Raw genomic sequence first — 144,179 nt, forward strand, 5'->3', positions numbered from 1 at the left:
TGCTGACGGCCTCTCTAAAAGGTGCACAAATTTTGACATTTCCACTAGATGGGTGTGTTAGATGTTTGGCATCCTGAACATGGGAGGAAGGGACCGAACACCTAACGTTTCACTGGAGACCGCTGCTCTCCGAAACACCAGTGATGGCAGAGATTGATCCACAGCCTCCTAAGGATGCTGGTCCTCCACAGTGCTTCGTACCTAAGAGACATAGCTGGCAGTAGGTTCCCTGTTGCCGGCCTCTCTAAAAGGTGCACAAATTTTGACACTTCCGCTAAATGGGTGTGTTAGATGTTCAGCAACCTGAACATTGGGGGAAGGGACCGAACATCTAAAATTTCGCTCATGTTTCTCAGCTCTCAGTAGGTCAGTCTGGTATGCCTGCAAAGCCACTGTGTGACTACTGTAAAAGAGAATAGAGATGCTAAGGCATGCGGTAACATTAGCTTGTTCTGTAACATTAGATGGTGTAACCCGGGTTATGTAACTGTGAAGGACAATTGTTTTTGGGATTTTAAACTGCTAGTAGTGCAGAAGTTCTCTGGTGACACTGCTATCATGGGATGGACAGGAGATGACATACAGGAGCCTTGTGGAGGATTGTCAGAAGAGCATAATCTCTGATAGGCTTTAAAATGGACTCAATAGAGCATGGAAATGAGCATCCTGAACAAAATTCTGTCCATCATGTCCATCACCAGTCATCCTCTGTATTGAACTTTTGTCAAGCAGAAAATCATGTTCAGTGGCAGACTTTTATCACAGAGCTGCACTACTGACAGACTGAGGAAATCCTTTGTTCTCAAGGCCATAGGCTGCTTTAACACCTTTTTACGGTGCATTTTTGGTTAACTCGTCCCGGGTTAACATGTTGCACTCCTTTATAACATACTAACTGTTCAGTCATATTTATTTATCTACTCATCCTGGACCCTTATTTGCACTGACTTGCACTACATGGGTCTTGCACCAATGGCTATTTCTCATTGCACATCTCCATTTCCTGGCATCTATTCATGAATGTTGATTCTCATTAAGCAATATTTTCACATATTCATTTTATTCTGCTTATATATATATATATATATATATATATATATACACACTTTTTGTCTTAGTAATTTCTGTTTTAGTATGGTTATCTTTCAGGATTTTTTTAACTTAATCTATTAATTTATTTATTATATATACCTTCGGGACCAATAAAGTATCTATCCATCTACAGTATCTATCTATAAATAGCCACTAACAATAACAACCAATAAAGGGAAAAACTTCCTGTCAACTTGACCATTTCCTGGCCTTTATTTCCTTCCCCAAACCTTTATTACAGCCTGTTTCACCTAACGCTGGCTGTTTGGTTTATAAATTGAGAGTTCCTATACATTTATTTTCAGAATAGAATGGAATCTATATTGCAATTACACAAGTGCAACAAAATTAAATGCTGTCCTACGTGGCGCAAACCAGAAAAAAAGTGCTAATTGCTAACATGATCTCAAAACACGTAGTCACAACAACAAAGAAAAAAATACCCCCCACACCTCAACCAACATGCATACACAATGATTCTGCAGCTACTGTATTCCACGGACATACCACACGTTCTATTTCGTTCCAGCAGCATTTAAAGCAGCCACAACTTTGTCATAAAAACAGTTTTTTAATTCATTTTGATGGCAGCAGCTAAAACAATGGGTGATTAGGGTAAGAAGGGTCATTTAATATGTTCTTGGCCTTTTTGAGGCAACGGGAACGATACAGTACTTCCAGTGAAGGGATAGGGCAGCCAATGATTTTCTGAGCAGTGGTAATGACTCTGTGGGCGCTTTCCTATCCACGGCTGTGCAGCTTGAAACCAAATACAAACACAGTATGACAGTATCAGACTGCTTTCTAAATACTGTAGCATTAATAGACGTCTACCAGCAGCTTCTTAAAAAAAATTGGTTTCCTGAGAAGCTAGGGGTAAAATAGTCTTTGCTGGACCTTCTTGACCAATATTGAAGTGTTAGCATTGCAGATAAGATCTTCCTTAATTGTGAAGCCCAGGAACTTGAAGTCTCAACTCAACACACAATTCCTGCTAATAAACAGAGACTGAATGTCTGTTTTTCTACATCTGTAGTCTCATCCTGGTAGGCGGACTCATTCCTTCCAGAGGTGAGCCCGACCACCGTGGTGTCATTTTTAAACTTAATGATGGCATTGCTGGTGGCTGAGGTTCTGCATTCATGTTTATGCAGCGTAAAGAGCAGAGAGCTCAGTACAGCACAGCCCTGTGGGGAGCCAGTGCTAAAGTGCCCACCCTGACCCTGTACCAGCTTGTGTGGAAGTATAGTATTAAATGCCAAAGAAATATCCACTAACAGCAGTCTAACATTTTAACTCCTCTAGTGGCACATTTCAAATGCTGATGTAATTAAGGGAGCATTAAAGTCTATGGCGTTATATTCATGTCTCAATCCTAAGCGCACAGTTTTGGCATTTTGAGGGCAGACAAAGCATTCTATGATTCTCAAAACAAATATTATAATCTATAATGTTTTAGTGACTTACTATTAGTATATACCAAGGGTTTTGTGGCAATATTGTAACACTGGAAAAAGAGTCGAGCACACACAAAAAAAAGGATGTTCAAAACCAAGCTGTTGAGACACTGCAAGTCTATAGAGTTCTTTGTCTGTGTATGTGCATAGAGTTCAAAATGTCAAAACTGTGCGTTCAGGATTGTGGCATAAATATAATGCCATAGTCCTGCTGTCTACTAATAATTCTGTACAAATGTCTTACAGCTGAGTTAGCATTAGCATCAGGTGGTATGTATCCCATGATCATATATATCCCAGTTAACATGATCACAATAAACTCTTTTGGGAGGTCAAAGGGTCTACATTTAACTGTCACAAACTCCAAGTGCAGGGAGCAGTGCCGTTCTATAGCCTTTGTGTCAGTACACCAGCTATTGTTAAAATATCGATATAAACGCCCTCCTGTGCTCCTACCCGAGTCCCTGCTTCTGTCAAGTCGGTGCAGTGTGTAGCCTGCTAACTCAATAGCTGTGTCCGTCATTATAGGCTGAAGGCAAAAATAGGGATTTTACCTTGGCAAGAAAAATGCCACGGTATGTTGTGGGAGCAGTGAAAATTAGTTGAAACAGCCTGTATTCCTATTTTAAGGAGCTTGTGCCACTAAGCAGAATTTGCACCAAATAAATAACAGCTCAAACATAAATAACATAACATAAAACACAGAACCATAGTGGAACATCTTGAAATTTCATAATTTGTCCTGGCCATCAGAATGCTTATTAGGCAGTTGCCTGTTTATTTTTGAGCATATAAAAATAGAAGGAATTTGCAATGCAACATTTTTGTTAAACCCTTTAAGAATTAAAGCAGAATGTCTAAACTTTAATTGCAAAATGATTACTTAATTTCAGGTCTACTATGGTGGTATAAAGGGGAATTTATTTTTTATTGGTTTATACTATTCTATATAATTTTAATTAATTATTCTATACTTATGGACCTGGCTATGAACTACAGGGCAAGTAAAAGTACAGAGAGAGCTCTAAGGTATTGCAATGTTGAAGAAAGTATTACAGTCTTGGACTATCCGTAATTATATATTGTAATAACCACTTTCATCTGTTAACAGCTTTCATTTTTTTACTTTTCCTTTTATAACATGGTATGTTGATAAACCTGCTGAGATAAAAAGAAAAAAAAATCTGTGAGTCACCGCCATAACCTGCCGAATAATATAAATAAGGAGGAAGGATGCTATCTGCACACAACACACAGCATTTCCATAAAGAAGAAAACAAGGAACAAACATTGAAGCAGGTAAAACACTAAGCTATTTTCTAACTGTTTTTATATACAGCTCTAATCTGAGCAGATGTTAATTAGTGATTTCTAAGGCTGGTAACTCTAAATGATCCTTTTTCACTGCAGCAGTGTTATGTTTTAATCTTGCTTTTCTGGGATGGAGTTCATGAAAGCTAGTTTGATCTTTTTGCTTGATTTTGTTTTTGCAAATGAACTTGATAATACTGTATTTGCAAGAACTATTCCAACAGCTGACCTTTGTGTCTTAAATTAATAACTAATTGTTGTTGTTACCGTTGCTTAATTACTTAATTCCAAATGTGTTATTTCATAGTTTTGAAATTACAAGTATTGTTCGTGAATATAGAAAATATATCACAAAAATAACGTTAAATTAGAAAGTTTAAATTAGAAATGTTTGACTCACAAAACAAAAAATTGTAGATACAAGAAACTTGGCTGATGGTTATGGTTTGTGATTAATACAGACTGATTTACAGGCTGTGATTTACAACTTAATAAAAATGTTTTTATGTATATAAAAAGCTTTTCATACATGTCAAAAAACTGACTTATGTCCAGTGTACTGTATGATGCATCATCTAATCCCTGCTTAGTAAACAAAGCTACATTGTTTTTTTTGCGTAATGTTTTATGCCTAGATTTTTATAAAAATAAAAAAGTTAAAAACTTAAATGTTGGCACCAGTTTGGGTTTTATTGATTATCCAGTTTTTAAATTCATAAAACTCTGTGTGGAACAGCTTAGTCTCTATGTGAGTCTCTATGTAATGTTGCATTACTTTCCTAAATTTAACTGAAACCAACTGCATACTCAGCAACGATAAAATGGTAATGAAAGAAAATTATTATATTTAACTACAAGATGAATAAACAGCCTTTTTTTTCAATAAGAGGTGTAACATGGCTAATGAATAATTGCCTATGCACTAAATAATTTACCTTATTTCTGCACCCTGCAATTTCTTGAAACTTAACACAACCAAAATGGTGAGTAAGCAAGGAATAACGTCGGTATAACTTTTGTGTCTCTGATAAGGCAGAAAAAAAATTGATGTGCAGTTCAGCTTGTTTTTTGTGTGTGTGTGTTTTTTGCAAACTAGTGACATATTTGCATCTATGGCTGCCAATGGAAAGGAGCAATTTAAAGAATCTACAGCAGAGGTGCTGGGTTGTGTGGAGAAATTGTTCTCCTTTGCCTCCACCTTCAACCCTATGTTTGGCACCATCACCAAGCTGGTCAATGTAGTGAGGAAAGGCCTGGCGGGAGATGAAGCCCATAAGCTGTACCAAGATTTCCAGCAGATTAATGCCAAGTTGGAGAGCATCGCTGAGCAGAACAGGCAGCTGCAAAAGGCTATCCTAAAGGGTGAGATTCAGAAAAACTATGGTGACATGGAGAAGAACATTGAGGAACAATACAGCGCCTTCAAGGATTTTGTAAATGATGTTATGAATGAACCGGAAAAAGTTGAGCATCACGAACGCAAGTTTATAGATATCTGTAGAAAACAACAGGGCTCCTTGAATTTGAAAGAGTACTACCGAGCCATTATGGGAGAACAGAATCCTTTCGGGAGGCCACTTTTGGAAGTTTACTTAAAGCACTGTGAAAGGAAAAAGAAGTCTATGGAGGATAGATGCGCTCATTTGGCTTACCTCTTCCACATCGGCCTGATTGCACTGATGGCCTACTGTGTCATCATTAAGGATGATCAGAATGAGTTTAAGAAAGAATGGGGCCAAAAGGTCAGCGACATTCAAGCCAAGATGCAAGAAGCCCTGAGCAAGTGTGACGAGCATGAGTGATGCTAAATTCAAAGAAAATTCTCTTAATTTCTACTAATTGATAATGAAGATAATGATCAACAAAATCACTTCCGATCTATTCTTGAGCAGTTAGACCAGTATTCTCTTTCTATATTGTTTTTCTGTCTTACAACTTAAATTCCAAGCTATTTTCTCTTTAAACAGATCAGGCAACATCTTACATGACTGTATAAATCTAAATGTGTTGCTGCATTTATGGTAAAGCTGTAAATTCTAAATCAACGTATTTGTTTATTATGATAAGTGGTATTCATTTTCCCAGATTTTTAAATAATTTGCTGTTTCATTGTTTTCACAAAAATAAACAATTGCTTTTCCAACAGCAAGAAAAGAGTTTTATTGTATTTATTGTTAAATTGTGAAAAATATAATTGAAGAATCCTATTGATATAGTCATTAGAAATCCCAGGATGTGTTTTTAAGGTCAGGTAGCTCACTTCAGAAATACTCACAGAGCAATATGCAAATTAGTGTTTTTGAAGGAGTAGGTTAGTGACATCTGCAGGATTTACAAAGCATTACATTGAAATGTCAAGCCTGAAAAGCTTTTTCTATAGATTCTCCTCACATGGCACTCACAAGCTGTCATCTTAAAATAGTGCAATGTATAGTTATACACACACTTTTTATACACACTGTTTTCCCTATTTGATGTTTATGGTATATATAAAGAATCTGTACAAAATAGACTAATCTCCTCTTTACCAAATCTCAGATTTTGGGTAGACAGCCTCCTCTAGTGGTGAGTTATGTCGTGTTTCTTTCCACTAATCAGAACAACAATAAAAGAAGAAGTTAATGGTTCTGCAACTGTACAGTTAGAAAGGTGTGTGAACTCACAATCATGAGCACATCCAGGTTATTATCATAATATCAAGTCAACTTCTTGCAATGGTAACACTTTGCTTTTTAACATGTGCGTATAAGTATGGAATAAAAATTTTCTGTGGCCCATTATAAAGGTCTACATGACTCACTGTCACATGCCTGTGTACATGCTTGACCTACGCCACTGCGTCTGCCTCATTTCTCTGTTTAAACATTTACAAGTCTCTTCTGAGTAACATGGAATGGTGTAATTAAGAGCTATTATACTTCAACTCCATTTTCTAAAGTAAAACATTAATGAGTTTGTTAAATGGTTGTCTGTATGACTATTAGAGTCATTCCTGTTATTGTGTACATTTATACAATAAAAACTATCATATTATAATTAGAATGCATTGATACACAGTACACCAGTAACCTGCAGCTGCACTTCTGTCTAAGCTGCTGTTGTGTGAAATAAATGTTCTAAATCTAAACATTATTAGAAATAGAAAACACCATTAAAATCCCAATATGTTACTCTTCAGCATGTTTGGACTACCTTGAGCACATGGACACAGTGTGGTTTAGCATATGAAATAAAAGTACATGTTTTTGACATAACAATACGTTTGCACTGACATAATTTTCTGGGCATCAGCAATCTTTTAAAAACAACCTAACCGCTTTAAAATTATGGTTAAGAGCACTGATTTAGGCTAATTCTCATGCTAACGGCACTTCAGCCATGTTACACCTTCCCGAGCGTTTCTGCTGCCACTTGTAGCTCAAAGAAGGAAGAATACTGGCAACTTTTAAATTAGTACATATATATTTTCTCAGTCAAACTCTCTGTTATACAGTGGCGTGAAATTTTTAACTCTTACTGCATTTATCATAGTGCTTCTAAATTTTTACCTTCTGTGGTGCAATGCTTTAGTGCTTTGTTTTTATTTTCTAAATATAGTATTTCAGGAAATATTTTGCTTCTACGACCTCATGCTAATTAGCTTTAAATTGTCCTTAACCCAGGGAATATGAAAGAAAACTCGGTTTCAGCACATAACACATATGCTTGTAGAGACTGTTTGTTTGTTTTTTTACTCTGAGCAGAGTAGAAACGTATGAAAGAGGCACACTTTACTGGATATTACCCATCCCTTTGCAAGAGGGTAGCCAGGAGGTGGAGTCTATCCAAAGTAGGAGTGCCGGGGCTATAAATGCATGCTGAGCCGCAGGGGCTGGAGATTTTAAACACAGCTGGATTAAACTGAAACGCTGCAGAGGGCGAGGCTCTCTCACTCTGCACATTTCACCAACTAACCGTAAGCCATTTCTTCATCTCAGCTTTTGTTCTTTCCTTTTTTGTGCTTCTTTGTTTTACTTTTGTCTTTATTTACTCAGCTATTTTAAAATCAGGCTATTTGTACATTCAGTATTGTATATGTATATGTCTAATTTGTAAAATATACAGTTAGGAATGTTTTCAAGGCGGCCGGATCTGATGGCCGGATCTTGTTCTTACATAAATATTGACATGTTACTGTAGTAGTAAACAGGGATGTGGTTTTGAAGTTGATTTCGTACCAGAAAATGGAAGTGTGCTGGTATGACAATAAAGCTCCTTGAATCCTTGAAACCAACAGATAAAAGGTGATGGTCTTTGTGCTGACTCATTATAACACTGGCTTCTATTTATTCTTCATTTGAAGCGTTATAAATACTTTCAAATGGAAAACTACACACAACCAGAACCCTAAATAAAATTAATTTTTAAATAAGTTGGCTTTGAAGATATAATTTGTGTGTGTATGTGTAATTATTATACCCTCACCTAAAGGACTATTAGGAACACCATACTAATACAGTGTTTGACCCCCTTTCGCCTTCAGAACTGCCTTAATTCTACGTGGCATTGATTCAACAAGCTGCTTAAAGCATTCTTTAGAAATCTTGGCCCATATTGATGGGATAGCATCTTGCAATTGATGGAGATTTGTGGGATGCACATCCAGGGCACGAAGCTCCCGTTCCACCACAATCCCAAAGATGCTCTATTGGGTTGAGATCTGGTGACTGTGGGGGACATTTTAGTACAGTGTACTCATTGTCATGTTCAAGAAACCAATTTGAAATGATTCGAGCTTTGTGACATTGTGCATTATCCTGCTGGAAGTAGCCATCAGAGGATGGGTACATGGTGGTCATAAAGGGATGGACATGGTCAGAAACAATGCTCAGGTAGCCCGTGGCCAAGAAAACACCCCCCACACCATTACACCACCACCACCAGCCTGCACAGTGGTAACATGGCATGATGGATCCATGTTCTCATTCTGTTCTGTTTATGCCAAATTCTGACTCTAGCATTTAAATGTCTCAACAGAAATCGAGACTCATCAGACCAGGCAACATTTTTCCAGTCTTCAACTGTCCAAATCTGGTGAACTTATGCAAATTGTAGCCTCTTTTCCCTATTTGTAGTGGAGATGAGTGGTACCCAGTGGGGTCTTCTGCTGTTGTAGCCCATCCGCCTCAAGGTTGTGCGTGTTGTGGCTTCACAAATGCTTTGCTGCATACCTCGCTTGTAACGAATAGTTATTTCAGTCAAAGTTGCTCTTCTATCAGCTTGAATCAGTTGGCCCATTCTCCTCTGACCTCTAGCATCAACAAGGCATTTTCGCCCACAGGACTGACGCATACTGGATGTTTTTCCCTTTTCACACCATTCTTTGTAAACCCTAGAAATGGCTGTGCGTGAAAATCCCAGTAACTGAGCAGATTGTGAAATACTCAGACCGGCCCGTCTGACACCAACAACCATGCCACGCTCGAAATTGCTTAAATTACCTTTCTTTCCCATTCTGACATTCAGTTTGGAGTTCAGGAGATTGTCTTGACCAGGACCACACCACTAAATACATTGAAACAACTGCCATGGGATTGGTTGATTAGATAATTGCATTAATGAGAAATTGAACAGGCGTTCCTAATAATCCTTTAGGTAAGTGTAAATTCCTAATATATTATCTTGTTGACGTCACAAGAACTGATTTTCTTTTAATATCTCTTCACCATCTTCTTCCCACCTCACGACTTTTTATATCTTTTAGCGTTTAATACAATTTGATGAGGTTTTCTTCTCCCTGTTTTTATTTATTTTTTGTTTAACTGTTTTATTTTTCCTATTTTATGCAATAAGGTGGATGTTTTATTGTTGTTTATTGTTATATTGTTGCTTATTGTTTTAATGTCTGTTTTTACAGTCTGTTTCTATGTCTGCAGCTATTTTAGGATTGAGTCAAACATGCTTTAAAAATATTTGAAATTTGATTTGACTCGTTATCCAATTTGAAAATTTATGCACTTTTAAATGAAGCCCAAATTCAGATTTGCTAATTCGCTATCAGTACTTGTTTGATAGGGTTTAAAATAGGTAAATGTCATAAAACTTAAACAATAGATACCTCTAGGAACTCACTGGGCACCGGGGGAGGGGGTGGGGGTAAATTAAACATTTGTCATTTTGGTCAAGCATATCTTATATAATACAATGTGTACAGTAAAGATTATATAATTGAATTTCTTTCACTTATTTATTGAATTATGCCACAAACAGATGTTTCAATGTGTAAACTCAAAAATAAATCATAAGACAGAAACAAGGATTTGAGTTGTGGAATGTAAAGAGGCACAGATGGGAAGAAAATGTTAGGCCAAAGTGTGCTGGACACAGGAGGTCTTGTAAGGCCTCCTTTTTGTCTTCTGACTTGGATGTCACTTGCGTGGCTGTACTGTTGGTCCCTGTCGTGGGGTGGGTGATGAGTTTTGTTTTTTTTATATAACCTCTGGTGTATTTTTTATATACCTCTGGCGTATGCTATAGTGAAGTGAGGGCACCCCATTGTCCAATGCCTTGGGCTTGATTAAATAGGCTGCCTTTTTGGCCTTAGGCCTGGGCTGGGTTAAAAGATCTGGTCTGTTGGTCTCTGGCTTGGGTTGATTTTAAGGGCCATCTTTTTGACACCTGGTTTATACACTGGCTATAGCCCCACTTTCTGGCTATAGCCCCAATAAAAAAAAAAATAAAGGTGTGAGGCCCAGCCATGAGCTGGTCTAACAAGGCATATTAATGAAATACAGGTGATTAGGAACATATGGCATGATGGGGGTGACGGGGAATGCAGTTTGATGCTTTTTAGGACTTTAGTTTTAAAACAGTAGTGTCAGATTACTGAGATCACAGAGTGCCTGTCTGTCAATGACTATTAAACAACCTGTGAATGAATCATTTTGTGGTATAGCTTACTTTAGCCAAACAATTACAACACATGGATTATTAGATGGATTCTCACAAAACCTGAGCGGCATATTCATGACTACATTTTGAGACTTGCTTTGGAAACGCCCTAGCAAACAACAAGGATATCACAGCAACTGCAAATTCAAGTCTAACAGTCCCCTGGCATATCATTGATCCACCTAGGAACACCCTAACAATGAGTGAATGACTATTTACTTATTCACTTGTACTGGAATTTTGTCTTGGGTGTCCTCAAAGAAATAGTAATGTTTATACACAGACATAAATATAGATATGGATTTTTTTTTTTTTTTTTGCACAACATTGCATTGTACATATCTGCACTTTATTCCAAACACAATTCATATCTTTTTTTGTCATATATCTTTTACATATTTTATATTAGATTGGATTTTTTTTTTTCTGTCACTGGATAACCATAGAAAGCATTTCAGCATATGTTTTACTGCATGGTTGTGTTTGCGACCAATACAATTTAATTGGTTTTAATTTGATTTGACATTTCCTGCTTGAGCAATGTTTTTAAATGATTTATCTTGCTGTGTTACAGAAAGAACATTTGCTTTGTTTCACAGATTAAAGGCAGGAGCTCTATACTGATCTCCAATATGACTGGTGTGGCAAAGTGGTTTGAAGAAAATAGGGAGAGTATTGAAAAAGGAATGGAGATCCTAGACCAAGGCTGTGAAGTCTTGGCAGCCACTGTTGGCCAGTTTCACCCCATCCTGGAGGCAGTTTTTATGGTTTCAACTGAGCTCCTTAGCAACCCAGAGGGCAATGAGGCTAAGTATCTTGCTGGTCAATTTAAAAGTGTTAACCAGAACTTGGAAAACATTCAGGGTGGTGTTAAAAAAACAGAGCTAGCATTGCGACGATCATTGTTGAACATGCAGAACTTTAGGTTCTACTCACAGATAATGGAACAATATGATATGTTTAACAATATTTTAAAAGCCAAACCAAAGTTTAAGAAGGTTAAGATTGAGGAGTTCCTCATCTTCTTTGATGAATATGAGGGAGACAAGAACCTTGAATGCTTGTACAATGCCATCACTAAGGAGAACACCTCTGGAGAGATGATGCTGGACACGATACTTCTCACTGAGCAGAGGAGCAGGAGGGCAGTGGAGCAATTCTGTGCTAGCATGAAGAAGGTGTTTGTGGTTGGTGTTATAGCATTGATGGGATACACTGCACTAAAGGATGGCACTGTTGGAGAGGATGTGGTGAAGAAATGGCAAGTCCGGATGGAAGATGTGGAGAAGCGCATGAAGGCGGCGGTGGATGAATGTGTAGACAAGTTTGCTGAGCAAGCCAAGACTGATTTAGATCAAATGATCAAGGAGAGGGAGAGCAGTGTCGACCCTGAGTTTCCAAAACTCTTACTGGATTCTCTTGTCAAGAAGTATGACTGGGTCTCTTGGTCAGTAAGGGTCTTTAAAGATGAAGACTTCTGTCTTCTGTCTGTAAATAATGGTGTCAATTATTTTGAGTACTTGTGCAATAATAAAATAAGAATTGTGGTGTCTTTTACTGCTGAACCCAAACCACTCAACAAAAGCATGATAAATGATCAAACAGAGAAGGAAAAAGGTGGTATTCAATCTGTGTTTAAGACTCTATGCGACAGTCATCCCACCTGCCTCGTCCATGCTGTCAGTCCCTCTACCAGAGTGGAGGAAGCCAATAATTTTAACCCAGAGCATGTTTATTTCAGCTCTCACAAAACAGCAAACATTTTTATGCACGCAAAATAATGGAATTTATATTACACTACACACGCTGATGACCAAATCAGCATCTACACCATGTACTCAGTTTAGATTTTTAAGGGTTTTGTAAAATGTTCTTTTCTTTTTTTTTTTAAATAAGTGCTTATAGCAGGGTCTAAGGGTCTAAGGAGTAAAGCTTAACGGGAACACATTAGCCTCTACAGAAGGAAGAATAAACTGAAAAGAAGTTACTGTACATTGAAAATATAATGTTGATGCATTTTATTTACTCCTACATAATGCATATAAATAAACTCAAAGATAAATGTATTTCCATCTCATGACCGGTTATTTCTAATATACAGTACCTAACGCAGAAAGTATTGCCGGACATAATCCAGCCTTTACTATAGACTATCTTAAGATTAGTACTTTACTAGTACTTTTAGTATTATTAAATATAAAGGTAGGTATTACTTACTCACTCACTTATCATCATTACTGCTTAATCCTTTATTCAGGATCATGGTGGTCTGGAGCCTATCCCAGGAGACTTGGGCACGAGGCGGGGTACACCCTGGACAGGGTGCCAATCCATCGCAGGCACACAGACATACACACACTATGGGCAATTTGCAAATACCAATTAACCTAACCTGCATATCTTTGGACTGTGGGAGGAAACTGGAATACCCGGAGGAAACCCACCAAGCACGGGGAGAACATGCAAACTCCATGCACGCAGACACGGGGGTCAAGCCTGGCTGGGAATCTAACCCAGACCCTGGAGGTGCAAAGCAACAGTGCTAACCACTACACCTAGGTGGGTGTAAGTGCTGATGACAAATAATTAGGTTTGACCAATAAAACATTGGGTATTAGTTCCTAATACTTAAATAATGTACATTGATGAGCCATATAAAAAAAAAACAACAGATGATTATTTTGTTAAAATGGCACCAGTTAATGAGTAGGATATATTACTATATACTGTTAAGTATCCTGTTCAATCAGTTCTTTAAGTTGATGTGTTGAAAGTTAAAAAAAAATTAGCAAATTTACAAATTTGAGGGCCAAATTGTGACTGCGTGAGAGCATCTTTAAAAGAAGAGTATACAGTGCTCAGTACCTACTACAAGAAGCTCAAGTTACTACAAATGGTGAACTGGAGACTGGGTAATGAATGCCCAAGGCTCAATGATGAGGATGAGAAGTAATGGTTAGCCTGTCTGGTCCAATCCCACAGAAGAGCGACTGTAGACAAAGATGCAGAAAGGTTCATGCTGGCTCTAATAGAAATGTGCCAGAACACACAGTGCATAATAGCTTACTGTGTATGGAGCTGCGTAACCCATGCTATCTCCTGTCCACCTTTGAAAGACAATAATATGCTGGGAAACCTTGGGCCCTGACATTTCTGTGGAGAAATTGATGTACCACCTGCCTAAACAATTTTGCAGGCACTGTTCCAAGTACACCTCATTTTAGCAAGTATCCCCTAATTAAAGTGGCCTCTTTCTGCAGATTTTAGCTTGAGTAAATGGTTTGAAATATGTGACACAAAGTTAAAGGTGTTAAACAAGTTCCCCAGATCTCAGTTTGATCAAGGATTTGTGGTACTGTATGTGCTGGACAAACAGGTCAAATCCATGGAATCCTCGCCTCACAGCTTACAGGACTTAAAAGATCTCTTTGTAATTTTTTGGTGCCAAATGCCAGAGCACACCTTTAGAGGTCTAGTGGAGTTCATGCCTCAATGGGTAATAGTTGATTCGGCAATATAAAGTGACAAACCGGCCGGTGGTTTTAATGTTATGAAAAAACACTAACTTTTGACTAACTTTTAACAATAATTAAACGTTAAGGCAAAGAGTAATTAATTATTTTAATTTAGTATATTTTTTGTTTTGTTTTTGTAAATTTTTATAATGTGGGAATTTAAATATAACTTAATCCAGGTTATAAAAAGTTCAGGCAGTTAAATGGTCATGCCTGTAGATGGTGATATAAACATAATAATACCACACTGTAACCACTCTGCTGTGAATAGAAGGGAAAGTAATCTTATTCGTATGCCGTTGTTTTAAGATTAACAAAGTGTATGACAAATTTGACAAAATACTCAGTAATTGTAACTGAAATAATATAGAAAACCAGCAGGAAGTGTAATTTGCATACACATATATGTTCATTTGATTTAATTATTACATTTGGTCTGTATTTATGTGTTATTCAAATTTAACTGCTGACCAAAAGAGGCACACAAACATACTTAATTGGAGCCCCTTTATCTTTTATTGTGATGTGCATTTACTATTGTATTGTTCAATAATCTTGTGTAATGCCGCTACATAAATTTTTGCCTCTGGGTGAATAGGGTCAATCTAAACTCATCAGACCACATGATCTAGTCTCATGACCTAGTAGTTTTTTTCTAGTAAGTCCCCATACAGTAAGAAGTTGTTCTGTTTAATCACAATCCTGTGTTCTCTTGACATTTTGTGGAAATGGTCTTACATTCACTGTTAAACTTGGCTCTTATTTCTTTTGTCTGCTTTTTTGCGATATAACTTTACTAAGCATTTAACTGATCCCTTATCACCTAAATTTATGTTTTTCACATTTCTTCTGTGGAGTTGACAATTCAGCACTATCCTTTCAGATTTTAATAACATGTTGAAAAGTTCTTAACCCAATTCTAGTATTTTTAGCACTCTTCTAAGCTGGTTTCTTTGCTCCTTTGATTTAATATTTACAACAATTTTACCCTACTGTAACACAGTAACATCTTTTTCTCAACCAGGGGATACGTCTGACATGGCTGTTTAAAACACGAGAAGCTTCTCACTGCATCAGTTCAGAGTAAAAGAATTCCCCCAGCTGAAACACATTTAAAACCGCACATTAAAATTCCAAATAAGTTTAACATATTTGTTAACTGGGAATCCAGTATGAATTAAACACAGATAAAATATTTAGCAAACGCCGCATATTTGTTTGTTTAATAAAAGTTACATTTTTAGTTTTACTAAAAACTTAGATCTTGCATTTCAGTTATATCTACTAATTTTTATTTCACCATTGTACTGACTTGTTGTACTGTTTTTTTTATTATTATATTTACTGAATTTTATACATCATTGTATTAAATGTAGTTATTGGGTTCTATGTCTACTCAATTTATAATATATATTTACATGATTTTACAACTTTAATATTTACTCTATATAAATGCAAAAATGTTTCACCTTTAAAAAAAAGACTAAACCACATTAGATTTTTTTACAATGTAATTAAGCTACTAAGAACTAATTCTATAGGAAAATGCTCTGAAAGAGAATTGATATAGAACAAAACATCTTTATTAAATAGTATTTATGACACAAAACTTCTCTTCCTTAATATCGTTGAGATAAACAGGTTGGTTTGCTGGTCTATCAGGCCCAGGTGTGTGCGGGAAGGCTGGTGTAGTAGGGTGTGGTGTTGTGTTCATGAATGATGGTGGGTGCTCTTGGGATTGACCAATGCTGCTGTGGGTGGGTGTAAAGTGACGTTGGAATAGTTCCTTCATGAAGGAAAAACCCTCCTGAATTGTGCTGGTAATGTTAGCAATGTTTTCGGAGTTGCGTCTAGAAGAGGCCTCCATCAACTCCAACATCCTCCTCTTTATTTTAAGGTCCTCCTCTGCCATATCGGTGGGGACCTTCGTCTTCAGCCTGTGTCCTCGATGGCTGTTCAACTTTGCCTTAAATAAAGCAGAGAAAATGTGCATTATTACTATGCAAAATAAGTTCAGAAAGCTATGTGTAGTAATATATAGTAATGGACTAATCCAACACACCTACACAAAGAACATGCATCCATCCTAACTATACTGAAATAAAAACTAATTAATTGAATTTACTAAATGTTATGGTACTGTAAGTGGTTGCACAAAATTGATTTTACCTACATATAAACAAATGCATTAATTGAACTACAATTAGTTTACCTCAAAGTTGATTGTGTCATCATATACTACATACAATACTGTATCATATGTAAATGAACTGCATCTATACAGCGCTTTCAACAGACCCATGGCCAACAAAGCGCTTTACATAGTGCCTCACACATTCGTACTCGCTCAAAAACCCGGAGCCAATTTTACCTGGAGCAAATCCCGGCGCTGCTTTACAACCGCAGATGTAAGACGGTTGAAGGATTCAGAGGAGTTTGGAGAATCTGTAGACGAGTCTTCCAGGTCACCCGTCTCGATGCCGGCATCGATGGAGCGTGTAGCAGGCGAACGACCCCAGATCTCCTCGCAAAGCTCATAAAATATAAGTACTACCCGTCCTTGACCACTTCGACAACCTGTGTCCACCGCATTCCTGTATTTCCTCCGTATATTTTTCAACTTTGCGGTTACTTGGGCTTTTGAGGCCATGGTAGCAACGTGAGGGAAATCCTTATTGGTTAGCTCCCTCGGATACCGTGCCTGAAACGCGTCCATTATATCACTATATTTGGAGTGACACGACTCCCAGTTCACGTTTTCTTGGAGCTTAGTGTTCTTGTAGTCGAGTGTGACTCTGAGCAGAAGTTCGACTTCGTCGTCAGTCCACACGAAAGACTCCATTCTTGCTCTTGAAGTTGTTGCCTTCGCCATCTTCGTCTTCTTCATTTTGGTTCGTATACAGCGCGCAAGGTTATGCGCATGCTCAAAGTCTTCTTCTCCGCGTATAGCGTATCTCTATGGCAGTATTACAGCGCCCCATACTGGTCTGGCATATATACTACATCGTTTTCAGTGCTTTCGTGTGTACGCAGATATTTCGTGAGACGACGCCGTGTTCACGAAAAAAAAAGATCGGATAGGGAACGCACCGGCTTCGTGTGGACGGACCCTCAGCGTGGCACGCCCCAATTTTGCTATCCCAGCCGTGCCTTTGTGCATGCTCACATAGGTGTATATCAAAGTTGTTACAGCTGAACTGGGTGGAGACAAACTGTAAAAATGTTTAAACCAGTAATGACGTTTGGTCTAGGCTCCTGATTGGCCCTCTTTTGATTAGGGATGCTCCTGACAGGTTTTTATTTAGACAAAGATATTTTTAAAACGTAGGTTGTGTGGACAGAATTATAATAAAAAAAATAAAAAAAAAATCTCCATTTTTAAAAATACGTGTGAACGTGGCCGTAGACCAGTGGCGGCTGGTGAAAAATTTTCCTGGTGGGGCTGATGTGACAAAATATTTCTTTGCTTAGTCCAATATAAGAATTAAAATTAACAGTCAGACGATGATTACAATTAACAGTAATGATTTAATCTCCTCCTTAAAATCACCAGTTTCACAGATAAAGTAAATGAACAAATTTCCATTGTATAATACGCCATGCATGCTTAAGAGAGTATCAAATACAATAATCAACATCAAAGGGTATGATCAGCTGGATCACCTTTCAAGCAAAGTTGCATCTCAAAGTGGTTCACACAAAGAAAAACAGTTTAAAAAATGCAATTTAACACAACAGTCTAAAACGGGTATATTAATAAGGATCTCACAGAATTTGGTGGAAACTGCTCTTCGCTCGTTAAGTTCGCCATCATTACTCTGATTGACCGCGCCTCTCTCTGATTGGCCGCGCCTCAAAAGAAAAAAAAATTAAATCTCGCGGTATTTTCTGCTGCTTGGGGCAGAATTTCCAGCGCCCCAAGACCATAAAATTCTGAGAAACTGATTGGCTGCACATTTATTAATTTACCCTAGCAACAGTACATGACTGGCTATTTGGCTGCACTCAGGGGCGCTTTTTCTCAGCGCCCCATGACAGAAACGATACAAGTCTGTCTGTGGAAATTCACTGGTGAATGAATGTCACTAGGTGGGAAATGTTGTATATGTTATTCATATCGCATGTAGGCACATACTGGTGGGTAAACCGAATTTAAAAACTTAATTTGTAAAAATATATTTTAAATTTTAAGCCCCTCTTATCAGGGAGGGCGGTGCCCCAGCGCCCCCTATGGGCCGGCCGCCACTGCCGTAGACCTACATTAATTTCTCCTCAGACAGGCATAACTTAGCTCTAAAATCATTATACACTTTATCATTTACCATGTTGCCCGTTCACAGTCACTGTTTGTAAAAAATTCTCAACAAAAGGAGTATACAGCTTTCTTTTTTTCTTTTTTATCATATTAACTGCAATCGAACTGTTTCAGAAACTGGTTATAGCTGCTTATACCCAGACAGCACTCGTGTCTCACCAACGTTGGCCTCAGAGCAGCGTGTCCTTTATAACATCTGACCAGCATTGGCAGATCTTCTGATGTGTTGCACACCTCATCAAATGTCTTAGCTAGCTCAGCTTTGGGCCGGCCCACTACCGGAAGCCACTACCGCACATATCGGTCTGGGTGGGTGCCTAATTAGCTACTTGTAACGCACAAGAGAAGATGCTACTCCCCACACTTGCAACCCATGAGAGGGAAAGATTGCAACTGAGTGATTTTTAGGTTAGCTTTCTTTTGAGCTAGACTGACAAACAATAGCTATTTTGTTAATCCAGTGACAGGTAATAGAGGTGCTATTAAGAGACAACTAGGTGTGTCATAGCACAGGTGAAGAGCACAGATCACCAACTTTCTTTAGCTAGCTATTTTATTTAAAAAGTCATGCCATTAAACATTATAGTCAGCAGTTAACTTTACCTAATCTGGAAAAAGTATCCAGGAAAGATAGAAAATGTGCATAGGACAAACATGGCCTTTCACAGGACAAACAGATTTTATAAATATTCACATTATATATGATGAACGCTCACTAATAACCACTCTGTCTCTCCCCTGATTTCTGAAAAATAAATTTTCCTCCAATTTTTGAATAATTCAAATAGAAAACAAACAACTTCACAACTGTTAAATATCATCATACATTACATATGATGAATTAAGAATGGTATGACCCAGGTTATCATTCTATGTGTATCTGATCTACCAGCCGGAAGTTATGTTTGCGAAAAATCTTGAATTTTTTTTTTTGTTAGAATGGTTTGCCAAATTTGGCATATTTGCTAGTGCTGTATTTGGGTTGTATGCAGCTAAAGAAAAAAGCTGGATAGTTGAGTGAGATTAAATATTAGAAGAATTGTTCCTAGGAAGGACAACCAATGAACCAGAAACAGATTATCTCAAAGTTCTAACACTGCCTACAGAACTGCTGTTAATGGAGATGCTCAGAATTTTGGCAGAATTCTTCCAATAATGTTTATTTTGACATGGGTTAACTTATTAATAGCATGCCATAATAGACAAATATATAAATTAAATCACCAAACTGTTGCCAATATTTTCATGTAACCTGTAGTGGCAGTAAAACGAACAATCATAGTTGATTGACATCATTAATGCGACTTTGATACCGTGCCAAAATGTGCTTGTATACACGGCTGATTCATAAAGACTGCTGCACAGTGGCGGCGACCAGTGGTGTCAAAAGTATTCACATCCATTACTTGAGTAGAAATATAGATACTAGGGTTTAAAAAGACTTCTTTAGAAGTTGAAGTATCAACTCAAGCTACTCAAGTGAAAGTGTAAAAGTACTGGTTTCAAAACTACTTAAAGTATAAAAGTAAAAAAAAACGTAAGGGGGAAAAGGCTTAAGGAAAAAAATTTAGGCTGTGCCACGGGCCTATTAACTGCACTAACACCTCATAAAAAAAAAGAAAAATGTGTTGTTGTTGTTTTGTTGCTGTTTTTTTTACGCCCATAGTGATTTGGGATACTGTATATGGCAAGTGAAAAAGAATGCATTTTAGTACAATGCAAATACATTAAAGAACCATATATGTGTACTACTGAGCATTAACATGTTTTATGGAGAAGAAGATATGATAACTACAGTAGTTGCCTATAAGTATTTTAATCGTGCAAAAAGTCAAACTTCAGAGGCATGTCATCAGTAACCTTTATTGGAATGTAAATTGACATCCAAGCTTAGCTGCAGGAATCTGTAAGGGCAACATACAAGAAAATTAGTGCACCCAGGACAGGCTTAGTAACAATTACCCTTGTATGGTTGTCTACAATAAACATTAGTGCTGTCAGAATAAAAAAAGTATATAAAAAGTGTGTGTGTGTATATAGATATATATAAGGTGCTGTTTCCTTCCTCGCTGGTGATTGGTTGTGACATTTCGCTATCACGGACATCTTCGTCTACTTATTACAACGTTATCAACCAAAAATGCTATTGTGTGCAGATTGTGTGTGACGTGACGTCATGTGAAGGTGCGATGGATCGCGTACCAACCAATAGGGTGTTGGAATGGTATGTTTATACTTCTCACCCAACCACAATCAAATTCCCTCCATCCGGATGGCGCGATTTATTTGGATGTATTTTTTTGTTTGTTTGTGTTTTAAATGACAAGCTGAAATAAAATAGGAGTAACGAGGCTATTTTTAAAATGTAAGGAGTAGAAAGTACAGATAATTGCTTAAAAATGTAAGGAGTATAATAATAATCCATGCTTTACTGGAGTAAAATAATTACTCCAGTAAAGCATGGATACCCAAAGTTTCTATTTAAGTAAGATAATAAAGTATTTGTACTTCGTTACTTGACACCTCTGGCGGCGACTAGCGTCTTGAGCTGAAACAACGCTAAGTGTGAGTTAAAGTTGGTCCAGACCAACCTTACGAACGTGTGACGTTAAGGTACAACTTAAGAACTACTTAGCGATAAGAAGCTTTCGGGAAACCCGGCCCAGATCCTTACTTGTGACCATTTTCAAAAACTGATTGCTTAAATGTTTTTTAATACTGCATATCCCACTCCTTGAAATAATCAATTTTATACACTATAACTGTCATTGATTTAAATGCTATGGCTGGAAAAAAAATACTTATGCACCTATAATCTGTGTTACTTTAGAGACCTTGTTCTGAGCTTTTTATACTTGTGGATGTTGACAATCATTCACCACCAGATGGCGCTCTGGGAACTCCACTAATCTTAGTATTCTGGGCATTTCTACAACAGCAGAAGCCATTTTGAGTAGAAATGTTCAGGAAATGAAGGCTGCATTCCAGCAGTGCACTCTAGCAGAGCCTCAGAGCCTGTTTCCTGACACCATGGAAGTCAGAGGGGTGGAGACAGCATGCCTGAAGTTTTCAGGGGTAAAAATGTTCAGAATTTTTTTACAAAAACAAAACAAATTATGTTATAAACAACAAACAATGGTGTAAACTATAGAAATATAATACTAAAAACACATTTACCTACAGTATGTTTCTTTATATTTTGCTATAGAGCATAAAGAAATATTAATAATTTGCATTTTAAATGATTATTGTTTGAAGCAAGACAGTGTAACGCTTAAAAAAAATGGCCATTTTGGGGGCACATATAAAATCATCTCTGCAAAACGGCTGAAGTTCGCAACTTGAAATTTTTAGGGAAGCAGGATTGGTCAATTCCATATTGCATAAAGTTTGTTTAGTTTCTGTTTTAAGGGTACAACATAGCCACCCTTCTTTTCATAGACTGCCAGGAGGACTTTCTCCATTGTCTTTATCAGTTTCTTGATCTGTTGATGATCAGATTTTGCTGCAGCAGTAGCCCCAGCTTCCCAAATGGCATTTAAAGAGGGTATTTATCCTCCCTAACAGGAAATCTCATGTTTAAGAAGGGCCCACAAGTTCTCAATAGGGTTTAAGTCAGATGGGTATAGGGGTTGTGCCATTATTCTGTCATCTTTCAAGACTTTGTTGGCTATGAATGGAGTACTTGAGTGCATGTGATGGAGAACTGTCCTGCCTAAACAGCACACAAGCTTGAATGATAATTCTTCCTGTACCCCTGTTTTAAAAAAAATAAAAGAAGCTGATTTGGAAGCTGACTTCAAGTCTACCTTCAACCTGAAAAGGGCCAAGTAGCAACTGAGCTATTATAATAGCAGCCCGTAAGAGTGCGTGCTGTGGTACCATGTGTCCATTGGTGATCCAGCCTCGGGCTCGTCCATCTGGTCTATCAAGAGTCGCACTCATTTTATCTGTCTTTAGATATTTCTTGGCCTAGTCTACACGTTTCAACCAGCAAGTCTTGTTCAGTTGTGGTGGTGATTCAGGCTTTCCTCCCTGGACATATCCCCGAGTATCTTGTGCTTCTGGATACCCCAGCTGGGTTACACTGCTGAAATATGGTGGCACTGGACGACAATGGGTTGATGGTAGCGTCACGTTTAATTCTTTCCAAGCCTTTTGCAGGTTATTTATGTATTTTCTTCGCCACACTTTTTTTTCTTGTGATAGTTAACTATTTGCCGACAAAACGTTTGATTGTCTGGTAACCACGCCACAATAGCTTAGCTACTTCATCAATGATGTCTTATCCCCCTGAAAGACATTTTTACATTTTTTGGGGTGTTAAAACTTTAGGTCATACCTCCCCTCATTACACTAATACATATGATCTGGGAATGCTTAAATCCAAACAGCATACAAGTCTATGTAGCATGGAGTTGGAAAATGAGCATGCAAATCACAGTATGGTCAGCGTACCTGCCCACCCCTCTTGTACACACCTTTAAACTAGGGATAAAAAACACATACTGAGCAGAAAAATCCTTTTTTTCTCTTTCCTATTAAAAGTAGGATTAACTAACAAGGTTAATTCGAAAAAGACTAATACGATAGTGTCAACCACTGAAATAAATCGTATAGGAATCTGCTATATTGCTGCATGAATACTTCTGGCCTTTTCTCATAATACTACAAGCATGAGAAGATTGCACATGGCATTGTTTAAGCTGGGTTTGTTTTGTTTCCCCTTTACTTTATTACATTAGTGTGACAGTCATTAGCTCACATTAGTGGTTTGACGCTATACCAGTTTGGCCCGGTATGACATGATGTCATTAGAAACAGATATTTTGTGGTGCAGGGCTTTGTCTTGTCCATATACAGTATGTTTTTTGTTTTTTTGTTTTTTTTAAGGAAAAATATATTTCTATATGATTTTTATTTTTCACCGAGAGTTTTTTGGAGAGTCTGTTTTTCGGCAGTTTCCAAAGGCAAATAATGTAAGAGTTGTAATGTTTTATGTAATTTAGCATGGAAAGATGCCAGGAACTCTGACTTTACATGGCTTGTATGGGTATTATTTTGGCTGATTAATTTCTTGTTGCTTTTTTTCTGTTTCATTCTGTATTCTTTTATAAGTTGCTTGCTTAAAGAAATTTTTCTTCAAATACACAAGGGTACCTGGAACCTAATGTAATAATAATAATAATAATAATAATAATAATCTCCAATCCATGCAAACCAAAGCGCTCAAAAATACTGTATGTACCATTGCAGATTTGCATTTTAGGTTTATAAACCTGAAACTATATATCAGTATGCAACACTTAATAGAGATAAACCCTTGTGAAAAAAGGCTTGAAAATCTTCATAAGGAAACAACTTCTTTTTCCTCCTTCCATGTTCTTACATCAGAGTTTTGTTGAATTCAAAAGTGAATCAACAAAACCCTGACATGTTCTTACGTGTCCGGGTTCTGTTAAATTTAAGAGTAATTCTAGGTTTGACAGGATTCTTAAGAATCCAACTCTGCGACTGTAGGCACACCCTAACACACACACACACACACACACACACACACACACACACACACACACACACGCACACCGTTTTGAATTTAAAGAAGCTGTGCTCTTTCTTCTGCTTTTCTCTCTTTACATGTTTTCTTGGTGAGATCATTTCCACACACAGGTTTTCCAACCACCGCTATGTGAATAAAGCTTAACCCCTCCTCTCCCTTCCTTCCTCTGATCCTCATGTTTTTTTTTTTTTGTTTTTTTTTGCACAGACAGCTCTTCTAAAACTTGAATCCGGGTAAGACTGAGCTATTCTGTGTCCCCATAAAAAATCTCGGATTTCATGAATGGAGTAATCTCGGACAAACAGGATAACGTGACCATTTTTTCAACAAGCCAGTAAGATGTTTGTCCAGTCTCTTACCCATAGCAGGACTGCCTCTGGCATGCCATCTGACCCCTGCAACTAACCCTGTGTGTGGCTGCGTTGTTTATTTTCCACATCTGCGAGTGTCACACCAGCCCACTGCTGGGTTTCTTCTGCTGGCTTTCTGCAGCTGCCTGAATCAGATTAGAAACTGTAATGCATGCCTAAAAAAAAAAAAGCCTTCTATATCATTGTACCCATCACACCCTGCCCTGCACTCAACACTCTCTGGGCACAAGGAAGCCATGTATCAATGCTCTTCTTTGAATCACTTCCTTTTTTAAAAATAAAAAATAAAGGGCAGGAATTGGTATATTGTAAAAATAATAATAATAATAATAATAAATAAATGTATTAAAAAAAAAAAATTTAATCTCCTGGCTTTTCCAGGGTAGACAAGCAGAGCAACAGACTTGCCGAAGATCTGTCTATGGATTAAGTGTTTGTGTAGCTTCTTGTTTGTAACTTGCTCTGGGTGCATGTTATTTTTATGTATGTTATTATGGTGGCACGGTGGCGTCATGGTTAAGGTTGTGGCCTCGAACGTCCAGGGTTCCTTCGAGTCTGTGTGCATTGAGTTCACATGTTCTCCCCGTCCTCTGTGTGTTTCCTACAAGTTGCTCCGGGTCCCTCCCACCGTCCAAAGATTAGGCTAACTGGCGTTTCCAAATTGCCCATAATACACATGTGAAATTTGGAAACGGCAAATTCTCATGTGTGAGTAAGTGTGCACGTGCTTGTGCCCTGCAATAGATTGGCACCATACTCAGGGTGTGCACTACCTCGTGCCCTGAGTCACCTGGGAGAGGCTCCAGGCCCCCTGCGACCCTGCACAGGATATGTGATATAGAGAATGAGTGAGGGTAAGAGGGTATATTGTTATTTTTCTTTATAGACATGCATTCACAGTGAACTCTCCTCTCACTTTGAGATTCAAACCATACCTACAGTATGTAAACACCGTAGAGTGAACAGACTGTGTTAATTTATGAACCTAATTATTTAACAATAGAAAAAAAAAATATGTTAATGATGCGAATGTTGCTGTGATACTGCAACAAGTAATCAATAAGGAACCAAAAAAAATAGAGAGAGAAACCCAGAATTGAATTCCTTTTAGGAAAATCTGAAAAACCTTAAGAATGAAAGGTATTACCTGTGCAGCAATCTTAACAGTGGTGTGTGTGTGTGTGTAAACACACTCTCACACACAGTCAGACCCACACCAAAATTCTTTATATTTTTCTTTTTATTATATTCTTAAAAAAGCACTTTAAATCTAATGAGAGGCTGGAACAGAAGAAGAGCTAACACCACTCAGCTTTTTCCCTTGACTTCCAGAACAGTCACTGTATTAGAAGAGGAAATCATGTAATAACATGGGCTGTGATACATTAAGAAATGTTAAACATATTAATGTTATATTCAGCATATACACATGTGCCGCAATGCATAAGTATTTACTGTAATTTCTACTTTTTTTTATGCATCTATGACTATGTAAAAAGAGCAGAAACAGAACCGGCTAAATTAGTTGTAAAAGACCGTGGGCAGGTACGAACAGAAATAATAGCAGATTAAGCTGGAATAAAAACCGGTTCCACTGTCAGTCAGACCAGTTTAAACTTGAATGAGGAAAGAGGAATTCACACACTATGGTTGTGTTCTTTCTGTCTCTGAGGTTTTTCACTTTCATTGAATCCAGGGTTACATTTAATTGAGTAGAAAAGTATCGCAGTAGATGCCACACCCATTTCAGTTTTAAATCTTAACTCTAATAGAGATACAGTTGGTATAAAACAGGCCTAACTCGGGCTCACACTTAGAAATCTGTAATAATTTACATGATACACAGGTATAAACATCCTGAAGGTCCATGCTGAGATTATTTCCTCTGTTGCAGTAATTCTTATGGCTGATAGATAACTGACTTGTCTTGATTATAATCGAAATGTCTAAATCTGTTTAGACTACTTACCTTTGGTGAAGGCAAATCCATGATCATTACCTTTAGATGACCAAATCCTAGTATCAACAGTTCTTTTTTTTTTTTTTTATTAAAACATGAAAAAAAAAAACATAAGGCATTTTTCTATGCCTATTTTTCTAATAGAATCCTATTATAGTGGTAGTAAACAGGATTGAACTTTTTTTGTGAAAAGAGGGTTATGTAATTCTGTACTGCAGTGCAGTTTTCTAAGAAAATAGCCTGATAAATTGTGTAATCATCTGGAAACCTGCCACAGACTAGAGACTGCTTGCACTTCTTCCCTCAAGGACTCGCGGACAGCCAGCATTCTTTTTTTTTTTTTTTCAAGGGAATTGTTTATTCAGTATGTTACATTAGATTTTTTTTAAAGCATCTGGGCAAATCTGTCCCGCTCCTTAGCAAATTCTGAATGCAGATGTTTTTTTTCTGGCGCGAGTCAAAGAGGGTGTGGCGTTTCATGTGGAGGAGGCGTGCAAGGATTGTGTTTCAGAGCATGGAATTTTCCATTACTGTGTCTCGAGCGTCGTGATGATTTATTGGCATCACTGTGAAGCCATTTGAAAACTGTTTTAGCTCAGAATCTTCCCACAGGCTGAACACTGCTGTCCCTTTTTCCTCTTCTCTGCAGAGTCCTTGCTCTATTTGCTAACAGTCCTCTCTGTACGCATTTCATGGTCTCTTTGTAAAGCTCTTTTCTTCTGGTTTAGAACTGCATTCAGTTCACTAGTTAGTCCGATTTTGTTGTTTAGTGTTGGCTATCTGAATGCAAAAGAAAAATGTTTTGATCACATTTTAGAGTATATATCCATTCACTTTTAAGATTATGCAAATTCCAAAGGAAACTATGGTGTCCCGATTTACAAAACCATGGTCCCACTTAATGTTGCAACATTTTAAAATAACATTAGCATCCTGTATATAAGTGTTAGTTATGGGTGATCCAAATTAATCCCTATTTGAAAATAGTGTTTCAAATATAATACTGTTCCAGGTATATCGAATGAATGTACAGAGCTTTAATAATAAGAGTTTAAATCAACAGATGAACAAAATTGCTGTAGATCAGGGATGTCAGACACTTGTACACAGTACTGTGCAAAAGTCTTAAGGTTTTTATTCATGTTAAATGAAATAAAATGATATAGAATAAATTAAATAAATGGTAAAAAAATTTTATTTACTGGAACAGGATGCAAAGTGCCTAAAGATACAATAAAAAAAATTGTTGTTTATGTAACAACATCATTAGCCATCTCATTTCCCCTCTCATCTGTTCACCAGTATACTAATCACCAGCCTGATCATCTGTCATCATCTACACATGTTTCTCGCTGGTTCATGCCTTATGTTAGATGTTGTTTATATATTGGAAACAAAATAAGGCAAAACATCAAGACACAGTACTGTACATTATTTTTTATAAGGCATATGCTTTAAACTAGGCCCAAGGCTAACTGTTACATATCTCTGAGTAAAAATAATCCCTTCTACTTTTTTAATCAAGGAATTATATATAATCTCAGGAATTAATCACAATAAATGCTTAATTTATGAAAAAACTGATTTTCTTGTAATATTTTGAGTAAGTGAGTTAGCTGAATCAGCTAAATTAGCTAGCAGTCTGGATTTGACAAGCCTGTATGGCTCATTTTAAATATTATTATTTCTTTTTGTAACAATAATACCCTTTTTATGCTGAAAACTGACAGCTAATAATTTAAACCTAAGGCTAGTGAATGACAACTGAACCTACCAGCATAATAATGCATTTTAACACCTTTTTCTGAACAGGAAGGTACCAGCCATGCACCTTATTAAGAAATAAAGGGCAATTATGTATTTTTTGCAAAAAAACAAGTTAATTAGAAACCTATTAAGGGTTTTATTTAATTTGTTTAGTCCAATTGTGTTGAGGGGACTGCCATTACAGGGATCTGCTCCTAAAACCAAATACCAAACACTCGCTCGCCATCTCGTGGACAAAAAAAGTGGAATAGGTGAAATATCTTCAACATTTTACATAAAAAATTGTTAAAAATATAATATTTCTACTAGTGTTGATGCATTCCACCACCTTAGGTTTGTTTCATATGTAATGACGTTCTCGTGCAATTTTTTTCCGCTAAGCTAGCTGTTATGAGCTAGTTTTTTAAACTGTTTCTATGCTTTTATGTATTTCTGATTATTTTGCTTTTTAAAGCTTTGCTCTGCTGTTTTAGGGGCCCAGTAAAGATTGATAAGGCGTATGGCACTTCATGGTGTCACAGGTAAGTCAGTGTTGGGGTTCAGTTTTGTACCTGTATGTTTTCATACGTACAACAGCTGAGTTGTGGATGCTTAACGTTTTGGGATGTTGGTGGTGTGAAAGTGGGAAAGCTTTTTTTTTTTTGTTATTTTGATTTGTTTTAGTGGCTTCTAGGCAGTGTGTGTGTGTGTTTGTGTGTGCGTGTGTATGTGTGCGCGTGCGTGTGTATGTGTGTGTGTGAGAGAGGGAGGGGAAATAGATAAGCCACTTTTAGTTCTCAAATTAAGTTAAGTTGAAAGTTGTCTTGGTGGCTATAAGACTCTGTTCAAAGTAACTGTTAAGATGGTGTGAAGGCACAAATCATTTTGTAATGTTTACCAATAGCAAATGTTACATAGATTTGTATTCAAAACACTGTAGGTTTTCACCAAAATGCCAGTTAGGCCCAGCCCACATAAAAAAGTTATTTTTGAAAATGCATTTTTTACCCTTCTGATAAATATGTTCATTAAATGTTAGTGACTAAATTAAGAGAGGAGAATTCCAACTAAGATTTCCGCACTTCAGTATTTTGGACTGTTTGCATGAGTTCATGACACACAACCCTAATTAAGTTCAGTCCAAATTATGTTTAGAAAAAAAGTAAAATATGTGCAAAGCTTAAATCAATGAACATCATGGTTAGTTTCTGTAAAAATATATAAAGGCCTTTCAAGGCTAACATGCTAATGTGATTCTTTGTAAAGCCTGCAGGTGGCACTAATCTAGCAATGAGAAACATGCAAATTTGCATATTTCTCTGTTGTGAGAGCAAAGACATTTTGAGTGGGCTAATAAATGATATAAAATACTGCAAACATCCAAAGTGAAGCAGTAAAACTGTATGATCCACAATCCTGGATCATTACTCATAAAATACAAATCCATTTGGGGAAAAATATACAGCTTTGCAACATATTTAGCATCACTTTTAACGTTTCTGAATGGTCGCATAACTGGTTGCTGGGTCAAATCTTGCCTCTGGTCTGCGAGCATGGTGTTTGTAGTGTTTTGGTCCTGATCCTGTCCGCATAATTCTGTTAATTTGGATGAAGTAGACCGGATAAGTGCATCTAACCTCCTAGCTGACTTCCCGGTTCTCTAGATAAACATTCAGTTAAAGAGGGGAAAAGTTCCAACTTTCTCTCTAATTGGGTCATGGCCAATTTTCAACGACCAGCCAGCTTTCCTGCCATATAAAATCTACTATCAAAATTGGGTTAAACATGTGCTTTCTTTAAGCTTTTTTGAAGTGCTGCTTACACTGAATCCAAACTACCGCTTTCTTATAATGATATTTTGGAACATGATTAGGCAATCTGTCAGCAGAATCGTTTTGCACTTACTTTATTACTTATAGCCATCGCCTTTATTTCTGCATCATCATTGTAGATCACCTTTTATAATTCGGGAAGAGAAATCCCTTTACAAAAAAAGAGGGCAATGAAATACAAATTACATTTGTAATCAAATATTCGTTGTCACTTAATCGTGAAGCACAGTCAGGTGGATTAAAAAAGTGTGAAATAGCTTCTGTTGTAATAAATTATTATTTTCTCTGATAATTGCTAGTTTATTAACAAAGAAGGTTCAGTAACGTGTCATCTTGTTTCCAATGTACTTCAATGCTATCTGCCCCAGAATAATGGGATTATTATATATAATGGAATTTATAGCAGCAACTAAAACTACTTTCTCTGTTCTGATCATCTTAACCATAACAACCATTCAAGTAAGAGGTTCTTTTGCAAAGAGGCCTACTATCCTAGCATCTGAGGTTGATAATACAGAACTCAAATTCCTCAGGTTCTATTCAATGACGTACACTAAAATCTTGTTAAGTTTTGATCAGTAAGGCTTCCACCCTATGTGCAAGATAATTTCTCTGGAATGTCTCATCCCGACATAGTTTTTCTTTACAAAGCAATTGCTAAGTCACCATTATTGGTAAGATGAAAGGAAACCGGACCAAAAGATGGTCATAAATGGAACTGATGATAGATAATGATTGAATGGTTGAGCAGTGAATGGTTCTTACTTTGTACATACCCCGAAATAAAATTAATGAAAAAGCAAGCAGCAATAATAATAATAATAATAAATTTTATTTGTAAGTGCATATCCAGCCACTTAGGCCTTGTTCACACGGGCGTTAAAATTGAGCGTTTTTCTTGCGTTCATAGCGTCCGGTGATCGCGGATCAGGCGCAAAGTGTTTTCTACACATAGGAGTCAATGAGAGTGTTCACACGGGCTTTGGTGACGTGCGTTTGTCCGGCTGCGCGTTTATACGGCATCAAAAAAACGTTGCATGCAGCTTTTTCTTGGCGTTCAAAACCCAACGTATGCAAGGAAACCGCTTCTAGTGCATTTTCTTCACATTCATTTTACTCTTCGGAGGACCGGATATATCCCATGATCCTACATGCTATACATAGGGAAATGAGGAAAAAGGCAAAATAAAATTAAATAAATGGTTGGCGGAAATTTTTTTGCATTTCTTAATAAACCACAAAAAAACTTCCTTTAATCCGACATTGTGCAGTCAGAGAGTGAACCCGGTAGCGGCGGGCTTTCATATCCATTTCCCGTCACACTGCCCCCACAGGTTAACACACAAACTACAAGGGCTGCAGGCTGACGCTAGACAGAGACAAACGAACGCCGGTGTGGAAGTCAATTGATCGCCACTACAAAACGCAACATAAACGTCTAGGACGTTCAGAGCACGTTCGTTTATCCAAAAACTTAATGCTTGTGTGAACAAGGCCTTAAGGTCACTTTGCAAAATTTAAATAAGCATTAAAGAGCAACAGTAACAACAAACAGGTAATAACTCGTGGTGGTCAAGTGGGCATGAGATGTAGAGAGGAGCCATGTTGTACTATTGCATTCTAGGGGCCATAAATGTCATGCTGCAACTCTGATGCCTTAACTGCTTTGGCTCTTTTTTTTTTTTTTTTTTTTTCTTAACACTGAAGTAAACAGCGCTAACAGCTCTGTGATTCACCACATTTCACCCATTAAACCTGGGTGAAATGACTCTTTTGTTCTTATGGTCTTTTTGACACTTTTTTTTTTGCCAATGTAAGAATATGATTGTAAAGTAGAAGAAATAGTAGTAGTAGTAGTAGAATAGGTAGCTTTGATAAGCTTTTCTGGTGCCAGGAGAGACTCAGTCAAACACACATGTTGTCTGTCAAAGGTCTCTGTTTATTAACAGCAAAAGATAAGGTTTTTATATGCTTGTCCAAACGTCTGTGCCATTGACATATGTTATTACAAAAACAAACTATTGTAAATGTCCTGGTGAGATCCTGAAGAGCAATTTTTATAACAAAAATTCTGTTATCAGTTAACTATGATTTCAACATTTATACAATGGACCCTTAATCAACCAATCAAGAACTGTTCTAACAGTTTATTGTAATTTTGGGCTAGGCCTGGTAATTGCAGTAAGAGCAAATTTTAACACTACAGCATACAAAGAAATTCTATATAATGGTGTGCCACAGTTATACAAATGCGTTTTACTTGAAATCCATATTGGTCAGTTGTCCACATGCCTTTGAATATCCAGAGTTGCATGGAAATAATAAGGGGAAAGCAGATGTTAATATAGCTATAAATATATTTACCTAATAAAAAAGTAGGGAAAATGGGAAAGCTGGTTAGTCCTTTTTATTATTATGTGGGTGTTTATATGAAATTAAAATCAAAATAATACATTCATTTTAAAAACTCAAAAATATTTGTAATGCTCATGCCTCTTGCACAACCCTGCCTGCGCAATAACCCTGAGATCTTCCTTGATATAAGTTGTCAGTCTTTTACTGTTTTTTATGTTTATGTTTTAAATTAAACCTACTGCTTACATGCATAAACTATCAGTCAAAAGGCTAAATGCACCCTCTAATTCCATGGTCTTTCCTGATTTTAATACTGTGGCGTGGGCGGGGCGGGGCGGCGGCTGACGACCAGCATGCCTTGCGGAAACGTCGGTGTGTTCACCGTGATGGGGAAAGGTGTTTTGGTTAGTGGCTTCGGCCCTGTTGTGTTTGAGGGGGTGTGTGACGTGTGAAATGTGCTCCAGTTCAAGCTAGTGCTGAATTGGATGTAGGCTCCTGAGTGAAGGTGCTGCTCATGCCATACCTGCTGTGTGCTAAATAAAGTACTCCCAGCCATTGCATTGGGCAGCAAATAAGCTCACTTGTCTCTCCACCATCCTTTCCGGCGTAAAAACGCTACAATACTATGTTGGACAACAATGCTGAAGTCATTCAAAATATGCAATAATCTCCTTTGAACAGTTAATATTGAGATATAAAGTGGGGGGAAATAAGTATTTGATCCCCTACAGATTTTCTAAGTTTGCCCACTTACAAAGAAATGAAGGGTCTATATTTTTTTTATCATAGTTTTTTTTGTAAAGGATTGAAACAATATCAACCAAAAATTCAGAAAAAGCACAGGATACAAATGTTATGAATTATGTTGCATTTCAATGAGGAAAATAAGTATTTGATCCTCAAGCAAAACATGACTTAGTACTTGGTAGAGAAACCCTTGCTGGAAAGCACAGTGGGAAGACGTAGTTGTAGATTTTCTCTAAATGTTTAAGGTTTCTTGCCTGTTGGTTGGCAACTCGAAGCTACGGCTATCTCTGTGAATTTTCTATTGGATTAAGGTCTGAAGACTGGCTAGACCACTCCATGACCTTAATGTGCTCATTCTTGAGCCATTCCTTTTTTGCCTTGGCAGTATGTTTGGGGTCATTTTCATGCTGGACGACCCAACCACAACCCATCTTCAGGAGGTTCTCATCCAAAATTTTACAACACATGGCCTCATCCATTGGCCCCTCAGTCAACCTGTACCTTAAGCAGATAAACAGCCCCAAAGCATAATGTTTCCACCTCCGTGCTTGACTGTAGGGACTGTGGTGTTCCTAGTGTCATAGTCAGCATTTTTCTTCGTCGAGTTGATGACAATTATTTTCTTTTCTTTTCTAGAAAAAAAAAAAATTAATTAATTTTTTTTTTTTGTGAAGCTGCTTTGAGACAATGACCATTGTTAAAAGCGCTATATAAATAAAATTGAATTGAATTGAATTGACAACGAGCTCAATTTTGGTCTCATCTGACCACAGCAGTTTATCCCAACCTTTTTCTGTTCATTGGCAAACCTCAGACTGGTCTGTACAGTACATGTGTCTTCTCGAGGAGGTGAAGCCTTGCTGCGCTGAAGGATTTCAATCCATGCAGGCGTACTGTGTTACCAATGGTTTGTTTGGTGACTGTGCTCCCAACTGCCTTGAGATCATTCACAAGCTCCTCCCATGTAGTCCTGGGCTCGTCCCTCATTTTTCTCATGATTATTCTTACTCCATGAGGTGAAATCTTGCATATAGGGCCATTAGTGGTTACTTTGTATTTTTTCCATTTGTAAATAATCGCTCCAGCAGTTGTCTCCTTCTCACCAAGCTTCTAGCTGATGGTCTTGTAGGCCATTCCAGCCTTGTGCAGGTCTAAAATCTTGTTCCTGACTTGCTTTGACAGCTCTTAGGTCTTGCCGATGGTGGTGAGGTTTGAATGGAAGATAGAGATTTTGTGGACAGGTGGCTTTTATACACATACCACATTGTTGTTAGGATCACCTTCTTAAATTGATATGTGTACCACAAGAGCAAGTCTGTGAGAGGAAGAATTATTATTGGTTGGTAGGGGATCAAATACTTATTTTCCTTATTGAAATGCAACTTGATTCATAACATTTGTATCATGTGCTTTTTCTAGATTTTTGGTTGATATTCAGTCTCAACCCTTAATCATAGACCTATAATAGAAATTATAGACCCTTCGTTTCTTCGTAAGTGGGCAAACTTAGAAAATCTGTAGGGGATCAAATACTTATTTGCCCCACTGTAAATTTACTACCCATGCACTGTAAAGCCTTCATAATGGTTCTAATTTGAGGTGTTGTTAATTAGTGTCTCTGCAGCAGAGGAAAGTTTTTGGTTTTACTTTCCTTGTGATGAATTTGATGAGAGCCAGTTTCATCATGGTGCTTGATGGGTTCAGAAATTGCACTTGAAAATACTGTTCTTGCAAGAACTGTTCTAAAAGAGCTGACCTTCATTTCTTAAGATAACAACTGACTATTGTTGTTGCTGTAGTTATTATTGTGGTTACTTACTTAACTAATTCCGTATGAGTTATTTTAATGTTTTTAAAATCTCCAGTATTGTTCTTGAATGTAGAAAATAAATCCAAACTTGTGTCCAAACTTTTGCCTGGTGTGTCCAAACTTTTGAATGGTTTTGTACATATTGCTGCTGGTCTTTAAACTCTACTCTCCATCATAGGTTTTTCCCCTTGCAGCACAAAAAAATACCAATAAATTAACTTGATAATGAGCCACAGGCGAAAAGTAATTAAATGTTACCTGCTGGCTTTACCTTCCCCTTGTTCCAACAGGGCTTGACCATGCCCTGTTGCCACATACTCCCACAGCATGACTCAGGCCGTGGACTCCCACAGCTTGATTCCAGCTTTAAATTGAATGGCTTGTGACATACAAAAAGTTAGGTACAATCCTTCCATAGTAGCTATCCAGCCCCTGGAACTCCCTTACCTTCTTCCTAGCCTTGGGTCTAAGGTAGGTATAATTATTGCAGTCTTATCAATTTGGCGATGCACCTGCCAACGACTTTTTGGTTTGCAGCTAGCCCGAATTATTCCTGAACCACCCACAAATGTTGCATATGCTTTAGCAGCATATGCAATAATGATAAGCAGTTCATTAATACGAGGCACTGGGTGTCAGATTAGAATACCAATTTGACATTCCTTTAGTCCACACAGAATCATATCAAACCATCAGCCTGGGACTCCAAGACTGTTGGGCTGCTCTAATCATAAGTTCATCCTGAGCCACAATTTTTTTTTCAGCCAATCTTTATGGAGGAGTTTCAATCTGGCGCACTATGAGGTTAGTTTGACTGGGATAGTGAGAAGTGGTCTCCACTGGGGACCACAGAGATTTGGAGATCTTTTTATACTTCTCTCCAGTCCCAGCATTTCTTAGTTCCCAAACACCTTAGTTAAACGTGCCCCTATTATAGAGCTTGGATTGATGTTTCTGTGCCTATAGCAAATTCTACAGGTCAATGACATTTTTAAATAAGTTTTTTGCTGTTAAAAGGTTATGTTCTGTTACCATGACTAAGTTGTCCCTGGGCTTATACCTGTACATTTAATTCAAATTAGTAGAATCTAGTGTAGCGTGTGGTACCTCTTATGGTACTTTTTACAGGGGCTTGAGACATTTATTGTAACTCTATAGAATGTTATGATCAAATTTGTTTTTAAGTGTTTGGTTAAATAGTTCGACCAGTACATCTGTCTGTGACTTGTAAAACTGGTGTAAATTGAATTAAATGCCAGTAACTCGGTTCATGCAGCACATTTAAACTCAGCACATAAATATGGTGGCCTGATCAGTCTCTTTCGGGATTCAGCAAGATTGTTTCTTAAGTGCCCTGCCATTGAATTATGGTGAGCCACCCAAAATCTCATTTTACCCTCTGCTCTTCAGGACCAACAATTGTCACTTGCACTTTTGTTTAAATGTTATGCTTCTATCATGTCATGAATTTTAATCATGGCAAAGTACTGTCAAGTATGACAGTAGATCATGCTTGCTGACCATCGACTGCTCCCACTTGGTTAAAAGCATGCATTAGGGTTTTTTTCACTCAATTCCTCTATGAGAAAATGCCCAAAAAGATAAATCCCAAAGACAGAAGAGGGGTTGAGCAGTGTCCATGATGCAGAGCTCACATTCACAGGCTTGGGACAGCCTCCCCAAGCAATGTTGTAGCTTTCTGACATCGTTACTTGCTATTGCAAGACCCATTTACACACAAACAGAATAGGAGAGTAAAACCCAGTCAATCCAACCCCGGCTCAATGGATGGGTTAGGGAATAAGCACTGCCCCTAAATGTAATGCTGATGAAAGTGATTTTTGTGGACACACATGTGACCACACCTCACATTCACCATTTGTGCATTCCCCAAGGTCCTGCACCGAGTCAAGCTTTGATGGATAGAAATCTGATTACACCCCAAATTCAAAATCTAATATGCATCCCTTTGAGAACTCCCATCACATGGTATGTTCCTGCTTAAGGGGAGATTTGTGTGGCATATCATTTGAATCAGTGTCCTCATTTCCCTAATAGCCCACTTGTCCCTTAAATCCCCAGCATCAAACAACAACATTCATGTCCAGGCCTTGTTTCTCGATCACAATGGGCATGTACCTCTATATAGATTTAGAGGTAGGAATCAGTTGAGGCACTGAAGCAGAGGATGCTCATAATTGGGAAGGTTTTAAGGACACAGTTTCAAAGCAATAGGCCCTCATTACCGCAGTATGGGTTTGGGGGAAGGGATGGGTATAGAAAAAAGGGAGGGAGAAGAGGAGGGGGATTTGCTTTTCCCCCAACCATGTGGTTACATGAGCCTTGGCCAACTGTATCATTGCTGTGATTTGGTGGCACTGGACCCATTATGCCATCATTTGTTAAAGGTAGGTGATGAATTGCTCAAGTACCATGAGGTTTATTTATGTCCTTAGCGTCATTCTAGGCATGAGATTGACGCCCATATGTCAGTGTACTGCAGCATGTTGGCAGTCAGAAGTTGATGGAAAGCAAGCTGGGCTTAGCTGGTCAGGAGCATCACATGGTGGGCGACCTACTGAGAGACAGAGTATCCACTTGAACGGCTCCATCAAAGGGACAGTTTTGCTCAAGAATGCATCCCAGTTCACCAAAATCACCTGTGCAAACCACCTTTTTTCATCATGTAGAGCACAGGTGGCCAAATTGTAGATAGAGTTTTCCTACATGTTTTTGCATCTGACCAGTTTCTAACTTCATAGAACTCCACACTTAAACTCCAGGTGTGGTAGTATACAGCTAACGATTACCCAAAGACAAAAAAAAATAGTTTTGGAAAAAACTCAGGGTAAAATGAGTAACATGATTAGACCAATGTTGTAACATTCAACATTGGTCTAATCGAGGACTCTCATATTGATTAGCCTTAGTATGAAGTAATTCCGTTTTCAGGCCACTCTTACATTCTCTTGATTTCTCTCTCCCCCCTTTTTTACAGACTGATATGTCAAACAGGAAGCTGGGAACCATGTTGTCCCAGGTTGTGGAGAGGGAGGAGAGCGCTGTGATGTACATCAGTAGAAAATTCTGTTTGCAGGAGAATAAGTCCAGCAGTTCCATGTTGGTATGAGCCTTCACACTCCACTTTAATGGCTCCATAAATAATGTTAAACAGTTCTTGGTCCATAGACCATGCGCTATCATGACTATAACCTATTTCTCTCCCTGCAGAGAGGTTTGGGGGATGGGGTAGAGAAGCGAGCTGAATGCCTCACTGAATGGTGTTGGGGGGGTGGAGGCATGTAGCAGTGAGGGCAAGATCTGGTGCTGGTCTTAGAGGGATGCAAGTACCGTAAGTACAGGAGAGGTACAGTAAGTGATCAAGGATTTACACCTGCATTAAATGTCACTAAATATTGTTCTGATTTCCTGAGAGAAAGAAAGAAAAATGAATACAGAGAGCAATGTGTGCCCATATGTGCAAGCCACTGGAAAGTGAAATCAATAAAGGGAAAAGCTTCCCGTTAACTCCGCCTCTGCCTGCCCTTCCCAAAACCTTATTACAGCCTGCGTTGTTTTTCAGCAAACGATGCCCTTCTTTACTTGCATCATCTCCTCTTTGGACCACATATTGATAGTTCCCAAAAATTATCTTCCTTTAATTTTTATAATTCATTGTTGCTATCAAATTGCTTATCAGTTCCTTGTCAAATTGTTTTTGAGCATGTAAAAAGAGAAGGATTTTGTGATACAATGTTTTGTTAAAAACCTTTAATTAAAGCAAAAGGTCTACCCTTCAACTGCAGCTTGATTGCTTCATTTCAGGTCGAGTGTAGCCGTATACAAAGAAAAATTTAGAGATTACGACACTGTCCGAATACTTAAGGACCCGACTATAAATTACTTGGCAAAGAAAAGCACAGACATGGCTATAGGGTACTGCATGGATGTACAGCCATATTACATATGGGTAATACCCATTTTTATTTGTTGTTAGCTTTAATATTTTCACTTCTCCTATTGTAAAATGGTGGGTTGATAAATCTGCTGATGTATGCATATGTTTCATCACTGTATTTGAACTGAACAGCTTCAAGGCATTGTTTTCAGAAGCCAGGAACAGAAATCACCGAAGCACTCCCCCTTGAAAAAAAGACAAACAATGAGTGGCTCTCAGATGTGAGTCACTCCCATAGCCTGCCCATACTGCAGAGTGGTAAGGACACTATCTCCAGCCTGGAGTTAATATACTAGCTACCTGCACCCAGCAAACAGCATTGTCATAAGGAAGGAAACAGGAATAAATACTAAAGCAGGTAAGAGACACAGTCCATTTTCTTGCTGTTTACTGTATACCTTGTATAATTTTGTACTGAAATTGTCTGATGTGGTTTAGAGTGTCGTTGCTTGGGTTGCTTTCATGTTAACCTCACCAGTTTAGCCTGACAATGGGTAGTACATTAGTATTAGATTCAGTCTCTATATTGTATGGTACCAAGTACAGTTTATTTTGGCTATGGACAGTTTTTTTTTTATGTCTGACTCACAATTAAAAAAAATAGGTACAAGAAGCTCAGCTGAAGGTCATGGTCTGGGATTAACGGGATAAGATTCACAGGGTGTTTTAATTTGCAGTTTAATTAAATAATTCTTTTATATGACATTAAAATAAGCTTTTTATATACATCAAGAAACTAATGACTTGTGTCCAATGGACTGCATGATGCACTGTTTAATCCCTGCTTATTAAAGAAAGCCAGATTGGTTTTCCTAATGTTTTAACCATAGATTTTTAACTAAAACCACAACCAGTACTAAAATGTTGCCACCAGTTTGGATTTTATTGATTTTCCAAGATCGATATTCATAGAATGCTCCGTGGAACATTTTTTTCACGATGTGAGTCTCTATCTTATGTTACATCGCCCTCCTCAGTTGTTAAATATTAAACAGTAACCTACTGTGTACTGAACAACAATTATAAGATAATGAAAGAAAATGCTTATGTTCAAGCATAGGATGAATAAACTGGACAGCCACAAAATGTGTAACATATATAGTGAATAATTGCCTATGCACTGGACAATGAACATAGTGTTATTACATTTACCTTGCATCCTGTGATTTAAAAAAAATAAAAAATTCTTTAAACACTACCAAAAAAGTGCTAAAGTAAACAATGGTAATTTAAGAAACCACAATAAAACACTCCAGTCTCGGCTATAATTTCCTCCCGTTACTGGGAGTTGTACCCACAAGGATTTCTGCAGTAGCATTCCCAGGATTAAGCTGGATGTAACTGGAGCTCGTGTTGTGTGGGGCTGATATGGCAGAAAGCAATTCCTGTGCAGTTCAGATTTGATTCTTTAATAAAAATGTCCTTATTTTTTCCATAAACAGTGACATTTCTGCATCCATGGCAGAGAAGGAGCAAATCAAGCAGACTGCAGTCATAGTGCTGGGTTGCTTGGAGAAAGTGTCCTCCTTTGCCTCTTCCTTCAACCCTCTGTTTGGCATTGTCACCACGTTGGTTGGTGTGGTGAGAAAAGGCCTGGAGGATGATGAAGTCAACGAGCTGGACAAGGACTTTCAGCAGATTCATGACAAATTGAAGAGAATGTCTGAGCAGAACAAAGAGCTCCTGGATCAGATTCAGATTATGGAGATTAAGAAAAACTATGGTGACCTGGAAAAGAACATAGAGGAACAATACAGAGCCTTCAAGAAAATGGTGGACGGAGTCAGTAAGGACCCGGAAAAAGGTGAACGTTACAGGGGGGATTTCAAGAAAACCTATAGAAAACAAAAGGGCCGTCTGAATTTGAATGAGTACTACAGAGCCATCACCGAAGACCATGGCCCTTTCGGGAGGCCATTGCTGAAAGATTATCTAGAGCACTGCAACGGGAATAGGAAGATTATGGAGGCTAGATGTGCTCATTTGGCCTACCTCTTCCACATTGGCCTCATTGCACTGATGGCCTACTATGTCGTCACTGAGGATGATGAGGATGAGTTCAGGGAAGAATGGGGCCAAAAAGTCATCGTCATTCAAACCAAGATGCAAGAAGCCCTGGACAAATGTACTGAGGAAGAATGATTCCAAATTCAAAGAAAGTTTGCAGCTGTCTTAATTTCTATTGATTAATAATGGAGCCAATGATAAACAAAATCAGTGCAATTTATTTTTGAGCAGTGAGAACACTAATCTCTTTCTGTATTGTTTTTATTCCCTAGGACCTTGTATTCCAATCCTTTTTCTCTTTAAGCAGATTATGCAACATCGTATATGACTATAAATCTAAACGTGTTGTTGAATGTATAGTAAAGCTGTATATTGTAAATCAAATTATGTGTTTATTATAATCAGTGTTTTTCATTGTGGCAGATTTTTGAATGATGGGCCATACTGTTTCATTGCTTTCACAAAAATAAATATTTGGCTTTTCCAAACAAAAGAGTTTTATTTTATTTGTAAAAAAACAGAACATTCAACAGTTCTATAAATATAGTCATTGTAAAATCTCAGGATGTGTTTTTAAGGTCAGGTAGCTCACTCCAAGATGGATGATCAGATACTCGTCACACAACATTATGCAAATTAATGCGATTTGCAGCAGTAGGTTAGTGACATCTGCAGGACTTACAAAGCATTACATTGACATGTCAAGCCTGGAAAGCTTTTTCGATACAATATCCTCATTTGGCACTCACAAGCTGTTGCCATGAGACTTAAAACAGCGCATTGCATAGTTATTTACACACTCGAGCACTTCCCTCAGTTTATATGATGTTTGTGGTACATGTTAAGAACCTATACGAAATACCCCATAGTTCTCAGCCTAGTCCCTGCTTTACCAGTCACTGATTGTTGGTAGACAGCCTCCTCTAGTGGTTCTAGTTCTGCAATGTTCCTTTCATCAACCACAGCAAAAGTTAAAGGTTCTGCAGCTTCACTGCTAGAAGGGTATGTGAATGCATTATGATGAGCAAGGCCGTGTTATTACCATATTATTAAGGCAACTTCTTTCATTGGTTGCGCTTTGCTTTCAAACATGTAATATGTGCTATAATTTTAGTAAAGTGTAAACTATTATGTTAATGTAAAGTATGTCATATATCATCATAGTAAAAAAAATATATTGTGGTTTGTTTGTTAAATCATATTTTTTAAATGTAATTTTAAAACCAGCTATTATTAAGGTTTTCATTACACACTGTCAGAAGGCCCAGCAGTGGCAACTTGATGGTGTTGGGGTTTGAACCTGGAACCTTCCTACTAGTAGTCTAATGCATTAACACTGAACTACCCCTGCCTTATTCTATTTATCTAAAAGAATCACCAGCCTCTTCTGGGTAGCACCAAATAGTGTGATTATGGGTTATAACACTTCCACAGCTGCACTGTATGCTCTAAAGGAAAACATTAATGAGTTTGTTGTTCTTCATTCATTCCCATTACTGTGTACATTAGGATTATAAAAGTGATAACATATTAGAAAGAGCGCGGTAATATACAGTAAACCTGCAATTTTTTTCACCTGCACTTCTGTCTAAAATGAATTGACCTAAAATGTAATGTTTTTATAAATCTTCAGACATGAATCTAAATATTTTACTCCTCACCATTTCTCCCCTTTTTGATCAATTCCTAACTAATGTTCTTCTCAGGATGCACATGGACTAGGTGTGGTTTAGCATACAAAATTAAAATGAAATATATTTGACATAATAAGATAAAAAAAAAAATTGCAAACCTTTGGAAGTGATGGTTAAGATAACTGAGCGCATTGATAGAAAAGGCCTCAGGCTAATTTCCATGATAATGGCACTTCAGTCAAGTGACACCCTCCGAAGCTACTCCGCTGTCACATGTAGACCATATATACATAGACACATGTAGAAATGTATTACTAATTACCTAATAGTTTATTTAATTCACACAAACAAAATGCCATATAATGGCATAAAATATTTTGCACTCTTATTCATCATCATATCGCTTCTAAATTCTTACATTCTATAATGCATTGCTTTGGTGCCATTGTATATTTCTGAGTTTATCAGGAAATATTTAGCTTTTAAGATCTTATAGGTTTTAATTAATAGTATATTCAACCCAGGGTATACCTAAGAAAACTGGGCTTCAATACATAACATACCTACTTGTCTGGCTCAACCTTTTTAACAATTAGGGTGAACTTAACACACATGAATACCGAAGAATACTGTTCTGTAAAACAGGTTTCTGTTATTGTAGATACTTGTTTTCTTTCTTCTTTTTTATGAGTTGGGGGAGGAGAGCAGAGTAGAAGCATATAAAACAGGCGGAGTTTCCTGGATATTACCCATCCCTTTGTGAGAGGCTTCCCAGGAACGCTCAGAGGAGGTGGAGTCCATCCAAAGTGGGAGTGCCGTGAGAAGTGAGGCTATAAATACATGCTGCGTCACAGAGGCTGCAGCTCTTCAACACAGCTGGAATACACTGAAACACTGCAGAGGGCGAGGCTCTCTCACTCTTCACATTTTACCAACTGACTGTAAGCCATTTCCTCATCTCAGTTTGTTGCTTTAATTTTGCTCTCCTTTGTTTTCTTCTCATCTTTATTAAATCAAGCTATTTGAAAAGATCAAAAGGTAAATTCAATAAACACTCTCATTAAAAAAGATCTTTGCAGTTATCTGTATCTATCTTGTATACAAATTTGATTGTAGCTGCTAATGTATCTAGTTTGTGATATATAAAGTAAGGAAAGTTTTCAAGATGGCCGGAGCTTGTCCTTATATAAATATTGACATGTTACTGTGGTAGTAACCAAGGATGTGGTTTTGACATTGAAAAGAAAAGACCTAAAGATAAAAGCCTGGTCTTCGTGCGGACACTAAAATGCTAAAAGTGGCTTTTCTTTATACGAAGCTTTAAAAGACACTGAAATGGGAAACTGAACATGACCAGAAGGCTAATTAAAATGCATTTTAAATAGGTTGGCTTTAAAGATATACATTTGTGTATGTGTTAATAATCTACCTTTTTTGTTTAGTCACAAATGATTATGAATTCCTAATATTTTATCACCTTGGCTTGACAAGGCCAACATCCTGTTCATCTTACTCTTGTTATTCTATTTGCAACTTTATGCCTTTTTCATTTAGATCAGCTATGTAGTTAACAGCAGTCATTTGATCATTTGATATGTTTCCAATCAGTAAATGTTATGAAACTTGAACAATAGGTACCTCTGGGGGGGGGGGGGGGGGGGGGGGGGGGATGGGGGGGGGGGAGACGCTGGTCGTCTATTATACCTTCCCCATTTAGTAAAGCATATCTTGTTTAAAATAAAGTGTACAGTGAATTTCATGCATTTATTTATTGGCCTATGCCACAAAAATCTTATAGCCACACCCATGCAAATTTATTACATTTTGCATCATTGTCAGAAAGATTTCTGATGAAGGCAGAGGAAAGTGCACATTATATTTCAGTATGTGAATGCTGGGGCTGATAACGCAGCAAGCATAACAAGGAGACAGAATGATGTCATCGATGGAGTAGAAAGGTTGCACAATGTCTGAAGTGGAGTTGAATGCTGTAGCGATGTCCGAGGCAGAGCAGGGAAACTAAAAGGCATCCATGGTGAGAGAGTGGGCCAAAATGGCATCCTTAGGTGGCAAGGTGAGAAGGACAAAGACGTCCTTGCCGAAGTTAATAGGGCCATCCTGTTGAGCCCTGGTTTGTGTTTCTGTTCATGTTTTTCTGCATAGACAGGGAAAACACACTGGCTATAGCTACTCCCCTTTATTTAAAAAAAAAAAAAAGAAGAAAAAGAAAAAGCTGGTCTATGGGGGCCTTCAACTAGTCGAGACATTTCTGCTTCTGCCAAGTCTGCCTGTTTACGCTTACATGCACAGGAACAGACTTGTTGCATCCGTTTTTACGTTTTTAGGTGTGGAAGGTGGATTTAAGTGCAGATTATATTTCATATGTGTGAAGCTTAAAGAAAGAAAAATAAATAAATAATAAAAAAAAAAAACTTAAGTATAGGTTGCGGTCAAAAGCATGAGCATACAGAATAGTAAAATATAGAACAAGATCAAGACAAACATGATATGCTAGTCCACACGTGCTGTACCAGACCATACTGATAATAGTAACGAGATACAGGTGATTACAGACATGTGATTTGGTCGGAGTGAGGGGAAATGTAGTTTGGTGCTTTCGCAGTGCTACCATGGCAATAATATGCAAAGCAAACTGTTCTTAGGATTTTAGTTTCAAAACAGTAGTGTCAAATTACTGCTGAGTGCCTGTCTGTCAATAACTATGAAGCAGGTTTATATTTGCAAAGAATTTTGCCCCTACCGCTGAATGAATCATTGTGTAGCAGAGCTTAGTTTAGCCAAACAGTTACAACACATGGAATATTAGATGGATTCTTTAAAAAAAAAAAAAAAAAAAAAACGAAAGGCATATTCAGGACTACATTTTGAGTCTTGCTTAGGAAACGCCCTAGCAAACAACGATCATATCATAGCAACTACCTAACCAACAGCCACCTGGAATACCATAGCTTCCACCTAGCAACACCCTAGCAATGAGTGAATGACTACTTACTTTGGAATTTTGTCTTGGGGTTCCACAGAACTAGTAATATTTATATATTTATGTATAAAAACGCCATACCTGTTTACATGCACAACATATCCTACGCACCTCATTTGGATGTTGCACAGCACTGCATTGCACATATCTCTATTTTATTATAGATAAAATATATAATATATTATAATATATTAGATGAAGTCTTTTTTAATGAAAAAGTAATTCAGTTTTTAGGTAAATACTGTTTCATATTACTGGACAGCTATAAGAGTGCAGAATGTACTGCATATGGTTATTTTTGTGACTAATAAAATTATTATTATTTTATTTATCTCCAATTTGATATGGCCTGCCTGAGAAAAGCTTTTTAAAATGATTTATCTTGCTGTGTTACAGAAAGAACATTTGCCTTCCTCAACGGATTAAAGACAGGATCTCTTACCTGACGTCCAATATGACTGGGGTGAAAGAGTGGTTTGAAGAAAATAGGGACAGTATTGAAAAGGGAATGGAGATCCTGGGCCAAGGCTGTGAGGTCCTGGCAGCCACTGTTGGCCAGTTCCATCCCATCCTGGAGGCAGTTTTTATGGTTTCAGCTGAGCTCCTTAGCAACCCAGAGGGCAGTGAGGCTAAGTATCTCGCTGAGCAGTTTGAAAATGTCAACCGGAACTTGGAAAAGATGCAGGGTGATATGAAGAAAACAGAGCTCGCATTGCAACGATCATCGTTGAACATGGAGAACTTTAACTTCTACTCACAGATAAACGAACAGTATAAAATGTTTAATTATATTTTCACAGCCAAGCCCAAGTTTAAGAAGGTAAAGATTGAGGAGTTCCTTGAATTCTTTGATGAATATGAGGGAGACAAAAACCTTGAATGCTTGTACAATGCCATCACTAAGGAGAACACCTCTGGAGATGCGATGCTGGACACGATACTTCTCACCGAGCAGAGGAGCAGGAGGCCAGTGGAGGAATTCTGTGCTAGCATGAAGAAGGTGTTTGTGATTGGTGTTATAGCATTGATGGGATACACTGCACTAAAGGACGGCACTGTTGGAGAGGACTTGGTGAAGGAATGGCAAGTCCGCATGGAGGCCGTGGAGATCCGCATGAAGGCAGCCGTGGATGAATGTGTAGACAAGTTTGCTGAGCAAGCCAAGACTGATTTAGATCAAATGATCAAGGAGAGGCAGAGCAGTGTCGACCCTGAGTTTCCAAAGGTCCTCCTGGATGCTCTTGTCAAGAAGTATGACTGGGTCTCCTGGTCAGTTAGGGTGTTTAAAGATGATGAGCGAAAATTTCTCAAGCGTCTAGCTCGCAAGCGGCACCATGTAAAAGATGGGGGTGTCAATTATTTTGAGTATTTGTGCAATAATAAAATAAGAATTGTTGTGTCTTTTTCTGCTGAACCTAAACCACTTAACAAGAACCAGATAAAGGATCAAATAGAGGAAGAGAAAGGTAATATTGAATCTGTGTTTGAGTCCCTGTGTGAGAGTCTTCCCAACTGCCTCGTCCATGCTGTCAGTCGCTCTACCAAAGTAGAGGAAGCCAATAATTTCGACCCGGAGCATATTTATTTCATCTCTCACAAAACAGCAAACATTTGTATTCACTCAGAATAATGGAATTAAGATTATTTAAATACGCAGATGACAAAATCAGCATATACACCATGTACTCAACTCTCCAGTCTCCTATGAACTTTACTTTTTTCTTCTTAATAAATTTATTTTCTTTGTTTTAACTTATAATTACTGTTGTTGTAGCACTTAATTATGGAAACAAAAATGGATTTAGACTGAGAGTCAAAGCACTTAAGCTGAACAAGAACATATTGGCCTATAAAAAAGGAAGAATGGACTGAAAAGATGTTAGACATTATTATAATGGTGATTCATTATATATACCCCTACATAATGCATATAAATAAATGTATTTTCATCACATGACCTGTTATTTCTGATCTACCTAATGCTTGGACTTTCCCTCTTAAAACTTGTACTTAAAAACCTATTGGATGGTTGGTGTTTGTGGTATTTTCACAGGTAGCTCCGTCACAGATTTGTCACAGGCGTTCCTCACCAAATGCAATGGTAGGCAGCGTCATCAGTTGTTTAAGAGAAAAATGTCACCATAGGCAGCTTACAGAACAGGCAGAAATAACGGCTGATGAAACTTTGGAAACTTTAGCGTGGGGAACAACAGTGAGTTGACCGAACACACCATTCACAATTAATGGTAGAAAACGGACATCTCGTATATCAGGCCGAGCTTATATTTAAAGCATTTTGTAGGTTGGTTTAACCAAAACATGAAAAAGGAGAAAAGAATGTAAGAGAGCAAAAAGAATTACATCAGAAACAGACTTATAGCTACTGAAGCCACAGATCGGACAGCAGAGCGTCTACAGTCATTGCACATATTACAGGCAGAAAGAAAGGCTGCCGAAACATTGGCAGCAAGTTGACCACACAGTCCTTTTGCCAGTTGATGGTACCACGCAGGCATCAGGAGCCATGGGTAATCACTAGAGTAAATCTTATTAGGTTCTAATGCAGTGTGTGTTAGTACTTAATGCTCATTAATATACACTATTTCATTATCGAAAACCACAGACAGATTACATGAATGATGATAATTGTCTTGTTACAATGGCATCTGTAATGGTGGCATGTTAAAGTTTGGGCACCCCTGGGCAAAAATCCTGTTAATGTGACAAGTTAAGCAAGGGGAAGATGCAATGATCTCCAAAAGAGTTCCTCTAAGCAGTTGCCTAGCACTCTGAAAATGAAAGCCACTGACGGCAACAAAGCAGAAGAAGGCTATAATAAGACAGCAAACTGTTTTCAGGTACCGATTTTCTCAGTTCAGAATGTAATTAAGAAATCGCTGTTAACATGTGTTTCATGCTGTTAATAAGTGTTTCACGACATCTGAACCAATATGGCCTTCATGAAAGAGTCATCAGAAGAAAACCTCTCCTGCATCCTCACCACAAAATTCACCATCTGAATTTTGCAAAAGGACATTTACACAAGCCAGGGGCATTTTGGAAAAAGTCCTGTGGATTGATGAGGTTAAAATAGAACTCTTTGGCATGGAGGTGGATCGATCATGCTTTTGGGTTATATTGCAGCAAATGGTACGGGGAACATTTCACAGGTAGTGAGAAGAATGGACCCAATTAAATTCCAACACATTCTGGAAGCGAATATAACACCATCTGTAAAAAAAGAGAAGTTGAAAAGAGGATGGCTTGTAGTAATGGTAACAGAAAACATTTTTCAATTTTGAATACAATACTTGTTCCCCTAGTCGTTTACCAACGCTACCTGTTTGTAATGATACAATATTAATGAAATATATTACTTCTCCTGGTCATTTACCAATACTATTGGGCCTTACTAATCCTCAAGCGCAATATTGTTAACTGTATTATTTATGCAATGCGCTTTCATTTTCCCATTTTCCCTTCTAAGTGCAATATATGTAAATTCAGTCAAGACTCACATGCTGTGCGTTCCAATTAGTGCAATACAGAATCAGCTGTTTACAGCTATTCTAATTCCCCTTGTCTAATTTATTTCTTTTTTTCCTCTCTTTTGGATCTGCTTGTAAGATTCAACTAAGGCAACGCAATTTCCCTCCATGATTAAGAAGTTTTTTTAATCTTAAATATTGAATCTTCTACAAATACATAATGATCCTAAATACACTTTTAAATCCAGGATGGACTACCTCGGGAGGCGCAAGCTGAAGGTTTTGCCACAGCCCTCAAAATCTCCTGACCTAAATGTCATTGAAAATCTGTGGATAGGCTTTAAAAGATCAGTGCGTGCAAGACGGCCCAGGAATCTGAACACAGAACTGGAAGACTGTTGTAATACGGAATGGGGGAAAATCCCTCAAACAAGAACTGAAAGACTCTACAAAAAGCGTTTACAAGCTGTGATACATGCCAAAGAGGGCGTGACTAGTTAATAACTATGCAGCGTGTCTGAACTTTTGCTGCAGGCCCTTTTTCTTTTCTGTTATTTTGAAAAAGTAAAAGATGAAAATAAAAAAAATGATTTTGTATAAAATACAACTTTATGCATTTTTGAGATCTCTTGACACCAGATACCAGAGCACACCTTCAGGGGTCTAGTGGAGACCATGCCTTAATGAGTCAGAGCTGTTTTGGCAACACTAGGGCACTATAACAATATGGGCAGGTAGTTTTAATGTTATGGATTGAAACTAACACTATCCTTTTATTTAACAGTAGTACATCATATGTTTATAACTTTGGGGCTAAGAGTAATTAATTATTATAATTAATAATTAATAATATTTTTTGACAGTTTTTGTAGTTGAGAATTGAGTTGTATGGGAATATAGTTATAACAAGGTCAAGCAGTTATGTTATTACGCCTGTAGATGGTGACATAAGCATAATAATGCCATACTGTTACCACTCTGCTATGAATAGAAGAGAAAGTAAGCTTATTCTTATGCCATTGTCTCATGATTAGCAAAGTGTATGACAAATTTGTCATTCAAATATGAGAGCCAGTGTAACAGACTATCAAAACACTCAGTAATTAAGAGTGGGATAAAATGACGTAGGAAACCAGCAGGAAATGTAATTTGGATACACACACATTCATTTTGTTCAAATGATTTAATTATTACTTTTGTCCTCTATTTATGTGTTATTCAAATTTCATTGCCTGGCCAAAAAGGCATGCACTCTAATATTGCACTCGAGTCCTTTTAACTTTGATCGTGCTGTGCATTCACCATGGCATTGTTTTAATAACCTTGTGCAATGTCACTACATTTATTTCTGCTCGGAGGCAGAAATGAATCAACCGATTTCTTGGCTTGTACAGTGACCACTATGCATGATGGATGTAATACTTTATGCACTTAACTTCTTATCTTGACATGCCCATCGCTTTGGTATAGGGTCACTTTGGTCTCATCAGACCACATGACCCCTTTTCATTGCTCCAAAGTCCAATCTTTTTGCTTTCTAGCAAATTAAAGCTTTATTTATTTATTTATTTATTTGTTTATTTGCGTTTTTCTTTTGGCCACAAAGCTGTGGGTTCCCTGTCACACATGACACTTCACTGGCTGTTTGCACTACCTTAATTTTGCATCAAAAAATAACACCACACAAAAGCAGCAGCAAAATTAATTTTATTGCTATTATTTTTCAGAATGCAATACAATCACAGTTTCAATCATAGCTAAACAGGTTGAAAATAACAGGCTCCGGTAGGTGCCACAGAGAAAAGAAATGACTAACAGGCTTATTTTAGAGACTGGTGTTAACATGTAAATTGCATGTAACAAAATTCTTCAATAGCCATTGCAAAGATCAAGGGATAATGGTGGCTCTTTGTGTAAATTTGCAATCCATTAACACATTAATTTTGATTAGAATTTTAAGCAAACCTGAAAAGTGGGTTATTAAACTTGATGACCGCTTGTATGAGGTCAAAGCTTGGAAAGTCCATGGCTATGATCCCGAAACATGATTGAGACCCCTCAGCTTGCAGCATTTGCAGATAATCATACAGCCAAGGGTCGATCTTTTCTGCCACCCTTTTCGGTGTTAGGAACATACCCTCGAACGTGCCGATGCCCGTGCCACTGGAATAAGTAAGGATGACAGAATTTCCTCCGCACTCATTCATGGCTTGATTGAGGTGCTGAAGGATTTCTTTCTCTTTGTCATTAATGTGAGTGACCCTGTAGTCGCCTTTTGTGTCAGTTTCCAACAGAGGCACGCCAAGCAAAAAGCTGCTTTCCTGTACGAACACAATCTTGCCCCTCACCTGATCAAGCTGTGGTATGGCAGACATCACCCAGACATTCAAATCCCCCCTGATGAGCGCTTCAACCATGCCCTGTACTTTACTCTTATCAAACAGATCGGGCTTGACTCGGACAAGAACCGTCTCGCTTGGGAACTCTTTGAGGAACGCCTTGAGCGTATCGAGAGCCTTGGTGAAAGTCGAGTGCTCGTAAATGATCCCATGCATAAGGTATAGCGTGTTTTCGAAAGCGTACACTCGGAGGTCCAGATAGCGGATACCTGCCTTTAGTTGGTCCTCCAGGGTCCAGGCCTGGCACTCAGCTGCAGGTCCTCCAAAACGTGCCATGGTGTCATGTGTTCCAGGAATAGTGATTTCAGACAGGAGAGTCTCACCAGCCAGCGCATTCATCCATCCGATATTGTAGGATGGTGGAAAGACAAGCTTCTCATTATCGTTAAAACCCTGGCTCTCACTTCGAATCTTCCCGGGGAGCAACCTGGGGCAAAAATGAAATTGATGTGCATTTGAAAATTTCTGATTTTTGGCCATAGAGGGATCTAATGTAGTTGTATATCTTGAGCTACATGACCATTGTGCAATGCTGTACTTGCCTTGGAACACCTTATCATTAATGATAAATGCTATGTCAATACACACGCATAAAAGGTTATGATAAGGCACATTAAGGCGTTGTCCTAAAGCAAAGTGTGAAGTGAATTAGGTTAAATAAAATCAACTGAGCTTGATTCTAACAGTAGAAAGGTTAAAAGGTTTTAATATTAACTGAAATAAAACAGTTTAGGTGACACTTTGCGCGTGTATTTGTGTCTCATTTCATACTTACAGTATAAGTAATGACACACAGAGGATTTGGTCAACATTCATTTTCTTCATCTTTACCTATAATCAAAGGTGAAAAAGGACAAATAAAAAAAAAAATTAAAAATCATACAACACAACAGAACATTATATAAAAAAAATCTAACATATTAAGATAATTCTAAGCACTAAATTTTTAGAAGTTGTTACAGTGAGTTTAAGAACTTTACACCCACACTGTCTTAAGATCAAAATCTGCCAAGTAAAACATTTTCTATAACAAACAAAAGCTATCTATATTTTATCGATGTCTTTTGTCTGTTTTGATGGATAAATTTAACAGAATTCATAAACTACAGAAAATGTAAAAAAAAACGTACTCACTCGATGAGGTGAACCAGTCTGGCTGAGAAAGCAAGGCTGAATGCGTTTGCTGTTAGAACTCACAGGTTTTAAAGACAAGAAACAGGGTGTGTATGCGATACGTTTATTCAGGTAATTAATTGTGTTTCAATATTTTTTGCAATGTGACGTGTTTTTGATTGCAGAAAGGGCAAGTCTTGATAAAAGCCATTGTTTCAGACTGTAGATCAGATGGCAGTCTTTTGCAATCTAGTTATTCTGTTCTACTCTGTTATCGGCATTCAAGTTTAATACATGTAATTTGTTAGTTTGTCCAGTTTCGTCCATCAGAAATCTTGCTGATTTCAACATTTGATCAACTGCTTTCCGCTTTCACAGTTTGAGAAAACCTAGCTAAAATAGTTAGCTTTATTAGAAACAAACTACTGTTGGCTAGGCTGAAGAATTATCTGTTTGTAATCAAGCTTAAACCCAAAAAATAAAAAATAAAAACAGCAGGTTAAGCCTTACGTATTCCTTACAGGAGCTCATATGAATCACAGTTTTAACCATCTTTGTTAGTTACTGAAATGCCTAATTTTTAAAGTAAATAGTTTTTTGTTTTTAGTAGCGTTGAAGCACATGTGGCATGTTTTCAGTGCCCACGTGAGTTTCATTTTGGGTTCCCCACACCATTTAAAAACATGCCAGTAAATAAAGTTGCTATTTCAACTAGTGTACATGTGTGTTTGAATACGGTAGGTGTGTATGAAGCTTAGTGATGGAGTGTCGTCCCTTTCGGGGATCATTTTGTGAAACTCTGCGCTAGTTTCATTTATTAAACACTCATCTATTTTAGGGAGCTGTTATGGAGACAAAAATCGTTCTTACTTCTAAGTGGACTGAGCACTCAACGGCTGCTATTAAAAAGGCTCATCAGTGGCCACACTTCCTGTCTCACTGCTCGAGACAGGTTCAACCCCAACACCATACAACTTATAACTCTCATATATAAAACTCCAGTAAGATCCAGTAACGCTTCACTGACACTGCCATGCTAGATGGAAATACTGCTTTGTCACTACACTACAACTTAGTGGCTGAATTTGAGGAATTTCTTCTTCTTCTTTATTGAGACCAACTTTAGGTCTCATACTCCCTCATCTTCTTGGCAACTTAAAGCTGATTTTTCAGTCCAGGCTTCCTCGAAAAACGTCTAATCCTTCCATCCCTGATCTTGTCTTGTACTTTTCGTCTACTTTATCCACTAATTCCACACATTCTTTCTTCTTGACATTTCCTCTCAATACCACTCGGTCTTAAGTTGTTTAGAATTCTGCAAGTTGCAACACCGCCACCTATAGATCTCTCTCTCCTCAGCTTCCCTGTGCTTTAAAACTGACTTTTCAGTCTAGTTTTCCTCAAAAACAAAATTGAATGCTTTCCTCCCTGATCAGTGGATTCCCCAGTTTATTTATTTAAATGGGTTATTCTACAAAAATGGTGGAAATTGCAGTCACTTAGTTTTGCTAATGGAAAAAATAACAGACATATTCTTTGTATATGTTCAAAAAATACAGTATGTATTGTATGTATTCAATCATGAAAACATTTTTCTTACTCTAATGGTCAATATTTGATTGTAGCATGTTTTTTAACAGGCCAACTTCAAGGACATGTTTTGTCACTATGATCATACACGGAAGTGGGATTGTATACTTTTCATCTAAAGGTATTTTTTTCATGAAATAAATTTGATCCACAATAACATCAATTTCTTCTAAAATAAGTTAAACACTTAATAAAGCTTATGACACAATAATTGATTATAATTATGTTATTAATTATTATCAATTATTGAGTCATGAGTTTTATTTTAAGTTAAATAAATATCAGTCACCCCAAACCACATCATTAGTGTTACTGTTACACTAAAATAGTTTTCTTTTGAAATTGCTCCTGTGTCAGAGGTCACTAGATGAAGAACACTGGACAAAAGCAAATGGTATATCAGATGTCAGATGTCTCTGTATGTTTTTGAACATAAAAACTGATTACATATAATTATTAATTGATTTTGACATACAGAGCTACCTCGAACCCAGCTAACTTGTGCGTACATCTGGTAGCTGTTCAAAATTTGTTTTGTGTTTTTTTTTTCTGCTTTGTGCAAGATTTAGTGAAGACATAACACCATGGGTCCCAAGACTGTTAGCAAAGGCGGTAGCAAGAAGAAAAGGGAGCGACTTTCAGTATCATTTTTAAAGCAGCCAGTGCTAAGAGGAATCATAAATTAAGGTTAAGTGAGGTTTATTTTTTTCATTTTTTAACTTCATTTACATGCCTTTTCTGAACATTTTGATTGTTTTTATAATTAAAAATATACCCATAGTGTTGGAAAATTCTTAATATTGGTAATATTTTTGGCTGGCTGGAACAGCTTATCTGCTTTTACATTATTTCCTATGGGATAATGCATTTTGCAATACGCAGTTTAGCCTTAAGAACTTGCCTCCGAAACGAATTAAATTTGTGTTGAGGTACCGGTGTAATTGAAAACCTTAATCTAACACATTTGTGAAAAGTTTACACATTATCTCTAAATTGTCATTGGTGTTACCAGGAAGAGAACAACCAGTTGATAACATCAGTTATTAAATGTATTTAAAAAATAGAATGCATAAAGCTGTACTTTTTGTGGATTCATTAAAAGTTTAAAAGCAAATTATTGCTATTGAAGAAGTTCTAGTTATGAAAAGAAAATAAAAATAGAAGAGAATTTTATGACTCATATTCAACATTTTATTATTATTATTTTTTTTTTTTCAGAGAATGATCTCGACTGATTGCGCCGTGTCGCCTGGGGGCGCTGTGATGTTAACACTTGTTAAACGCAACTGCCTTGCACTCCTTTTCCGATTCCTGTCGACTTGGTGATGTAATAAAGTAAAAGAGGAGTAAAAAATGGCGGAGAACAGTGGCACGGATCCTGCCGTGGACAGGAATGCCGAAGAAAATGCTGCCAGCAGCGGGACCATTATAATGGTCACTGTCAAAACACCTAAAGATAAGGAGGAAATAGCGATCTCGGAGGACGCTTCTGTCGCACAGGTACGGTGTACGAGTTCAAGCCGGAACGCTCAGCGGGTTTCTCGGCTACTCCGCCGTGAATGGCCGCTTTAGCCGAGACGCTAGTTAGCTCGCTAGCTAGTTTACGACGACAATAAATTCAGGACAGGGTTTTTATTTTGGGAAGTGTATACACACAATCATTTGTGTATTAAAGCATATTTGGGGATTTTATACAACGCTATTTCCACCCCAAAGCACAAAACGGTTAATTATTCTAACCGTTTTTAGATTTTATAAATAAATAAGTCTAGGATGACGCTGTGAGTTTAGCTCGGATCGTTACCGGCTATGGCGGCGGCCAACGGGAAGATTATTCGGCCACATCCCAAACGGCTTCCTGTTAGACTTGTAGCGCACTAGCTAGGGTGTAAAGCGAGGTGTTTTAAAAGCGAGTAGAGCACTTGCATGTAGGGAGAAGGGAGCGGTTTGTGATTTAACCTTGGGTATTAGCAACCTAGACTGACATTTTAAACCTTATCATGTCAGTTATTGCATTAAAAAATATATATAATAACAACTGTTAATAGATGTTATAATAACGTTTTTTCTTTAACTGAAATGAATTGCTAAAATTGTGTTGTGTGTGTATGGTTAAATAGCTATCGAAGCTGAACGACTAGCTAGCATTAGCTGGCTTAGAGAAGGTTCTAGCATTTAGGGTTCCGACAGATATTTATTTATTTTATATTCTTGATAGGTTTTTATTTGTGTATTTATTTATGCTGTCTTTGAAAGAAAGTCACCGTGATGGACAAAAAAATGCACCTGTTTTAAGACTATGGATGTTGTTGTTTTTTCTGAACAGAAATATATATTAATTAATTTATTTTGACGTGTGTGTGTGTGTGTGTGTATATAAACACACAAATTAGTCTCCTAGTGGTATAGACCCTCATGTTATGATGACAAAACAACATCTCGGTTTGGACTATATTGGTATCGATATGCAGTGGTATTTCATTTTTCCTGGAAACAAAAAATTCTAGAAACACTTCTAATCTGTACTATTTGGTCTTTGGAATTGTGTGTCAGGTATTATACAAAGTTGTATTCTCATATTTTTACATGCATTTAAAAAAATAGAATATGAGGTGGTCATATTCTCAATGGAGGTCAAAGAGTTTAGTGATTTTTGCACCACAGATCTGGTCGCCTTCACAATATGTCCTCCCTCAGACACCTTAAAACCTGCCAGTGTGATTCCCTATTGACGGTCTGGCCCCTGGGGATGAATTCTCAATCCACAATGCCGCGAGTGTGTTGAGAAACACTCGCACGTCGACCTGCGGACCTGCCTCGCTTGGCAAAGATGGGCTCTTTGACTGTGAAGACTGCTGCTTCGTCTCAGGGTCGTACCCATACACGTTTCGCCACCGGAACAGTCCAGGCGATCCTTGACATAAAGGATGGCATGCTCATTCTTGACATGAAGCACTCCACCCTGAAGGGGTTCTTGGTAGACTTTAGCGCTGATGGTCTTTTAGCTCAACTTGGCAGCAGCATAGCTCGTGAGGATTGCCTGGACTGTTCCATATGACAGAAGTGTTGCAGAAGTGATGGCAGCAGTGCTGTGGATAGTTGCAGAATAGTTTTCACATTTTCAGGGGTTGAGCTTGCTGCAGGTCTTCCTGATCTCTCATCGCCTTTCAGTGATGTACCTCTGCTCCCAAAGCAAGCATGCCACTTGGAACACCTCGAACGACTTGCTAATTCGTGTCAAACATCTCTATAGCAGATTTGCCCAGTTTCAAGCAGAATTTCACGTTTGTTCTTTGAACTTGCTGTTCATTGATAAATCGCAGACGTGGTTAACACGTGGTCAGAATAGCGCCAGTTGCACAGCTCCTGATGTACTTAGGGCGATGCCTTTTTTGATTTATGAAGGTCAGCACTCCCTGTGACTGTGCGTGCAGCCTTGTGCTGCCATCTGTTGGTGTGTTACGAAACTTTGATACTATGTCGTAAAATTGGCACAATGTTCGTTGTAACACGTTATACATTTATCAGATAATAATTACTCTGAGCTTGATTGTGAGACGCTGATTGCAAACAAGCCACAATGCGAATCGAGCACAAAACAACACAGTTTGACTTTACGCCTTTTTTGGTTTTGGTTTATAGCTTCCATACCAGTGCTGATAACAGGAACTTGTTACGTGGAACTTTCACAGCTATATATATATATATATATATATAAAGATTGTGTAAAGTTATAAAAGAACTAAAACATGACCTGATCTAACTCCACTCAATCACACCATCCTGTTCTTGATTAGTTGCGTCAGTAGATAACATTACATCCTGCTGTGGTGGTTTGTTTTTTATTATATGTTTCACGAATGACTAAATATTGGTCAAGGTGTTAAAACAGAAATGTCTAGAAGACTGGTTTTAAATGGCTAGAATCTGAGCTTTATAAGTTGATTAAAATTAGTTGGAAGATTCCAGAAACACAAGGCTTTCGTTCTTGGTTAGTTCAGTACCGGTCAATCACATTTTAAAGATTTTAATCAGTAAACTATGATACTTTTGTAGTTTTGTTAGGTAAATACAATTTGGCATTCCCCCTCTTTAGTGTTATCCCTTTTCAGCAAACCTTATTACGCAATTGGAAATGACTCAGCTGTTTTTTTTTCCCCCTTTTCTTTGAAAAATTAACTAATTGAAATGCATTGCTTGTGAAATCACATAGTTGTTATGAATTGGCTTGGATAATTCAAATGGGCTTTAGCCTAAGAAAATAGTACTATTTGGATATTTTTTACTTCCTTTAAACTAAAATGTAGAAATACAAAATTGTCATTCTTTTGGTATGGTTTATCGAGATAAACCATACCAAAATATTGGTATGGCGAGATATTTTGTATAGTATTGAAGCTTGGGCTGTTTCTGACCCTAACGATGAATCTTTATGTCATCTTTGCACAAAGAACATCACAGAAGTGTTTCCATAACCTGCCAGAGTATTATTGCTGCTAAATGTTTTAAACAAGACCCTGTTTTGGTCCAGTAGCATCAGGGAAATTTCTGACATTTAAGTACAAAGTTAATATAGCGCATGTCTAAAATTTTATTTACTTTTCTCATCTATAGTTCAAAGAAGAAATCTCGAAAAGGTTCAAGGCAAAACAGGACCAGTTAGTCTTGATTTTTGCCGGTAAAATCCTGAAAGACGGCGACACGCTCACTCAGCATGGCATAAAGGATGGCCTCACTGTTCACCTCGTCATCAAAACCGCACAAAAGTAAGACACATTCGTTATTCTAGCTGCTGGTTGTGAGTAACATTGTACAGAATGTTTAAGGCTTTGCTTGTGTATAAAATCCTTGTGATGACTTGAAGTGTAGAGGAAATGATTAATTTATGTTGTAGATTTATGTTGCATGTAGCACCTTGGTCCTGGAGGAACGTTGTTTCGTTTCACTGTGTACTAACTGTATATGGTTGTAATGACAATAAAGCCTACTTGAACTTGAACTTGAACTTGAAATGATCATTTTGTTTGGTTCACGTTAACGTAATTAATGGTTACAATCCGCACGCAGGGCCACAGGCGGAGGTTCCACGGCCGCCTCGTCCAGCTCTGGTGCGTCGCAGGTGAGCAGCGGCACCACCTCCATGACGAACACCAGTTCGGCCGGCAACCTGGGCACTTCACAGGGCAGCGGGCCATCACCGACTCCCTCGCAGCCGGCCAACTTATTCAGTGAGTTTGACATTTGCATCTTAGAGCTGTAAAGATATTACGCAATTCTCAGGAATATCCGCGAAGTGAAAATGAAATCTGTCAGGGGAATTTTGTTTTTAATGCCTGGTGTTTACTGAGTAAGAAAAAAGTTCGTCAAAGAGTTTTCAAAGATTACTAAAATTAAAATCTGCAGTATTGGGTGCTATTTTTATTATTATGTTTCTCCTGTTTTTAAATAAAAAATGGCTAAACATCTTACCAACTATAATACCCTTTCTGAAATTGATTTTGGCAAGATGTAAAATACTATAGAAAAGCAAGTGTTAACAACCAAAACCAAAATTTTCATACATCAGGTGCGTATCGCTATTTTATAAATATGCAATATTAAGACACTGTCCTGTAGGAATATTTAAATATAGCTGCTGTAGGATTATAGAGGAATGGCGAAGATATAATTTTAAAAAATTAATTTGAATAACAGAGTTTTTAGCTAGCGTTGCGATACATGCATTGCCCCACAAAATAATCTTTTTTTTGTTTGTCACCTCATCTCAACCACTTTGTGTTTCTTTGCATTTCCTCAGCTGGCTTTGGTGACTTGTCCAGTCTGGCCAACATGGGCATGGGCTCAGCCAACTTCATGGAGCTTCAACAGCAGATGCAGCGGCAGCTCATGTCCAACCCCGAGATGCTTTCGCAGATCATGGAGAACCCACTGGTTCAGAACATGATGTCCAACCCCGACTTGATGAGGCAGATGATCATGGCCAATCCGCAGATGCAGCAGCTGATGGAGCGAAACCCAGAGATTTCACACATGCTTAATAACCCTGAGCTGATGAGACAGGTGAGTGAAGCAGGAAGAGCAAGTGCGCTTTCGGTTTGTGATTAGAAATCTAATATAAATGAATGTCTTATTATTTGATTACACAAGTCTAGAAATTGGTTGTTTTTATACATTTTATTGAGACAATTAAATGTAGAATATGGCATTTATATAATGTTGAAATGTTAGATGATTGTTGTCTTTTAAATTCATAATTATTTTTTTTTTTATCTAGTAAAGATTTGTTTGTTAGCTGTGAAGTTTACATGAGATCAAACAGATCATTTTGTCTTTATTTAGACAATGGAGTTGGCAAGGAATCCTGCCATGATGCAAGAGATGATGCGTAACCAGGACCGGGCGCTTAGCAACCTAGAGAGCATCCCCGGGGGATACAACGCTCTCCGGAGGATGTACACAGACATCCAGGAGCCTATGTTTAGTGCCGCACGCGAGCAGGTCTATAAAATATTTTGATACCAAAGTGTTTTTGTTTGTTTGCTTGCTCGCTTGTTAGACAAGTCCAGATAATATGACTATTTTGTAATTTGTATAATCAGTAGCAGCATAATTAGATTTAGAATTGCTCTCTATATTTATCTACAGAATAAAAATCCCTATGCTTCTTTTAACTCTGTCCTCTTCTTCTGTTTGTACAGTTTGGAAACAATCCCTTCTCAGCCTTAGGTGGGAACACTGATGGCTCGGGGGCCCAGCCCTCCAGAACGGAGAACAGAGAGCCACTGCCAAACCCATGGGGACCGCCTGAGACCAGTTCTTCTGGGACTGCCACCACCAGCACCTCTACCACAACCTCCACCACCCCCAGTGTCTCCAACCCCCTAGGCATCAACTCCACCAACCTGGGCTCCGGTACCACCCCTCTGCTGCCTTCTCAAATTTTCTCATTTCAGAAATGTGAAATCTTTTTATAACATGCCCTAATGTATGATGATATCTAGATACTTAGACCTCTGTTTTTCAACATGATCATTCTGGTATATTGTAACCACTTGTGCTCATTCTAACTTGAAATGTAGCCTGCTAAAATAATCATTAATATTATTTATATATTTTTTTAACCTGTGACTTGGTCAGGCATATTTAACAGCCCTGGCATGCAGAGCCTGATGCAGCAGATCTCGGAAAATCCTCAGCTAATGCAGAACATGCTCTCGGCTCCCTACATGCGCAGCATGATGCAGTCTCTGGCACAGAACCCTGACGTCGCCTCACAGGTCTCACATCACTTGGCTTTTTACCCAACAAAAGGAATGGGAAGGGGGGTGTAGACAAAACGTTTAGGCTGTAAATATCTTGCTTGTGTGGTTTTCCATAAAGTATCTTAATCCCCCATGACCTGTGCCCTGCGCTCCTCAGGTGTTGATGAACAACCCTCTTTTTGCTGGAAACCCTCAACTGCAGGAGCAGATGAGACATCAGTTGCCAGTATTTCTACAGCAGGTATGTCAGGTCCTGCTTAGGGGCATGGCTTTTATCATATGGTGTTCTAAGTTGTACGTTTATACAGTATGAGCAGCTTAAAATAATAATTCGATAACATTATTTCTTGCACAGACTGCGAAAGCTGTTCTTTTTGAGAGCTATACTTCATTTTAAATTCATTTATTTATTTGGTGCCAGTTTGTGAAAGGCAACAGAAGGCAAGATTTTTTGAATTCACACAACACACTCTTTGTCTCTCTCTCACTCACACACACACACACACACACACACACACACACACACACACACACATTCCAAAAATTGAGAGTGGAATAGCACCTTAAAACTGAAAGTCACTTAGAACTAATTTTAGTGAATATGGATTATTATTGCTGTTTAAAAAAAAAATCTTTATTTAAGGATGAGATTACATTAGCTTACAGGAGAACAGTGGACTTGAAGACATGTCCTTAAAGACATCTTTCATCAATTTAAAATGTTTTTTGTTTTTTTTTTAACACTCAGATGCAGAACCCTGAAGCCCTCTCTGTGATGACGAACCCACGAGCCATGCAGGCTCTGATGCAGATTCAGCAAGGCCTACAGACCCTCCAGACCGAAGCTCCTGGACTCATGCCCGGGTATCCATAAGCTGAATTCTGTTACCGTAGCAGTTATATATTTTCAGACTCATTTTGTTTGAATATTATCCAATGAAACAAATGTAAGAACATGTCCACCAGAGGAAAAAAATGTCATCCCTCTTGTGCCGTGTAGACTGATTACCGGAGGTGTTCCCGGAGGTGTTCCCGGAGGTGTTCCCGGAGGTGTTCCCGGAGGTGTTCCCGGAGGTGTTCCCGGTGGTGTTCCCGGTGGTGTTCCCGGTGGTGTTCCTGGTGGAATCCCCACTGGGATCCCCACTGGGGTTAACGCGACTTCTTCGGAGAGTGCCCCACCCCCAAGCTCTGGCCAGGGCTCCACCCCTGCTGCTGGAACCAACTCCTCTCAACAACAGCTCATGCAACAGATGTTACAGATGTTTGCCGGTGGGAGCGCATCGGTACGGTTTTTATTAATGATCTGACCTGCAAAGTCTGATTAATTCAACTTGCAAGGATAAAACAATTAAATAATAGGAGTTAAGCTAAGCGGGCTTTAGGAATAATGAGAAAGTGGACATGTCACAAACACTATAATATTAGAGGAATAGCAGAATAACAGTCTTTCCAGACTTTAATACTAAATCAACCAGTTGCACCAGCTGAACCTTTGCTTTAATCACAGACAAGTTTGAGTTTACAAGCTAAATTATATTAAATGCTTTCATCAAGTAGCATACTTTTAACAATGGGTTAAATTTATATATATTTATAAATACTTGTGCTAACCTGCTCAAACGAGCATAGACTCTACTGTATACTGAGTAAAAATGCCAGCATTTGTTCACATTTTATTGTGTGAGAATTTAATTATTAATAGTTTATGATTAATTGGCCCCCTTGCTTAAGGACTCTATTTCCAAAATACTCAAAATTCATAATGAAAAGTTATTTAATGTTGATAGTATTATTTTTGGTTTAATCACAGATTAGCGAGTCTCATAGATCAAATTGAAAGCATTGACAAGTTCACAAGTGATTTAAAATTGTTAACAATTTATTAGAGCTGTGTGATTTTGTCAGTTGAGTTGATTCATTGGATTGATTCAGAATCGACTTTTTTAAAATTATTATTATTTAGTTAAACCTACAAACATGGATTAAAATTGATAAATTCTTTTACAGATATAGCTTAGTGTTTGCAGAAAGCGCAACCCGCTTGCATCATTCACAAATACTCACATTTTACAAGTACCACTTTTTATGTTTTTTGGTTTATGGGCTGTTGGCACAATACCACCACCTACCGGATTGGAGTATGGGGTAGACACTTGATAAGACAAAATGATAATTACTTTGCACAAGACAAGTCACACAGCATTTTTAGTTTTTTACTAGAAATATAACTGAAAGAAAAAAATATCTCGGTGCCCTAAAAATCTAGTTGAATCCGAAGTCTACCTTTGACTCACAGTTTAACAATTAATTTACTTAATAAATATTTCATGAGAATTTAAAACCTAATGACAAAATTGCAAATGGAAAAATCTCATATTTATTTGTTATAAATCATTTCTTATGGGCCACCTGCAGTACCTTTACCCCGTACACACTTTGGGGGAAAACAACAATTTGTCATTATGTTTTGTTTATTTCATTCATGGTTCAAAACAAACTAGACAGAAATGGCTTGCTTGAAAGCCGAACATTAAGAAAGATGCGTGCACATTAATTGCTTGCCTGTTTTTGATTGGTTACTGATGATGGAACTCTTCGAGCACATTAAGCAATACAAGTTGCGATGATCCTTAAATGTCTGTGGTACAACATAATGTCTACATGTAGTTTTAAACCAAATCCTCAATACGGTTTAGGAATGACTAAACCATAAGATGGGGTCATACTTTTGTTCAGCTAGTGCAAAAAAAAAAAAAGTATTATTGCCGTATACTACACTTTGGCATGGAAGAATTTGGACAGTATGCAGTTGTGATTTGCACAACTAGAAGTTACATTTTCACTGTTTTTGTTTCTTGTCCGTTGTCCCAAAGACCCAGACTCCGGAGGTGCGTTTCCAGCAACAGCTTGAGCAGCTGAGTGCGATGGGCTTCATCAACAGAGAGGCCAACCTGCAGGCGCTCATCGCCACGGGGGGAGACATCAACGCCGCCATCGAAAGACTGCTCGGCTCGCAGCCATCTTAATCCCTTTAGCACCTAATCACAACCAGAGACAAGTCACAGTCACAAACACGGTCCCTCATCACCTAACATCTGACAGATAGACTGAATTCCAGTTGCTTCTTCCTTTAATGCGGTTGATCTGTGAATCATAGGAAAATTGAGGTTCTTAAATTTATTTCCCTTAAAAACAAAGGAAAATCCCAACAGAATGACATCATTCTAACCCTCTCGTTCATTTCTGACTGCGTCCATTAATAAATACAACAGGGCAATGCTGTGAACCGAGTGTAGGGTATTCATTCCTTTTAATCGACACATTCTCTCTCGAGGCACTACTTCTTCCTGTTTTTTTTGGGGAAGTCGAAAAACATAAGGGTGATCTCAAGTCAGAAGAATGCTTTTGTCTTTCATGAGGATGGTCAGTTTCCCTAATTATTTTTTTTTTCTCCTACATATCACTCTCTCAAATCATGCCTGACTAAACAGGTGTTTATTGCAGACACCTAGAGATTACCCCTTTTACGCCCTTATGGATGTTTCAGGATTCACAATGCTTCTCGTTTGATGTTAATTAAAATTTAATAGAGGAGCTTGTCAGATTCCTTGTCTGAGCGTTATAACGGCCTCACGCAGACGATCGCTTACTCTTCAGCTGTTTAGAGGGAGAATTAAACTTTTTTTTTCTTCCTTCTGAAGGTTGTGAGAAATCCAGTCATCTCATAGTCTTCTTTGCCTTTTAGAAGCAGTCTGATTGATTGAATTGATGGTTTAAAAGAACACACGCTTGTGGTTTACGGGATACGGTTGTAATAAGGCATCAATAAAAAGAAAGCTATTTCTCAGCTTAAAAGCCACGCTGAAAGCAGACACCATTTGTTTTGACCATATCTTTATGCTTTTGAAATAGTGCTCTAGTGTGTGGAGAAAAAATTTTTTTTTTTAAAAAGACCCGCATTGTGTTCTGGATACATCATCTTAGAGTTGATGTAGTGAGCAAGCCTGGTAACAGCATGAACGTGATGCTTTCCTGTGCACCGAGCTCAGTTCTAATCATCCTGAGTCTAATGGAACTAACAGTTGAGTTTTTGATGTGAATTAAAATGTGTTCAACTTTTGCTTTTTTTTTTTTTTTTTTTTTTGGCGCTGCTGCACATTCATAATCCACTCTTTCATCTTATTGATTAATTACATTGCAATAATCTGAACTCTTACTTGAGTTGGTATGTTTCTTTTAAAAAAGAAAAAAGCAGATTTTTAAAAAAGTGACATCGGTTCTAATTTAAATGCATTTTAAGGGCTATTGCTGGGCAATGAGGGGGGTCTGAGGTACTTGAAATTTTCAGGATCTATGTATTTAGTTTTTGCTTTCAAAGTATTATAAAACTAATTACACACAAACTGATGTAATGATGTAGTTACTGAGTTTTACAAGGCTACTAACATTAGATGTGATTGTCGCAGAAAACGGGGACTCTTGCCAAATTGAGAAAATACAGTGATGGTTAAAGGTATTAAGACATTCAATGTTTTAAGGGCATTCTCAAATTTTTACAATTTTCAAAACGACAATCAATATAGGAATCATTTATTTGATTTGTTTCTTTTTTGCAGTGAAATTGTTCTAGAACAATCAATATTCTGTTAAGTCCATCAACACCTGCTTTAAGAGTTCATCAACCTATTGCTCAATCCATGCCTACTTGATCGCTTCCTGACGATCATGTACAGAAATTTGCCACAAAGATCACAATTCAATTTAGAAATTCCAGGTTTTAGACTTTCTTTTTTTTGTGCAGAGGTAGATTTCAGAAAAGTAAAAGTCCTGCCACATGTTTGTTCTGTCCATTAACCAAAGCAGCTGATTGTAATTCATACAACTCTTTAGCCAGATGTATTCAAAGTAATTAGTGATTTGCTTTGTGTACAGAGAGAACTATTACACCTTTCATATGTTTTAATACTTTCCACCACCACTGTATGCATTTTCTAAATATAATACTAAAATATTAGACTTCCTTCAGCTTCTGCAGGTATTAGTTTTGGCATGTTATATTTCTATAGTGAATATAGTCTAGTGATAACTGTGGGTAAAAGTAGTAAGAAGCTAAAATTTATTAATAGTTTTACAATGAAACCATTAAGGTTGAGCAGTGCATTATGGTTCATAACTATTACACAAACATTTAAAGTCCTCTGCTTTGTTCTTGATCTTCTACTACAACAAACACTAAACTTACAACGTACACTTTTTTTTTTTTTTTTTTAATAAAGGAAAAACGTGTTTATTAGTGTCACTGATAAACTATTGAATCTACACTCGGCTAGGCTGGAAGGAAATCAAATTCAGCTTCAATTCTCTCATCTGTCTACTGTGTGTGGTTCTGTATCACTCGATTCCAAAAACGTCTTGAGCTTCACTCATGCATTTCTTTTAATACAACTGCTTCTATAGGAAAATCCTATTAAGAGGGACATCTCCGGCACATACACACATCAATCTAAGGCGAGTAATAAACCTGATTTAAAAACGGGAATAGTGTGTTTAAGAAACAAACATGAGATTGCTGGCGTGGTTTTCCAAAAGGGGATGTTTATGTAATGGCTATTGAAGGAGTCTCCCATCTTTAGGAAAGACTAGTTTTTCATTCACATGATAAATTGTAATATATAATAAAAGATGCTAATGAGGTAAAAGCTACTAACATAGTCAACAACCAAAAAATCACTCTTCTCTAAACGTTCCACAACCTTAACTTGTTCATGAAAGAGTTACATCAGTGTGGTATCTGAAAATCGTTGAGGGATAAATGGAAGAAAGATATAATTACTTGTGTTCTTTTTATACGGAATTATTATTTCATCATGTATCCTTCCTCACTCAAACACTGATGGCTTTTTTTATGTCATAATCTTCAAAAAGCAGGGGTCTTATCCATGATAAAACATTTATAAATGATGAAAGATGCCCCTGATTTATCAACAAAGAAACAAATAATCGGTTTAAACCACACGCAAGGTGCAGTGTTAGAGCTACGTCCAATATCATCCATTTTAATGGCCTTGGCCTTCCTTTGCCACACAAACTTTGTTTATGACTGATATTCTGATGCACATGACCTTACTTTTAGATTAATATTTGTTGGCCGCTTCAGTAAAACAGGAAGTCGGATTAAACTATAAAGAACGTTAGGAATGTTTTGAGTGTGTATATGGCTTATCCTGTTCAGGTTTGCGGGAGGCCAGGAACTTGTCCCAGGCCGAATACAAGCGCACACTCAATCCTAACAATTTTAAAATACCAATTAGCTCAATTTGCATGTCTGTTGGAGGAAACCAGAGTACCCAGAGGAAAACCATGGTAGGTTATGGAGAATGTAAGGAACTTGAGTACTCCTAAAGTTGCACAAACAAATAAAAACTAATAAATGAGTCCATGGTGCGGCAAACCAGCATTTGCAACAAGAGAGGAAATGAAAGGAAAAGAAAATGTTAATGTTGGTCTAGAAAATACTGCAATGAAATGATTTCAGAATTATGACATAAAACATGTTTGATTAGTTTAGCCTGAAAGGCTAGCCTAAAGTAAGGAATAACACACAGAAACACAAGGAATAGAAAAATCAAGAATGAATAAAAACATGGTGGCCTGGCACCTCCTGGGTCAAGGGTTCGGCTCCCTAAATTAAAGCTTAACCCATTAAAATCCCCATTGTTCACGTAATGAGCCTATTCAGTAGAGAAGTTTCATTACTCATCTAAGTAGATTCTTCAGTCTAAGGTAAGTTGGAAAATTCCTTGTATTTAAGTCCTCCAAGGTCAAAGGATCCTCCCCTATCTGAAAATTACAGTACGAGTGGAACATAAGGTGTGGAATGAATTGATGTGTGTGTGCCAGCAGCAATGTTAATGTCCATGTTTTAAAAATGCAAGCAAGTCTGCATGAATTTTAAATAATTTTAATCTCCTGCCTGTCTCTGTGTGTGTGTAGAGTTCTCATGTTCTCTCTGTGCTTGGTGGGTTTCCTCCGACAATCCAAATACATTCAGATTAGTCTCACTGGTGTTTTCAAATTGTACCCCGACCTAGTGTCCCGAGTCCCCTGGGATAGCCCCCTGGGCTTTAAGTGACCCTGTACAGGAGAAGCGGTATAGAAAATAAGGGAGTGTATAATGAACAGTGTTGGGTGTAACATGTTACAAAGTAACGTTAGGGTACTTGGATTACTTTTTTGATGTAACGAGTAATCCAACGCATTAGGCCCGCCATTTAAGTACTCAGTTATTTAGTTATTTTTTCAAAAATGTAATCTGTTATTCAAATAATTTATGTAATCCCTGAGCCAGACAGCAGTGATTCCCAATCACCTAGCGTGGGTGTGAATGTCGTCCTTCAAGCCCCGCCCCCGATAACCCCGTCTGTCATTCCTGCTGTTATACCCCTATCTCACCTATGCAGTTTGACTATGTAAGGACCAACGCGCGGAAAGATGCAAACCTAATCACAGCACCAAAACTTGGGGTGAATCATGATGAACCATACTTATGGCCACCTCGTAAACCGTGTAGGTGAGATAGGGGTATTAGTAGTTAACAGATTATGGGCCAAACTTCATTGAGTGATGATGGTAGAATAATTATAAAGGTCTTGACTAAAACAACATGCATGAGGAACCACAAAGGAGATTTCATTTCCTGCTACGGGAAAGTACTCAAACTAGTTACTTTTATGAGGAAGTAACGCTGTAATATAACTGATTACATTTTAAAGACAGTAATTTTGTAATGTAATTAGTTACTTTAAAAATTAACGTCCGCCAACACTCGTATTCAATTAAGATAAAGAAATGACATACACTATACTGCCAAAAGTATTCACTGCAAAGGCTGGACCAACATCATATTAAACCCTATGGATCCCGAAGAATTGGATGTTACTCAAGTTCATATGCATTTGAAGGCAGACGAGCGAATTTTTATTTTTTTTTAAATTGGCAATATAGTGTATCTTTATCAAATAATATGTTAGATAAAATTAGGATTTAAATGCTTTGGATCAAGAATGATTGCGGTTCTTTTGTTCTCCCTTTATCTCTCTCTCACACATAAACAACGCCCGTCTTCGGAACTACATTTCCCATGATACCATTCGCTCTTTGCGGAAGTAAGTGTCAGCTGACTTCCTTGCAGCTCTGCGCTTAAACAAAAAAAAATATATAAATTCTCTGGGCAGGTTGTTGTTTTTATTTCATTTTTGTTGTATTTTTCGCGACTTTTACACCCCGGATAATGTTACGCCCTAAAGCGCTGACTCAGGTCCTCAGTCAGGCCAACACAAACGGAGTACAGAGCACACTGTGAGTATGTTAGCATTCTAGCTAACGCTGGCTAACCAGTTTCAGCAGAGTGTTTACATTAAGGTTGTTTTTGTTTGTCTGGCTGATTGTTAGTTTATTTTGGTAGTGTCCGGATTAATTAGTTGCATTTGTTTAACGCTAATTGTGTATTATTATTATTATTATTACTATTATTATTATTTTATTATTATATGTGTTTATGAGATTTTATGAAACGATATTCACTAGGGGCCGGGAATCACCAGTCACCTCCCGATACGATATTATCACGATACCTCGGTGCCGATTCGGTTCACAAAGTATCACGATTTTTATAAATAACCCAATTCGATAGCACATTTCTCCCCTGATTTTATTACACGTTTAATCCTTTTAGAAATTGTTTAATGAGTAATTAAATGTACCCCGTTACTTATAACATTAGCTTTCCTAATTAAATGCCTTTAAACAATACAAACTAACTAAAAATACAAGAGTTTAACATTTAACTTTAAACTCTTAACTAAATAGAGCATTTTTCACTAAGCAGCACCCATCTATATACTATAATTTTTATAATTATTATTTCTAAACAACTTTAGCAAATTATTCACTCCGATCACAGGATGAAAATATGTTAATAGTTTAGAGTGCGCCCCCTGTAGGGGAATAAAGAAACGGCGACGTACCACATCCTTAAATGCTTAAAAGTCTCAAAACTCAGGTTGACCATGAGCGTGCGGGTTGAGTGTCTACGAGGTTGTGATCACACACGTGACTTTCGAATAATTAGACTTGGTCGATTTTTGACGCTCGCAGTGATTGAGACTGGTGTAAGCGTGTGTATTGAGTGGGTTTGAGACTAATTTGCTGATCAAGATTGGAGGAAATGAGGCAGGTGGGAGGCTTTAAATGTGCATGTGCAATTTTTGATAATGTAATGCTTTAAAAAAAGGTTTGTGCTGAATGATTCATCGGTTCTTAACACAAGGATTAAACCCATGTTTAAAGATCATGTTTGTGTTCTTTTAGGCTGCTGAATAATGAAGGCTCTCTGCTGGCGTATTCTGGTTACGGAGACACGGACGCTCGGGTTACAGCCGCCATCGCCAGCAACATCTGGGCCGCTTACGACAAAAACGGCCACCAGGCTTTTAACGAGGACAAACTCAAGTTTATTCTGATGGACTGCATGGTAAGAGGGGGAGGGGGGAGGGGGGAAATGCCCTGGTGCCTAAAATCATGCAGGTACAAACAGCTGCACATCTCTATATCAGACATCAGAATGCAGTGGCACAAAAAAAAGTGATTTCATTCAACAACTGAAATGTGATGATTGAACAAGGAGCAGACTGTTCTTGATGGATCTTGAGTCAGCGTTGAGTTCATCATGCTCAGAGGCGCTTTTCTCCTTACCTTTTTTGTAAAGAGTGGTCATTTGAGTTTGAGTCAATATTTAGACCTTTCTCATCAGCAAGGTGTTATCATTCTGTGACGTCATTCCATGCGAAAACACTGACACATTCATGACTGTGAGTGAAAATTCCAGGAGATCAGCAGTTTCTGAGTCACATTTAAATTGTTTTTTGCTGATGTTTGATGTGTGTGTGGTTTTTTTTTTTTCTGTCTGAAGCTCAGTATATATATCTGCATAATTTTATGCATTGTGAGTGTAACAGTATTCCTAATGATGTGGAGGGAAATTGTAAGGGAGAAAAGACTTTTTTTTTCTTTTTTTTTAACTGAACATGTTTGTGTAATGTATAATCAAACTCTCTTTCTCTAAAAGCCAGTCTTTCTCTCTATCCCTATAAATCAATATATATCAAATAAATGGCAAGCAGAATGGGAACAGTACAAAAACAACAAATTATTCGAAATAAACCCAGTAGTAGGGAAAAGAAGTTATCACTCAAGGTGCAAAGTGCCATATAGGCCATACACATCATACAAGGTGCCATATAGGCTGTACAAATGTTACCCATGCTTATTTATTAAAAGATGAAGAAGCCCCAAAATGTCAGCGTTGCAGAACCACCCTAACTATACAGTAAAACACATACTCTTACAATTTCTGTCTAAAACGCACATAAGGAACCAAATATAAAATCTTGTTCTTCTTACCAAGATCATGCCATAATGTGATCTATTATTATATCTTTTTAAATTTTCTCACTACTCTCTTAATCACTTATATTATAACATAATAAATCAGCTTCATATTTGATGTGAATCTTGCCATGAAATAGCCAGAGAAGCTGATATGGCAATAATTACAAACAAACACTTTCTATCCCTCTCTCTCAGGTCATTTTTATATCTTTGTCTTCCTCTAACTTCTCTCTCTACCGTAACCCATCATCATCATTACTGACTCATACAAGGCAATGATGTAAAACAATAAAATGTAAATCAGTGTGTTTTTCTTATACCCGGCACTGAGGACACAAATGCGTCTTCGCTTCTTCTTTTCGTCTAATAGCAAAGCACCTTGTGATTACAGGAAGGCAGAGTGGCCATTACCCGGGTCGCAAACTTACTGCTGTGCATGTACGCTAAGGAGACCGTGGGCTTTGGGATGCTGAAAGCCAAGGTAAGATGTGTAACGTTTAGCACCGCACGTGCTTTGTTAACTTTAAGTGGCATTTTGTAAACATTGTAGCTGTGTGTTTTATTTTTAGGCGGAGGCCCTGGTGGAGTACCTTCAGGAACCACTCACACAAGTGGCAGCGTCGTAGATGGATCATTTGCTAGTTTGCCCTGTATTTTTGTCAAAGCTATTAATTTAGGCTTTATTTATTTGCTCAGATGATTCTCCTGATCTTCATAACTAATTAAAAATGTACCGCTTATACAATTTCTTATGAATCAGAAGCCAATGTAAACTTTTTTCCTCTTTTTTTTTTTTCCTATCTCAGCATCTTTTTGTGGTCGCACCTAACAAATTAACTTATAAGCCAATATTTGGTTCAGTAATAATAAATGTGCTTTTCTATATTTGATCTTGTACTGTTTTTATTTATTTTTATTTTTTATTTTATTTTTTATTTTTTTCTCCAATTTTCTCCCCAATTTAGTTGTGGCCAATTCCTCCCCGTAGCTAGGGGGCTCCCACATTAAGGCTACTACTACCATTCAGCCGGGAGGGCGAAGACTATCACGTGTTTCCTCCGAACCGCGTGACGTCAGCCGACCGCATCTTTTCAAACTGCTCGCTCACACACCGTTAGGGGCGGAGTAACACACTCGGAGGAAAGCGCTAGCCGCTCCTTCCGCGTGCGTGAGCTCACAGACGCCCCTGATTGGCTGTAGAGCCATGATTAATGTGGGAGCGCAAGTACCTCTCATCCCTCCCCCCTGAGAGAGCTCGGCCAGTCGGCTCTCTCTGTGCCTCCGGCTGTGAGAGGCTGTTTTTATTTTATTAATATTTGCAGAACAATTTTAGGTTAAAACCTTCCTTTTTTTTTGGAAATAGATTAAACATACTGTAATTAACTTAATAGTTAAGTTTATCTCGATTTGATATTTTAAAATTGTTAAATGTTAAAATGATACTTATATCCCCAACATCTAATTCTTCTAAATAGAAATCTTTGAATTTACTTTTATGGATAACATCTGTAAAAAATTAATAATAAAAAGACAAAGAACGACATCAAACGTTTGACATTTTAATCTGTTACAATATGTTAACCCATAAAAATATAAAATGAATTAATAAATCACAGACACCACACGATTTCCAAACATCCACCATATCGACTGAGATGGTAAGATAATGCACAAAACATCCAGGGAGAGTTAATTCTCTGGAAACCTTTATGTTTGACGTAGGAAGACATATTTAAAACATATAATGTCCAAAGACAAACATCAGCTTAAACAGGAGGGAGTACATACTTTGTCCTGAGGTCGCTTTGAAACCCTGACAATACAGTCTGTTTGAATTGGTTTAATATACCACTTTACTGTGAGTGCCTATAATGGGATGGGGAATGTACAGTACTTTACAAAATAATGATTTCAGCTCAAGTCAAGGCTGTGTGGTGTTATAAAATTAAAAGTAAGGTCTTTTTAGTCAGTAACAGTGCTGCTTCAGATATAGCGAAAAAAAAAGATTAGGAGGAAGTGGAGATCACTGATTACACTGCACAGCAGAGTCAGTCTATGTACATACTTTACAGTTACGCAAGGTGTTCAAGTCAACGCGGGACTTTTTATTGTGCAGAATAAGAAAGGGAATAAAAACTCCCTTTATTTCTCTATATAATCCCCTGCTACACTAATGTACTTATCTCAGTGTTTTACTAGTGCCATCAAGGTAGAATGTTTTATCAGACTTACTACTTAGTCTTCAAGCACAGTAAATCAGTTTTACGCCTTCATTCACCAGAAATTTCATCAAAAGTCACGATTTAACTTGACCTTCCCACATACAGTAGTTCGAAATAGAGTGAAACCTCAGATTGCGAGTAACGCGGTTTGCGAGTGTTCTGAAGACGAGCAAAGATGTTTAATACATTTGGAAAAAGAACAAGTCTTGGTTTACAAGTAATGAGTATCATGTATCATGCATGCGCTTCTTGTTTAAACGCCAAACGTCACGTAATCACAACTCTCTCAAATTCAAAATCAAATTCTCTCTCTTGTGTTGTGGAATTGTGGGTAATTGTCTCCCCTGCTGGGTCTTATTACACGCCTCTCTCTGGTATAATCAACATCCGTGCACACATGTACTGTTTACTATAACACTGTGACCATGTGTGTGTGTAAAACATATTTTGTTTTGTGTTTGTATGCATGTGTGTACAGCGCACGTGTAGAGCAAAAGCAAGTCTCATTAGAGAGGTTAAAGATCCATTTTCTCTCTCTCTGTAGAGTGGCATACTCTACAGAGAAAGAGAAGGCTGCTCTGTGTCTGTGTGCACGTGCGGCATTGGACACTGTGCACAGCAGACCCTCCTACTTTCGCCTTAACAGACACACACACACACACACTTTCTCACTGCTTTACACAGAAACACTGCTTTGTCACAATTCTTTTCAAAGGTAAAGTGCAGGTTAATTTGTTTTATTTTTTACTTTAAAACAGTGATTTTATTAGTGTCATTAGAGAGATTTCTTGTTTATTTTTTCGATAAAACAGTGTTTCTGTTGTGGAAGGAAGTGAAGTGCAGGTTAAGTTGTTTTATTTTTACTTAATATTTTGTGTTAATAATTTTTATGTATTAATTTTTTTGGGCTGTGGAACAAATTATTTAGGTTTCCATTATTTCTCATGAGAACATTCGGTTTGGTTTACGAGTGTTTTGAAATACGGTATGAATTATGCTTGTAATCCAAGGTTCCACTGTACTTGCAAATTAGTATTTTTGTTGAGACATTTCCGGGTCTGTATATATTAGTCGTAATTAATATCTGATCTCAGTGATACGGGTGGTTTAGTGGTTAAGATGTTGGATTACAAATCAGAAGATCAAAGGTTCAAACCCCAGTATGTCCAAAGTATGACCACAGTTCACACACACCTTGAGCAAGGTCCTCAACTGCTCAGATACAAAGATTAGATAGATCTTTTTAAAAACTCACTCTGGCTAAGGGTGTCAAATGAGGTTTGTGTGTGTATATAGTGCCCTGGAAAAAAAAAGAGACCACTTGAATTTACTACAGAAAACTTCTGGAATGTCATCAAGAGGAAGATGGATGGTCACAAACCATCAAGCAAAGCTGAGCTGTTTACAAAAAATGACCAATACGTGCACCTGTAAGAAAATAAAAAAGAAACTGGAATATTTTGCAGTGGCCTCTTATTTTTTTCCAGAGCTGTATACTGGATGTGCTCGCGTGGAAATTAATTGTTAATTAACACGTTTTAAATTTTTTTTAACGACATCAGTTTTGTAACTAATAATTTTTGTGTTACCGTGAAATGTATGTTATTAAAGTGTGAGATCGCATTTATTAAGTAGATTTCAATTGCACACTCATAAGAGCGTATTTAAAAAATGTTCAGCGCCAGCACCCCGTGGGCCGATTGTGTTAAACCAAACCCTATGTTACCTTAAGCACTTGTAAAAACACCGGTAAAATTTGTTTAGTAGTTTTTATGTGATGTGTGCACAGACAGACAGACAAAAATAAAAAAAACCATCTAGATGTGTTCTATTGCTTATCTTACATCCCCACTAATAATGTTTTCGCAAATATCTTTAATGGACTGTACGGTTTTACTATATGTATAGATGCAGTATATAGTCGTTTTGTTCATGGTTGGTGGTGATTTTCACTCATTTATACAATCATAATCTGTCAAATTGATATAATTTGAATATTTTCAGGAAACTTGTTAATCCATTGGCAAAGTTTGTTTCGATGCTTGTCAATCTCACAAATCTATGGAAACCAAACCAAACAAAGATTTAGCAGTCAAACAAGGCCTTATTCATATGAAAAAGTAAGTAACCTTACACCTTTTTTTGTGAGTGACTCTCCTCTTTGAATGTTGTGAGGTTCCTTTCATCCGGCTTTAGGTTATTTCCTCATGTCTCATAATATCAGGAACTGTTGTCTAGAACACACTGTTTGTTTGTTTGTTTGTTTGTTTGTTTTAATGATTAATACACTCAAAACTGGACTGCAAAGAACTACAGTACTATGTGGCATGTTAAAGAAATATGAAAGAATTTAAAAGTTATTAGTTATCTATTAATGCGGAGTGAGCGGATTAATTTGTGGTCATCATGTTTGACAATGTAAGACCTACGACTTAAGCAAGAGGTTCACATTTTTTATTATTAATGTAAATTTCAGCATAATTGATGGAGCAGTGGAGATCATGACTAACTACTTACAAGCTGTTTTGTTCTTTAGTAAAAAAAAAAATTAACAGATTAATTGGGTTTAATGCAAAGCGCAGGAACGCAAATTTATAAAAGTTCTAACTGGATCTAATAACACCGGAACACCATATCAGGTTCCATTCAGACCGTTTGCTCTAGCAGGAGAGCCGACGTCCCAAGTGACCTAATTAAGCTCGGTGTAATATGTATTTCCACACACTTTCTCATGTAGGCGAGTAGTCTGGAGCTGAAGGCGACGCATTCCGCATTCCTGCTCTGTAGAGCCGGCTCGTGGATTGGCTGTTCCTGAAATGCGGGCGGTTTTAGTGTCGCTCTGTCTCGCCATTGGCTGAGCAGGTGCAGCACAGAGGGCAGTTTCGTATGACTGCACCTGTGCTCGTTCTACTCGTTCAACCTGCTTTGCGATTGGGTCACACCCCAACTCCAGCCACCAGAGTTTTACTTATCAGCGGAAATGCCAAGTTAAACATCACGGCTACTTCCTTATCCTCGCAGGTGAAACTTCACACCTAGAAACACAGGACTGTCTGGAGCGTTCCTGGTTGCTTCTTTGTTTCATTCTTGCCTTTCACATCAGGCAGGGCTGACTGAGTGCTTCGTCATCTCTGTTTTGTCTTCCGCTCCTGGATCCTGACTCATGACACTTTATCCAGAGTTTGAGACAGAGAGGAACTAATGTGAGGGCTGAGAATGGGAACAGACGAGGCCTACAACTTTGTCTTTAAAGGTGTGTCCTTTTTATTGTGTTTTTTTTTTTTTTTTATTTTTTTACTCTTAGTTCAAAATGTACACATGAATGCATTTTGTCACCTCAAAAACTGAAAGGATGTCTTTAGAGTGGTGAGAGCAATGCCTTGATATTTGACAGCAAAAAAGATTCAGTTGTAAAGCAATACTGGATTCTTCGGCTGCAAAGCAAACAAACAATGTCTTAATCATGCGCCGTTAGGTTTAACATGACAACATTTGCAAAACACAACCGTAAGGAGAGACGACAATTTTAATTGTGGCAACATGAAATACATATTTAATTTAAAACAGTTTGATTTAAACACCTGTAGCTGTACTTAATTCAAGATTTTCCACCGATCCTTCATGCAGCCAGAGAAAGATATTTTTGTCCAGATTTTTTTTTTTCTTCCTTTCTCACCACACATAATCCTTGCAAAATGTGTCAAGGTCACAAATCTGATTTGCCATGGCAACTGGTGTGTTGTTTGCACACCACAGGTTACTGAATGAGGGAGAACAGAGTGTATTTGTCTTCGTTCTTACTTTGTAAAGTGCAAGATTTTGCAATTATTTTGCAAAGGTGTAGCGAATCGCTTACGTTCTAGATTTCTACAATATTAGAAGAAAGTATTTATCTTAGAATTTTGAGTTTAGAAGTACAGCTAAAGTAAAACAAGGTACAGTACTTCGCTAGGAAAACGCAAAAGAAATCCAGAAGAAGCACAGCCTGTGTGAATCAGCATTGTGTTATTTCCAGCACAGTTTCCTCATTTCTCTTTAGTCAGACATTAGGACGTAAATGAATCACTCGCTGTTTACTGGGTGTGATGCTGTCAATGATCCAACTTTTAAATGTCTCAGACTTGCTTAGACATACCTGGAACATCCCAAATAGTTACAGGGAGTGTATAATAACAGGTATTTATAAATGGATCTCTCACAAATTACTCATAACATCTTCAGTCCATGTTAAGATTAGAGTCCGGGCTAAACCGAATTCTTTCTGAAAAGAGTTGCTAAATACTACAGGTCTGTACTGCTAACAGCTTCCAGGTTCATGGCTTTCTAATCACCTGTGTGCTTATTTCCCCAGTGGTTCTCATAGGGGAATCGGGCGTAGGCAAGAGCAACTTGCTTTCACGCTTTACTAAGAACGAGTTCAACCACGACAGCAGGACCACTATTGGCGTGGAGTTCAGTACGAGGACTATGGATCTGAATGGCCTCACTATTAAAGCCCAGATTTGGGACACAGCCGGATTGGAGCGGTATCGTGCCATCACCTCAGCGTGAGTATTCACGCTCGTAGGAAAACCGGGCAGTGGAAGGCCGTTTAATTATTTATTAGTCCACCTAATGAACAGGCAGTCCTCACCAAAAGGGTAGTACCTTGCTCAGGAGATAGTAGTTCCTCAAAAAAAAAGTTCTACTTTCAGATTACAACTAACTGATTCTCATCACAAAAACTAATCTTTAAGGAGCCATACCTTACTATTTTTTAAACAACTTTACACAGCTCTCAGAGTTCCACAAAGTGTGCATGACAATAAATCTTTTTCATCCGTCAAACTCCTTTTTCCAAAAACCTTTTTCACTCCTCACCCGAACATGCTGTTTCGGTGTCTATGTAATTAAGCTACTGCTGAGCCACTTCCATCCAGAGAACAGCAGAAAGAAACAAGCTGGGGAAGGGGATCCTATTAAATGATGTCACATTGGTGGGAAAATCTAATTAGCTTGATTCAACAGACAAAAAGAAGATTTTTTTTAACACCAATACTAGGAAAAAACATCAGGGCCAGGATGTGAAGTAATACACTGCACAACACCTTCACAGCTCATGAATACCCTCCATGTTGTTGTGCTGAGCTTTGTTTAATGGCTTGGTATGCCATCTGTGTTGAATACACTGTCACTGTATCTGCTGTTTTCGCAAGATACACATATATCATGGCATCCTCAACTCTTACCATCTTCTAGTACAAAGAACATTTAATCCTTCAGTATTGCAAAAAGATGAGTATGTGAGCAAGGCTATACATCTGCCAGTAGTCATACTTCCTATAGGTGTCTTGCCAAACACCTTCTTACTCACAAGAGAAATGGCTCACTGCATTCCAGTCCAACTTGCAATCTAATTAGATGATGAAAGCTTAGACCATTGTGCGTCAGATAATATCTGCCAGATCCCGAGGGTTTACTTGGTTTAAGTTCGCGTAGCAACTAAATCCAAACTTTTATGCATTTTTGTGATCCAAAAGATCGAAAGACTGAGGAAACACCAAACAAATTCGGATCCTAAAGCGAAGACCACTTTAGTCAAAAACTGCAAACTTCCATTCTTGTTTCCAAAAACAACCCCCAGACAGTTCGTCGTTACGCTCACTCTAAGCTCCCACCACATCTAAAACAAGCAATCAAGAAAACTAACTACCTGGTACGGGGTGCTTACAGACACCCCTGATCGGCTAGGGTTGCTCTGATTGGCCGGGAAGAGATGAATGCCATCATCTACCCAGAGAGCAAGACAATTATAATCTTTTATTGCACCTCTCAAATTCCCTGTTCTCATTCTCTTGATGACTTGAAAACCAATTAGAAAATTCTGCCCAAGCAACAACTAAATCCAAAAAAAGCATTCTTTGAGTGACCTTCATTTTAGAGAACCGCTGTATAAATAAGAATTTATAAATAAAAAAAAATAAATTCCAGTTGTCCAATTTGTCTCAAATTGTCCCAAACTGGCCCTTGGAGACTCTCAAATGGTCCTTTTAGATCATTATGGCTCTGTTGCCAATGGGCTTAAAAACAACCAATCATGAACACAGACTATCTGGTGCATGTGTTTGGATGTGGGTGTGAAATAGAGCGAGGATATGACCATTCAGAGCACCATCAAGGACCAGGATCCTATCGATTTTCTGATCTTCTGCTGTTCCTTTGCTACAGGTATTATCGTGGTGCTGTTGGGGCGCTGCTAGTTTACGACATTTCAAAGCAACTGACTTACCAGAGTGTTGAACGCTGGCTGAAGGAACTTTACGATCACGCCGATCCCCAGATCGTCGTCATGCTGGTTGGTAACAAGTCAGACTTGGAATCGATACGAGCTGTGTCAACCGAGGATGCGAAAAATTTTGCAGGTGCTTATTAAAATATTACTTCCATGTTATAGAATGTGTTCAACTTGTTTATACACTTATTATAATATACATTTGCTGGAATTGTAGTTTAGATGTCTATATATATACTTTTTATAACCAGAAAAGAACGGATTGCTGTTCATGGAAACATCTGCTTTGGAATCAACGAACGTTGAAGCCGCTTTCAACAACGTCCTCACAGGTACTGTATACTGTCAATACTACAGCTCATATTTCTGCTTGTTTTTTATCTTTAAGCATAGTGCGTGGAATTTACAGATTTAGTGATCTCTGTTGTTAATTTGGGAAACTAATTAATTGACCGTGTTGCAGAAATCCACAAGAAAGTAAGTAGCAAAGAGGTGAAGCGTGGCTCGGCTGGCGGCGTGACGCTGTCCAATCCCAACTCCGCACCCGCAGAAGCTCAGGAAGAGAAGAAGCCCTGCTGTAAGAACTTATAAAGATGAGGTAATGAAGTTAGACGAGTTGAGAGGACCACATCGTGTCAGGAAGGACACGGTGCCTGTCTGTCCAATGATAACTCCAAACGAACCACTGATTGCTGCTTGGTGTGGCCATATGGATTGCTTTTTGCGGTTTCACCACTGTGTTACTATCACGAGAAAGTATTCTTGTGCATGTTTTTTAGGCTGAAATTGCTTTCTTAGACGCTTTCCCTGTCTTCTCTCACATGCACGCTAGTATTGTGAAAGCGATATTATTTATGAAATAATGTCACCATGTAGCAACTGTCTTTAATCATCCTTAAGGATTAATTTCAATCTAGCTTTGGAAGTGAAATGTGACATACTGACAATATTGTTTTACACTAAAAGTTGTCAACAGTTAAAACTGCACACTACATTTCATGACATTGACTTTTTACACAGTTAAATCCTTATAATAAGGACACAAGTTTCCTTTTAAAACTGATCTATCAATCAATTATAATAGATATAGTGCAATGTAAGTGATGATGATTAATGAATTGGTTATATATATCTACTAAACACTGGAGTCCTCTTTTTTTCTGAATCTGGAATCACATCAAAACAAGACTTATTGGGTTTATGTATTTTATGGGCGTCATTAAACCCATGCATTTACTGTATGTGTACAATAAACCTTGAATGTGCGGAGCTGTGTAAGCAATTTATTTGTGACTTGTTTAAGCCAATTTTGATTCCTTGGTGTTCAAAATGAGAATAAGAGTATTTGTTTGCTTAGATATTACTGCATATTGGGCGTTATAACATTCATTGAACCTGTGCATTATCTTGAGAATACATGGGCAAAAGTAGGTGTACACCTGACCATCACATTCCAGATTTATTCACTTCTGGGAAAATTTTATACTAGCTGTTAGAGAGTGACTTGGGGGAATTGTGTTCATTAAACTACAAGAACATTAATGGGCTCAGGCACTGATCTTGAGACGTCGAGGACACTCCAGTTCCAGTTCATCCCAAAACTGTTCAGTGGGCTTGAGATCAATCAGTGCAAGTAATACATTTAAATAGAGAATGAATGTAGTAACTGAAGTAAGGGAGGTTTATATGGACTTAATGAATTAAAAATAAATAATAAGAATTAAATAAGAATTTTGTAATAATTGCACCTGGGTGATAATTAATCATTAATCTTGATCTTAAACTGATCTATTTCTATTATCCTGACTCATCATAATAAATTAATAATAATTTAATAATAGTATTTTAATATTAGCCCTGTAGCCTTGCACCTTCAGCATTGAGGGTTTGATTTCCATCTCAGGTCTGTGTGCTCGGAGTTTGCATGTTCCCCCCATGCTTGGTGGGTTTCTTCCACGTACTCTGGTTTCCTCCCACAGTCAAAAGACATGCAGATTACACTAATTGGCCCACATTGCCCTTAGTGTGTGAATGAGCCTGTGAGTGTGTTTGTTTGGGCTACGGTTTATATGGCTCCAGGTTCAAATCCCTCGACTGCTTGAGCAAGGCCCTTAACCCTCAAACAACTTACATGTGTAATGAAATACAAATGTAAGTCACTCTGGATAAGGGTGTCTGCCAAATGCCCTGCAGTGGATCGGCACGGTGTCCAGGGTGATACGGCTATAAAGTGGTATAGACAGTTAGTGAGTGAAAGTAATAATTCCCTGACTTTCCTCAATATTCATCATTTCTGTAACTTACCCTCCCTGTAATTTAAGTTAATGAATTATTCACAATCGATACTGATAAGTCAATGTAAAGAGTTTTTACGGTCATTAAGGATAGTTAACTGCACTATGTTGCACGGAAGTATTGCACTATGCAACAATTTTTCAAATATCACGCAACAATTATGCCGGTGTAGAACTAAATTAGTGTAGTTATTAATCTATCTTTCTATCTATCTACAAATTTTTTTTTTATCACTTAAGAAAAAAAAACATGATGTACAGTATATTAATATAGTATTATTTATATATATATATATATATATATATATATATATATATATATATATGGGTTAATGACGTGACGCCCCCTTTTTCTGTCCGGGTTAATTTTATTTTGCAGAAAAAACAAAGAAATACATAAAAATTTCTCATCTACTTGTTATACATTCTTTACCTACTAAACCACTCTAGCTTCTCCAAATTTTTAAGTTTTTCATCATTTTTCTGCTATCCGAAGTGCCAAAACACCATATGGGGCGACCGTCCGGCCTTGACTTTAGTTAGGACAACTGGTTTAAAAACACTTAAATATATCCCTTTTCCTAGTTGGCATAATTTTAAACATGTTTTACATCCATTGACAAAACTATAAAGCATTTGCTCATATATTTCTATCATGATATACAAATGAATGTTGTCCGAATTATGTTGATTCTATCCATTTCATCCGGGGCGACCATCAACAAACCACAATTTTGGGACCTTTATTTTAAAAAACATCTCAAGGATGGGATACTGCATCAGCCAGACACAAGTGAAGACCCCCTGGAAACAACTGTATAGTAAATCAGTCTTTCTCATATAGTAAGAAAAAGCTGTTTTTTAACTGCTGTGATGTCGTAGGCACTTTTGGTCATCATGTGGGGCGACCACCCCAAAACTGTGAATTATAATTTTTTTCCACAAATCTATATTTTGATGATAAATTTGATAGTGCTTTGTCACTAGAAGAAGCTAGTTTGGTTTCTGAGGCTAACTGTTAGCCTGTTATACTTGAGTAAACCTGAAAACATCATATGGGGCGACCGAGTATCATGTGGGGGACCACTGCTGAGTGTTTTAAATGATAGATATATGTCCTATATTTGTAGTTTTCATATTCTATACATCAATTATATACATAGAGTTAATTGTTTAAGTATAATTATTTGTATATTTTATCTTTTTTTTTTTCTAAATTCAGACATTTTCCATTCCTTTTATAGGGATAAACATTTATTTTAACTGGATAATGAAGGAGACTCTGATATTATAGAATAAACTTGTAAAATAATGGTTTTCATTAAATGAAAGGGCACTAAAGTTTATCTTTCTTCATCAGTTTATCTACTTACTGATATGAGTTCAACTAGTCTTAATGATACATAAAAATGTGAATTCTGAGATATATTACGGTCGCCCCAGATGACTTTTTTAAGGCTATGTTTTATTAACTTAAGTGTAAAAACACTAAAATGACAAAAAAATTTTTTACTTTTCTTTAAAAAGGCATGTGTACACTACATTCCAAATGTTTAGAAAATGGCCAAACATATCCATATTTTTGGTATTTTAAAATTGGCTTATTAAAAAGTCTTATCCGTCAATGACCTATATATATATATAACTTATAGCAATATATTTATAATTTTTTTTCTCTTTTCCTTAAGTTTGTATACATTTCATTGATGTATTATATTCAAGTTAACAATTCTAAGTTCATTAGTCACATACACCATCATATACAGTATTATATACTTGTACTGTTCGTGACCTAAAAAAATGTAGGGTAGAGTGAAGAGACAAAGGGGTTTTATTGCAAGGAAAAAGTGTATCCAGACAAAGGGTAATTTAAGCGTATAAATTTACAATTTTCACATATCTGTCTGTCTATCTGTCTGTCTGTCTGTCTGTGCTTCTGTCTGTCTGTGGATGAAATCATCATTTTTATCCGGAAGTACTGCACTAAAATCAGCTACTTCCTTTTACTTGAAAGAGCGATTTATTCCTGCACGTTTTTTGAAGGGGGATTTTTTTTTTTAAGAACTTGATATTTCTTGATGAAGGGTGATAAGGCATTACTCTAGTCACTGTGTAAAAAGTTAAGTCAGGTACTTTTTTTTCTTCTTACTTAAAGGAAATCGAGGCGGTTTTACCTCCTACGTGGCATTTCCGGTGTTTTACACAAGCGCTGCACCTGTATTAGTTACCTGAAAGGATGACGTTATGCACCTGTTGAATCCTCCGTTTTATTTTATTGGCGAGCGTGACATGATTGACAGCTTGGCTGAGCCAATCAGATCCGAGATAGTGTCAGGCGTTAAACGGGGGTGGAAGCGGCTTCGGAGTCTGTTCGAGGCACGAGCGCAGAAACCTTGGTGACGCAGGCCAACGAGTTCCTCAGCAACGCTGTTATTGGTCGTTAATTAATTTCATTAGTAGTATTTTGTGTGTTTTAAAGTCGTTTTTTTGCGTAGATTAAGGTTACCAGATTTTGACATGCGCTTGCTTGAATCACCCTGGAGGCTTTGACTAAGAAGTTACCTCGGATCTTAATGACAAGTTCGCTGCTTTGACGTTAGCTTAGCCAGCTAGCAACAAGTACTAGGTTACACCTGTTTTTTTTTTTTGTTTTTTTTTATCAGTTACCTGTCAGTACACACCGCTTCGAAGCCATGACGGGTAGAGAAGAGGAATACGACTATCTTTTCAAAGGTGAGAAGCTTTTGCAAACTTTCTGAATGCAGCAGGTTGTATCCCAAATTGTATTTTTTACCCTATTTAAGCGCACTCCGTTTTGGGAGAAGAGAATGGCTCGTGCAGCCTATGTAGGGCACTCATGTATGTATGGAGCCGCCATTTTGGCTCAGAGGAGAGAATGACGTCACAAACATGTCAATTGCATGCTGAAGTTGTTGTTGCTGATACCATTTAACAATAATATATATATATATATATATATATATATATATATATATTATTAATTTGTTCTATTGTTTTATTGAGCAAACTTATTGACGCGTTGATTGTTGTTAAAACAAGGTCATATGCTTAGGTCATACCTATTACGTTTATGTGTATAGAAACATTTAGAAATTTAATATATTTGTATAAGCTTCTATATATATTCACAAAAATCATCTTCATGTCTCTTATACATGGAAACACTTGGGCCGTTTAATACCAGCACTCATTAAGTAGCATTAGTAATATAGTTTGGTTATTACACATGGTGTGATGGTTTAAGCCTGGTGAAATAGATTGTGTCAAAAGACTGACATGGAGAGATATTGCACAAGTCAGTGGTGAAATAAGTCAGTTACTTCATAGCCCTCTTGTTCATTGCCTAATCATCCATGTTCACAAAGCCAGACAGGAATGTCAATCACATCAAGATCCGAACCTTAAAGTAGGTACCGCACTTGCATTTCCTTTCAAACAAATTATAGCCTATATTTTGTCAAAGCACTTACATTTAATTTTAAAAACAACGTATTTTTATTGAGTATTTCCAAAATACCAAAAAATTTATTATTGCTTATGCGTTATGCTGATTTTGGACATGAAAAGTAATACAAAGGTGTCATAAACGTAAAAAGAACATTTGCGGCTTTTGTTTCAAGGGCCGCAGGTGCAGTCGAACCGGAAAGACCTGCACACATGTCCTAGGCAGGATTTGTTTAGCATACGGACAAGTTGCTGAGCTCAGAAAACCTAGTGCAGTTTCCATTTTCTGCTTCAGTGGTAGTTAGTCTGGTCATGCAGTCAGAACAGGGATGGCTCTAGTGGTATCAGACATGACGAGTGAAATTTGGGATTTACAAGATGTTTCAGACATGCCTTGAATTTTTTTTTTTTTAATAAATAAAGAGCCCAACCTCTGCTGCACCTCTTACTGTTTTGATTCTGAGTCAGTCAGTACAAATGAATCACTGCTCGTCCCTCCGTATGCTGCCTTTTCCTGCCAAACAGCTTGTTCACCAAGTTTCCAAGCTTTTTTTTTTTTTTTTTTTATTCAAAGCAGATTGTTTTTGTCATTATTTGCATTTCTCAGTAGTCAGTACTCGAGTCAGTAGTACATTTTAGGATGTCGGATGTTTTCCCTTGTAGCCTGCGGAAAATGTTTCAGCAGCTAAATCTGTTGTTATGCAATCCTATAATAGTGTGTTGGAATTAAGAAAAAAAAAACAAGTTTAAAAGTTTTGTCTTTTTTTTTAAAGAGAGAGAGAAATAAAAATTTGTTACTCATTTTATTCATCACCTTAAATTGCATGAAATTCAGGAAGAATCAAAGGCATGTTATTCATTTTATAACAGATTGATGAAAAAGGTGTTGTGTAGTCTTGTGGTTAAAAAGAAGAAAAAAAACCTGTGTTGAAACATGCCCTCTCAGATCAGGCTTTTATAAAAGCGCTTGCAACCAAAGAACGCTTTCTCAGTTTGTGTTTCCATCTCACTGATGTCTCGAATCCTCCGCAGTGGTGCTGATCGGAGACTCCGGAGTCGGGAAGAGCAACCTGCTGTCCCGCTTCACGCGCAACGAGTTCAACCTGGAGAGCAAGAGCACCATCGGTGTGGAGTTTGCCACGCGCAGCATTCATGTAGAGGGCAAGACGATTAAAGCCCAGATCTGGGACACCGCAGGGCAGGAGCGATACCGTGCCATCACCTCAGCGTGAGTGTTACAACCTTAGCTCTTTCAGCTCCTTCATGCACCATTTTTTAATATTTTTTATATATATATATATATATATATATATATATATACACACCAGTCTTGACTTTTTAGATTCTAAGACTTTTCTTCTTCAAATTTTCAGATAAAAGTAAGATTGAATTTAAGTCGTATGCATTGAGTATTTTTAACACTAAATTAAAAATATAATTAGCCCCAGACAAATAGAAAAAGAACAAATCCATCACATGCAGTTCAATCTAAATCGACAGCTCATCATTTACAAACCATGTTGAATTCTGTATCCAATCGGCCAGAAGATCAGACGCCGGTTCTGCTCTCACACTGCAGGTTTTATACTGATGCTCTTGTTCTGTATCATGTTTTTATCAACCACTCACTCACTGGGATGTGCATGTTGAACAAATGAGGAAAGAGTGTCAGTCTTAAAATGACAGGTGACATTGTCTAGAAGGAAGAAATGTGGGATTTTATTATTATTTTTTTTATCTTGTAATATAAATGGATAAAAGTCATGATGTATTATTTGATTGATAAATTTGGCCCTTGTACTCTGGCTTACCGCTGCAGTACTAGTGAGTCTGTATTTTTGGAACAGGATCACGATTATCCAGAATTAGAATTTGCACAATGACATGAGAAAGAATGCCACACTAACTGGTATCACTAGCCTTTCATTGTTTCCTTGAACTGTGTGGCTGTAAAGGTTTTTCTTCCCCCCTTTCCCCATTACGTCATTGTAAACCAGCCGCGCTAGTTTGAATACATCGTTGGCCTCATTTGCTTGCACTACACTTGGGGCTGGTTGCACTGTATAGGCTAACACATTATCAGCCATTTTTAAGAGTGAAAGAGGCTCATTTAGTCCCATCAATTAAAAAGAAAAAAAAGTAAATGTATTTTTTTAATCACTAAGCCTTATTTTACATAATGAGAGAAAAATAAATAAAAAAAACTGTTCCCATAACCTGCAATTTCCCTCTGTGATTAATAAAGTTCTTTGAATCTTGAATCTGTGTGTTTGCAGCTACTACCGCGGCGCGGTCGGTGCTCTCCTGGTGTATGACATCGCGAAACACTTGACGTATGAAAATGCCGAGCGCTGGCTGAAGGAGCTGCAGGACCATGCCGACAGCAACATCGTCATCATGCTGGTGGGAAACAAGAGTGACCTGCGTCATCTCCGGGCCGTGCCTACAGACGAGGCAAAAGCGTTCGCAGGTCAGTGAACACACTGCTTTCAGCTCGTAAACGAAAAGCGGGTGTAAAACGTGTGGAAGTGGTTTCTTACCTCTGCCAGTGTTTTACTTCAGCTGGCCGAAATAGCAAGCAGGACGGTGCATCACTGAAACCTATAAGCTAATGAGTTTTTATTTATCTATAGTAGCCCTGGAGAGAAGTATATACTTAAGTGTGTATATGTATATTTATATAAAATAAAAAATTTTAAATTGTTGAGAGGCCGAATGCTTTTTCGGGGGCCACATAATAAATGCACAAGGGCATTAAAAAGTTAAAATAGCTGCTTTGTGTGACACCACACACACATACACACGCACACAACAATTTTATATCCATAAAATATTAAAATAAATATAAAATGTATATTTTAAAAAATCATATTCAGCATAATATGTGTATGTATATATGTGTGTAATTTTCTGTTTTTTGTTTTTTTTTTATTAGAGAAACACGGGCTTTCCTTCCTCGAGACTTCTGCTTTGGACTCATCCAACGTGGAGCTCGCCTTCCAGACCATTCTCACAGGTAAGGGCAAGGGGGCAAGACTTCAATAAATAATAATAATAATAATAACAATAATAATAATAATAATAATAATAATAAAGCAGCTCAGGTGACATGTCCACCGTAACTATAACGTCATTACTCTAGCTTTGGTGGTGAGGACATTATTAGCCTATGATGAACTTCAGAGTTTTAAAGACATGTGAATTGGGGCCACGTGTGACAGCTGATTGTGTGTAATCGCTGTTAAAGTGACGAATGACATCGTGTACCGGTAAACTTTTATCAATTCAGCATGTCATGAATTTCCTCACATTCACTCACTAACAAGGCATTTTATCAGCCGAAGGCTTTTTGAAAACCTTTTTTTCCCTTTTCTTCCCCCAGCCCATATTCTGATCCCTAGGGTTGCATGTAAAAGGTTTAAGGAAGAAAAGCAGCCTTAATATACTAGATAATTTCCAGCAATTATTAGTTGACTAATCACTGAGTTAGTCATGTAGTCAGCTGGTCTTTTCTGTTTTTTTTTTAAACCAAAAATCTTTTTATGTATTTTTTTTTTTAAATAATCATAATGATAACATGCTTATTATTTATAATAACACTACACATATCTTGGTGCCTTCTGAACTTTTTTTTCAAGAAACATCTTCTTAGTTAGACAGTAGTGCTGTAGCATTATTAGTATTAAGAAAATGTAATAGTATTTTTACTAGTTGGATACAGAATGGATTAATATGATGATTTTTTTTCACTCACCCAAAGTTCTTGTTGTATTAAATGGCAGAAGCAAGTTCAATCAGTCTGCAAATGTGTGATATATATATATATATATATATATTTTTTTTTTTTTAATTTTTTTTTTTATTCTACCAAGCTATGTTTGCCCTCCAGTGCAGTTGTTCTCCCCCACCCCATAGTCCTGAAGTCAGATTTAATTTCTGCCATTAGGTGGCAGCAGATTCCAAGTCACAGTTTTAGTGAAAAGCTGAACCTTTTTTCAGGTCAATTAAGCCTCTGCTCTGTTTGAAGGCTGTATAATTTCTAAAAAAACAAAAAAAAAACATGCTTCTGTGTTTTTGAGTCATTTATTTTCTCCTGTCTGTCATGGCGCTACAGTGTAATTTATCCCGTTCATCTTTCTTTCAGCAATCTACCGCATCGTATCTCAGAGGCAAATTTCCGGGCGCGGCGACTCCGACTTCTCCCCCAACTCTAAAGTGGTACCCATCACGGTGCAGCCCACACAGAACTCGGCCAAGCAGAGCGCCTGCTGCCAGAACAACTAAGCAGCCATCGTAGCACCATGGGATTATGGGTAAAAAACCAAGATAAGGCTGGCCTGGGTGTGTGTGTGTGTGGAGGGGGGGGATTGGGGGGGGGGTTTAGGGGGTGAGGTTGGTTGCAAAAGTTTGTTTGTCAAGCACATTAGGGACCCCCCCTCCCTCCACCCCCCCCCCCATTTTTCCCCTTAATAACACATGCAGTAGGCTTTATCGGTTAAGCCCCAATTCAACAAGTTAAGCTGTAACATAGGGACAGAAGTAAAACAATGTTTTTTTTTTTGTTGTTGTTTTTTTTCTTTTTCTTTTCCTTCCACAGACTGATGTAATGTTCTTTCTATTTTTACACTAATTAGTAACGGCACTAGAAGGCTATTTGTGCCCATGCACGTTTTTCTGGAGTAACAGTTTATCACGGTTTATGTGCTCAAACCTATGCAGATGGAGAGAGGGTGCTACAGTCAAATGATATGTCTATTTTAACCACTACACACCAGGTCTAGTTTTTATTAAACAGTCTCCTGGAGGATGTGTGCTTTTTTTTTATAATTTTTTTTTATCAGTGGATCCTTGAAAAAGAAAAAAAATCGACTTCATTCTGTTGTCTGCTGTGTCTGCCTGTGTTGATTTTTAAGATGACTCAACTAGTGAAAAAGTCCCCCTCTATTTATTTAATGCATTGAAATATCTAAAATAATGCTGTTGAGATTAAGTCCTGATAGCCTGTGGATTTTTTTTTGTTTTAATTTAGATGGTGTTTGATGGTCTATTTTATGATATTTAAGGGTTGATTAATTATATTTTCTCCAGGGTGAGTAAAGCGTAAAGTGTATTTTATTTTTTTTTAAGTTATTGAGTAACTATGTGAAGACTAGCGTGGGGGAGGGGGGGTTAAAAGTTTCCTGCTACGTTTCCTTTTGGGTGATGCGTTTTTCTTTTTTCTTAAATGTTTGTTTGAATGGATCATCTTTGCTAGGTGCCATTTTATCAGTGAGTCATTTAACCTGGACTAAGACGGAGACATGAAACAGGAAGGCAGAGGCAGGCTCATCTTTTTTTACGTGGACGGATTATGTTGCAAGACTGAGCAAAAGCAGCACGCTGAGCTGCTCACTCAGGAGTTTCTGGCGTACTGGAAGGGGCTTGTCTTACTGTAAGCGAAGTCCTCATATCCCATCCATATAAAATACTGTGTGTAACCCGAAGAAAGCCATACCCTCCGGGATCTCTATTAATTGCGTCCCATCTCTCATGCTATTTCTCTGGTCTCTCTCTCCCTCTCTCTGGTTGGAGTCATGGTCACAGTGAGCTCATGGTAGGTCAGATTAAGAAACTAGAACGACGCAGTGAAGGTCTTGTATCTCTATTTCTACTTCGGCATTCGGTTTCTTATGACTTCTCAAAAAATTAGAAAAAGTAGATTTAATGCATCAGGGTGTTTTATGCATTTCACAGTTCCTCTAGTACGGACCAAACCTCTCACCTAATAAAGGTTACAATGCATGTGGCAACAAGAGACACCCCCCCCACACCCACACACACTTGCTCAGAATGTTCCTAGAAGATTAAATACCACATTATTGCATCAAAAATTTTGAAAATCTCTAATTAAACGATTGTGTAGAAAACACACCTCTCTCTCTCGCTCTTCCATGTTATTCTGGTTTACTGGTTACTTTTTTTTTTTTACTGGTTACTTTTTTTTTTAAAGCAACCCAAGAGTGAAATGGAGGAGAAAAAAAAATGCTTTAACGTTAATGGCATACATATATACATATGAAGGGATCAAATGTAAGAAGGGACTTTGTTACTGTATAAATCTGTATATTTGGATATAAAATAAATAAATTTTATTTGCTTTTATTTGCTTGTTTCATTAATCTAATACTGGTGTTAGGAACATAGGAAATTCAACAGATTTCATCAAGATTATTAAATTGATTTTATTAGAAACATTTACAATACATGTTTGGAAAGTAACAAAATAAGAAAAAAAACTAGTATGGCATACATACATTGGTCAAATATATAAAAAAAACAATATTTCACAGAGAACATGTGCTAAGAAATAATCCTGCAAAATCGTATGCCTCGTCCGGGCACCACATGAACGACCAAAGGTTTTGAAGAACAAAAGCGAAGGTTTTGAAAAGTATTGACTAGCAAAAAAAAAAAAAAGTTTAAAGAAAGAAAAGAACCCTTATGGTATGGCGAACCTTTCTCACTCACCATCAACAAGAACCTAAACACTTGGAGCAGGAGATGCCGGTCCAAACTAATGCACTAAGACCACTACATGAGTTTATATGAAACACTTTTTTTTTTCTTTTTTGTGTATTTTGTTTCTTTCTTTCTACTGAGTCGGAAGATTCTGAAAGCTACCGAAGACAGACTGTTGGAGTGGAGTTACCTATCCAAAGCAAGCCCAAAAGAACATGATCACCCCGTATACCCCCGCCCCCCAACCCCCACCCCGCCCTTTTTTCCTCTTTTCCTTTGACTCACTATCATACTGTAACAAATCAAACCACGCTACACAATTAGCTTTGCCATTATGAAGTCAAAACAGTTGAGATACAATTTCACCATGAAAGAGCTGAGGCTATCCTTCAACGTAACAAGCTGCTGTTATATGTTTTCCTGTGAGAGTGATGAGAAATCTACAAGCACCAAAAGCAAAACAAAGAAACAAAAACAAAGAAAGAACCAAGAATTCATCAGCACTTTAGTGTAGTGTGTACAGAAAGCCTTTACCTGTATGCAACAAAACATTATTATTTTTTATTTAAGTTACTGTTTTTTCCAGCCTGGCGATGATACAAGATACATGCAAACTACTGTGTTGTAGATAATATGAGTGTGTTCTGTGTTTTACTGATATCAGCATAGATCTACTACGTTACACTGAGATATAAAACGGAAACCGCGGGGCGTTTGAATATTTAATGTACCACTGAAAACACTTCAGCGCGTTGTTTTTATTTGGGGGATTTTCTGGAATGTAGTAGATGTATGCTCAAAAATGTGTGTATGCACAATTATCCACCTGCTTCTCCATTCCACACACCTCTGTGACGCCCATTCACTTCACCGTAGTCAAAACAGATGAAGCGTTTAAAGTAAAAGTAGAAAGAAATTATAGGAAAAAATTTAAAAAAGGAAAAAAAAAAAAAAAAAGGAAAAAATTCTATACATTATTGAAACCAGGAATGAGGGAGTAAAGGATTGTGTTCAGTCAGCAGTATGGGGTTAGTTAAAGACCAGCAGGCAAACAACACGTGTGCCAAGTGTTGATGCAGTGCTAAAACGTGATCGAGGCACAAACTTGAGACTAAAATACCTCCTAATTCTAAAAAATATTTTTATTTCATGTTTTTTTTATCTTTTTTTTCCTGAACGTATTCCTTCCGTTAACGCTTGAAAGTCTGAAGGTAAAATATAATCCTTTACAAGCCCCTACCACCCACCTCAATTTACACCGTCAGAGGTATGAAGGATTTATCTAACCCTTTTTTATTTATAAATAAAAAATTCTATAATCTTAATTTTAGTAGAAATCAACATCATGTGTTTTTTAGAAATATATTAACTTTCACTTTATTAATTAAAAAACAAAACGTCTCGAAGTTACTTATAAATATGTTTGCTTCATTTTTTTTAAGATATTCATAAATAACATCCAGATACTGACCTCTCCCTCTTTGTATGAAATAATAACCCATGTTAGCAAAATAGAATCTTACGAAAAAACGTTACAAGACTTTTCCCCCTTACTTGCTTCGTATAGGGAGAATCTAAACAGATACGGTGGAGCGACGACTTTCCCTAAGGATGGCATCAAAAACGTAAAGCTTTTGTTTTTGTCTAATGGGCCAAAAAGGCAAATTATACACAGATGGAGTGGTCTGGGTTTTTTTTTTTCTTTGTTTTTTCCTTTTTTTCTTTTAAATTTTACATTCAAATGCACTGTCCTTGTCTATATCATAAAGGCATTAGAATTACTTTAGTGCATTTAGTGTCTTCTCTGCTGTTTTATAGATGAACGCCTGCAGTCCTGATAACTGGATAACAAAGTGATCTCTTTCTAGTTCTATTGTTAAAATTCCATAGATGTCAATATGCAAAAAAAAAAAAAAAATTGTAGTTTTCTGGAAATATTGTGACTGCCATGTAATTGTGCATTAGATACTATAATAGATAGATAGATAGATAAAATTCAAAGGGGGGAAGAATCTTAATATGTCATTATTTTAAAAACACTAGATGAAGTCATTACTAAAGCTCTCTGTATAACATGTAGCTCTATTATATCCACAGATCTGAACTGATAAAAAGGTAAATGCTCTGTAATAAATCAGCATGCATAACCAATATGGATCTAAAAAGGATTATTAAACCACGTTACCACTATGCAGTTACTCCAAAACTGAAGAGTTTTCTTAAAAACCTTAAAACCTTCACAACATACAACGCATTGGCACTGAAACTGAAAAAAAAAAAAAAAAAAAACCTTCCTTCCTTCTTGCCTTCCTCTTTAGTTCCAAACTAACAGATTGTAGTGTTTTAATACAATGATTTTGATCAGCTCTAGCTATAGCAAGGTACACCTTGTTGTAATCATCACAGAATCTTTAGAACATTTATATAGATTGTAATTCTTAGTCATATTGGTCTGATTTGACTTGCAGGTTTTTATAGATTTATATTTTACCCAATAATCTAAAACAATAATCTAAAAGTTTTTTTTTGCTCCCTCTGTTTTAGGGTCTCTCTCTCATATTTAGTGCTATATTAATATTTAAAGGAGAAAAAAAAACAATCTTTTGAATCTCATTTCAATACTTTGGCTACCATAAACACTCTTAACTTAAGATGAATCCTTCTTCTGGGATTATACCTAGTCCCACTATAATATAAACAAACTGTCCAACAAAAGAGCTTAGAACCTTTTTCTTTTTTTAAATAGTTTCATAATTGGTTTAAAATACTGAAATATATTCTCAGGATATGCCTATGGTAGTCACATTTTTTTTTTCATGATATAGCTATCTCCGAATATATTCGAGTAAATACAAATATTTTTAATAGCAAATAAATGCTACTCTGTAAAAAATGTACCTGGCTCTTTGCAGTGATGTGCTGGGAAAAAACAAACAAAACGACCTAACAAAACGACCAAACTTAAAGCACGGAATTCCTAAACTCCGTCTCGACCAAACCTTACAGTGCGAACACACTTTTTAAAAATTTTAATAAGTACTAAAAATCAGCAAATGATTTATTACGGGTCAGAGAAACGACACAGTCTAAATGCTAATAACGTCTGGAATGGTGCGTCTCTAAAATTCGGACAACGTGCAAGCTTTTGTTTTAAGAAAATGTTGCAAATTTTTTCCTTTTTTTTTTTTTTTAACAACACCTAATAAGCAACGCCTGTATGAAGTTCTGTACAACTTTGAAAGCTACGCATTGTTGTATTTGTTTGTTAAAATATAGTTTGTTATTGCTAGTCTGTATTCCTTCACCTGAAGAACGTAAGGAGTCAGGAATACACTTCTTGAAAAAGATCAACACGGGCACAGTTCTTTTTTTTAAAAAAAATTCCAAGCCACTGAATGTGATTTGCATAATTTTTCTAGCAGTTTTGGCTTTGACAAGGAAGAAAAAAAAGAAAGAAAAAAAAAAACGACAAATCCTGCATACATACATTCCTCCGAATAGGCCATTGTTTATCTTTTTGTGTATACGATTCACGCCGATCGTGAAAGAGTTAACAAAGCGTGCTTGGCACTTTGTTTCAAGAGAAGCGTAGCTACTGTTCAGAGAAATTTAAAAAAAAAACGTGTCGACCAAATCACGTTCAGAGATTCATTTACTCGCTCGTCTTCTACCAGTGCAAAGTGAAAGAACTTAGACAAGAATAGTCTAAAAAGTCATTATAAGTTGCTTTCCAGCTGTTTGGTTTCAGATATATGCTGCTCGTCTTGATATAAGGTGCTTCTCATTTTATCCAGACATAAACGTTTTGATGTAAGTGCTTTTAATAGGTTGATTTCTTTGTACAGTAAAGATTTCTTTCTTGCGAATCAGAATGCCCGTGTGTAGCACTGTAAATTAGATTAAAGTGGATTGAAATGTTTAAAACCTTTCAAGTTTAAAAGTCTAAATGCTTAAAAACAAACTCAAATGTGTTTGCTGAAATGATCGTACTGAAACAAGTTCCCTCCCATCTGCCAGAATAATTAAAGAAAATACCTGATAAAGTCCAAGCTATCAGGGATGTCTGCTGTATGACTAGCGCTATTGTTTCGTGGTTGTGAGCTTACCCCGACACCCGACCAGTCCCACACATGTGGCAGTAGCGCATGAAGTCTCCAAAGGGACAAAACTGACCCATTTCAGATGGACTACATTTCTCAGTGTCTTTCTTTTCTTTCTTTCCTTCAAAGGCAAAAACAAATCCCCAAAAATGGAGACTTTCCCCATCCTGCAAATGCTCTAATCCCCTCAGCCAAAATCCGCTAGGTTGATATGCAGGGTTTCGGGTGGGTGTGTAATTTGATTCAGCTCCAGCAGCCACTAAATGGGGCGTGTCCACCCAGCTCTCCTGTCAATTTCAATAGTCTGATTTCATTTCGGACTCGGACGTCTCGCTCCCATTGGCTGCCCGTGGCCGTTGGCTTGGGGTTTAGGAAGGGGTGGGGTGGGGGTGGTGAGGATGGTGGTGGTCTGGTGAGTCGGGGTGTTTGCACCAGGATGGTCATGTACATGGAGACTAGCAATAAAAAAAATTACAAAAAAAAAAAAAAAAACTCTTCCATGGCAACTTCGATCGACTTGCACTCCCTCTCGGACACGTCAGATCTGCCGATTGCTTTCGGGGAGGGACTGAACTTTTGAGTGCAAGCGAAAGACATTAACAATGAAACAATGATTACCATCTGCCTCCAATTTTACTTTTCAGACCAATAAATCATCTAGGTTTTATTGTAAACAAAGAAACAAGTTTTACTTTGAGTGGTCTGCAACCTTCAACAACCAAACAAATAAATGTTTGCTACGTAGAAAGCCTGCCATCATGTGCACTCTCTTTCTCTCTGAAATAAAATCTGCACTTGGGATTTTTTTTCCCCCCTCTTCATCAGGACAAAGGAGGCCCCTTTCCTCAGTGGGAATACTAAAGCTCAGAGGAGCAGGAGAGCAGAAGGAGGAGGGAGGGTAAGAGAGAGAGAGAGAGAGAGAGAGTTGGATGGATAAAGGGAGGGGCCCCAGCTGCACCTAGTCAAGCTTTTCTGTGAGGTTGGTACGAGGGGGAGTAAGGGCAGCACAGGGTTTTGGAGCATCCGTGGCAAACGGACTTTCCCCAAGTTGCTTGCACCTGGTCTGTGTCACATGACTAGTTACCAGCTCCTCATTGGGCGAGGGGGCACCCCGGGGAACGTCCCACCGCTGCGTTAAAACAATACGCCTGCTTAGCTGAGCAGTTGTGGTCATTATAGCTTAGGAAAGGGGACGGTTAAGCAGCGAGCGGGATCAGGACACTCCCTAAAATAAGAACTTGGGTCACAATATGAAACACCTGCTCACGAACGGCTTCAATAAAAGAAGGATAGACAGCAGGCACTTCGCAAATGTGGGGACTGGGGGAGCCGCATAATTTTCCTACTATGACTCCGAGATCCATTTCTCTTCCTTTTGTGGAGGGTCTATTCAAGCTCAGATTAGCGAGCACCTTCCCTTCACGTTTCGTTTACGTTTGACGTGTCCATGATAAAAAAAACTGCTTGCTGAGAAGTTAAACGCGGCGATGTGTGGATAGTCATTGTGGGCCAATAAGTTGAAAAGGAGAACGTAGATTAAATTAAAAAGGCAGAAATGCCTCTTTTTTAAGTTTAAGAACATTTGTGCTGATTAATCAGTTTATGGCTTGATATTAGGACATCCCATCAATTAATCAATCAAGAGGTGTAAAGCATGAACGCATTTCCTCCTGTTATCTCACAGATTATGACCGTGTGGTATTTTTGTAAAAAAATAAAAATAAAAAAAATTATATATATAAATAAATGCCCAAATCCTTCAAACATCTATCCAAAGCTGTTATGAAGACAAAAACAAAACCATACTTCAGTTTGTTATTGTGTGACAATTTGTTTGCTATTGAAGTTAGTGTGTCCTATGTGTGAGTTTGTTCCAAATCTGCATCTTCACAAAGCAGGATTAAACAAATGCATAAAGGGCGTTGTTGTGTTTTTTTCTGTGACAATCAAGCTATCAGTTTTAAGGTGCAATGATAGACTTAAAAATTCAGTCATTATCTGTTTTGCCTTTAAAAAGCATATTTGTCTATTTGCAGACAAATGCTGGGATGTAAAACTATATTCTTTCTAATTGTACAAATTAATAATATATATTTAATAATAATAGTAATAATAATAATAATAATAATAAGTCATGGTAATAATTTCCAAAATAAAACAAAGTGTAAAACATTCACATTATTTCTTCTGTTTCTACCCACACTGCAATTCATGTGGAAAAACAGCAGCAGTAAAAAAAAGTAAACAAAAATAAAAAATAAATTAACAGCAAAAAAAGGACATTGAGTTAAAATTTTCCCCATTTTAACAAAATTTTATAAAATATATATGCATATATGTGTTTATATATTTATATATATAGAAAAGAAAAAAAATCTGAAAATACTTCTTACTCTTTTTTTTAGTAAAGCAAGCAGTGTCTTCTAAAATATCTGCTCGTTTTAATTTTTTTTCATTTTCTGAAAAAAAGCAAGACGTACATGGGGCGTACTGACCAATACTGACCAAACAAATGCTAAACTAATAAAAGTACGTAAAAAATATCTAGGTAAAACCAATGCACCAAAAAAAAAAAAAAAAACCTTTTTAAGAGAAGATCCGGATGGCCTGGGTGACGAGCGTGTGACAGACAGGGCATTCGGGATGGTTCAGCTCGCAGATACGGATGGCGCACTCCATGCAGAAGAGGTTGTGGCCGCAGGGCACCAGAGCGGCCGTCACTTTACTCTCGAAGCAGGTCATGCAGTCTCGGGTCGAGGTGGGCTCGCTGTGGGCACGCCGAGCCTGGGCGTGGCCTGGCCCTATGCCAGCAGATCCAGCATTGCCGTTTCCAGAAGGTTCCGGGAGCCCCGGAGACAGCCTGGTCAAGGGCAGGGGCAGGCCTCCGAAGCTCTTGGAGCGCTGCTGGACATAGTAAGCTACCTGTTTGGGATAATCAGGGTCACCCCAGCTCTGGGAACCTTCAGAACCGAAGTAGGAGCATGGCTTGTCTCCATTGGTAGGGGTCGAGAAGTCGGATTTGCTGTAAATGCCCATACCAACTCCAACGTTTCCACTTCCGGTACCTCCTAGCACTGCGTCAGAGAAGTTTTGGCGGTAACTGCTAGTAAGTGGCTTGCGCTGACCACCCTGAAGCCCCCATGCATGCTGTAGACGACTCTCCGGCCCACCATTGGTGCTATTCTCAGTGGCCAGGCAGTCATTCTCGTTGTTATGGTCGTGGAGAGTGCCGGTGCGAGAGGCGATATGTGCCTCGATCTCCTCTCGGGCTCGTTCCGCATTGCCTGGCGAACCAGTGATCTCAAAGACAGGGTCGCGATCGCGGCTCGGAGTCACGATGTACGTGCACGTCTGCTGTTGGATGCGCTTGATAGTGGAGCCTTTGGGACCCACCACCAGGCCCACCACACGGTAAGGCACGCGCACCTGGATTGTGGTCTGACCCGGAAGCAGGGCGGGCGGAGAACCATTAAATGACACGCCCAGCTTGTTCCGGGATGCACGCAACATGGAGAAGTGCTCAGCTGCTGAGATGATCTCACGTCTAGCTAATGCCACGTCTTCCTTACGACCAGTAATGAGAAAGACAGGCTCTTCGCCCCGCACCGGGGTCTTAATGTAGGTGTTGGTTTTCGCCCGCAAGGCTTTGATTTTACAACCTGCGAAGTAAACGGAGGAGCAGCATGAGTGACATTGATCAACAATAAAGTCAACAAGTGTCCATATTGTTAATTAGGAGGCCATTAAACCTTTTTATTTATTATGGAATCAGCATCTCTAAACGAACATGGCTGTTAAGCTATTTTAACTATTTGAGTAGTGATACTCCTAATGCTCCTCTAATGTTTTTCTGTAACATTTCAATCTCATTTTATACTGATTTGTAGTACACAAAGTGGACGATACAAACAAATCAAAATACGATAAAAAGATGAACGTCCTGAATCACTATAATATGACTGTGATGAATTGTTTCACATCTAGTCTGACTGGATTTCGGATACTTGATTTTATTAACGTTGCAATAACAATAAAAAAATAAAAACACATTTAATAATCACAAAAAAATAATAAAAAGCTGTTCGTTCAGCATCTTAAAAAGGTCACCTTGAAATGGACCTACATCTGAGAAAACCTTGGAGCAAATTATACTGGATGTCGAACTGAACATTCTGGAAACTCCTGTTGCCACAGTTGTCTAACATGGCTTAATAATATTGCATTCTCCCCAGAAACATTAGACTCTGTTTTTAATTATCATTAGTAAATAATTCGTATGACTTTCCTGATGTGACAGTAAACTGAAATAGGCCTTGGGAACTCATCACTACCGTCTGAACAGCACAACCCAATTAAAGACATATAAATAATTAGAATAAATGTTTGATTTTTTTTCAGGACTAATCAGTGACGTCAGCGAGTGTTAGAAATACTCCAGATGTGCATGAGACAAATATTCACCTGTATTCTCTATGAGGTGCTACTTTATCTATGTACGACATGCTGATTATGGGAATAAGGAAAAGGTCAAGTGAGGGCACGAAGCAAAGGATATGCAGCATGCATGTCAATTAACGCCTACTGAAATGCGTGAGCTCAAATAGAAATTCATCGTTCAATTCTTCTTCATATCTCACAATATAGTATTAGGTAAGAGAAGCTTTTCATTTATTTAATTTATTTATTTTTTGTTGCTCCGTGGCCAGCATATAGATTGGCCCTGTGATCCGGGATGCTTCTACAGCAAAGGCTGCTACTGTTTCGCTGGCCTGAGGGCCTGTGGTGGATCGAGCTTGTGTCTCGCTGTGTACAGCAGTCGCCTAAAAAAAAAAAAAAAAAAAAAAAAAACACACACACACAACCTGGATGTTGTGTGTAGTCAGCGACAGCGTGGTGCGCGAGTACAGCCCTCCTGAGCAGACTTGGCAGGCGCTGCAGGTGAATGGAGCGCACTTACTACGACCATTCAGACTCCAAGCACAAAGATCAGAATGAACAATGAAATGATTAAAAGGCAATTAGTAACGCATTGTATGTCATGATCAAGATTATGTAATGATTATTTCATGGCCGTTTGTGCTGATCAACTGCATTTACACGAACATGTGTAGGGAAAACAAACAGACAAAAAAAAAAAAAAGAATCAAAGCATTCACACTGCTTTCGGTTTCTGATTTTTTACACCCACCCCCATTCCAGTTGAAGCAGACAAGTCAGTGGTATAAAATACAATAAACCATTGTTACCATTTCCTCCACAGTGGAAAAAACAAGACAGACTGATCCCATCTCTGGCTGTGCTCTCAGCTGAAACGCTTGCCATTAAAACACCAAATCGAAAGAAGTTCTTTTCAAAAATCCAACCTAATCAGCACTTTACAGTCCAGGCAAATGCCCGGTTGCTGCACTCTGCACTTGGACTGGCAGGCCCTGCCCCGTGCCACTCCTCCTACTCTTTATTCGAAATTCAAGGGCACACTTCACATCAACCGCCAAAACCAGTACGGACAAATGCGAAAGGCGTGAGCGAAATCCACATGCACAGCGGACTGCGTGTTGTTTTGTGTTATGAGTGTACATGTGCAAAGTCTAAGCGCCCCTTAGAACATGTGGATGGATGGAAAGATTTTATATAGATAGATACTGTATCTATATCTATATATATATGTATATATAATAGAGAGAGAGAGAGAGAGAGAGAGAGATAGATTGATGAATAGATGGGATGTTGTATCGGGCTGCCTGGGCGTGACCCTCCTCCTGTGAGCGATGACTCTGAGCTCACTCATCTTTATCTCTATTTATCCATTCAGGTCCAGATAAACACTGGATACTAAACAAAGCCAGGATACCTAACCCAAAGAGAAACTGTGTATGTTTTTTTTTTCTCTCATTCCTCTGAATAAGATTAAGACACCAGACACAATAAAAAAAGCACCACTAGTCAGTCCAAACAGGGCTCAGTCTCCAAGCTTAATAAACTTGCATGGTGTTGGCCCAACAATAGCATAACGTCATTCAAGCAGGATCTCCTTACTTTTAACCGCCATTCACACACACACACACACACACACACGTTTCTCCTAAAGCTTGATGAATAGCCTGATTTCAGTTAAACATCACCACCTTGCGACGTCGCGCTGTCACTTTCGCGCCTTTTGTCTTGACAGCCGCGTTCTCCTCCCTCTCTCTCTCTTTCTTTCTCTCTCTAGCAAGTTTGAAATCAACGACCCTAAAGACGCAACTACACGCTGCATTCAGATTCATTCTCAACCTAATAAAAGAAAAGAAACACACATTGATCCTACGTGCAATTCTTTATCTTTTACATCATCACATTAAAAAAAAAACACCTATGAGTTTTGTATTATTTTTTCCCTTCCTTTTCCTCCCTGGCGCTCAGACGACAAAGGAAGCGCGTCTGCGCACGGACACTGATGGCGCGGAGCTGGAACAACGCGACCACGAGGTTTAACGCCCCTTGATGTTTTTTTTTGTGTGTTTGTGTGTGTGTGTTATTGCTGCTGCTGCTGCTCCTTCCTCCTTGCAACATATTACATACAATGTGAATGTGCTTTGTTGTTTTTTTTTTAAATACAATTTTACACTAATGAAAAAATAAATAAAAAATAATACTAATAATAGTGTTGCTGAATGGCCACAATGTGAGCTGAATAACAAAACAGGAGCACCACTCCCACTTTTTTCAGGGACTATAAAAACAGGAGCAAGATATGTGTATATATATATATAAATTATTATTATTTTAAAAACACACACAAATAAAAAACCGTTATAGGTGTGACTTTGAAGCAAGTTGAAACATTGTATCAGTCTTTACCTTGCCTGCCCACTATTTCCGCCACATGTTCCGAGCTGGGCACAGGCACACACTCGGTGATGTTGCACCCGCGCGCTTTGGTCTCAGAACCGGAGCTCTCGTACAGGGCGCACAACTTGCTCTTGCCTTGTAAGATCCCGGCTTCCCCAGCACCACCTCCTCCGCCGCCGCCACCACCTCCTCCGCCGACGCTGCTGGAGTGGCCGTGGCCGTGGTGGTGGTGATTGTTGTTGTTGTTGTTGCTCCTCTCCTGAACTCCGGCGCCCTCCTCGCTTTCCCCGAGCCCGAGCAAGGAGAGCTGGCCCAGCGCGACCCGCAGCGCCCGCGACTCCTCTTCCTCCTCGTCGGGCGGCGCCAGGAGGCTCTCGGTACCAAAGCCGGAGGCGGCTAGTTCCGAGCCGTAGCCCCCATTTTTCTCCATGATCCCTGACAGCACCAGCAGGCTAGGCATGGCTAACAAAGAGTGTGAGACAAAGACGCGGAGAGCGAGACTGGAGAAGCAGCGCATCCGCCGCCCTCCTCCTCTTACTCCTCCCATACACCCTCCCTTCGGCTGTTGGTTCCTCCCTTAGACCCGCCCTCTTGCTCACACTGCTGTAGCGCCTAACCGCTTTTCTTTTCATTGTGCACAAGGCAAACAGGATACCAGCAGGGTTGCCAGGCCGCGGATTTTAACGCCAGGATGAAAATGATGAAAGAGGAGTCAAATTCTGGCGACACGGTGGTGAAGATGGTCGATGGTTCGAGTCCCGCCTCTGTGTGCATGTTGCTTGGTGGGTTTCCTTCCACAGTCCAAAGATATGCAGATCAGACTAATTGGTGTTTCTAAAACTGTTAGGGTTGTAAAAGTTTTTATTAGAGGAATCATTTCCTTTGGGATTTATTTGACACCCTTTTACTTTACATTACTTCATAGTGACATTTTTTTCATTGTTTAAAAAGATGATGATGCTAATGTTGGTCATGATGGTAATAATGATGTTGTATTTTATGCCATGAATGTATGATCTGTGTGAATTAGCATCCTGGGATGGGATCCAGCAACCCCCTCGTGAGCCTGTATACAGGATAAAGCCATATAGACGATGAGCGAATTGCAGAATTCCAACAATTCCAACTAAGCAGAGCAGTCTGTTAAAATCGAGTAGGAGTTAATAGGAATAAACTAAAACATACACACCAACCACTTTATTAGAAACACATATAACCTGTAACAAGCATTTAGTTATCCAATCAGCCATGTGGCAGCAGCACTCACTCACTTATTTACTCATCGTCTATATCACTTTATCCTATTGAAGGAAGTCCATGAGACTTAGGACACAAGGCGGGGTACAAGCCAATCCATTGCTCACACACTACGGGCAATTTTGGGGACGTCAATCAGCCTATCTGCATGTTTTTGGACTGTGGGAGGATATCAGAGTACTTGGTGGAAACCCACTAGGGATGGGGAGAACATGCAAACTCCAGGCACAAACCCGGAGGTGCAAGGTAACAGTACTAACCTAAGACTAAGCTATTGTGTGGCAGCAGCACACTCACTTTCTTACTCACTTACTCATTGTCTATACTGCTTTATCTTGTATACAGGGTCCCAGGGGACCTGTAGCCTATTCCAGGAGACTTAGGGAATGAGGTGGGGTACTCCCTAGACAGGTTGCCAATCCATCGCAGGGCACACTCACACACTTATTCACACACTACGGGCAATTTGACAATGCCAATCAGCCTACCTGCATGTCTTTGGATTGTGGGAGGAACTCGGAGTACCCAGAGGAAACCCACCAGGCACGGGGGTAACAAAAAATGCAAACTCCTTCACACAGACCCGAGGGGGGGAATCGAACCCGCAAACCTGGAGGTGTAAGTGACAGTGCTAACCACCAAGTCACAATGTTGCAGCAGCAGATTTCATAAAATCATGCATGCATGTAACCTACAGGTCAACAGCTTGAGTTAATGTTCTCTTCAAACATCAGGATGCTGGGGCTAAATGGATATTGGGGCTACAGTTTGTATCTCTACAGTTTGTACATACTGTAATTGTGCAATAAATGAATAAATGAATAAATCTGTATGTGAGTTCTGCAAATGGTACCACATTGTTAAGGATAGAGATCAGACAATAATTTCCTGACTTGGCTCAAGTTAACTAGCTCCAGTTTCGTGATCTACATCATTTTATGCATTGTACTGCTTCCACGTGATTGGCCGATTAGATAACTGCATTGTTGAGCAAGTGTACAAGTGTATGGAATGTACAGTATGATAAGTGGGATAGGAATAGCAGTGAGTAATAGACAACAGTAATATAAATACATTTGTTGTAATATACATTATCTAAAAGGTTGGGTTGTATATAAATTGTGAAGTTTATACACAACAGTACCAAGTGATAAATAATGTGCAGTGTGAAATTAGTGTCCAGCCAGTGCAGCATGCAGTTATTTAGTGATATGGCCCATGGGATGAATCTGTTAACACAGGGAAATGTTATACACCAAATAATATAAGACCATACGATTTACAAGGCAGTTAGTGTAACCCAAACTACATGCTTTAATTAGTTTCCCTAAATATATTTCCTAATTAATGTGATAGAGCAGAGGTGCTATAAAGGGAGGTAAGTAAGGATGAATCCAGGGGTCCCTGAGTGACTGGGGCCCTAAAAATGCCATGGCAGTAGAAAAGTGTTGGCATGGTCAAGGGTGGGAGCCTATTATTTTAGGCTCTTAAAGAGTACCAGGATACTGAGGACAACATCTGCTTGTCTGTGAATGCTGATTAAAATTTGCTTATGGACTTTACTCTAGGAATAATTTGCAACCACAAATCAAATAACATGTTTAAAATACTTTTTAAAACTGTTAGGTCTGTAGTTTTTTAATAGAGGAATAATTTCCTTTATTCTACCCATAATTTCCTTAATTCTACCCTTCTACTGTACATTACATATTCTATTTGTTTTACATAAAGATGATGATGGTGATGATGACAATGTATTGGTGTATTCTATGCATGATGGTAAGGATGATGATGTATTTTATGCCATGAATGTATGATCTAGGAAGGATGGACACCACTGCTATATTCTGTTTAGCATCATATTTAATTTGGAAACAATTCCAGGAATACTGCATGTGAAGTGGGATACACCCAAAAAAGCTACAAAATAAATAAGAAGCATATAAATAAAGAATCTAAGTCACAACTTTACTGTTTCTATGTACATGTGCATGATGATTGTATAAACAGGCAGGAACAAAAATTGTACATAAGGTACTCCAGCAAATTGAAATAGTAATAGAAGGAATGAACCAGCAAGCTAAAACATTAATAAAAAAAAGAGCATGAAATTAAGGAAGAAAAAGACCATAGTGCGATGAACACCAAATGTATATTAACTTATTTACTGTGATGTTAGACAAAGGGATCCCGTTTCTGACACAGAGCAGAGTTATTGTAAAGTCTAAAGACAAAGTCTAATTGCAGTCGACATAGTAGTAGTATTAATAGTAGTAGTGATGTTTATGGAGGAGGAGTAGTAGTCTGCAAGACTCTCTTATAAAATCTATTAAATACTAACTAATAAACAACTTTTGGTAACAAACACATTGATGGCCAAAACATGGTATCAGTGCTAAAAAGTGTCTGACCTAGATGAGAAATTAAATTTTAATAAACACTATTGAACTATTGATACTATTAACTCACTATTGATTGAGAAAATAAACACTATTTTTCATTATACTTAATGCTTGTTATCTCCAGATTCATGCTTTGTTTTGTAAACATGCATACACATTCATATTTTTATCAGTTAAAATAAACACATTTGCAATAAATTCCATGCCCCTTCATGTGGTGTATGTAACTTATTTTTTTTATTATTAAAATCTTTCAGTAATCTTACTTGTCATTCAGATGAAACTTGGCCAATTCAGATTTAACATAAAAATACATAAACCTGAAAGAGTGTATTATTCTAAAATTCAAAACTGTTAAGATATTGCAACATGAATCTCACATGGTTACGGACACTACAGATTTTTTTTTAAAGCTTTTTACCAAAAAACAATTTAAGCAACATTTTTTACAGTTCATATGCTTCCAAGTTTAGTATCAATCCTTATAAAGAAATAGGAATATTTTGCATTTTAAATAAATATTGTTTAAAGCGAGACAGTATAATGCTGAAAAATTGCCAATTATTGTGCCACATATAAAATCATCTCTCCAAAACCGGATGAAATCAGCGAGTTAAAATTTTTGGGGAAGCAATAATTTATTACACTTTTTGTTTGCAGTCTCAACTCCTATCCTAGCAAGTTGGAGTTCTGCAGAGTACACACACACACACACACACACACCTGCTAAACCTGGAATTAGCGGATGTTTGGAAAGCCAGCCAAATTTTCCTTCAAACTCAGACCCAAGAATGCTGGCTGCCAAATTAGCTCGTACCTGCCAATTCTCTTCCACCTCTTCAATCTGGCAACCTTCGATCCTAGACCGTCTGCGCCGGATTGGGCGTGGCTGTGTGTGTGTGGCTCCGCCCCGTCTGGTTCACAGCGTCCGCTCCCTGCGGAGCTCGCGCGGGGGCCGCCTTCTGCGCAGACCGCCGCGTCTGTTTCTCTTCCTAACGGCATTCCGTTACCGAGCTGCGCGCCTGAGCAGCCAGAGAGACGCTACACTACACCGAACACGTGCTTTGTCGAAGACACTCTTGGTCCCTCCTTTTTTTTTGTAATGCATTGTTATGGTTCTCCGTACGTGGAGCGGGTTTTGCGCGTCTCTTCTCATAACGCACAGACTGCATGGAGCCACGCGTCGCGTCCAACGTGTCTCTCAGCCATTTTTTTCCCTTTTATAAACCTTTTGATTTAAGGCGGCCACGCCTCACACGCACCCGACACTGGAACAAATAAAGGAGCCGATATGATTTTTTTTTTTTTTTTTGGGGAAAGGGGCTCCTCCCACCCTTTACTGTCTGTCCGTGTTGCAGGGTGACCATAAAAGCGTCCCAAACCACGTACAAGACAGTACATTAAAACATGCACCGGCACCTGTAGACGCCGTGCCAACTCCCCCCACCCCACCCCCCAAAAAATGCACAAAAATCCAAGTGTTTGCGCACAACTTCACCATGTTACTCAATAAGGGAGGATGCATTCTGGGACGTGGCCACCGTGCCGGGTTTGATTTTAGCGCTACACACCGGGGAGATGTCATGGTCTCATGGTCTCCAGTGAAGAAGGAGGGAGGGAGAGAGAGAGGTGAAAGGAAGGAAGGAGGGGGAGAGAGAGGGAGGGGGGGAGAGAGAGGGAGGGAGGGAGAGAGAGGGAGGGAGGGAGGGAGTGAGGTTGTCAGACAGACGTTGCGGAACCTGCGCCGCAGAACCGACTTGTGCCTTTCCTTTTTTCTTGTAATTTATTTATTTATTTACCCCCTAGAAGAGCAAACATCTGAAATAGCATTTCATCTTAGCTTGAACAAAGACCTTGTCCATAGTCATGACCACGCCCAATGCCAAAGATTAATTAATTAATTAATTAATAATAATAATAAAATGACTCATGGAGTGGTGATATATGTTTGTCTTAAAGACTTGATTTATTTGTGCCTAGAAAAACATTTTAAGTTTAAATCTTCTTTCGTTTGCATGTGCTTTGTGTCCTCCCCAAAGCGAGGAAACCGGAGGTTGCCACTATTGGACCCTTGAACAAGTCGTAGTAATATGACTCATGGATTCCAGTGGTGAGAATCTATATCTGTTTGTCTTAAAGACTTGATTTATTTGTACTTTGAAAAACATTTTGAATTAAAATCTTTTCTGGAGTTTGTATGTGATTGGTGTCCTCCCGAAGTGCTCAGATAATAATACTATTCAATTATTTGTCACATGTACCTTACAGCACAGTGAAATCTTTTTTTTTTGTGCAGTTAGGAAGCTGGGGTCAGAGCGCAGCAGCAGCCAGGTTACAGCGCCCCTGGAGCAGATAGGGTTAAGGGCCTTGCTAAAGGGCTCAACAATGGCGATGCTGGGGCTTGAACCCCTGACCTCCTAATCAGTAAACCACAGCTTTAGCCACTCAATTCGGGCATCCAGCTGCCAACCTGAGCCTGTAAAATACTGCTCTAGAAGCTAACAGATATAATTATATTTATAGATAAATTCTAAATTAGTAGTATGTGTGCATAAGAGAGTGTGTGCCCTGTGATGGATTGGCACCCCATCCAGTGTGTACCCTGCCTCGTGCCCTAAGTTTCCTGGGACAGTCTCACTCTTACCGCGGCGAGCGGTATACTGTAGATGATGAGTGAGTGAATAAATCCTTTCTAGCAGACACGTGATACAGCAATGACTTTACAGCACAGTAATGAGTTTATAATGCAGTAGTGATATTATATAATATTCTAACACTGCACAGCAGTTAACATCTGCCTGAACTGATGAAATGTAACAGCTACAAGTTAAAATATTGAAACGAAGGCATTTAAAAAAAAAATAAAGCTGTGTGAATCTGCATTAAATAATAATCATCATCATTATCACAGTTTATCCAGCACCCCAAGGAGTTCCCCTGTTTGTATCTTTTGGGCTTAAAAGATTCTGTACAACTGTACTCAACTGTAATCTTCTCTTCTCTACCCAAATAACTTATCATAACTTTTTATTTTCCTCAATAGTGTACAATACCATCATCATTATCATCATCATGCTTATACACTGTATTGAGAAAAAGTATGCGGACACAGGACCATCACACTGTAGAATTATGTGCTTTTTCCTCAAACTGTTGCAGCAAAGTTGGAAGCACTTACTTGTACAGAATGTCTTCGTATGCTGTAGAATTGCAATTTCCCTTCCCTGGAACTAGGAGGGCCAAACCTATTGTAGAAAAATTAATAGTGATCCTGGAGTACCAGAGTTTTTGGTGTTTGGTAATTACCTGAAGAAGGGAACACACTAAAATGCACAATTGAAGAGTGCTGTGCTTCACGACCGGGGCAAAAAAAGTTTCACACTTAAGGGTTTTATGTTGAACCCTATAACGATATTTTCTTTTTACAAAAGGCAAAACGTTTGGAAGAAAAAACATAAACTGCGGAACACCCCTTACACACACACACACTAAGGAATCAAAGGGATAAAACATGACGTGGCATGCTGTCTAGACGCATATTCAGTGATGGTCTGGTAAAAAAAAAATTATCATATATGGTAATAATTTACCAGTCATTGGATTTTATTCTTAATTAAGAATCCACACTTCATATTTTTTTCAAATAAATTTAGTTAAACTTAAAGTTGTGGAATGTCTGTGAAAAAAGATATCTGCTGTTATTTCTTACATTATAGCAACTGGAAATATTAGTTCTCTCCCCAGGCTTTCTTGTTTTCTCCCTCATAGATTTTTAAACAAACAAACAAACAAATAAATAAATAAATCTATACAAATCCCTGTGAATGAGCCATCATTATATAGAAACAATAATGCATCAATGGGTGTGTATATTGATATAAACCTGTGATTTGCAGATAATCTACTGTACTTATACTATATAAATGAGAGAAAATTAATCAACATCTCACCAACCAGAATCTAGATTTCAGCAGTGCTGTAATTGTATACAGTAGTTTGAACTAACTTGACATACTCATTTACACGGTTAGCACTGTGACTTTGTACCTCCAGGGGTTAGGGTTCGATTCCCGCCTTTTTTTCCCCTGTTCTCCCTGCGTGGTGGGTTTGCTCTGGGTGCTTTGGTTTCCTCCCATTGTCAAAATACATACAGATTAGGCTACCAGGTGTTTTCAAATTCTTTGTAGTGTGTGAGTGAGTGTGTGCATGCTTGTGCCCGGTGATAGATTGGCACTGTGTTTAGGGTGTACCCTGCCTGGTTCCCTAGGATATACTACAGGCCTCCCGCGACCCTGTACGGTGGTGTAGAGAATAATTGAGTGACAGAGAGAGAGAGAGAGAGAGAGAGTGGGATGACTTTAGTATTAAACATTGTTACAATGAAATATGCATTGAACTCAAGAAAAAGCCTCTTTAGCATATTAATTAGTTCCCTTTCCCCAAATGTCATAAAATTCATTTTGGAAATGCCCTAAAACCCATTTTGAAAACCCACAGAGATGAAAGCTAAAATTAATCCTATCTTGACAGGCATCAAAATTCTGGCTACACCCAAATGATTAAAAAAAAAAAAAAATTCAACCAGCCAGCCAAATTTAGGCAGTGTTCAATTTCCATTTTTAAAAGTTATGGATAATGAATTTAATTGATATTACAAAATTATGTCTCTCTGTAGAGGATGGGAAAGAGTGATGAGGCTTTGCATCATCTTTTAAACAGACTTTAACTGACCTGCAAAACTGAATTAATGCATGAAAAAATTACAATCCTGAGGAGTTGCATAATGTTCTTTCCCTGTACCTCAAATCCTCTTCCACTTGCACTTGGAAACGCCCAATCAGGTACCTTTGCCATCTGCCATGTTAAAATGTTTTTGCTTTATTATAGTATACTAAGAATTAAATAATGTAGGAAATAGTCTTGAATTAAACCTTGTCCTTGTTTTATGTTAATTCCATTGTGGTACCAATGAATCAAAACATGATTTTGGTGATTTCTTTGCATTAATCCTTAAACTTTTATAGCACATTCATTGAAATACTTGGGAATTCAAAATTTCACCCCCACAACTTTGTTTATGTACAAATGATAGATAATTTTTTAAATTATTAAAAATTAATTGTTGTAATTTTTATGCTACTAATCATAACTGAAGTTACCATATATGGTTTCTTAGCCATCTAAGGTTGAAAATGTTCCCAAAACTGTGCGTATAAAAACTACCACTACTACTAATTAAAAAACACTGAGAAAATTAAATTCACTAAAAATGTGAAGAAATAAAAAACTACCTAATTTTAGAATTTCTTTCATGATTTTTTTTTTCTTAAAGTACTGGCACACTTGCCAAATGTGGTTCTCTGCTAGATTAAGGGGTTAAACTGGGGCCTATAATTTAAAAAACATTTTATTTAGTATTGGATGCCAGCGGTCAGATTTATAAAAAGAGTGCTAATCTAAATCAAGCAACCTGCTGTCAATATTCTGTAGGACTGACTAACTGATTAGCAATCCTTTAATGCGCGTTACAGAAAGGAGCTCCGTCATGCTGGACGAGGTGCAACGTCTAAGTGACGGTCCAACTGTCCAAAAGGTCATCTGCCATCACTAATGGTGTCCACTGGGAACTCAAGGCCCAAATCAATATCAGCTATGGATCACGGATAGTGTTTCCCCCTCTCCCCAGCCTACGTGTATGTATGTGTGTTCGTGTGTCTCGCTCTTTTGTTCAAATCCTTCTATCTTATTGTTTTTTTTTCGTCTGTTGGTGAGTCCAGTCACGTTTCCTAAATGGTCAGCGATATGTTAGAGGGCTTCAAGCAATATTGACTATTGTCTGTGAGATGATTACATCACAGGTGATTAATCCTTCAAGCTCAGCCAGAGCTCAGTGTGCATATGCAGCGATGACCTAATATGACATCATCCGTTGGAGAGTGTGTATGAATACAACAGCCTTGGGATGGGAAGTCACGTGACCAGGACATCCAGTCATCCGATGGCTTGCTGTTTATTATGGTAGAATTATTACCAATATAATAACAATAATAATAATAATAGCACAAGAAGGATGGTAATAAATAAATCAATCAATGGGAAGGTTGGTTGTTTCATAATGCTTTATAAATTTTTAAACTATAAAATTCATGAATTAATTGCCTTGCCATTTTAGAGCCATTCATTAGCGAAGAAATCCTTTATCCATCAACATACTTAAAACTGTACCGTTATATCACTGAGTGCTTTGTAATCTTCATGCTGGTTTAGTAGGTCAGCGTTTAGGAATACTGTCAAGTTAAAATCCTGTTAGAGAGGACAGAGTATGGATATTTTCTCCTTTCAGCCATGAACACTGTTTCTTCATTCAAAAAATGCAATTAATTGCATGTCCATTGTCCTAAGAAATTTTCTTTGTAAGCTTCAGACTGGCATCGGTTCATGGCACCTCCTTTACACCCTGACATGATTTCAGTAACAAGAGTAAATACACCCAGAATGCATCAGGACTGGATACTGACAATAAAGTATTAATGATGCAACACATTTGTATGTCCCCTAGAGACTGCTGTAATGCTTGTAAACATGAAAATACAGAAGACTGTAAATACACACAATTTAGCTGGTAAATAAGTGTCGCTATTATGGTTCATTGCTTCATATTCTAGTGTGCTGAATTTCATCAAAGGAACAATGACTATAAAATTACAGTAAAGACTTTAATTAAAAACAATATGTTTGTTATTTAACCAATTAGAGGTAAAAAGTTAAAGAAGAGCTTTAAAGTGTCAATTTATACAAGAGTCACTGATATGGGGCACAGATTTTTTTTTTTACTGATAAATGTGAGCAAATATCTCTAACTATAACTAAAACTATTTGACACCAATTCAATAATATATATTGTAATAGATATGTGTATACATATATATGTTTTTTTCACTTGCATATACATGTATAAACAAGATATCTTAAATAAAAAAAGCTAAATAAATGTACACATCAAGAAGTTATTCCCTGCTGTGAATAATTAGTCTCATTAGCTCGCAAAAAACAGTTACATTTATACATGTCTATTGTGTTATAATCATTATTAAATGTTAGGGCTGATTTATATTTAAGTGCAGATTATTATTTGTTATTAAAGCTATACAGTAATTATACAGCATGGTTATTAGTTATTAAGGAATTTAAAGCACATTATCAAGTTTTTTTTTTTTTTTTACATTTTAGGCCTCTCACCTCCAGGGTTGATGGTTCGATTCCCACCACGAGCCTGTGTGTGTGGAGTTTTCATGGCCTCCCCATACTTTATGTGTTTCCTCCGGGTACTCTGGTTTCCTCCCACAGTCCAAAGACATGCAGAACAGGCTAATTGCTTTTTAATTTTTTTAGTGCCATTTAATCAGAATGCTTTGTATACGTAGGCATGTTCTATAGTTCAGGGTACCAAAAATATTAATAATCAAAAAAATATGCTTGTTGGTTGCTTTTAAAATCAAACCTAGGAACAAAATAGTGTTAAAATCAAATACACAAAATGACATTAAAAGATAGTAATTATTTACATGGATACAATTTTTGGGGAGCACTAAATAATTCAAACCCCTCCCGCTTATAATTTTAACCACACCCACGCTACCCAGGTTATTTACCCCTTTATGTTTTTTATATGTACAGTTTACTGATTAAAAAAAATAAGAAAACATAAATTGTAAATAATTGTAAATAATCTTATTATTAATTTATTTTATTGTTCGATTCTAAATACAACAAAGCACCTAAACCTATGTAAAGAAATACATAAAATTAGTGTTCTTTAATTAGTACTTTGTAATATCTGCTTATCGATGTAACTCTAAATTAAGTGCAGCCCTTTTTTCCGCACACAGCACACAGAGGTAGGATCATGTGCTGAGTGGAAACACAGCTCTTTTGGGAGTATGAGTCAGGTGGCGATGACCTCATTGCTTTGCCTCAGTCATTAGATCATCCTTTCTCTTTCTTCCTACTCATCAGAGATGCTTAGGAGTCTAGTGATTTGTCGTTTGCAAATGAGCCGAGTCCTTTTGGTCAAGGTTAAAAGGCCGACTCTTATACATTTTTTAGATGTATGCAATGCAGTAATATTGCAGTGCAACTTTCCTCATTAGTGTAAATGATGGTGTGTATTTAACTCTCAATTGTTATGTTGAAGAGGATCAGTTCGCAGATTATATAAAATTCAATGTTATTTGGTTTATTAGAAAGTTCAATTTCAATTTGCCAAGGAAAAAAATAAAACAATCATTTGTCCTTTTTGGACAAAAAAAAAAACATTAATAACCCAAAGAGTCGACTCGTATCATTGAGCTGAATCGAATGACCTGACTAACTAAAAAGAGCTTTAATTCCCATCAACATTACTTAGCGAGAGAAACGTGGTGATGTTCTTGGTCTTCTGATTGGCATGAGGATATGTCATAATGGTCTCCGCCCTCAATGGACTGAACTTTCTGTCCCATAAAGAATAATGTTAAATTATGAATCTCTGATGCAGCTAAACTAGCACTTAAGATGCATCTCTGTGTAAGCAGATTAATCAATCAATAACATTGACTGATTGTTGGGATAGTAGAGGATTGTTTGCCGAGCAGATTCACTACGATCAATATACAGACAGAGTGCAAAAGTTTGTATGCCCTTAGGACAAATTGAAGAAGACAATGAAATCGAATTTAGTTTGTCTGGTTACACATTTGGTACAGTACCAGTAAAAAGTTTGGTTACACCTTCGAATTCAATGTTTTTTTTGTTTAGTGAGTTTTTTTTTTTTTTTTTTTACATTCCAGAACAATGCTAGACATTTTAAAACACATAAGGCATTAGGTAATTAAGTAACAGCCATTTGTTATTTTAACACACAAAGATCAGATGTTTTAGAGCAGGTCTTGCAAGAACAGTATTGTCAAGTGCATTTTCAAAAAAAAAACATCAAGCACCATGATAACACTTGCTCTTCTCCTTCATGGCTTATATTTCTCACCTTTTGGCTACATAGTACTGGTAATAAATGGTGTTTGTGGAACTGTTGTTTAAAAGCAATATCCTTTGGGATTTCTATACTTTTAATTCTTTCAATTACAATACCTTCATGTCTGCTTAAACGAATCTGTAGAACTTTTGCTGCTCACTGGGTGTTTTTTCTCCTTCTGTGCAAACTCTAGAGAGAGATTTATGTTAAATAGATGATTTTCTGAAATACTCAAATCAGCCTGTGTGGCACCAGTAAAATCACTGAAATCATATTTTATCCTTATTCTGATGTCTGATGTGAACATTAGCTGAGGCTCCCGACTTGTAACTGCATACCTCTATGGATTGTGCTGCAGCCACATGACTGGCTGATAGGATCTTTTCATGAATAAGCAAGTGTTTCTAATTATGTTATCAGTGAATCCACACAATATAAAATTTATTAACAATACTAAATTTACTCCTGTCCCCTTTCCTGTCTGAAAGTTACAGCTCGCATTACTATCTAAATAAATTCTAATTCTAATTTTATTTGTCACATACCGTCATACACAGTACGATATGCAGTGAAATGCTTATACGACCACCCCTGACCTTAAAAATAAAAGCTTAAAGATAAGAGATAAATATGAATAAAAAAATACAATAGAAAATGAAATGTAGGAGTAACAGCACTTTGATTCTGTTTTTTAGGATTAATTCATTAATATTCATATTTTCCTGACATTTCTTTACAAGAGGCTCCCAAACTGTAAGTTCATTACGACCACTCAAGTTATTAAGAGCAAAGATTATTTATTGTTTTATTATTCCAACAATATTAAAATTAATCAATATTAAAAAAAAATAAAAATATTTACTTAAACGCACAAACTTTAATTTAATTCACTGAAAGAAAACAAAAATCAATATTGCACTATTTGAGGAGTGAGTACTTTAAAAATAGTTTGCATGTTCTCCCCATGTTTGGTGGGTTACCTCTGGGTACTCCAGTTTCCTCCCACAGTCCAAAGACATGCAGACACGGTTCAGTGCCATTGCATGTGTGTGTGTGTGTGTGTGTGTGCCCTGCAATAGATTCTCCAGGGTGTACAATCCATCGTAGGGTGTACAGCCGCCTCATGCCCAAAGGCTCTAGGCTCCCTTTATAAGATAAAGTAGATGATAAAGATAAAGATAATTTAATATAATGCGGGTACGGAAAGTATTCAGACCACCTTGAATTTTTCACTCTTAGTTATATTGCAGGCATTTGCTAAAATCATTTAAGTAATTTTTTTTCTCATTAATGTACACACAGCACCCCATATTTACAAAAAAACACAGAACTGTTGACATATTATATATATTATATATCACATGGTCCTAAGTATTCAGACCCTTTGCTCAGTATTTAGTAGAAGCACCCTTTTGATCTAATACACCCAGGAGTCTTTTTGGAAAGGATGCAACAAGTTTTTGCAACAAGTTTTTCACACCTGGATTTGGGGATCCTCAACCATTCCTCCTTGTTCTCTTGGTCAGGTCCTCTCCAGTTCTGTCAGGTTGGATGGTAAATGTTGATGGACAGCCATTTCAGGTCTCTCCAGAGATGCTTAATTGGGTTTAAGTCAGGGCTCTGGCTGGGCCATTCAAGAACAGTCACAGAGTTATTGTGAAGCCACTCCTTCGTTATTTTAGCTGTGTGGTTAGTGTCATTGTCTTGCTGAAAGGTAAACCTTTGGCCCAGTCTGAGGCCCTGAACGCTCTGGAAAAGATTTTCGTTCAGGATATCCCTTGCAGGAAAGCATTAATCTTTCCCGCAATTGCAACCAGTCGTCCTGTCCCTGCAGCTGAAAAACACCTCCACAGCATGATGCTGCCACCACCATGCTTCACTGTTGGGACTGTATTGGACAGGTGATGAGCAGTGCCTGGTTTTCTCCACACATACCGCTTAGAATTAAGGTCTGATCTCATCAGACCAGAGAATCTTATTTCTCACTATCTTGGAGCCCTTCAGGTGTTTTTTAATGTGTCTTGCACTCATAAAGCCCCGACTGGCGGAGGGCTGCAGTGTTGGTTAAATTTCTACAACTTCTCTGGAGCTCAGCCACAGTGATATCAGGGTTCTTCTTTACCTCTCTCACCAAGGTTCTTCTCCCCCCATAGCTTAGTTTGGCCAGACGGCCAGCTCTAGGAAGGGTTCTGGTCATCCCATTTAAGGATTATGGAGGCCACTGTCCTCTAAGGAACCTTAAGTGCAGCAGAATATTTTTTGTAACCTTGGCCAGATCTGTGCCTTGTCACAATTCTGCCTCTGAGTTCTTCAGGCAGTTCCTTTGACCTCATGATTCTTATTTGCTCTGACATAAGTATAATCAAACACAGCAGGACTCAAATGAAGGTGTAGAACCATCTCAAGGATGATCAGAAGAAATGGACAGCATCTGAGTTAAATATATGAGTGTCACAGCAAAGGGTCTGAATACTTAGGGCCATGTGATATTTTCTTTTTTAATAAATTTGCAAAAATGTCAACAATTCTGTGTTTTTCTGTCAATATGGGGTGCTGTGTGTACATTAATGAGGAAAAAAATGAACTTAAATGAATTTAGCAAATTGCTGCAATATAACAAAGAGTGAAAAATTTAAGGGGGTCTGAATACTTTGCGTACCCAATGTACACCCTCCTTCATTCCGTGTTTTTTTATTTATTGGCAACTTCTACAAACAAATAAATAACCTCAGACGTGGTGCAAAAAACACACCAGAGGTCATTATATAGTCACTCCCCCTAAAGCTGAGCTTAGGCTGAGGAGGCTGCCAAGAGGCCTACAGCAACGTTAAAGGAGTTGCAGGAATTTCTGGCAAGTAGGGAGTGTATAGTAAATATGACAATAATTGTAACTGTATAACTGTATTCTTTATATGCCTGGGCTATTGGTTAGGGTGAAGATAAACATCCAAGACTGGTTAAAGTTTGCAAAAACACATTTGAAATCTTTCAAAAGCATGTGGGAAAATGTGTTATAGTCCGATAAAACCAAGTTTGAACTTTTGGCCATAATTCCCGAAAGGTATGTTTGGTGCAAAAACAATTCTGCACATCAGGAAATGAACACCATACCCACAGTGAAGCACGGTGGTGGTAGAACCATGCTTTGGTAGCCATCATGTCTTTGTTTTTTCAGCTGGAACTGGGGCCTTATTTAAGGTGGAGGGAATTATGAACATTTCCAAATACCAGCCAATGTTTTCACAAAACCTTTAGACTTCTGCTTGAAAGCTGAGGATGAAAAGGGACAAAAGAATGGCTTCACCAGGAAAATAGTAAACATTTTGGAATGGCCCAGCCAGGGCCCAGTCCTGTATTTGATTGAAAATCTGTGGGGTGATTTGAAGAGGGTTTTCACCAAAACATGATGACCAATTGTGCACAGAAGATGCCCTTGCAATCTGACAGATTTTGGAGCGTTTTTGCTAAGAAGAGTGGTCAAATATTGCAAAGTCAAGATGTGCTATGCTGAGAGATTCCTACCCAATAAGACTGAATGCAACAAAGCTTTATTTTAAGAGTGTGCAGATTTATTTGACTCCCCTCCAAAAAGGTTTCAGTTTATTTTCCAGTTGAGCTATACAGATTATACGTCACGTTAAAGATGGAAAAAATTATGAACTGATGGCTTAATTTTTTACATCACAAAAAAAAATGGTATTTAAATGGAGGTGTGTAGACTTTTTATAGCCACTGTACCTCTAATAAAGGTTAACTTTTGTCAGTTTGGGTCTCTGGAGCACTCATACATTTATAATGCCACATAGAAAGGATATCAGCCTTGACAGTTGCTGCTCATCGTTCTAGAAAGGGCTATAAGGCCATCTCTAAACAACTTAAAACTCATAATGCTACAGTAAATAGCATGTATAAATGAGGAGGACAGCCTTTAAGACAGCTGCCAAGCTTCCAAGGAGTTGTCCAAACAAATTCAGTCCAAATACAGACTTCTTAATGGTTAGAGATATAAGGAAAACCCTAACCCTAAACCATCTGACCTCCATAAGCAGATCAAATTGTTTATGTTTATGATAGAACAGCCAGAAAATCACTGAACCAGCATACTTTTCTTGAAATGGTTGCTATGGAAAAAGTCAGTTGTCAAGTTCAAGTTCAAATAGACTTTATTGTTATTTCAACAACATACAGTTTAGTACACTATCTCTATAAAAGTCTCTATAAAATATGAAAAATGTTCTTGAAAAAACAATCACTGCAAACACCTGATGTGGTCTGGTGGTTGAGGGGTGATGATCTGGTCTTGAATTCCACTTTACACCAGAATAATCTTGAGACAAATGGAAGGCCATCTGTCTAGAAAATTAAGCTGGGCCAAAATGGGGGTCATACCACAGGACCTGATCCTAAATACACCAGCAAATAATCATCTGAATAGTTAGAGAGGACAAAACCGAAGGTGTTAGAATGGCCGAGACCAGACTTGAGATGCTATGGTGGGATTGGACTTTCTGAAACCACAAGTCAAAAAACTCCTGTTTTCAAATGCTAAATAAATATTTCCCGGGTTAAATGTATTCCTGTTGAAATATCAAATAGAGTATATCTTTTAAGGTAAGCTAAGCTAATTAATTATCTGATTCAACAATAACACCAACTTTGTATTTTTCTTTGACTTTATAGTACTTGTGGTTAGCACTGTCGCCTTGCACCTCCAGGGTCTGGGTTCGATTCCCGGCCAGGCTCGATTCCCTTCTCTGTGTGCATGGAGTTTGCATGTTCTCCCCGTGCTTGGTGGGTTTCCTCCCACAGTCCTAAAATATGTAGGTTAGGCTATTTGGCGTTCCTAAATCGCCCGTAGTGTGTGAGTGCTCTGCGATGGATTGGCACCCTGTCTCATGCCCTAAGCCTTCTGGGATAGGCTCCAGGTCCCCGCGACCCTGAATAAGGGATAAAGCGGTATAGAAGACGAATGAGTGATTTCACTTGTGTGAAATAATTAGCCGCTAGTTAGCTACTTTGCCTCAGTCATTATCTAGATAATGCAGTCTGTATTTCCCTGTGATTTGCTTCTCATCATGTATATGTCTCTACCAAATTAATATTGTTAATATTATTTGACTTTTTAGAGAAGGGATCATGTGGGGTAAATGTCCTCATCCATCACTTCCCACAAAATGAGAGCTTTTCTTTTAAACATGAAAAATAAAACAGCATGTAAGATGTTCTGCTGTCTTACTATTACAATCATTGTTGTGCTCTTCCAATTTTAATTATTAATATTAATGATGGTTTGTTTTAGTCTTAACTTCTTTTTTTTTTTGCGTGGAAAAAAATAAGACAACACGTGTGCTTAGACACCCCCTGGTGGACAAATCCCATATTGCAAGCTCGTTATTTGGATTACACTCACTTAATGAGTTTATTTCATTTCAATTTCATTTACGTTTATTTTACTTATATAACTCTTTTCACAGTGCTCATTGTCATAAAGCAGCTTTACAGAATTAAAATGAAAACTATGGAAATGAGTATGAAATAGGTGAGAAAATATGTGTAAATCAGAATGATCAGATTGTCCCTGATGAGCAAGTCACGGGTGACGGTGGCCAGGAAGAACTCCTTGAGATGTCAATAGGAAAAAATCTGCAGAGGAACCAGACTCAACAGGAAACCCATTCTGTGTGTTAGGTGGCTGGAAATTCAATATAACAGGAGATGTGTTGAACTTAATATGGAGACCAGGTTCCTTGTTTGAGGCTGTTGTACAAAACTGTGGGAAATTCCAGTCCTGAAGCATTGAGTAACTGTAGTCACAAGTCCACAGAGGACAGCTGTCTGCATCAGCAGAGTCCAGGACAGTTTTCATGCTCTTCAAGTGAATCTGTCACCAGTCACCACATGCATCCCAGGCAGATCACACGGGGCCTCCATGTGACAACCAGAAGGGGGGCACCAGAATGAGTCAGGCAGGTCCGGAGGGCAGAGGGGGTCTAATCAAGCATCTGTGGAATTGAGGCCCATACCATACACCATTTAGGACTTAAAGGATCTTTTGTTAAAAATCATTTTGTTAAATCCCACAGATGCTTGATTAGACCCCCTTTGTGCTCCGGACCTGTCTGACTCACCCTTTCCTTCACTCTTTCTTCAAGCTTCATAACCCCTTGGTTGCTTCTGCTCTGATCCTAGGGGGCATCTATCCTCATATCCTGAAGCTCTGGCTGGAAGTAACTGCTCTACTCCGAGTCATGATTTCACACACTGGCATTCTGAATCATTAGCATCTATTATAATATCGAGTTCTAGTTTGAAAACATTTTTACTCTTTGGCTTTTAATTAATGGTTCTTAACTTATGTGGTTTAAATGTTCACGAGAACTACTTTTATTTTTTATTTTCTGTGGTTTGATTTTCTTGGTTTAAATTCATGTAATTGTTTATTTTTATATTTTTATGTACCTTCAGTTCTATTTAATTTCACGCACTTGCTTTAGTACTTGCTTTTTTTAATCAATCAATTAAGATTTATATAGCAAATTTTAAAACTACACATTAACGTCAAGTAAAAAAGATATATAAAAAAAACTAAGATAACGGTACTTAAACAAGTGACAGTAAATAAAACTGAATGTACATAAAAATATATAAAAAATACAATTACGTAAAATTTCAAACAAGAAAATTAAACCACATAAAATGAAAAATACAAACACAAGTGCACAAAATACATTCAATTATGTTTATTAAAACCAGTTGAAAAACCGTTCATTAAAAGACAAAAATAAAATTAGAAATGTGTTTTTAACTGAGACTTAAAAGTTTCCAAACTAGAATCCGATATTGTCTCGGAGCAGCCCCAATAAAGGCTCAATCATGAAATGTTTATATGTTTAGACCTTTGTGTGTAAAATGAGCTGGTTTGAAGATCTAAGCAAGGGACTTGAGAGGGAAAGTTGCAATAAATCAACAAGATATTGTGGTGCCAAATCATTTAATACATTGTAGACAAGACTTAAAACCTCAAAATCAATTCTAAAACATATTGGAAGCCAGTGCACGGATGCCAAAGTTTTAGTAATGCGTTCTTGTTCGCGAGTGTTAGTGAGGAGGCGAGCGGCAGCATTTTGAACCATCTGCAATCTATTAGGGGATGATTGAGGGAGGTCATGATACAAAGCATTATAATAATCTAGTCTAGAATTTATGAATGCATATATTGGCCTTTTGAAGTCAACAGTTGACATAAGAGGCTTCATCCTGGAAAGAAGCCCAAGGTGAAAAAAAACATATACATAATTAATATATGATCAACCAAACTTATTTAGTAGACAAGGAGCTTGTCAGTCAGTGCCCATCGCTCCCATGTAAAATCTCTCAGTAACAGAAAGTGAAAGTCTATAGAAGGAAATGTAAGTTTCCAAATTAAATATAAGGGGTACAAATATTTTAAAGTGTTTATTTGTATTACAGTATTTATTTAATTTATTTTTAGCTTTCGACTTACCTCCTTCTGCAGGAACCATGGCTCTCTCCTCCTCACAACTAAGCAGCACAGGTGAATGTCAGGTAAATTAAATAAGTGTTATTTATAGCATTACATTGTGGAACATAGAAAAATGTTTAAGAATATTCTGAAACTTCTTACCCTTCACCCGATTTGGTCAAATCTCAAACTTGGATATATGTTTTTAGCAGAAGAGGGCCGGGTTAGACAGCAGTGAGATAGGAGAGTTGACATGATGGAAGATTTCATGAGAAAACTATTCTGAGGTTAATAATGAAATCTTGAAACTTTATAAACATTATTTAGAAGCCAGAGCGGTGACATTTTTCATGTAAGAAAGCTGGGGTTTGAAGCAACAACCTCCTACTTGAAAAGCAAAGGTCATCCGATCAAACCACGCACTCACATGTTTTTTTTTGTGATAAAAGATAAGCTTATTTAATTATTAAAAAAAAATCTTGATAATTTCTGTAGATGCATAAATCCACAATGCATTAGCAAAAAACCTGGTTAACAATGGTTAACATGATAAAGGCTATAGGTAGACAAGATGATGAATGTTCATCATCATCATCATCATCATCATCTTCTTCTTCTTCTATACTGATTATCCTGGGTTGGGGGTCCCTCGGGGGTTGAGACAGGGTACATCCTGAAAAGGGTGCCAATCCATCACATGGCACACACACAGGGCAAATTGGGAACAAACAATCAACCAAATCTGCATGTCTTTGGACTGTAAAAGTTTTTTTTTTTTTTTTAAATAGCTGAGTAGAGTTTAATTTTATGTGGACACACTGTCTTCTTTTCAATTTAGCAGAAACAAATGCTAAATTTTCCCAAAGGCATTGTCTATAAAATAATTATCTGCTAGTTACACTGTCTGGGTCACTGCTAGTATAAATCCACGACCACCAGCACCCACGTGGTCCTGCACCTTTGTACAGTTTGTACGTAGGTTAGAGTCAAACATGGCCAAGCAACGAACACTTTCTTCACTTCCTGCTGATTTTTTTTTTTTGCACAAGTGAAGACTAAAGTGAAGGCCATGTTTGGATGTACTGTACGTTTCCTGATTGGTCAATTGTCAAATGTAATTGTTTAAAATTGCTGTTTGTAATCCAGCTAGCTCACACTGAATGAATAAATTGTCAAAGGTTGTAGTTCATCCAATCTGGAGTCTAATTAGGGTTGGACCAGTACTTGGAATGCCCCTGCCGGGTCTAATCAAAAATGTATAAATAATTCGACCAAGATCTAACTGTTGTATTAAGAAAAACAGACACACAGATATTTATTGAACTTGTTTAAAAGGCTCACGTGGGGCCAATTTTCCTATAAATCACTTGGGATGGAGCGTCGAATGTTCTTGTAAATCTACAAAAATAAATAGAAAATTAATTATTAGCATTTTAAGTTCTATTATGATTATCATGGTGCTTTTTCTTTAAATAAATTATATTTTGGTTTATTGTTGACTTAATTAATTTTTTTGTGAAGTACTGTAATCTGAAACGTACTGTTTTCAAACTTCTTAGCAAACTTTGTGTTCCTGCTGGAAAACACCCCCACAATTGATCATAGGCACCCTCTTGTGGAAGAAATGTGCATTGCAAGTGTCGTCACTCCGGGAAAGTCGTGCTTTTTCCCACCAGTCTTTCAATTCCACTTCAGTTTCAAAGTGTCTGTTCTTTTACATTCTTAATTAGAAGCTAAAAATAACCCGGGATGGGTTTCCTCAGAACATTTATACAGAACATTTATAGTGACAAAATATTTTCTCACTTCTTAGAATGTACTGTACATTAACAAGTAACCTGACCCAGTAATTACCCAATTACCCAATTTTCAAATTACCATTTTGTTATTTGAAATATTACCTCAAATAGTCATTCTATACAAGTAAGTGCATCACAACGTGAGGAAAAAACGCGTACAAATGTGAAGTCCAGGTTTCCACACACACTCGGTAGGCCACGTAGTGTCCTTTTTTCCCCTGGGTATATAATTGTCGTCTATACCACTTTATCCTGTATACAGGGTCATGGGGGGTGGGGGGATTTTGGGGGGGTTGGAGCCTATCCCAAGACACTTGGAGCACAAGCCAGGGCGCACCCTGGACAGGGTGCCAATCTATGCAGGGCACACACACACACACACACACACACACACACACACACACACACACACACACACACACACACACACACACAGTATGGGCAATTTGGGAACTCCAATTTATTTTGTTTTTGGACTGTGGGAGGAAACCCACCAAGCACGGAGAATGTGTGACCCAAAAGTGGGAATCAAACCTGGCCCCTGGAGGTGCTAAACACCTGCCGCCTTTGATTATATTTTTAAATTAAATATAGGCTACAGTTTAATTCATGCACTATTAACTGTAAAAATTATTTTAAAAAATATAAAAACTACAATTTTAGTATTTAATTTAAGTACACTTAAAAATTTTTTTTAGAACTATCATACCATATTAATGTACTAAAAAATAGCTGCATGATTTTAACAAATAACACTGCAATTCTTTTACGATATAACGTGGATAAAACACATATCTAAATATTAAATGTACTGTTGATTATCCTACAATATTTATTCAGACTAACTGCAAATGTTGATAGTCTTTCAGCTGCTCCCATCAAGGGATTGCCACAGGGGTCGACCAGTTGTTGTTTTGTTGTTGAATAGCCTAGACAAAACAGAGATTACATCATAGGGATTACACAGTAAAGTGTTTTAGTGAAATACAAAATGCAGAAAGCACATGAGCACAAAAAGCAATGACCTAATATGGCGCCATCTGCTGGAGATTGTGCATGCATGCAGTACATAACAACAATATTCTAATCCTAAATAGAATAGAATAATAATTGAATTAGATAATTGAATTTATGTTTTTTTTTCATTTAAGTGATAATATCTATAAAATAATATTTTCACTCTCTTTTGAAAAATTAACAGTTGTTGAGTTACTGACATCGGTGGCACGGTGGTGTAGTGGTTAGCACTGTCGCATTGCACCTCCAGGGTCCGGGTTCGTCTCTGTTCTCCCTGTGCTTGGTGGGTTTCCTCCAGGTACTCTGGCTTCCTTCCACAGTCCAAAGACATGTAGGTTAGGCTGATTGGCGTTCCCAAATTACCCATAGTGTGTGTGACACTGGAGACTCCTTCCTTAAATATACAGTGGTGTGAAAAACTATTTGCCCCCTTCCTGATTTCTTATTCTTTTGCATGTTTGTCACACAAAATGTTTCTGATCTTTAAACACGTTTAACTATTAGTCAAAGATAACACAAGTAAACACAAAATGCAGTTTTTAAATGAGGGTTTTTATTATTTAGGGAGAAAAAAAATCCAAACCTACATGGCCCTGTGTGAAAAAGTAATTGCCCCCTGAACCTAATAACTGGTTGGGCCACCCTTAGCAGCAATAACTGCAATCAAGCGTTTGCGATAACTTGCAACGAGTATTTTACAGCGCTCTGGAGGAATTTTGGCCCACTCATCTTTGCAGAATTGTTGTAATTCAGCTTTATTTTCTAGCATAAACCGCCTTTTTAAGGTCATGCCACAACATCTCAATAGGATTCAGGTCAGGACTTTGACTAGGCCACTCCAAAGTCTTCATTTTGTTTTTCTTCAGCCATTCAGAGGTGGATTTGCTGGTGTGTTTTGGGTCATTGTCCTGCTGCAGCACCCAAGATCGCTTCAGCTTGAGTTGACGAACAGATGGCCGCACATTCTCCTTCAGGATTTTTTGGTAGACAGTAGAATTTATGGTTCCATCCAACACAGCAAGCCTTCCAGGTCCTGAAGCAGCAAAACAACCCCAGACCATCACACTACCACCACCATATTTTACTGTTGGTATGATGTTCTTTTTCTGAAATGCTGTGTTACTTTTACGCCAGATGTAACGGGACACGCACCTTCCAAAAAGTTCAACTTTTGTCTCGTCGGTCCACAAGGTATTTTCCCAAAAGTCTTGGCAATCATTGAGATGTTTTTTAGCAAAATTGAGTGAACCTAATGTTCATTTTGCTTAAAAGTGGTTTGCGCCTTGGAAATCTGCCATGCAGGCCGTTTTTGCCCAGTCTCTTTCTTATGGTGGAGTCGTGAACACTGACCCTAATTGAGGCAAGTGAGGCCTGCAGTTCTTTAGATGTTGTCCTGGGGTCTTTTGTGGCCTCTCGGATGAGTTGTCTCTGCTCTCTTGGGGTAATTTTGGTCGGCCAGCCACTCCTGGGAAGGTTCACCACTGTTCCATTTGTGGATAATGGCTCTCACTGTGGTTCGCTGGAGTCCCAAAGCTTTAGAAATGGCTTTATAACCTTTACCAGACTGATAGATCTCAATTACTTTTGTTCTCATTTGTTCCTGAATTTCTTTGGATCTTGGCATGATGTCTAGCTTTTGAAGTGCTTTTGGTCTACTTCTCTGTGTCAGGTAGCTCCTATTTAAGTGATTTCTTGATTGAAACAGGTGTGGCAGTAATCAGGCCTGGGGGTGACTACAGAAATTGAACTCAGGTGTGATAAACCACAGTTAAGTTATTTTTTAACAAGGGGGGCAATCACTTTTTCACACAGGGCCATGTAGATTCTGAGTTTTTTTTCTCCCTTTATAACGTAAACCTTCATTTAAAAACTGCATTTTGTGTTCAATTATGTTATCTTTGACTAATAGTTAACGTTTTTGATGAGCAGAAACATTTAACTGTGACAAACATGCAAAAGAATAAGAAATCGGGAAGGGGGCAAATAGTTTTTCACACCACTGTATGTATTTAAAATGTGCTTAGAAAATGTATTTATTTTGTTATCTATATAATATTGATTAATTAATCGATTTAATAGGGTGTGTCTTCTTGACAAGTCCCTGTAAATGAAATCAGAATTAGTGCATTCACATAAACCTGTGATTTTCAGCTGCACTATAGTCAGAGCTGCTGTTCTAGAGAATGTATCAACAATCAACTTCAATCAGAGAAGAGAATTCAACAGCGCTGATGTTTAAGCGATTCTTTAATGTTTCTTTTTAGATTTATTTATTTTTTTTACTGTGGACTCTTAATGGTCTCGAGTGAGCATTAAATGCTCTTGAATCAAAACTGCTATTGTTTGTACTGAGAACCGAACCAGCTAATAAATTATTCAGCAGCTAAAGCCAGCAGACATTAAACCCATTGTTGTAAAATCATCTGGGTTAAAGCTGCTTTATTGATTCAGTGTGGGCTGTAAAACAGGAATTTTTTTTGTGATAGAGCATTACAATATTTATGTAGGTTATGTTCTTATACTTTATACATGGATGTACTAGGAAAGAAGCAAAACCATACAAGATAGATTATAAATAAGTCATGAATCTGGGGTGAAAAAAAAAATACATGTTTATGTCATGAGCAGATTCAACAAAACATAGTGAATAGTTTGTCAGAAAATGTATGTCCATTATGAATTTTTTATAAATTTTATGAACAATTTGAATATTTTCAGACCTTTCAAAGTGCCCCAACTTCCTAAGCAGGGAGCCTCCTTCCTGTCTACACACCCCGGGGGCCCCAGCGTACAAGCCTTTGCCCATGCAGCAAAACAGATGTGATTATGCGCCTGCCTTACACACACTCCCTTGGAGGCCATGTTGAAATCAGGAATATCATGGGGAAAAAAAAAATCCAAGATTATTTCTATGGGCTGGGGCTTAAACAGACATGAAAAGCTTTTTGCCAGCAGTGACCCCAGTGGCCCTTGGCCAGCTGATTATCTCCCTACCCTTTCCATCTTCCCATCTTGTATATCCTCATTTTGTTGTACTACAAAACTCCCTGGAAGAGGTCCTACTCTGCAAGCAAAATGTTGGAAACTGGTCCTGCTATTAGTCTGGGTAGGGCTGCCCAAAGAATCCACATTCATGGTGGATCTTTGTCAGCTGTTGCAGGTAAAGCAGATTTAACAGCTACCCTCTGCCCTAAGAGGATGACTTGGCAGAGCACCTGGGGAATGCCCGTTTCTCTCTGACAGCTGGACAGCTGTTCATCAGCAGTTTATGAGCACAAATCATCTATGTTGGAATTTTTCATATTATAGCTTTAGTAGCTATAAGAGGTTAGACCTGAGCTTAAGCATGATACACTGTGAAAAATTAAAGAGGTATGGGCCAAAACTAAGTGGAATCAAACCCATATGTGGTTCTGCCACAAAGGTTGAAGCACGGAAGTGCCTTTATTCATGGAGCAAAGGAGACCCAAACCTGTTCCAGCAGAATAATAACCTTGTACACAAAGCAAGCTCAATGTAACATGGTTTATAATATCTGCATAGCAACTTGTAGCATAGAGAGAAAGTGGAGCGCATACAGGAACCGATATCATGTAATTTGTGCCTTTATGGGTCTGAAGCCAGGAGACGGAACCAGAAGCCATATTGATAAACTCACAATGAACAACTGCTATAAGCTGTTTTTCAGTCGCCAGTGTTGTGAAAGAACAATTTTCAATCCAGCAGCAATTTTCTCAATCTCTCACGTACAATATACATTGTACAAAAATAGTAAAAAAGGTAGAGAATTAAATTACTTTAAAATTCAGTATTTTTATTTTCCTTATGTATTTAATACAATATAAAAAACAAAAGTACTTTTAATATTATTTTTAAAAATGCATAGAAGGAGCTCAGTAAGCAAACTGAGATTTGTCATTGGTCACAGGCAGTCATGATGACTCTCCTCTAGAGAAATAGTTATATTATATTATATTTATGCGAAAACAAAAAAAAAGTCAATAGAGGGGTCTCAAAAGTTGTTAAATCTGGCAACACATTTGCAAAGCTGGCAACACTGCACAAATTCCCGAAGACATTCTCCAGAACTTTTGTATTAAAATGCATGCTGTTGTCTGGCCTTGCTGTTTAAAATAATAATCTAATAGTTACATTTTATTTATTATTATTATTATTATTATTATTATTATTATTATTAATTTATTTTTTTTACATGACAAAGTGCACTAAAGCTGACTGAGACTCCACCTTCTGATCTACAGTATGTTAGATCAAATCCACTGAGCGGAGAATGCCACCAATGTGCATATAATGTGCAGCAATAATCTGACATCATCACGGATGTGTGTATATTTGTGTCTGTGTGTGTGTTAGATTAAAGAATAAAAAAGAGCATGTTTAAGCTTTTGGCCAAGTGCCCTGTGTCATATACATAAAACAAATAATTAATATGTAATGTATTTCATGAGTACATATCTATCTTATTATTTTAGTGAAATGTCACTGTTTTTTGTTTAATGAGGTCTTATTCAATTCTTCAGGAAATTTACAATTGATTCAAATAGCTTTTTTTTCCCCCATACCTGGCTGTCAGTCAGTAGATTACTGGCAATACACAACCCTTGATGGTATAGGGCACTTACCATCGAGCCAGGAACTTACAAACAGTGCAGAGAAGTAGCAGCAGTACCCAGTTCTCTGCATGAATTCTACTACAGAGTGGAAAGGTGAGGGCTGTTTTTTTTTTCCATGTCAAGCCGCCCACATGGTTGTCTCTCAAACAGCAGCTCAAATAGGGAAAATCGAATAGAGGTTGCGAGGAAGCCATAGGGGAGCTGCTGGTCCTAGTTAAGACCTCCTTCTGGTTGGAGATCTCATCGCATAGATGCCCTGGGGAGGGTTCCACTTTTCCATGAAGATGGTCCTGGCCTCGGCTGATTCTGACCTGAGTCTCCAAGGAAAAGAGGAAAACAGGCCAACAATGAATCCAGCGGGGGCAACTCATCCGAGGGGGGCAAGGATATCAGAAAATCAGGCAGATTCCCATAACACTCCAAACACACCACTCAGTTACAGCAAACGCAACCACCTCCGGCACCTGTTCCTCAGCACCCTCCAGTGTACATTTTTAGTCCTAAATCATGCCTTCTCACCCCGTCTACCTACAGTATGATCTTTCCTAGGAATCTGTCCTCCTGCTATTCCTTTTTGAACCACTGCCCCTGAACTGCAGGCCACATAATTTCCCACCAAATTATCCAAGGGTCGCCTATATCATTATTCTCCTTTCAAAGAGCGCAAGAGAATGGGGCACAGCATTATGGGATGCCCCTTGTTGTCTCACTTATTAATATTTTATTGACCGATAAAATGAGGAACTGTTTTAGACTGTTCATTCACGGGGAGTCAGGCAGCGAGAGAAATACTCCAGCTATGCCAAGGATCATGTTCTGTATCTGATTATGCCATTGATTTTCGATAAATTTAAAGACTCAATTCTGGGCAAGCTCACGGCCAGAAAGCTTCCTCCTGACCTGCCCCCAATAAATAGTTTCAACAAGAACTGCTTCATAGACCATGCACCCCGGCCCTCACCTTAGTCACTCTAAGTGCGGCACCCCCGGTTTTACTTGAACGACTCTTGTACGTTAGCTTAAATTTACCTGAACATGTTCTTCAAGAGATAAGATTAGACATGAGGAAATTCTGACCTTTTGTACCCAGCAGTTAACATTGACTTTCTTTGTTTGAATAAATTGATTTTTTTATTACTACATATGTAATATTAAATATTGTCAGTAAGATAATGTGCCAGAGTACAGCTAGTGCACTGTGTGCATATGCAGTAATTACCTAACATGACCTATAATCTACTGTGTGTGTGTGTGTGTGTGTATGTGTGTGTGTGTGTGTGAATATAGCAGCCATTAAAGTTAACTTCAGAAATCTTAAAAAAAATTTGGGCACTTCTTTGTCTGCTTTGTTTTCTCTAATGACAACATTTTGCTAAAAAATTAGGGGATTAGATTTGTTTCAGGTTCCAGGATAAGTATTGTATTACATGGAATTTAATCGGTTAACTGTACAGGAAACACAAATAGCACGGCAGCAAACATCCTGAAAGATAATGAGTTAAGGTTGATCCTAAAGTATTTCTCGAGAAGTCAGGCATGAGCAGCCTTTGTGAGTCCTTGTTTATCTGGAAATTCTTTAGACGTCACATTTCTCAATATTTCTTCTTAATCGACCATAGGTGAAAGTTTTGCATAAAGAAAAAAAAAGTAGCACATTTCAGGTAAAACCCGAGCCTTTTGGATTAGGTAACTTTTGAATATAATAACTGTAATAAATATATTTAAGGTAGATACACAATGTTTTGCTGCTGCATAACAAGTACAGATGAGGAGAAATTAAATTTATTTATGTATTGCAATTCTTTTGTGTGGCAAATATATATATACAGTGGAACCTTGGATTATGAGCATAATTTGTTCCAAAAGTTGGCTCATTTTCCAAAACACTTGTAAACCAAATTGAAGAATTCCCATAAGAAATAATGGAAACTCAAATTATTCTTTACCTAGTAAAAAAAGTGACAGATAAGTGTTTCTGTTTGTACGCGCAGGCGCTGTGTGTGAGTGTGTGTGTGTGTGTGAATCTAAAGTAAGCTCCTCTCTTCCCTTTCACGTCTTACACAGTTACCCTTTCTCCACTGTTTTTACAAACACATGTGCGCATACAACAGAAACACTGTTTTATAGGAAAAATAAACAAGAAATCTCTCTAATGACACTCGATTGAGAGACACAGAAACAATCACTGCTGTAAAGTTAAAATAAAACAAATTTACCTGCACTTTACCTTAAAAAAAAAATTACGACAAAGCAGTGTTTCTGTGTAGAGCAGAGAGAAAGAGGGTGTGTGTGTCTGTGAAGGCGAGAGTGGGAGGGGTCTGTGTGTGGCCGTGTTACAGCAAAATGTCCCTGTTTACAGTCCTATTTGACTGATCGTTATCAGTTTGTGGATTTTTATTGTTTTCAAACGGTGTTCCACAATGTTCAGTTTTAGGCCCGCTTTTTTCTCATTACATGCTTCCTCTAGGCAACATAATTTGTAAGCATGGTATTAGTTTTTATAGTTATGCTGATGACACATAGTTATACGTCTCAGCAAAATGGGATGAGAAAAAGTCATAGGACCACAAGCAGCTAGAAGCAAGCCTTCAGGTCACACTGAAATTTTAAATGGCCTTTTTGTTCCATTAAGTGCAACAGTGAAAGACCTCGGTGTGATTATAGATTCCAGCCTTTCATTTGAAGATAATATTACTAGAAAAGAATTCTTTCACCTCAGAAGTATTGCCATGATAAAAATATATTGTCACTAAACAATGCAGAAAAACTAGTTCATGCTTTTATAACCTCTGTTGAACTATTGTAATGCCTTACTGTCTGGTTATTCAACTAGATGTATGGACAAGCTTCAGTTATTCCAGAATGCAGCAGCGAGAGTCCTCACTAGAACCAGAAGATACGAGCACATCACCCCTATCTTATCCACACTGCATTGGCTTCCTGTGAAATTTAGCATCGATTTTAAAATACTACTACTGACATATAAAGCATTAAATGGTCTCACGCCGCAGTATCTGAGTGAACTGATAGTGTCTTGCGATCCGCCACGCCTACTTCGATCAAAGCATGCAGGCTGCTTGTCAGTACCACGTATTATGAAAACTACAGCAGGGGGCAGAGTTTTTTTCTTACAAAGCCTCAAAGTTATGGAATAGTCTTCCAATTAATGTTCGGGATTTAGACACAGTCTTAGTGTTTATGTCCAGGCTAAAAACTTATTTATTTAGCCAAACATTTTTGTTAATAGATTAGCCTTAGGCAAAGGAGCAGATCTGGGGGACTCATGGACGTAGAGTATTATGGTAAACTGGTATGTTTAGATGCTGTCCTCCCCACTCTCATTGATCACTTAGGTTTGTTGATGGTGAAGTGATTGGGCGCTTTACATCTCAGGGCTTCTGGTTGGAGATCTCGCCGCATGGATGCCCCATGTGGTCTGCCTGGGATGCGTGTGGTGAATAGGGACGCTTCCACTTTTTCACGAAGATGGTCCTGTCCTTGGATGATGCAGACAGCTGTTCTCTGAGCTGTTGCTCTATAGTTCAGGACTGGAGTTTCCTACAGTCTACCCGAGCCTCCAATAATGCCTTAATGAACCCTGCTTTTGTGTAAAGAATCTGAAAGTATGGGTGTGAACAGCGGAGACGTCAGTAGGAGTCATGGGGAAACCTGGTGTCACCTGAGCCAGGTGTCAATAGATCTTACATATTCATAAAATGTCATGGATTATTTAGTTTTAATGTTATAAATTAGTTGTTTTACTAAGGACATACACACAAGGTTTTATGAACTAAGTTCTGTGTTCAAAACAAAATGCCAGGTTTTATTCTCCAGAGAAAACAACTATCCAAAAAAATATATATATTTTAGGCCTATACATGAAATATATTTTGCTTAAATATTACAGACAATTAAACAAGGAAAGAAGACTTGCTGAACTTTAATTCATTGTGATGCAGACAAAAAGTCAAGGAAGGAAATTGGACATCAGACGGAATCAATTAACCTATCAGAAGCTTCTTAAGCTCAGAATAGAATCATCTTTTTGTTTTTGTTTAAAGACACAATAAGCTTAGCACGTGTATACGTCTGATTTTAATGAAAGTAATAAAAAAAAAACATAAAAAAATCTCCGTTGCTCAATTCTGATGTTTAACAAATGCAAAAAATATGTTAATATTAATTGATCCAAAACAGAAAAAGTCTACTCTGATTTAATGTTTGACAGTAAAGAAAACTAGTTTGACTAGTTTTTTTTTTCCTGAAGTGAATGCAAATATTTGGTTTAACCATATATAGTAAAACCTTGGTTAGTGAGCAGAATTTATTTTGGAAGTGTGCTTGTAATCCAAAGCACTTGTATATCAAGTTTCCTCATATGAAATAATGGAGACTCAGATGATTTGTTTCACAATCCAAAAATATTCATACAAAAATGATTAATACAAAAATATAAAGTAACCTGCACTTTACCTTTGATTATAAATCATTGCTGGTGTGAGGGAGACGAGAGAGAGGAAAGGAGTCGGAGGTTATTGTGTAGGACGACTTTCATTATCTACCTGTTGGCCCTCATGTTTTTTTTTTTTGTGACCTAAACAAGGTACTTATCCAACAGTTGTTAAACGGATTCATCGCTCGCTCTGCTACAGCCTTTTAAACCGTTTTTTTTTTTATGAGGGCTATTGTTGAATTACAGTTACTAAAGAACAGTCACTACACTTAGACAATATAAAAAATGCATTATGCATGCACTCATGTTCACAATGTTATAGTACACAGTATACGCTCACACAAATGTTGACTATACGAGTGAGGCACACTCACTGAAACCCAGCGTGGGAGACAATTACCCACAATCCCGCAGCATGAGAGAGAGAACCCTTGGCTCAGTTGTGATCATGTAACATTCAGCAGACAAAACATATACAATATATACAGACTACTCATATTGCATATTACTTTGGCTTTAATTTGTTCCTTGCAATGTCCTTTGTTTTGCCCTCTGATTTAACCCCTTATTTGCCCTGATTTTCTCTTCAAATTACCACCCAAATAAATCCCTGGATTGTGGATTAGCCCTGACTGGACCTCTAGTTAGCCCAACCTGAGTCCTAACTTGCTGCATGAATACTGGTCTGACTTGGTCCTGATTTACTCCCGGAAAATTTGCCCCAATTTGCTGGATCTCAGCAATCACTCCTGCCATGGTGGCTCTTTGTGCTGCAACGCTTATCACCATTCACCATGGACACAACACTAAATTATGGATCAGTATGTTCCAGAAACTCTCTAAATGTGGTGCAATGCACAACCTCAGTTGGAATCCTATCCATTAGGCAGAGCTTGGCAATATTTTTTCCATGGCCCACACATCTAAACGCCTGACTCTTCTATTTTGCCCATGCAAGATCTCAGGAGCAGAGTAGGCCACATTGCCTTTATCTTTGGTAGAGTTTAAGCCATTTTTGAAGAATTTTGCCAGACCAATGTCAATGATCACAGCATGATGAGATCCCTGGTCAATCTAATGGAACGACAAGACACGGGAGAAAAAGAGTTCAGTTACTGAGGTCATGATTTACTATTTTATTTAATTTTACTTTTCATTTTACCAGGACAAATTTTAGGGCAATTCTATTATAGTGAGGCAGGTGAAGCGTGCATTAGCACTCAGCATGATGTTGTCTGGTTTGAGATCCTGGTGGACGATGTCTTTGCTGTGCAGAAAGGTCAAGCCTTCACACATACCAGTGATGAGACATTCAGTAGCATTTGAATTAAAACATTATTCAATATTAGAAATCCCTTGTTTATTCTCACACATACTGTATACCTGTATTTTAGTTTTTAGTCTGTTAAATATGGCCGTCTCGGGGTCTTCTTCAAAGAAGTCAAGAGGAATGTGCCACTTTCCTTCTTCCAGCCATGGAGTTCTGAGAAGCTTCACCATGTTATTTTCTTGTGCATTCCTGTAGTTTGAAGAAAGAACAAGTGAGTTATAGAAAGTGGAGCTTGTAATGAAAATTGTGATATTATTTCCATAATGATCCTTACATTCAATTCAGTACTATAAATGTCTTAGTGTGCAACTCATGTTATAAGCTGTAATCGAATTTATGAATTCTCTATAAATAAACGACAAAATACATGTGTAAGGAATTATGACATTGATGACATATAAACTTGGTATTCTCTGGTAATCACTTTCTGACTGATGGCATGCACAGTCAGAACTTTATGAAAAAAACACAGGAGACTAAAAGCTTTTTCTTTATACCTCTTATCCTACACACACACACACACCCACCCACCCACACACACACAAGAGGCAATTAGGAGAAACCAATTAGACTAATCGGCATGTCTTTGGGCTTTGGAAGTAAACCCGAATACCCAAACGAAACCCACCAAGAACAGAACATGCAGAACATGCAGAACATGCAGACTCCACACACAGAGAGCAGGAATTGACCCTGGCCCAGGAGGTGCGAGGCCACAGTGCTAACAACTACACCATCATGCTGCTTGTGTGCATTCAATTTTATTGTAATAACTCCTAGCTAACAGAACACTAGGTGGCAGTGTGTTCCTTCTGTTCAGAAAGTTTTATGATACTGGCCAATAGGTAATGTGGAATCATCAGTATACAGGATTAAAAAGTAGTGCTAATCTTTTTTTTATTATTATTATTTTTTTTACAAAGTTGTACTCTAAACGTTTCAAACTATTCAGTTTCCTGGCCTGTGAGTGTAAGCCACATTTTATGTGTCTATATAAAAAAATTGTGTTTGTTGAAATGCTTGAACATACAGTATAAAATGAAGTCTGTGGATGTTGTGCAATGGCAGAAACAATTTGCAGATGTCTAGAAATATTATTACAGGCGATACGGTTATTAAATATTATTTACAGGCGATACGATCTCTTAATCAGTACACCACACAGTACTGACTCACACATATGGTTTTTATACTCACTCTGGACATTCTGGACATTCGTTTGCACTAGTGGCCACAACTAGACTTCGTGGTCATTAGTTAAATCACTCTATCACAAGCCACTTTAAATAAATCACTTTAAGCATATTTGCACTGCACAAGACACTTATATATGTGGATTGCACAACCCTGGACATTACCATTTACTTTTTACCATTTATTCTAACCCTATTCCAGAAAAATGACATAAATCCATACCCACTTTGTACAGCTGTTTCTTTTTGTTCCATATTTCTTTCTATATTTTTTATATTGTGTATTTTGTTATTTTATTTTAACTTTTTATAATTTTATATATATATTTTTTATTCTTCCTAGTTAAATTTACCTGTTATTTTCTTTTTCATATTTATTTCTTATTCATAGTCTTTTATTTTAAGGTCACAAGCAGTTGTCTAAGCATTTCACTGCATATTAAAAATTTGAATTTGAATTGCATAATAATAAAAAAAAATATATACATCATGAACATTAAAGTGCAAAGATCTTAAAGCATCATTCATGTGGCTTTTCAGGCAAAAGAAAAATAGATGAATGAAGTGAAAAAAAGATTTATTTAACTTAACCTGACCTTCTAGGTCATAGCTTCTCAATACCAAGCAAGGAGTGAAACCATCATGGAGTTTGGTGATTATCTGAGTTGAATCGGATGAGTTTGGTGAAGGATGTTCACCCAAGTACACAAGATACCTAAAGGTACTACACAAATTAGAAAAAAGGATAGATTTAAACCATTAGCAAAAACAATTTATGCTTTAAACTTCTAAATATATATGAAGGCTATCCCTTTTCAAAAGCTCCCTCAAATGCAGCTAACAACTGCCGAAGGATGCAATAGGTGTCCTTCATGTCCTTCATGTTCCAAGATTTTTTGCAAAATTTGCACAATTAAAAGGTGTGTCCAATCTTTGGACACAACATTTAACTCCATGGTGTTTATTTGTTTCTACATTGTAAAAAAGTGGTGAAGCTAGGGTTAGGGTTATACAATATATGCAATATACAATAATCTCCTTTAAACAGTTGCTGTTGAGATGCGTTTGCTACTTAAGCTCTGTAAATCCTCAATAATGGCTTTAATCTGAGGTGCTCTCATTGTCATATGAGAAATTGTCATACTGAAATATGGCTGTGACATCAGTGAAAAAAACTAAACAATTGATGGATAAACCTGGTCATTCAGGACCCCATTTTTGACCAAAAAAGATGGCTGAACCTAGACCTCACCAGCAGAAGCAATCACAGGTCATAACACTGCCCCTACAGTAGGCACTAGGCATTATGGGTGCATAACTTCATCTGCCTCTCTGCTTGCATTGATGCACCCATCACTCTGGAACAGGATAAATCTGGACTCATCAGACCACATCGCTCCACAGTCCATTCTATATTCTCTCTAGCAAATAAAAACCTCTGTTCAGATTAGCCTCACTGATAATATATTTTTTTCAGGCTACACATCTGTTTAGTCTCAAACCATTGGGTTCTTTTTGCATTTTGTGTGTGGAAATGCTTTTACTTTTACCATTAAACGAAGCTGTGAGTTTTTTATTTTTTTTAATTTTTTTTGTTTTGTAAATTTGATTTTACCAAATGCACAACAATAATTTAACTCTTTTACAGAGTAACATCTTTGCCACCACCACAGTGTATGTCTTTTGACATGGATATGTAAGAAATGAGAAGCTACTCACATCAGTTGGGGTTAAAAAACTTGTTACAAGCTTGAACATATAAATCACAGTAGTAATTATCCAATGGAAGCTCCAGTCTTCTTGTGACCTTGTATAGTTAAGTAAGCATGCCTGCTACTTAAGAGACAAATGGCATCTCAGCTGCCCAAATCTGACCTACAGTATACCACAATCCATGATCATTATGATTTTATATATTCACGTTACATTGATGTGGTCATAGCAACAAAAACAGCTGGTGACGCAAACAGGAAAATGATGGTCAATGACAAGGTTTTTGCAAGTGTCGACAGTGTGGGCAGGAGTGAGCAACCATGCATTGTTATGCAAGATCACAACTTTCTTAAATAGCAGTCCTCTGCACCTAATACAAAGTTTGGGCTTCAGATCTTTTTCTCAGTCTGTGATTGAGGATGTTTCCATTCCATACTCTGCCATTTACTCACAAACTAATAGTGATGATTCCATGCCTCAACAGTATTGATTCTTTTTAAAAGACTTTCATCTTCCTTTAGCGTATCAGTCCAAATTTAGTTTGCAGATACCCACGTGCTTCTGTTTATGCTCTTCCCTGAGTTGTTTCGATATCCATCTTGTACAAATCACAAATTACTGCTCCTTCTTCATGCAAATCACAAGTGGAGCATCTGTTTTTGCTCGGACCACAGTTACAAATGAACTGATGTAAAAAGTTTACACCTGCACATCATGACACTCTCCAAAATAGGAAGCAAGGATGACATGAGCAAAAGTGAGGTTAAAGTATTTTTAATCTGTTTAAACAACATGTAGGTATAGCAAGCATTGATTTTGATAAGAAAATAATTAAAAACATTTGTTCGGTTTTGTGAAGGTAAAACAAAACTATTCTATTTGTTGATCTGATATATTTTTACTGTCAACAACATCGCTATTATGAAATTTTTATTTACAGTCAAATTTTTGTCTGATATTTTTTATTCTCTCAAATCTAAACTGGATTGTGCAGAACTCTTTTTTTATTCCATGAAAAAACTTCTTCCAGGGTGTGGACATTTAGAAATGTTATTTTTTTTAGCACAAAAGTGCGGTTAGAAAAAACAAATTTAGCTGTTAAACTAGGATTCCCAACTGACCCATAAATTATGAAATAATTCATAATAAAACCCTTTCATAATAAAACCATTAAATAAAAGCCCTTCAGTCTTTCTGTCATGGTCAGCCAAAACAGAGAACAGAGATTGTGGGTCTCATTGGCTGGAACACACAACCTAGTGGTATATATATATATATATATATATATATATATATATATATATATATATATATATATATATATATATATATATGTCATTCAGACTAATGACAGCCTATCCATGCATAATCAATGCTTGGAGTTTGTCAGAATTTATGGGTGTTTGTTACCTGCCGCTTGATGAATGACATTAAGTTCTCAATGAGATTAAAGTCCGAGGAGTTTCCTGGCCATGGAACCAAAATTCTATGTTTCCCGGGACACTTAGTTATCAAATGTGTCTTATGGCAAGGTGCCCCATCATGTTGGGAAAGGCATTGTTTGTCAGCTCTTCTTGGATGGTTGGGAGAAGTTGTTCTTTGAGGAAGTTTATTGTTTTAGGCTGCAGTGTGATTGGGGGACTAGATATTTGTATTAACGATCAGTTGAACAGGTGTGCCCAATGAAGTGGCCAGTAAGTTTATATAATTTAGGTCTGAGTCAAGAGTCAACGCACCTGGATTCAGGCGATCTGCCCTTAAATATTTAGCTGTCTGTAGGAAAAGACACTTTATCATTCTCTTTTACCTTCTAGCTTACATAAATAGTGCAATTAAATGTTAATTTATCATTTCTGGCAGTACTTAAATTTTTTTTTTTAATTGTAGTGTTTTTTTTTTCATTTCAGGTAGTGTTGAAACTAAGAATTCACAACTGATGCTAGTTGGTGCTTTATGAAGGACACTGCAGCAGTAAGGTGGTAAGACAGCCAGTGTCCTGAGCACGTATGTGTCTTGTTTGATTTCCTTAAAAAGCCAGCGTTTACAAATGTTATCTGATGAGCTCTGGCTAATGTTTAATATTTATAATGCTTTGGACAGAGCCTAAATGCAATCTCTAATGTCACTGATGTTTTTCATTTCCATTACCAGTGTGTCTTTATTAATATTATCTCATGTGAACAAACACTGCTGTGTAAATGCAGTACATTACAAATTGCTCTGTTATCTTTATAGTAAACCCTGAATTAATTTATAAAATTGAAATAAATTATTGACCTAATTGAATCATGACAGAGACGGCAAACAGTAAAAGAATACATGTCTGAGAATGTTAAAAGAATTTACTTATTGTTATTCTAAATTACTGGGTAGGCCCTTTTACCAGAAATTGGGTCGGGTTGCTACAAAGCCCAATTTCTGATGAAGTGGCCTAACCAGTAATTTAGATTTGACTGGAAAATTGGGTTGGCTAGGATTCTTCATAGCAAGAATCAATGAAATGTTGTTTGCATACGCATGTCATTTATCTGCAGATTGTACTGTAGTCTTTTCACAGATAGGTTACCTCAGCTTGCTTATTGTTACAGTGCGCTTAGCAAACGTTTTGCAGGATAAGATTACATTAGATAGTTGCGCACTGTAAGATTTCATTCAACAAAATCTTCTTTAAATGTGGTTGCTATTTCATGTTCTTTCAAGTTTTTAAGTCTTGAAATATGCCCATGTCATCAGGGAAAATACCTCCACAGATGTTATATCCTGGTCATCCATTAGACTCACAAAAGTAAGAATATTCCAAATAAGAATCCAGAATCCTCTTTTGAGCTGGAATTCTCATCTGGCTTTGCTGAAATATACAACGGTTTGTTATAAGCATTACAGTGGAAGAGAATACCATGCTTATCACCTGTGGCGGAAACAGCAGTGGGTCTGTAAATTAATGATGGCTTGCCACTACATGTTATTGGTGTGCATATTTCTGTGATAGTCTTTCTACTAGATTGTTTTGCTAGAGCATTTATTTAAAAGCCTAGGATTATTTTTGTTATTTTTATAATATTTAATCTGACAGCACTAAGATGGTCACTTTTTTTTTTGGCCAAGCAGCGTATCTTAATTCTTGCTCAGGTAAAACATGGGCTATTTCTGTTTGTATTTTTAGGTGGGCCAAATGGACTAACAGGGCTCAGATCAACCCTAACAAGGCTAACAGGACATAGCACATAGCTAACAAGGGTAAAGTAAATCTTTCATTACTTTGAAAAAAAGTGTACATTTTTACTGCAACTGTAGACGTAAAATGTAGAATATACAAAATGTGCATAATAATATATATTATATCCTTGATGTACAATGCATGTTTCTGTCAGAGTGGGTTTTCATTACATATGTCACTTTATTTTTGACTGCATAGTTAATGTGTTCATTAATAATAATAATGATAATAATAATATTGTCACATGTGATCTTATAAATCTGGGCCCAGTTTCATGTGGCAATTTTTAATATTTTTATTTACACTTAAAGACTAATAAGCATGATTAGGAAAAAATCACATACTGTACTTCTGTGTGTAAAAGAGAGAGAGTTGATGATGATTATGCTGCTGATGATAAAGTGATGAAGCGTAAACAATGCGCTGCAGGTCATGTTAGAACATTTCTAGCGAAGTTGTAAAAGAAAGTTCTTGACACGCCTCAAGGTAATAAGCGCTCACTCATCAATAACCCAAGTGTGCTAAAAATAACCCTCAGGACTTTCTGCCAGAGCAGAGAATTTATGGTTCCCTCAATTATTGCAAGTCGTCCAGGTACTCAAGCTGCAAAGAACTTGCTGACCATCATACAACCACCACCATGTTTGACTGTTGGTATCATGTTTTTTTTATTTTTTTTATGAAATTTACTGTAACTGGACACACACCTTACGGAGAGCTTGGCTTAGTTTACAGAATATTTTCCCAAAAGTTATTGAATGTGATTTTTTAGTGACACATTGTGGTGTGTGTGTGTCTGTGTGCATGTGTGTGCATGTGTGTTTCTTTGTGTGTGAGAGCGAGACAAAGAAAGATAATTATAGTAAATTTGATGGCAAACAATGCGGTGCAGGTCATGTCAGAACGTTTCTGGTGAAGTCGTGAAAAGAAATTTTTGACATGCCTCAAGGTAATAAGCGCTCACTCATCTATATTTTTAAGCAAAAGTGTTGATCTTTTCTGTTGTCACATGCCTTTCAGTAGATCCCTTTAGATCAGTTTTCTTGGAAGTTGTGCAGATGAATTGGTTAAATGATGAATAGTGCCAG

General features: G+C 37.7%; 11 protein-coding genes across 16 annotated transcripts; 8 read left to right on the top strand and 3 right to left on the bottom strand.

Moving 5' to 3' along the window:
* The first annotated feature begins 3,764 nt into the window (after window positions 1-3,764).
* On the top strand, window positions 3,765-5,956 carry LOC128514327 (protein rapunzel-like). Its single transcript, XM_053488133.1, has 2 exons — window positions 3,765-3,848; window positions 4,957-5,956. The coding sequence occupies exon 2, from the start codon at window positions 4,973-4,975 to the stop codon at window positions 5,660-5,662; it is 690 nt and encodes a 229-aa protein (XP_053344108.1). The 5' UTR covers window positions 3,765-3,848; window positions 4,957-4,972; the 3' UTR covers window positions 5,663-5,956.
* Window positions 5,957-7,690: 1,734 nt separating this feature from the next.
* LOC128514364 (uncharacterized) lies at window positions 7,691-12,811 on the top strand. Its single transcript, XM_053488183.1, has 2 exons — window positions 7,691-7,815; window positions 11,390-12,811. The coding sequence occupies exon 2, from the start codon at window positions 11,423-11,425 to the stop codon at window positions 12,569-12,571; it is 1,149 nt and encodes a 382-aa protein (XP_053344158.1). The 5' UTR covers window positions 7,691-7,815; window positions 11,390-11,422; the 3' UTR covers window positions 12,572-12,811.
* A 3,074-nt stretch (window positions 12,812-15,885) lies between these two features.
* On the bottom strand, window positions 15,886-19,371 carry LOC128514053 (uncharacterized). Its single transcript, XM_053487699.1, has 2 exons — window positions 16,677-19,371; window positions 15,886-16,271 (listed from the first exon to the last, which is right to left on the bottom strand). Exons 1-2 carry the CDS (start codon window positions 17,190-17,192, stop codon window positions 15,891-15,893), a joined length of 897 nt encoding a protein of 298 aa, XP_053343674.1. The 5' UTR covers window positions 17,193-19,371; the 3' UTR covers window positions 15,886-15,890.
* A 2,205-nt stretch (window positions 19,372-21,576) lies between these two features.
* Window positions 21,577-41,459, top strand: LOC128514054 (protein rapunzel-like). Of its 4 annotated transcripts, none has more exons than XM_053487703.1 (5): window positions 21,577-21,695; window positions 38,000-38,125; window positions 38,233-38,971; window positions 39,092-39,317; window positions 40,402-41,459. In XM_053487703.1, the coding sequence occupies exon 5, from the start codon at window positions 40,418-40,420 to the stop codon at window positions 41,099-41,101; it is 684 nt and encodes a 227-aa protein (XP_053343678.1). In that variant the 5' UTR covers window positions 21,577-21,695; window positions 38,000-38,125; window positions 38,233-38,971; window positions 39,092-39,317; window positions 40,402-40,417; the 3' UTR covers window positions 41,102-41,459. The 4 variants fall into 4 exon arrangements, with proteins under 4 accessions (XP_053343678.1, XP_053343677.1, XP_053343675.1 ...); XM_053487700.1 differs by lacking the exon at window positions 21,577-21,695 and adding exons at window positions 24,401-24,514; window positions 28,752-28,799 and having other exon boundaries at window positions 38,233-39,317; XM_053487702.1 differs by lacking the exon at window positions 21,577-21,695 and adding an exon at window positions 24,391-24,514 and having other exon boundaries at window positions 38,233-39,317.
* Window positions 41,460-43,370: 1,911 nt separating this feature from the next.
* On the top strand, window positions 43,371-47,555 carry LOC128513826 (uncharacterized). Its single transcript, XM_053487376.1, has 2 exons — window positions 43,371-43,541; window positions 45,998-47,555. Exon 2 carries the CDS (start codon window positions 46,056-46,058, stop codon window positions 47,229-47,231), a length of 1,176 nt encoding a protein of 391 aa, XP_053343351.1. The 5' UTR covers window positions 43,371-43,541; window positions 45,998-46,055; the 3' UTR covers window positions 47,232-47,555.
* Window positions 47,556-50,779: 3,224 nt separating this feature from the next.
* LOC128514347 (1-phosphatidylinositol phosphodiesterase-like) lies at window positions 50,780-52,674 on the bottom strand. 2 transcript variants are annotated; one of them, XM_053488156.1, is made up of 3 exons: window positions 52,623-52,674; window positions 52,264-52,319; window positions 50,780-51,915 (listed from the first exon to the last, which is right to left on the bottom strand). In XM_053488156.1, exons 2-3 carry the CDS (start codon window positions 52,311-52,313, stop codon window positions 51,045-51,047), a joined length of 921 nt encoding a protein of 306 aa, XP_053344131.1. In that variant the 5' UTR covers window positions 52,314-52,319; window positions 52,623-52,674; the 3' UTR covers window positions 50,780-51,044. The 2 variants fall into 2 exon arrangements, with proteins under 2 accessions (XP_053344131.1, XP_053344132.1); XM_053488157.1 differs by having other exon boundaries at window positions 52,619-52,668.
* Window positions 52,675-55,511: 2,837 nt separating this feature from the next.
* ubqln4 (ubiquilin 4) lies at window positions 55,512-65,856 on the top strand. The gene is made up of 11 exons (XM_053488141.1): window positions 55,512-55,691; window positions 58,806-58,957; window positions 59,259-59,419; window positions 59,989-60,251; window positions 60,531-60,689; window positions 60,890-61,103; window positions 61,329-61,468; window positions 61,611-61,694; window positions 62,202-62,317; window positions 62,454-62,736; window positions 64,327-65,856. Exons 1-11 carry the CDS (start codon window positions 55,545-55,547, stop codon window positions 64,477-64,479), a joined length of 1,872 nt encoding a protein of 623 aa, XP_053344116.1. The 5' UTR covers window positions 55,512-55,544; the 3' UTR covers window positions 64,480-65,856.
* Window positions 65,857-69,609: 3,753 nt separating this feature from the next.
* Window positions 69,610-72,792, top strand: lamtor2 (late endosomal/lysosomal adaptor, MAPK and MTOR activator 2). Its single transcript, XM_053487411.1, has 4 exons — window positions 69,610-69,811; window positions 70,823-70,985; window positions 72,294-72,383; window positions 72,472-72,792. Exons 1-4 carry the CDS (start codon window positions 69,744-69,746, stop codon window positions 72,526-72,528), a joined length of 378 nt encoding a protein of 125 aa, XP_053343386.1. The 5' UTR covers window positions 69,610-69,743; the 3' UTR covers window positions 72,529-72,792.
* Window positions 72,793-76,822: 4,030 nt separating this feature from the next.
* On the top strand, window positions 76,823-81,549 carry rab25b (RAB25, member RAS oncogene family b). Of its 2 annotated transcripts, XM_053488375.1 has the most exons (6): window positions 76,823-77,145; window positions 77,228-77,377; window positions 78,476-78,671; window positions 80,332-80,525; window positions 80,647-80,727; window positions 80,859-81,549. In XM_053488375.1, exons 2-6 carry the CDS (start codon window positions 77,341-77,343, stop codon window positions 80,984-80,986), a joined length of 636 nt encoding a protein of 211 aa, XP_053344350.1. In that variant the 5' UTR covers window positions 76,823-77,145; window positions 77,228-77,340; the 3' UTR covers window positions 80,987-81,549. The 2 variants fall into 2 exon arrangements, with proteins under 2 accessions (XP_053344350.1, XP_053344349.1); XM_053488374.1 differs by having other exon boundaries at window positions 76,823-77,377.
* Window positions 81,550-85,047: 3,498 nt separating this feature from the next.
* rab11al (RAB11a, member RAS oncogene family, like) lies at window positions 85,048-90,507 on the top strand. Its single transcript, XM_053487907.1, has 5 exons — window positions 85,048-85,422; window positions 87,187-87,382; window positions 88,431-88,624; window positions 89,090-89,170; window positions 90,299-90,507. Exons 1-5 carry the CDS (start codon window positions 85,383-85,385, stop codon window positions 90,436-90,438), a joined length of 651 nt encoding a protein of 216 aa, XP_053343882.1. The 5' UTR covers window positions 85,048-85,382; the 3' UTR covers window positions 90,439-90,507.
* An 8,645-nt stretch (window positions 90,508-99,152) lies between these two features.
* mex3a (mex-3 RNA binding family member A) lies at window positions 99,153-104,145 on the bottom strand. The gene is made up of 2 exons (XM_053488187.1): window positions 103,593-104,145; window positions 99,153-100,411 (listed from the first exon to the last, which is right to left on the bottom strand). The coding sequence occupies exons 1-2, from the start codon at window positions 104,128-104,130 to the stop codon at window positions 99,339-99,341; spliced, it is 1,611 nt and encodes a 536-aa protein (XP_053344162.1). The 5' UTR covers window positions 104,131-104,145; the 3' UTR covers window positions 99,153-99,338.
* Between the last annotated feature and the right edge of the window lie 40,034 nt (window positions 104,146-144,179).

The sequence above is a fragment of the Clarias gariepinus genome, chromosome 26 (assembly GCF_024256425.1).
Source record: "Clarias gariepinus isolate MV-2021 ecotype Netherlands chromosome 26, CGAR_prim_01v2, whole genome shotgun sequence".
Lineage (NCBI taxonomy): Eukaryota > Metazoa > Chordata > Actinopteri > Siluriformes > Clariidae > Clarias > Clarias gariepinus.

Excerpts from the sequence above, each read along its gene's own strand:
- LOC128514327 (XM_053488133.1), top strand. The coding sequence starts at position 4,973 with ATGGCTGCCAATGGAAAGGAGCAATTTAAAGAATCTACAGCAGAGGTG.
- LOC128514364 (XM_053488183.1), top strand. The coding sequence starts at position 11,423 with ATGACTGGTGTGGCAAAGTGGTTTGAAGAAAATAGGGAGAGTATTGAA.
- LOC128514053 (XM_053487699.1), bottom strand. The coding sequence starts at position 17,192 with ATGAAGAAGACGAAGATGGCGAAGGCAACAACTTCAAGAGCAAGAATG. Across the intron at positions 16,272-16,676 it reads AGCGCCGGGATTTGCTCCAG|GCAAAGTTGAACAGCCATCG; the intron begins GTAAAATTGGCT and ends GCTTTATTTAAG.
- LOC128514054 (XM_053487703.1), top strand. The coding sequence starts at position 40,418 with ATGGCAGAGAAGGAGCAAATCAAGCAGACTGCAGTCATAGTGCTGGGT.
- LOC128513826 (XM_053487376.1), top strand. The coding sequence starts at position 46,056 with ATGACTGGGGTGAAAGAGTGGTTTGAAGAAAATAGGGACAGTATTGAA.
- LOC128514347 (XM_053488156.1), bottom strand. The coding sequence starts at position 52,313 with ATGAAGAAAATGAATGTTGACCAAATCCTCTGTGTGTCATTACTTATA. Across the intron at positions 51,916-52,263 it reads TGTGTGTCATTACTTATACT|GTTGCTCCCCGGGAAGATTC; the intron begins GTAAGTATGAAA and ends TTTTTGCCCCAG.
- ubqln4 (XM_053488141.1), top strand. The coding sequence starts at position 55,545 with ATGGCGGAGAACAGTGGCACGGATCCTGCCGTGGACAGGAATGCCGAA. Across the intron at positions 55,692-58,805 it reads AGGACGCTTCTGTCGCACAG|TTCAAAGAAGAAATCTCGAA; the intron begins GTACGGTGTACG and ends TCTCATCTATAG. Across the intron at positions 60,690-60,889 it reads TTAGTGCCGCACGCGAGCAG|TTTGGAAACAATCCCTTCTC; the intron begins GTCTATAAAATA and ends CTGTTTGTACAG.
- lamtor2 (XM_053487411.1), top strand. The coding sequence starts at position 69,744 with ATGTTACGCCCTAAAGCGCTGACTCAGGTCCTCAGTCAGGCCAACACA. Across the intron at positions 69,812-70,822 it reads AACGGAGTACAGAGCACACT|GCTGCTGAATAATGAAGGCT; the intron begins GTGAGTATGTTA and ends GTGTTCTTTTAG. Across the intron at positions 72,384-72,471 it reads TTGGGATGCTGAAAGCCAAG|GCGGAGGCCCTGGTGGAGTA; the intron begins GTAAGATGTGTA and ends TTTTATTTTTAG.
- rab25b (XM_053488374.1), top strand. The coding sequence starts at position 77,341 with ATGGGAACAGACGAGGCCTACAACTTTGTCTTTAAAG. Across the intron at positions 77,378-78,475 it reads CTACAACTTTGTCTTTAAAG|TGGTTCTCATAGGGGAATCG; the intron begins GTGTGTCCTTTT and ends TTATTTCCCCAG. Across the intron at positions 80,728-80,858 it reads TTTCAACAACGTCCTCACAG|AAATCCACAAGAAAGTAAGT; the intron begins GTACTGTATACT and ends ACCGTGTTGCAG.
- rab11al (XM_053487907.1), top strand. The coding sequence starts at position 85,383 with ATGACGGGTAGAGAAGAGGAATACGACTATCTTTTCAAAG. Across the intron at positions 87,383-88,430 it reads TACCGTGCCATCACCTCAGC|CTACTACCGCGGCGCGGTCG; the intron begins GTGAGTGTTACA and ends GTGTGTTTGCAG. Across the intron at positions 89,171-90,298 it reads CTTCCAGACCATTCTCACAG|CAATCTACCGCATCGTATCT; the intron begins GTAAGGGCAAGG and ends TCTTTCTTTCAG.
- mex3a (XM_053488187.1), bottom strand. The coding sequence starts at position 104,130 with ATGGGAGGAGTAAGAGGAGGAGGGCGGCGGATGCGCTGCTTCTCCAGT. Across the intron at positions 100,412-103,592 it reads GGAAATAGTGGGCAGGCAAG|GTTGTAAAATCAAAGCCTTG; the intron begins GTAAAGACTGAT and ends TTTACTTCGCAG.